The sequence below is a fragment of the Pagrus pagrus genome (assembly GCF_965226575.1).
Source record: "Pagrus pagrus genome assembly, chromosome: 12".
NCBI lineage: Eukaryota > Metazoa > Chordata > Actinopteri > Spariformes > Sparidae > Pagrus > Pagrus pagrus.
This window is the reverse complement of record NC_140196.1, coordinates 21,276,852-21,411,687: the sequence shown is the minus strand read 5'-3', so window position 1 is coordinate 21,411,687 and position 134,836 is coordinate 21,276,852. Positions and strand designations below refer to the sequence as shown.

Here is a 134,836-nt window from a genome sequence, read left to right as displayed (position 1 = left end):
AAGGATCAAACTTAAAACACGAGCCTTCTGTCTGACACCGCCGTGTCTCTCGGCTGTACAAGGAACATGAACCCCGCTATGCATTTGGGATTTGCCGTCTGAAGATTTTTTGAGTGCACCCCCACAGATTCCCACTGTGCTTAACACTCGAAGAAGGCAATTGCCTGAAGGAGTCGAAGCCGGTACCTTTGTCTGGCAAGCCCCTTGACACACCAATCAGGCGAGGAGGCAGGGCAGACGCTTGGAATTTTAATCAGAAAGAGAATATTGAATTTGTAGAATTTGAAAATGTGCCTCTCAAACAAAATGCTCCCAATCCTCTTTGATATGGAAAGCTACTACTCCTCCCTCCTTCCCTCCCTCCCTCCTTCATGAATTAAATTATTTTCCCTGTCTGTACAGTTGAGTAGCCCGGGGCACTATGACCCTCATTACATGGGTTGTACATATGAGAGAAAAGCTCTCCACATCTCTTTATTTGCCCTTCAGTTTTTACTTCTATTTATTCCCTCCTGAGTCTCGACTGTACAATGACTCAACAATCGAGCGGTGACAGGGCTGTGCTCCGTGCTGACAGGGTGTTAAATAGGTTAGGAGGAGGTCTGGAGGTTATTTAAGATTAACGGTTAAGTGTGATTAATTATAGTTCATGGTCTTTACATAAATTTATACTGTGATTAAACCAGAGCAAGACTTGTACTGTTGTGTTCAAGTGTTGTAAGAATCAGATTTCTTTCAGACATCTGAGATACCAACATCTAGCTTTCTGTTTGATCTTGAGAGCCTTTTGTGTTCCTGAACGCCTCCAGTTTTTCTACTCCAACAACTTTAAAAAAAATAATATGTTTTTTAAAAAATGCTCCAATTCCAGTCTGATATTATCATTGTATTTCTGCATGATGTTTCTGCAATCTATCAAAGGCTGAACGTAGTCACAGTTCATACATATAATAGCACCATATATGCACAGACGATATGTGCCTTCACATACTGACGTCATGTTTGGCTCTGAGGTGATAAGCCAAAGATTTTGTGATACCTGATTTGGCCAGAAAACAGTGCTGCATACAGAATTACTTTTGTCCTCTGAACCATCTGCCAGATTATAAAACTGAAAGAAAAAAAGGTTCACCTTTCCTGTCCGGTGACACCTGTGTTTACAGTCTACAGGTCTAAGGTGAGCACAAAGCAACAACCACCGAAACTTATTTATACTGCATGTAAAGTAACTTCAAATACTCTAACAAGGCCTAAAGAATAAAAAAACTTGTTATTACAAGTTATATCTTTTAGCTTTTTGAGATAATTGCTGTAAGCTGTAAAGTCTGACACAAATTACATTTTAACTTCATACAGTATGCTGCACATGTTAGCACAGAGTTGCTCATTTACACATCCTGCCGACGCAGAGCAACAGTAGCATTTACGTCAATATGTTCCACATTCTCTCCTTTTAGCTCTGTTTTTGGTCTCCTCCAACTGCCTCTTTAGCTGCAAAATGATCCACTATGATTTCCATGTAGTTGCTAACATTGTCTTTCATTTGGCTCTTTAGAGCTTTTTGGTTTTAAACAGCTCTGTGAGAATGAGCCAAAATAGCAGAGTTGAGAGCCGTAAAACCAAAACAATGAGCTGAAAGACGCTAGAGCTCCTCATAGTGCTGAGGGGGACTGAAGAGTTGGAGATTTTTCCCTGTGGGCTCGTTATAACAAGCACTTCCTTTCACATACAGCAGCTTTAAATACATTACTGTCATTAAGTGGCTTTAACGATGGGCAGTAAAAACTGGGTCATCTTAGGCTGCTCTCCCCATCTGTATGCTAACTACCTATTACTGAGTCTGATTACTCACATCACTTGGGTTAATGTAGAGGGACTGAACTGGATAGCACTGTTTTCACATACAATTTAGTCCACACAGTGAAGAAAGTGACAATCATGTGTAAAGTGCCTGAAAATCTTAATTTAAACATACCAGTTTTTCTTCATGGAAAATATGACAACATTTTGACTTCTTCAGTAAGTAATATGCATTTCCCACAGTTTGCCGTCCTGCAGGCTGTTATTTTAGAAGGGATTTAAAGATTTCATCTATTACTTTAAGACTTTGTACGTCCGGGTCTCTAGCTACTGCTAAGGCTCTCTTATGAGCCCCTGAGCTCTCTGAAAGTCTCAGCTCTCAAACTCTTTTCTTAATCGAGACTGAAGATAAAAGGTGACCGGTGCTTTTGCCGTCAGGGTCCCTGGAGCTCCTCTGCCTGAGGAGCTCAGACTGTCAGAGCAAGTATCAACTTTTAAATCACTTTTTACACTGTGTTTGATTCACATGCCACTTTGTAATCTTTAATTTATTTTCTCCTTTGTTTTGTTTTCTTTGCCTCTGACACTTAATTTATTCAATACATTTAAACCTGTTTTCATCTGTTCAGCAGAGTTTTGTCCTTCTTTTTGAAAAGTGCTGTCCCATGAAATATTAACACATCAGTCTCTGTGTATAAGCCGTGATGCACAGTAGCACAGTTGTCTTTACGCACCATAAAAAGCACAATACGACGCTCATTAAATTAATATTAAAGGAGATTCAGGGGGTTTTATGATTTGGTGGAGGTGAGCAGAAGGCAGTAATGTATTTTAGTTCTGCTCTAACAGCTACAGTATGTCTGATGCTCCAGGTTGTGACACTCTGGAGTTACTGTTGGCTAAAGCATATGGCGGGCTCTTACTCTGCTTTGTGGACCCTTTAATTAGCCCAGCGGTCCAAATGAGGTTACTGCAGCGAAGGAGAGAAAAATCTAATGAAAAAGAGCAGGCGGAGAGAGAAAATAGTGTTTGTGTGCGTGTGTGTGTGTGTGATGGGGTGAGGTGGGGCAGTGGTGGGGGTTGGGTATCCTGAGAGCTCAAGATGTTATGTAATTCATTGCTTGGTTATGTAAGGGATCAATAGTGTAACTGTAAAATAACTCAAGTCCCCCCCCCCCCCCCATCCTTGTGCACACATGCTAATCATTGTTCTCCTCTGAAGTTCACGGCTAATTGTTTCTCAGGAGAGGTGTCTGGCATCCTCTGCTGCTCCTGCTGAGGAAACAGAGATGGTGTTGCATGCTGTGTTGTCAGACATTCACAGGAAGAACTACACGGCTTTATTAGACAGGTTTCCCCCAGTGCTTTTTAACCACGAGGAGACGGGTCATAGTGAATTTTTCTGAAGCCTGCATGAAATTAAATGCATTTTTTTTTCTTCTCCAGCATTTATGTGTACTGCACAAAGCACGTCCTTTGCTTTCCTTTGGAAAAAACACACACAAAAAAACATTCATATTTCATAGTTTTGGTTTCATGATTGCACTCCTTACCCCTCTAGCAAGAAATATCCGGGCCGGCAGCAGCAGCAGCAGAGTGAAGGGAGATTTTCTGTCTCCCAGCAGGCAGCCAACACGATGCCTCACCGGTTGTGCTAATATGATTAAATGCAGGCTGACTTTAGGGTTCAACATTGGCCCTGAGTAGGCAAGACGGCAGGTCTTTGGCGGGTCTTGGTCGGCCCTTTCTCGCCGTGATGCTCGCAATGCAAACAACCCCCTCCCTTCAGCTCTATCTGCTTTGTTATGATAATACTGTGGTTCACGCCCACACTCCATGCTATCCACTACTTATTAGTGTAGTACAGAAAAAGTATGCTTTCATCATGAAGGTCATACTAAGACCAATTTTAACTGTGGCTCAACGCAGGCTCCTCATTATTTTGGATTAGGTCACTCCATCAATACAGCAGGGTGAGCTGTCGGTTCCCCATCGACATAGTTAGTGAACTAGATTTTGCACAACTGATTAATAAGAAACTATTCTTGTTAAAGGAGCCATTTGTAAGGTCCAAGTTTAAACATTCAATAAAATGAACTGACATTATCAACAGAGTGTGGAAAAACAACAGTGTTGATGAGATGTCAACTGAAGTTAGCATGCTAGCCACGGCTGTTAGCCTAATAAATGAATAAAATAAACTCACAAAATGCCAAGAATTGAAATACTCTTACCTTTATTTCACTCACTAAACAGAAAAATACAACTGTTGAGCTGAGCCCCGTCACCGGTGCGGGCAAACTCTATGGCCGCTGGCTCCACGGCTAACTGAGCCATGAGCTAATGAACGGTAGCTCGCTACAGCTGAGATAGCTGGCATATGATATGAGGTGATATATTCTGGTCCCGATATGTTTTTGGAGCTACATTTGAATTCTGGCCTTATTCCACAAATTACACCTTCAAACAGTGATGTCATCAGCGTATCATTTGGTTAGCTTACTGCACAACCCAAGAACCACAGAATACAGCTGTAAAAAAACAAATTAATTAGCTTTCCTGCTAGTCTTTTCCTCTTATGTAGCTACAAACATGAACATACATCTTGTGCGGCTCCTCAGCTTGTTGAATGAACAAACCCCCAAACATTCACTCGTGAGAAGCTCTATGCTAACATCCGTTTACAGGTTGGTTAGCTTATTACCTTCAGCTGTAGCACGTTAAACAGCATATAAACTTGCCTACAAATGTCAGTTTGGTCAGTTATACCACAGCTAACAAAACACTGTCTGCCCGTGAGTTGCAGGCTACAGTTCCTGCTGGGAGTTTGTTTACTTTGTTTTCCCCTGTTAGCCTGCTAGCTGCTATCAGTTTACCTAAAGAGGTTTTTAAAGAAGAAACCATTACACATTAAAGTCCTCTCTGAACAGAACTGTCACCAGACAAGTTGCATTATGGGTAATGTAGGCGCCAAAGAAGAAAAACGTGTCCCTTTTGATTGTATTTTTAACAGCAAAAAGGGGATGACTAATTGTGATTTCAGTTAATGGTTAACCTGCATCATCACCTGTAACCGACGTCTAAAAACAGGAGTTATACTATCAGAATGTTGAATGCTGTTAGGAGGCAGTGAAGAATTGGCATTTCACTTCAGCTGCACGTCTGTATATGTGTGTCAGAGAGCCAACATCATGCACTCTGGAACTCTACATGACACCTGTCAAGACCGGGAAATGGCTGTTCTCTGTTTTCCAATTCCCCAGCTCCATCAGGATGGCCTTGTTCCTTTTCTCACTGTAGAGAGACAGAAGATCACACAGCTCCCCTCTTCTAACATCTCTTTCATTCGCACACTCTCTTGTCTTATATTAGCACTTTTGCTCTCTCTTTTGCACTCTTACATCTCTCTTTAATTCTCCTTCTCTTTTGTCTAATTTCCCTTGCTTTTGCTCTCTCTTGCACTCTGCTACCTTCTGTCTCTTTTTGTTTTCTGCCCTCTCTCTCTCTCTCTGGCTCGCTCTGCTTCACCTCCTTCTTCTCAGCTCAGCTGCTCTGGGATTGTCCCTGATCATTCGACATCAAAATGTCTTCTCCTCACTGCTGCCCTGTGTTCCCCTCATCTCGACCATGTAATATTAAAGTCAGAGGGGACAGCCCTGCTGTTTTCAATGAGTGCTTGTTTCACGGCGGAAGAAAAAGAGACCAAAGCCTGAGAGGGGGGGGGGGAGTGATGTCACCCACATCCGAGCCAGCGAGATGAATGCACTTTGACTAAATCTCCCCTTTAGCCACTTATTATTATTCAGAAAGTCCAAACCCTGCTCTACCGCAGCTCTAAAACTGCATATAAAATGTGAGGGATGCATTTGTAGGCGGTCAACAAACAAAGCTTTTAAAGGCAAAAGGCTGAGATTGAGAACAAGCTTGGACCTTTTTAATTGATTGTGCACCTTGATTACTACAGTACATCTGCCATCAATGCGACAGACTGCCAAATGACAAAGACAATTGTCCCTTTTTGTCCCGTTGAAATTTCAAATTCGGATCAGTCACTGAATTCCACATTTCTGTTTGACAGTTGACCAACTGTTTTTAGGAGTAAATGAGCCACTCACATTCACCCATTATCACAAAAAGCAGCGAGGACCGCCCGCTGGGAGAGAGAACATGACTTTTATTACAGGTCCCTCTGTAGTGCAGCCCACCGATGAGGCTACATAGCAGCACATGTGCAATTAACGCAGGACAGATGGTGCAAGTTCACATCAAATCAGTGCCGGGAATGAAATGATGGGGAGGGAAGCCTGCATCGCCCCGTGAGGCCGCCGCGGCTTCACTGTCACTGATACATGCTTCAATTTGACATGTTTGATCAGGTGACTCCATGCAAGTGTATCCACTTTGAAATTGAAATGAATGCCAGAGAGTATTTACAGCACCCCTCTGTGTTTTGTAACACAGGTGGGTCCGCATTACAAAATCTATAAATTTATATGACTCTCATGCATTATGCATGTGACATGCCATTAGTGAAGACAGGTAGGGGCAGAGCCAGGGGGTTTTAATGAATTTTTCAGTTGATGATGATAGGAGGATTTGCATTTGCGGGAGGTGACATTGTGTTTGTTCTGGAAAATTGGTTGAGATTAAGGTTCATGGTCATGGTGTGCCTGTACCAGTTAATACTGTTAAAAAGAACAGGAAAACATCAGGCTGTGGTGTTTGTGTGTGTGTTTTGATCCTTGTATTCGGTTAAATTAATTAATCTCTGCAGTAATCCTGACCTTGTTAACTTAATTTCCATACCAATGAAAACTGTAACACTGATTGCTGATACTGATTAGATACAAATATGACACGTTGTGCCACACAGGGCTGCCTCACATTGTGTTCGACCATCAGGTCATGTTGTATAACTGTTTTGTATATTATTATATGACCCTCATAGTGTAGCGTGTGGGTGTAGGGTGCTCGGATGTCATGGAACTGTACATGCACAGATGAGGAAATCTCCATCTCCTGATGAAGCCTGTTTGATATGATTGAAAGCTCTGTAAGTAAGGGTTAGGTAAGGGTTTACTTGAGCATAAAATAAGACCGCACTACAGGATCTCACAGAGCACGGGGCTGTTCATTTCAAGTTGAATAAATCAGTGCGAGGAGATAAATATATGATGCTTAGAAACATTCGTCATGTTACTGTTTCAATGCTGTAAAAGCGACACTTCTGTCATTATTCACCACTGCGACTCACATGGAGGATTGAAGGCCACTTAATGAGCTCTCACACAAAACAAAAGTATCAGCCTCACTCTTCAACCAGAAAGCTCTACTTAGCGGCTACACTGTAAAATCTGACAAGGTGATCTTACTTTGAAAAATCAATAAAATGGATTACCTCACAATTACCAAGTGAAGAGGACTATTGTGTTTAAATTGTACGAGCCAAAAAGCTTTAACAACTTGACAACGATTACTTTACTTTGTCATTTTGAGGTAATTGGTTTCCTGAGCTTTTTTTAAAGCAAGGTAAACTTTTAAAATGTACGGTGTAACGGCTCAGTGGCAGTTGGAGCTAAATGCTAACACCAACACGTTAACACGCTCACAGGGACACTGCAGTAAGCTATGTGTAGCAAATATAATGTTTACTATGTTAACAATCACCGTTTAGTGTTTTAGCATGCATACTTGCTAATTAGCACTAAACAGCTGAGGCTTTTGAGAACGTTTGTACGTGTCATATCACAAAACAATCAGAAATGTGCACTGCTGACGTTAAAGCAACATTATGCAACTTTTTTTTAACCCTCAAAATAACAGCTTCCAAATCATGTTGATGGTTCAGTGTCTTGTAACAAGGTAAGTGGTGTCTCTGTCTCAGTCACTCCGCCTCCCATCACTTGTTTCTGCACTATGTAACTTCAGTGAGAGGGTAGGATCACAGCGTTACATACATGTTCACTTCAACATACAAGTTTTCAACACATAACATTGAGTTGAGTTTGTAGTTAGCACCTACATTACGTCTGACAAACTGTCACAGACCTGGGATTTGTATTTACGACAGTGGTGTTGCACTCAGAAACTGTGGGGGGCGCCAAATGGCACAAACTGTCTACATAATGTTGCTCTAATTGGTGATTGGGCTGCCTGATGACAGGTAGAGCATCACGTAGTCATCCAACTTACATCAATCCATCCTGTATGACGGATAAATGTCTGTACCTCATGTGATATCACTCCATCAAATAATCAAGACATCAAATGTTATTCAAAATCAAAAATGTCAAACTCATGGTGGCACAAGAGGAAACATCAGGGATCACTCAGAATGTCTTAAACACATTTTAATGCAATCCATTAAGTAGTTGTTGAAATATCTGTCTGCACCAAAGTGTAGAAACATGTCACGTGGATAAAAGGATTCATATCATTATTTTTGACACGGCTTTGTTGCTTTTATTTATAAGTAGTCTCAGAAGAGAGGAGGAAAGGTTTCAAACAGCTCTGATTTTGTCAGACTAATAGCCTGCTCTATTATAATTATAACTATTACGCAACATAGAAAAACAAGTTCAGTGCTTTCTTAATGCAAATTTAATTTAAAACTCCGAATGGTAAATATTTTATACACCCTGCCACGGGCAGCTGAACCAAAAATTTAATTTCAGACTCTGTCAGTCATTGATTTGTTACACATGATAATGGTGTAGCCTACGCCTCACTCCCACAATGAAAAAGACATCAGAGGTCATAAACTGGTTTCTCCATTTGCTACAGACTGTTAATATTCTACCAGAGGCTGTAGTTTAAAATCAAACAGCCTTTACCAAGAAGATCAGAATATTTATATCTCACCCTCTGCCAGTGCAGCGTCAGTGCTGAGCCGCCGTGATTGTAAGTGAAGTGTTGTGATAATGACCTTGCTTCGGGTGGTCAAAAGAAATATTAATTAGAGGTTGCTGTGTTTATGAGTCAGCTGTGGTCGTTACGCAACCCGGGCGAGAAAAACAGACAACAGCGTGTGAATTCACCGAAAACACAGATCTGTGAGGTTTGTCTTCGTCAGAGCGCCACGTGAAGCTGCTGTTACAGAAACCACATCCGCCGTCAGCACAATCTTGTCTTGACACATATTCATCAATTATGTAAAAGCTATGATGGAAAATCAATACGGTGTTAAAGAAGGAGTCTCTTTATTTGTGAGCCTGTCGTGTGATTCTATCATCCTGACGATTTCCTTCAGCACCTGCAGTCACAGAGGGAGCTGTTTGCAGGGGAGGGGAGGCGTTCAGAGTCGATAGCATTATGAGCATCCCAGCTAATTAACTGTTTCTACTTCCCTAACCAAAGCCTGCAGTCTCTCTCTCTCTCTCTCTCTCTCTCTCTCATCCCGGCCCCTCCTCGTGTTCAGCAGCCCCGTCTGATTTGTATTCAGGTGGCTTCCTCTCCTCCCTGTGTGTGACTCTGCAGAGCAGGTGTCCATGGCTGTGGCTCAGACAATGATAGCCCACTGATAAGCTGCCTCGCACAGACTGATAGATAGGCACCAACCCTGTGTTTTCAACTGACAAGAATGACATGTTTTCAGCTGGTATTTTGCAGTTATGGGAGGTCATTTAAATGCAGGGAAGGGGAACTTGCATATCCCCATGGACGTGTGCTCTGTGTTCACACACTGGCTTGTTTAACAGCTATGTGCTACAAAAGATTTATCACATTGAGCTAAATTCACTCATGTAAGTGAAGTTTCTGTCCGTCTCTCAACTATTAATACATAAAAACTTGGCCCAGTGTTAAAGGAAAAGCAAGCAATTGTAGATTAAAGAGGAATAATTAATCCCACAGTAGCTAGTGCTTCAAAAAAATAGCGTTCTCGCTGAGATTTACATGCATTTGTGTACGATAATGCATGTCAACTTTAATTGTTTGACATTAATGGTTATTGGATATTAAATTGTGTCAACCATATCTATATTCCTGTTCATTGTGGTCATTGGTATTTATATGAACATAGTTTCTGCCCTTGCACGTTGAAGCTGATGTAATATTTGACTTTTCGTGTTTCAATCAATATTGTGACTCTAACAATGCGAGTAAAAACGTTGGACGACTGTTATGAAGGGGAACACAGAAACAAGTTATTGACATAAAATCGAAAATTGTTACCATTGTCCCCGGTCTCCCCTACTTTTTGCTGCATCTACAGCAGAGCTCTCTGTTGTGTGTGACACAAGCTTCCAGGTAGCAGGTAAACACTGAGGTATGCTGAGATTGTGAGTCCTCGTTGATCTTGTCTCGCGGCACATGTACACAGAGCGATAAAGCTTGTGCACGTTCTTCAGATGGGGTGTGTGGTGTAAAGGTGTAAATAAATTTTTTTCAAATCAATTTGAGCTCTCTGGATTAAGCCATCTGAGCTAAATGGAGTCCCCAACTTATGACTGAATTGGCTGAACTCTTCTTTTACGAACAAAATTTAAAGGACCAGTGTGTAGGATTTAGTGGCATCTAACGGGGAGGTTGCAGACTGCGACCAACTGAACACGCCTCACTTCACCATCCACTACGATGGCCGCTTAAAACACAAAAAGCACAAAAGGTCAGCCAGCGTTTGTTTTGTCTGTTGTGGGTTACTGTAGAAATTTAGAGGACTCCATGGCAGAGGACTCGTTCCCTCTGTAGACTGAAAAGACTCTTTCTAAGGTTTCAAAAACACAAAGATTCTTAATTTCAGTCGATTATACACTAATGAAAACATGAATATTGTATTTAATTTCTGCCAATGAATCCCCCTAAATCCTACTCTGTAGTACCTATAAAAAACAGATGTTAGATGTTTCAGGAGGTGGATTTTGTTGGACATGCAAGGCCTGCTACGTCCCCTTGTTTCCCACAAAGCTACCTGTCTGCTGGCTTTAGCTTGTTAATCACACATGAAAGTGCTATCAATCTTGTTATCTAATTCTCGAAAAGCAGAGAAGCATATTTTCAAAAATGTCAAACTTTGATATGAGTGAGCATATTACAAACAATAACAACTTAGGTTTAGTTGTCATCTTGTGTTCTAAGTTAATGTGTTTAAGTGTCCGGCAATCAGGTTTTGAGCGGTAGCAGCAACAATCCTGTGAATTTTGGTGGCGTATTGACACTTGTCTATTGTTAGATCACAGACTGTACCCCACTGCGCCTGCTATCTTTTAACAGTTGTTAGCCTTATGGAAAGGTCATATGGACAGGTTATATGGAAAGGTCGAAGTAGTCTAGTATTCCCCGAGTGAACTGTTCTTTATGTGATGATATTGTGCTGCCTGATCCTGGCATCCGGCATGATACCAGGGCGATTATCTCCTGTAATCTTTAATAATGTCCCAGGGAGGAAGACAGAGTGCAATAAGCTGCATCTGCTGTTCCTGGCCCTGGCCGAACAAGGTGAGAAAGGGAGGGGGAGAGAAAGAGAGACAGACATGTAGTTTTAGCCTTGGGTTGCCTGCAGGTTTGCTGTGGCAATGAATCCTTTGACCTCAACACAAGGTTAAAACTTCTGTTAGTCCAGTGCATTTTGCAGATTAATTGGGCAACAAAATCAATTCCTGTCCACCAGCCCACGCAGTCTAACTGGTGCAAAGCATCGGCCTCAGGGTCATTAATTGTTACTAAATTCCACTATTTATCTTTTTAAAAAATATAGTCAAAGGTTTGTGTTGAATAATGCACAGTAATTAATTAATTTTGGTTTCTGAGTGTTTTTTTCTTGCTTTCTTTCTGTGAATTGTAGCTTCAAGTTCAGTTTTTCATTAAAGCAAACTAACTTTTTGACTTTGGTCACAAGAGCGATGTTTGTGCCTAACTTTATTTCAGAAATGAGGCCTCAGGGTTCGTCACTCCCCGCTGAGCTGGATCCTTAATGTCAGTGTGTGCATCTGGGTGTATAATTGAAAAATGACTACATAACAATTAAGGGTACCAAAGCAACCGCATGGCAATGTGATGTAAATGGAAACCGAGGGAAAAGTAGTAAACCGCTAACAACAACAACAACAGTATCAGTTTAAAGTTTAAAGTTGATTTTGCACTTTTGAGGGAAGCTGCCATTAATCTCACAGGCAGCCAGTGACTGAGCTGTGAGACTGATTTCATTGTTACAAATACAGACGAGGCAATTGTCCTGAAGGAAGTGGGACAAGATTATAAAACCGTCAAGCTGCCTTAAATATTTTATTTTCAATAAAGAGGGCAATTTGTGAGATATGACCCCAATTTAAGTTTAAAACATTCAAAAATAGTAACTAATATTATCACAGAGTGTGAAGAAACAACAGTGTTGATGTTATGTCAGTGTCATGTACGTACTGCATGGTTGTGTTGCACAGATGACTACCGAGGTCAGCATGCTAACTAGCTAGCCCCCGTCTGTCCTGTTTCTACCACCTCATGAGGTGATAGTCTGATAGTATACCCCTGTAGTTTAAGCTAGGAGATGTATGCAAGAAGTGACTTTGCAACATTTTACAAGCTTTCTTAGCTTTCAGTGTAATAAATGAAGGAAATAAACTCACAAAATGTCAAGAGGAAGAAACTCTCTCAAATAATTCCTTGTGAAACAGTAAATACAACTTCACACCTTGCTTCCAAGTTTATCGAACTAAGACGAGGTTAATTCCCCTGTTAACTTGTCATAAAAAATCCCTTCATAATATACTTCAACTATGACTCCTGCCTGTGGAGTCATAGTCCAAATCAGAGCTGCTGTAAATCACCTCTGTAGGCCTACTGTATCCACTGTCCATCGGTCTCAGAAGCTGTGTTCAGTCCGAGTCTGGTGTCCAGACGTGTTCAATGGGGTCTCCTCCGTGATCCAGGCAAACTCCAGCAGGCTAATAAGGTTGCTAGCTGCACGGCTAACAGAACTTATTAGCTAACGGTAGCTTCAGCTGAGAATAGCTAGCAAAGGGCAGCAGTTCCCCCTTATTTTACAGATCAATCTTTTGGTTTTACCGCCAGCAATTTGACTGTTTTGGTTCATTCTCATCATTCTTTTCAACCTTGTTTCCAGCTGTTTTAGCAAACAAATCTCTAAAAACCTACTTTGGCCAACCCTTACTGCCCATTACCAAATGTTAAAAGAGTTAGCAAGCATCTGCAACCTTGCAGCAACCTTGTTGAACTGCCACCAAGTGGTCAAATGATTCCATAAATGCAGGTTGAACAGGGATTCATTCAACAATTTTGTAGAATTTTCAGCCAGAATTTAAAACAAATGTCTTTTTCAGTCTACCCTCTACTCAGTTATTCATTTTTTGTTTGTAACTGAACACTCATTGTCATCAATATCGAAATAAGAGGGAACACCCTAATGCAGAAATTAGGATTGAATGACTCTTAATGCAGCTTATATAAGGAAATGCCAGATGTGTCCTTTGAGCTTAAAAGGTAACTTGCAGGCTACTTATTTTAATTATTCTAATTATTATTTCATTTTGTTTTTATGTTTGGTTTGGGGACATTTTGAGTTTGCCTAAAGACCTTTACATGAAATGGATGCGTCTACATGACACAGAAAAGTGCGAGTTTGTTTTAGCCGTAGTAGAGGTAGAAACAGACGTAAAATTCCCAGAATATAAACTATGCCGGTGTGTTTGTGTGTAAATGTCTCACTGGAGGATGTGGCAGCCTGTGTGCAGTATCCGCCTGTGTGGAAATAAAAATGGGCAAACAATCAACAACAAGCAATAAACTGACAGTATTGATCATGTTGTTTGTGGAGGAGAGGGTGGTGTTTGCAGGTGATGGCACGGTTTTCAGCCATGCTGATGGGTTCATGTTTTTCTGCCTGTGATAATGGATGAAGATTCATGGTGGCCATGGCTGCTCCATGTCCGCCGCGAATCCAGGAAGGATATTTATGTTGACAGCCCTCCTTCTCCCACCAAGCCCGGAAGGAGGATCACACAACCTGTCACTCAGATTGATGTCTCCCCTGACGGCACAAGTTAAAAGGAAAGGAGGAGAAGGTAATGAAGAGAGGATGGAGGATGGAGAGAGCTCCCAGGGTTTGAGACATATGAAGATGGTCTCTCGCCGCTACATCATCGGTATTCAATTCATCACATTGACATTCACGTACGTACACAAACCATACCTATGTAGTGGCTGTGTGAAGCAAAGCTGCTCTATTTCACAGAGGAATTGTTGAGTGTGTCTTTGATGTGAGAGGGAGAAAAAAGCATGTCGGTCATACAATATGGATCAAATGAAAAGGAAATAAAAAGATGCATTGTAATGTCAGAGACGTGACCTCTTTGCATATTGTTTATCATTTGGGGATGTGGTGAGATGGGCTTCTACGCCGAGTGGCGTTACTGTTATCCAGCCCCATCATCTTCCAAATGGGATGTTGTTTGCTTTTGCAGGTACGTTATTCAACCACAGCCAAGTATGAATTTTTCTATCTGTGCGAGCTTTGATATCAGAAATGATTTGTTTTCATATCGCGGCCCTGCATTGTGCAACAGGCAATTTTAGTGCATGGCGAGTGCCTCTACATAATGATGAGAGGAAACATAATCTAATTTCTACTTTCATTTACAGGACAGATTGTTCAAATGGAGTAATAACTATCTCCTCTGCCCCTCGCTGCCTCTCCACTCCTCGTTGCTCTCTCATCCTCGCCCTCCTCTTCTTCTTCTTCTTCTCTCGCTCTCTGCCTAGTTCGACCCTATTCATTCCTTGAAGAATGCATTTGAAACCATGCAAATGAGAACAAGTGAACAAATGAATGTTTCATGAATGCTTTTATGATGAGAAAATGCAAATGAGGATGAGTGAATGAATGAATGTTTAATGAACGCTTGTTTAATGAAAAGGACTTATTAACTAGAGCGCTGACTTAGCACTGCGCCACAGCCCAGGCCTACCACGCATGAAAGGATCACATTATATTTTGGCAAGGAGGTGATACAACACATTTAGATGAACAAGCGCCGCTAATCAGTCGGACCTGATTGACAGGACTGAGACATATCGAATTAGCATTTAACTGTCACTTTCGCTGGCCCGCCCGCCTCCATTTGTTTTGGATAATATCGCACAAAAATACAATCTGATGGAGTAAAATTGCCGGGGCCGTGCCAGCCGGGCCACGTTTTTTGGCTTCTGTGGCTGAGCTGGGGATAGAGGCCCAGACATGAGGGAGTTATATCATTTGCCTCATTAGCTGTTGTTGTTGTCATATTTCCCTAAATCTCACACAGAGATGTAAACAAAAATACTATTTAACTTCACCCTAATGTCCTCTAGAAGTTGAGTGCGTGTGTAAGTTCAAGTGTGTCTTGAGGCGTCTTTCACATTCTTGTATCGTTGTGTCTTTGTGCACAGGCTCCCAACTAATGCATGCATGCTTGTGCATGATTAACGTGCGTGCACGCCCTCAAACGAGCATAACTTTGTGTTTGTGTTCGATGCAGCTTGAAGGTACCTTTAATCGTAATGTTTAAAGCCGGTGTGGTGCAGCTTGTCTCTCTTTATGGGATCTTTTTTGCTGCCTCCATCACTCTCTGTAGACTGGGATTATCACAGAGGAGGCCCATTAGGAGTGATTGGCTGATGCACTGGAGATATCTGAAGTGTTACTTTTTCCCCCCACTTAAATCTTTATTGGTAAGAGGTTTGAAACATTACATAATTATAGTAAAAAGAAACAGCTTGGGGGATGCATTTATTTTTTTTTTTATCATCTGTGCTGTCCTGTGGATGAATTCATCTGCTGCTCTGGTCTGATGCCACAGTTTTCTTGTATAATGTCAATTTTCCAAATTTTTTCCTTCATTTATTCTTCCTGTTTTTACCATTAAAGGGCAACTCCATCAATTTGTTAAAGTGTTAAAGGTCTTAAGGAGTACTGTTGCATATGTGAAAAAAAGGTAGTTTAACCTTGTCATCCTCATACCTAAACAACTCAATAGGTTGATTGCCAGTAACTTTCCAGAACAACATGTGCAACAGGCCTACCAGACCTTTGTTGTACACTTGCAGTTTGGCAAGTGAACTACTTTGTAAGGTTCAGGAAAACATCTTGGTTTGGCTTAAAATAACTATGTTACGTACAAAACTTCAGTTGCTTGATGAACGTGAGGTGTTACGACCCCAGAGGTTGTACTTGTACGGACTTGTTGCTCTTTATACTACTTTCTGCTTTGCTGCCATAATAATAACTATGGACACTGGAGGTCGCTGTCTAATGAGAAACGTAAATATGGGCCGTAATAAGCTGCTTTCACAGTCGATCTATATGATATATTTCTGATGAGGACTGGCTGCCCTTCTCCAACTCCTCATAATACCTATTTTCACTGAATAGTGTTTGCTTCATATTGTGTGAAAGTACAATACAACCCCGTTTTAACCTTGGGTATTATAAAGAAACAATCAGATGTATCCAGGATAATTGCCTCCATGTCACTGGATTAGTTGATGTGTGGTGTATCACTATCTGTAATCTCAACATTAATCTCTATTCCACATTTGTCTTTTTACATGTTCAGTGTTACATACTTTAATAATCAATCCTTGTTATAATGTTGACATGTTTCACATACTGCTCTCCTTGGCTGGAGTGTAGATCTACTTCAATAGCTGAGAAAGCTCCTGAGTTGTTATCGCATAGATTTATTTTATATAACAACATTGAGACAGATGTGAGTCTAAACACAACAATACACTACTTCAATTTCCGTGTTCTCCAAGGTTCGTTGTTCAAGGTTATTATGTCTGAATGAAATTCAAAGACAGTGTATCTCTCGCTTGTGGTTTTAAAGCTGCATTAATGCATTTTTGGCCACTTGGGGGCAGCAAAACAAGCAGTAAACACAACATTTACATGTTATTACCCTGTTTCAAGTTGTTATGGTGACAATGTCTATTTACACATGCAGCACACAGCAATAAAAGCATTCATTCTGTCCACCTGACAAATGTCCAATATTCACCTTCCTTTGCTCTGTTTTTGTCTCCACCCACTCCTGAGAGATATATCTGGTACTTCACCAGCTAAATGCTCCACTCCAACAAGCCACTAACTTTGTCTGTTTGCTGTTTGTTGCTGGGTAGGTAGTGTGCAGTGGGTTTTCAAAGCTTTTTCTATGAAAATTGCTGCCTTCTGCCTGCTGAGATAAACAAAGCTGATGAGTGGCGAGGGGGAACCAAAACAGTAAAGAAATGGGCCCTTAAATCAAAACAAAATGCTTAAAGACGCTAAAAAACTCAAGAGAGACAAATATATATTTTTTATATTTATATTTTTTGGTACTATATATAAATATGTATATAGTACCATTTAGTTTGGTGAGAAACTGCTCAGTGAACTACATCTTGGTCTTGCACAATACGTTACCACACCAACATGGCCGTCACATTGACATGTTTCACCTCCTTCTTCTAGAACAAGGGGGAAAGTATTAAGAGAGTTTATAATCACTACAAATCTGGCCATGTTGGGAGCTACAGCTATGCAAAAGGAGAGTTAGTTGGTTCCGTAAAAGCTGGCATGTTGCTGGTTTTAAGTGCTCCCATGATTCCCCTTCCCCTCTGCCTTTGTGGGCACGGTCTCAGCCCGATGGTTTAGGGTTCTGATAACCCCCAGCTTGTTTTCCAGTGGGTGGTGAGAGTCGAACAGCAAGTATTGATCTGTGTGTTTGGGTTTTCTGTACACTTCAATGTCGAGGCTTCTATCTTCATCAGTGTGTACTGCACAGTCCAAGAAGGGCAGACTGTCTCCTCTGACATCTTCCCTTCAAACCTAGCAACACACTGAGGCAGAAACTTGTCCAACCTAAGGACAAAACACCCAGGCGTAAGCAGAGTAATGTAGTTTATGCTGTTCAATGCAGCAAGGACTGCACAGATCTGTACATTTGGGAGACAAAACAACCTCTATATAAAACGCATGGCACAACACAGGAGGGTCAACTCCTGAGGTCAAGACTCTGCTGTCCACTTACATCTGAAGGAGAAAAATCATTCCTTTGAGGACAACAATGTAAACATCTTAGCCAGAGAAGGCAGATGGTTTGAAAGAGGAGTAAAAGAATCCATCAATGTCAGACTGGAACGACCATCCTTGAACAGAGGAGGTGGCCTACGACATTACTTATCACCCACCTACAATGCAGTACTGAGTTCCCTCCCAGAGAGCTTAACAACCATTCACATCTGGGTTCACCTAGCCTTAGCAACCCACATGAAGGCCGGTTGGATCAACGACTCACACGTGTCCTTAACGACTCTGTAAGGTCACACCCATACAGGGTTTAAAACCCTGCAACTCCCCTCCAGTTAGTTAGAACTGAAGGAGCCTCTTGGATGAGACTGAAACAAGTCCAGTTGCCTACGATACAGCACTTAGAACAACCATGACCTGGAATGACTGAGAACCTTCATCATTATTCTGATTAAGTTTTTTCTTATATTTTAGCATTTTCTACAGGAAACTGTGACTTCCTTAAAGTTGCAATATGTACGAATTTTAGCTACTTTTGCGGTTATGACATTCATGCACTGGGTTGCAGAGATGCCTACTAAAGTTAGCATGCTAGCCAGCTAGCCCATCTTGTCCTGGTCCAATAGTCTAATGCTAGTGGTGCAAATACCAACTCTGCCCTGGTTCTCTGAGTTTCCAGTCTGGGCCACTAGATGCATGGCTAACTGAGCTAACTAGCTAACGGCAGCTCTAATTAGCAGAACTTAGCAGTTATTTTGGAGCTATGCTGCCCCCTGTCTGTTTTGACTATGAATTCAACAGGGGGCCAATTTTTACATGTTGCACCTTTAACTCGCAAAAATATCTTTCAAACTGAGAAATGTGTCAGTCAGGCCACAAAACAGGATCAAAGAAATGATTTGTCTCTCACTGTTGACATTTCCAAAGTAAGGTGGAGTGACTTTGCCTCTCCACAGTCGATTGTTTGCTTTATTGACAGGTGTCTCAGCCTACCACAGTTAGCTATATTGAGTACCATTGCTCATTAGACTTAGCTCCACCAGGGGTTCCTCCCATTAACACAAACTTGGACGTGGATATGGATATGGATAGATTTATGATACTACAGTACTGCATGTCAGCAGTTTCACAGTTCAACAGTACACTGTGTCCTTCAGGTCAGCCAGTGAATGTAATAAAAAGGCTCATCATCTAGAGGCAGGGTGGCACTGTTTCATAATCCCTGAATGAATTTAAACCTCTCAGCTCCAAACGGAACCATATTATTCCAATAACCGTCATTATCCCTCATATTAGCTGAGCGGAGGGAACACGCCAAATGGCAAGGGCCACTCTGTCTCCTGTTTGACCTTCCACACCCACACTCTCTGCATATGCTCTTTCTCCCCCTGCTCTGCCCCCAGCCCTCCCCACTATCTCCCCATCTTCTCTCTCTCCCCCCCATTGCTACAGTTGCGTTGGGAGGAAATGGGGCTTAACAAAAATATTGTCAAACTGCCTGGAAAGCCGAGGGGAGGAAGCTGGGCGAGCATATCCAAATAGCCTCCATTTGAATTGCTAATTTGAGCTCCAAAATAAAAAAAAAAGTGTTGACAGAGCTGAGAGGAGAGTAGGTCCTTAATAAAGCAACAGTGTTAACTCCTGGGTGAGCGGCTTCAGAGCGAGATCAAAGCCTTTTAAAACAGGGCAGACTTAAGCGTCTTCAGGGGACCTTCCTCACCTCTCTCTCTGTCTCTCTCTCTCGGTTTCCCACTAATTCTGTCCCTGCAGTCGCTAGCCTCCACAATCCCCTTTTCTCACAGCTTGGGCTTTTGGATGAGAACCGCTACTTCCTCAAAGAGCATGCAAATGTGTGAATGTATGTGCGACAGAGACAGAGAGGGAGGCAGAGAGGAGAGGGATGGAAGAAGGCGAGCTTTGTTAGAGATGTCTAAATTGGGTTGCCTTTGTGCAAATCCACTGATCTCTTTCAAATGGAAAGAGAAACATGTGCTTTTGTTCCACTAACAGGCTAGCCACGCCGGAGCGTCCTACACATCACAACCACGTCGTCACTCACGTGGAATAGGAGTCAGGTGAAGCTACAGACCTGAGCCAGACACCTGTACAACGTTTCAGGTCTTTTGAAACCTGCCAGCAAAACAGAGATGAGCACTTTTGGCCATGAATGACGTAATATTGTTAAAGCAAAAATAGCATTATAGCTCCATTACTTTGACTTCTTGGGTGTAAAATTACTCAGGCAGACATGACAGATTTCTGGATGAGCACCCTGCTAACTTAAATGGGAAAAAAAAAAATGTATAATGCCTCTTTGAAAATTTCCAAATGTTTTTGGACCAAATGGCTCAAATTCTGATGGTTAAACATCAGACCAAACTTCTTTTTGGTCTTTTTGGGCTCTGGTGCATCATGTGACGCTGTAATTTACACGCTTTGGCCACTATGTCAAAAGCCTGGTGCTGTTCCTGGCAGCTTGGTAGCTGCAGCCCGATTAGCTGAGAATTGACGCGAGACAACATTTTGGGTAATGCCTATAAACATATATCTACATATACAAAGCTAATAAAAAGCTAAACTGTCATCGGATAATAACCAATGTCTTCCTGAATTGCATCTTGGCCTATGCGTTCTACCTGCATGCAACCAAAGCCAGCTAAAAACGTGATTGGTCATTACTACTCGGACTGCAAACAGAAAAGAGTTCTTGTCCCTTGCTTATACATACAAATATCTGCTATAGAGCTCAGAGTGTCTGAACCTGTAAATTCATTTGTGAGGATGGGATCGCTGGTGTGCTGCATGCACTTAGCATGCTAAGATAGCCGTTGATGGTCAGTATATACTCATATGTTATATTAAACTATGCTTTTTTTGTCACTATGGATAAGTTCAATACGGGACACATTTTATTACATGTATTACTATATAACTTCTGCTTTCAATCTTGTGCACATTAAGCAAAATGTATCCATCAGTTGTGTGTTCCATTAAAAAAATGACCAATAATAATACAACTCTTTAATAAATAAATGCTTTTGCTTTTTAATGATTTACATAAACTTTAATCTTTCACATTGAAAGTTTGAATACACATACAGGGAAAGTAACAATAAAACACATTTTTTAGTGGACGGGGACTTTAATGAATTAAGCTGTAATAGAGAGTAAAGAACTGAAACACACCTGCAGCAGCTCCCTGATGAAGAACCAAATATCTCAGCCTAATATATGATATGATGATGATAAGATTAAAAGATATGCATTTCTGGCATCCACTCCAGTCACACATCCACACTCATACTTACTTAACTCTCACATATCCCACTCCTCTCCTTATGGGAACCGCATATTACAACCAAAATAAATCTGTCTGCTGTGGAATCAAACAGAATATCGTGCTCAACCGCAACATGACTTGAGACTACACTGATCTTCCCTCAATGAATAAATAAAGCTGCTCACATATCATTCTGCAGTAGAGCCATATTGATTAAATTTTGGATCACAGCCCTGATGAGGACGAGAATATTATTAAAGAAGAAGTTGTGGAGGAAGAAGTCTTAAAAAGTGAGGATGCTGAATATGAAAAAGGACTTTGATTTTTAACAATAAAATCAATAGTCATTTTTTACTTTAAACACACGTTGTCAATACATTCATGAACTACACACTTATTGTTGCATCTTGTTTAAATAGTTACTACAGAATATAGACAACCTTATATGCAATGTATGATGATTTATCCCAAACTGAATTTAAATAAGTCCTTAGGAGTTCTTATACTTTGTAGGAATTGTAATTGGTTATTCATTGACTTTTCTAGTGTTTTAATTCCTTTAAAATAATGATGTAGTGGACTGTAATGGCTGCAGATATTACAAACAAGACAAGACACTTAAATATCCCATATTATGTTTTTTTTCAGGTTCATACTTCTTTTTTTGGATGTCTGGCTGAAAATGTTTCCATGCTTTAATGCTCAAAAGACACATTGTTGTTTTTATGATGTTTATTGCTGCAGCACCTCTATTCACCCTCTGTCTGAACAGTCTGTTTTAGTGCCTGTCTCTTTAAGGTCCTCCTCCAAAAAAGCCCTGTCTGCTCTAATTGGTCAGCTCTCACAGGACTGAGCAGCCCACCATGTTTCTGTTTGTTTGTTTGTTTCAGCTCTGCCAGCACTTTTGAAAATACCATACGGTAGTGTTGACGGCTCATTTGAAAGCACAGTTTCTGAACAGGAGTTGTGTGCATTGAGCATTTTCATTTATTTTCACAGTATTAATATAGCAGCTAGAACTGCTTTATAACACAATATGGGACGTTTAAGTTTAAATCATTCTCACCTCATTGAATGTAAAACAGAAAACACAAGGAATAATGCTTTTTGAACACTAAATCTGTGTCGCTTAACTAAAAGAAAAATGTGTGAGCTGGTGAGGTAAACACACCTCACACACATCAGCTACTCTCTCAGTACTGTAGCTTATCTGATGCTTCTGTAACTCTGTCCAGAGACCACAGCAAACAGGAGTGCAGCTCATCCAGGCTACGTGAAGTGTAATGTAGGTCAGGTGTGCGAGCTGCAGTGCCGGTTCACGGCGCTGACCCAGTAACTAGCCCTGTCAGCCCACCTTACCTGGCACACGAGGTTAGGTCAATCCCACTGACTGTGTCATGCAGCGGCCAGAGGAGCGACGAGACAGGAGCATCCAGCTGTCTGATCAGCTGCAGGAGCAGCAGATGAAGGCATCCAGCATGTCAGCTTGTCGACAGCTGGACCTAAGTGAAGGGTCCAGGAAAACCCAGTGGTCATTTAGGGATTCTGATTATATATTTAATAAGCAATAGCAAATGATCCACAAGATGTCTGTTTTTTGACGGGTGGTGCTGTGGCTGTGGTGATATTACAAGCTCAAAAAGCAACATAAATATTTCATTTAATAAAGCATATGTAATCACTGTTTATTAACGATCATGAAGCAGTATGAAGAAAAACTACTATCTAAAAGAGAAGAATCACAATAAGAAGATAAGAAAAGTAAGATAAGACAGTAACACGATAAAAGAACCGCGAGTGCTCCTGAAAGGCTTCGAAGACACGAGCACTTATGTGACTCATTCCTGACCTTGGATGGGCCCTGAGCAAAATATTACACAATACACAATCAATCACATCAAACCTGCAGTGACTGCTTAGACTGCGTTTGATTAGTACACAGTAGAGAAGCTACAAAGCAGCATGCAGCTCAATTTGGTGATGATGGTTCATCTTAATAAAATCACTCAGTATGAACAAAACCTAATTAAAGCTGCTTTAAGTGATATTTTTAATAAAACAAGTGTTAAATAGCTCTTTATTCCATCAGTAATCACTGTTGTACAGTGTGTGTGCAGTAATCTCTTCTCCCCCCAATCATGAATCAGAGGAAAGTCATTTTCTGGTATCCCTGCCCACTTTATCCAATCAGAGCAGAGGACCCCATTAAGCTGGCTTTGCTGGTATATCTGATGATTATTCATGTGGTAGAGAGGAGGGAGGATACTGCTAACTGCAAAACAGACAGCTAGTTAGCATACAGCAGCTTTAACAGACACAAGACTCACCCTGTGAAAAGATAACGACGTCAACGTTCATTCTTGGGACAACACGGGTATCTTATGTTACAGTAATCCATCCATTTCATTTAAAAGCACAAATGTCAACCTCACGGTGGCGCTAGAAACAACGTAATCAATGTCATTAGGCTTCGTCCACTGACATTACCCTCCACTGAGTAAAAAGACATGGGTGTTTGTTTGCATTTCTTCTCACATCTTATCTTGTTTTCAATCTTGAAAAGGCAAATTGTAAAAAAATTCCTAAAACTGGCAAAGGCAACGCTCAGTTTGCTCAGTTTCTTCTTCCCTTCTTCAGTTTATGTTGAACGTCTCTGTGGAGGCAGTGTTTATCTCTGCTCATCTTAATTTGGCAGTTTTTTACTTATTCCCAACAAACTGCTGCTGCTCGTTTTGCTGCTTCTTTAAAAAGGCTGAATCACTGCTCTCTATGAACCACAGTTTTTTATCAAAGAAATGTTGCAGTTTCTGCTGTTTAAACGTCCCTGATTGCGCGATCCCATCACATGTATTCTGTTCCTCTCCAGCCTGGTCGTATGATGTCATACAACAGGATCAGAGAAACATCTTTTGAGATTTCATTCTTCATTCTTTTTTATTAAAGGTGCCATCTGTGCCATGTGATATTACCTGCAAACACGCTCTACAGTATATTGGCTGCGCGGAGGACAGAAATACACCGCAGATATGAGCAGCGCTCAAACCCAATGTCTCGAAAAAGGTCAACGCCGCGACATCCACGTGAAAAGGTAAACATGTGGGGGTTCATGTGTCCTTTTCACCACACCTGTTTCTTCTCCTGTGATAAATTGAATTAGCAGGTGGTACATTAAGCAGCTTATGTTTAGTTTATGATGATTGCCCTCCCCCCTCTTTTTACCTCTGTTTCCCCCGCTCCCACTTTCCTGACGGATGTCGAGTCGCTCCCCGAGCTGCTCCACCTTCCTCCTGTACCTGCCTGAGAGGCTCGGCGACGGCTCTGTGTGTTTGTCGACGTAAAGCTGGAGCAGGGCTCTAATCTGCCATTAAGACAGGGGGAGAGAGAGGCTTACTGGTGTTTCTCTTACAAATCCACTTCCAGAAAACCCCGGCAGAGATGCTGCACTGCATCCCAACGGATTAGTGATGGGGCTACCACCGCCAGGGAGAGGAGAGGAGAGGAGAGGAGAGGAGAAAGGAAGGTCAAAGAGAAATGATGTGGTGGAGGAAAGGTGTGGATAGAAGGAGGTAAATGAGCGAGGGTTACAAGTGTGTGTGTGTTCAAACATTGCTTTTGTGCGTAATTACGTGGGAACACATAAGAGGGAGACGTGAAAAGGAAAACGACACAGGAAGGCAGGGGTGTAAGAGCAAGAAGACGAGGACAAAAGGGAGAACAGAGAGATGGTGGTGCTGTGTGGGTGCGCTGGATGTAGAATGAGGGGCTGTGGGCTGTAACATTTAATACCTGGTATCCACACAGCGTTTACTTAATATTGTGTGCAAATATCAGTTACTGACAGGTCCCCGCTCTGCGTCTTAACCCCTTTTAACCAGTTCAAATATACAACAGATTTACTCCTGCACTCCTCCTCCATCCTCCTTTCCTCGCTCAGCCGTGGCCTTTAAGGTTCCTATTTATCAGCTGGCAAAGGGCTGTTGGATTCCACGTATTAACGTTTTTCTTGAAAACACAGCTCGGCAGGGACTTGTCATGGATTTTGTTTGGCGATAGGGAATACAGAGCTGAGGTGGTTTTGGTTCAGTTCCTGGCACCGGGAGGCAACCGCCATTCCGACATAACACCATTCCGACATTAGGCCCTAATTGTCGGAATGGCAACACCTAAACCTTTAATGAAACATCCCATCATTCCGACATTTTTTGCCTCCTAAGGTCGGAATGGTGGTATTTATTTCTTTTTTAAATGTCTTGCCATTCTGACACATCTTTTAAAAGGGTTAGGGTTATGGGTTGCGGATTATGGTGAAACTTTGTCGGAATGCCGGGACGTTCGCATGTCGGAATAGTGGTATGTCGGATTTTTGGGATGTCGGAATATTGGGATGTCGGAATGCCAGCATGTAACCCCTGGCACCACAGGGTTGAGTTAACTAATAGATCCGCTAGTTGCACGACTGACTGAGCAAACCAGCTAACGACCGTTACACTTAGTTTTCACTTACGTTAGCAACAAGTAAAGCTATCTGTACATTAGGAAACTTTGTGAACCGCCTCAGTACTGTATTCCTTGAGGCTTGAGTCTGTGCTAGCAGCAGTTAACAGTAAGATTGAAACGGCATACTGTTTTTGAGGTATACCGTGGTATTACATTTTACAATAAGCCTACATATATTATTGATGATTATACGTTTGCTTTTCTAGGGTGTTGAATTAGTTAGTTTTATTTAAAAATATGTCTTAAGTTTTATGTCTGGCAGGACATAATATTTTGTCAAATAATAATAAAGCATTTGTTCCACCAAACCCTAATAACAATGATAATATTGTTAGACTTCACACAGTGATATCATTATATTTTCATACCGTAAAAATCTGACACTGCTACAGCCTTAGTTAGCGGTTACGTTAGCAACAAGTAAAGCTATCTGTCCAGAGTCAGTATTTGCTCCATAATATGTGATTCTATTTTATTGTGCGTTACTCTCTCACGCCTACCACCAGTCCTATTAGCTGCCTCTGCGCAGGCTGGGAGCTCGCAGTGAACACAGTCGAAACGGATCCGAAGCCACGGAGGCCAGCTTGACAACAGGGAAAACAGCGCTGAGGTGGTTTTTGGTTCCTGGGATAAGCAAGCTAATAGGACTGCTAGCTGCACGTCTAACTGAGCAAACTAACTAATGTATTCCCTGTTTTAAAAATGTCCTCATTCAAATTAGCCTATATATATTACTGACAATCATACTGTGCACATTTTGCATTTCTACAGTATTGAATAAAGTATCAGTGTTGTTAAAAAACAAAAACATTCCGAATCTATATCAAGTTTTATGTCAGAAAATAATATTTTGTTGAATAATTATAAACATTTGTTCAACCAAACCATTCTGTATTATTAAGGGTAATTGTTACTGATAATAATAACAATAATAATACCGTATACCATGCTATCATGTTATCTGAGATTGTACTGTGATAATTTCATCACGTTGCTCATTACGTTAGCAACAAGCTATCTGTCCAGAGTCGAGGCAATGCAGCCCCAGAGGACGTTAGAAGGAAAACTAGAAAATACTTTACCCAAATCAGTGAATTCAGTTATAAAATAGTGTTTTGTCAGATGTTATGAAGTTCTGTTCTTGTGCAGTCCGCAGGAATACTTTCATTGGACACTAAATTAGTTTAGGATGAGTCATCAACATTTGTCATCGTCCTTCATGAAATGACAAACTCTAATACACCACTAAGAAGGTTTTTTTGCCACTGTTGGGCCGGATGTAAAGCTAAGTCACTAATGATATAAACGCTTGAACATTGATTTTTACTTCATGGGCGCTTTAATGAAATCCAGACTGTGTGGCCCTCGTTGTGTCACTGTGATGCAGCCCAGGCATGACTAACACCTTTCTGAAGGCTGTCCATCTGTGGTGGGAACACCGGAGAGCCAGAGCAGGGGTCTGAAATGGAGCAGTCCTGACAGGCAGATGGCTCAGCTCCTCCGTGCCAGGACTGTGCCCAGCTCCCTCCACCCCCGCAACTCACCCCCTCTTGGCACAGCCCATCTGTGGACTGGCCTTGAGGGGAATGAATGTGGCCCACCTGGACTGACTGAGGGCCCCCGCCACAGTGTCCATTTTGTTCTGAGTCAGAGGTCCGTCAGAGCCTAAAACACACACTTAGCAAAGGAGAAATCGCCCACGCTCATCCAAGGAGCTGCCCCTCTAAAGGTAAGTGAAGGGTTTCTTTTTTTTTTTCCCCATCTCTCTTGGTTTTCCGTGGGCAGTTGCCATGGCTACGGTAAAGTAAGCGACCACCTGTGGGCTCGCTTCTGATGTACGAGAGAAAAAAGGCAAAAAGAGACAAATCAACAGACTGCAAACGGACTGACCGAGAGTACCCTGGAATAAATCCAACATTTCACAGCCTCTGATGTTTCGAGACATTCACGCAGGCAGATAAAAACATCTTGATTCAGCAGACAGGAAAGTCTCCGGATCAGTCAGAAAGAGCCTCCGTCACAGTGGGTGTGGGCAGCAGATTTTAGCCCGGGTCACAGCAGCCCCAAGGCAGCTCGCTCCACGGACTCCTCTCCTGCTGGACATCAATCTTCGGAGCTGCTGTCTAGGCAAAGAGCAGATTTGATTTCTCCACTGAACAGAACTCAACCCTTGACCTCCCTCCCCTCAAAGCCCTGGTAGCCCCAAGTAGTTGCTATGGTTACCGTAAAGCGGGTGGTGGTTGAAGCCCTGCAGGATGCAGAGCCGCTGTGAACATTATAGGGATAGATATAAATTTGGACAAGCCCCTCGCAAAGTGTAATTGAATGTAGTCAGGAAAGCCGCCCCTGTCAATAAATTACCTATTTATCTTTGGCCTTGAACAAGGTGACTGTGTGTAACGCATGCCGGCACACTGTGCAGCGCGATGCTCCGAGTCTGTGCAGACGTGGATCCTGTTTAAAAGCAGGCATGTCTCCTCCCGGGTGTGTGTGTGTGTGTTTGTGCACATAGGCGTGTACTGTATGTGTACGTACATGTGTCCAAGCGTGTGAGTATGTGTTGACTTGGTGCCAGTGGGTTTCCTCGTGCCAGCGCCGCAGTCTGGTGAGGCAGAGCGGCATGTCGGCTGCACAGCTGCGCGCGGGCAGCTCCCATTGGTCGAGGTTAACGAGGTAGAGAGCACATCTGCATCGGAGCAGGACACGGATGAGTGAGGCCACGGCAGAAGCTGTCACGCCGCCGCTCTCTCTCTGACTTCGCCGCGTGCGCTTTCACGTCTGTGAGAAGTGCACGACTGTTTAGTTTTACGTTAGGAAGAGTGTCAGTGTGTCATTAAAAGGGAATTATTGTGTATTCTGAACCCGGATTGTTTGCATTATCTGCCAAAGCACTTCCTGCACATACGCACACAGTTTACACTATGTGGGTAATCAAGTTGGTGAGCAATTAGGATCTGCTCTATCTGGAAATATGTCATTAAATGCGAATAACAGTTGAAACAGTCTAAACAACTGTCATTTTAAACCGAGTTTATCCCTTTTTGACAAAGTAATCCCTCCTCAAGGTTCACCAAGTGTAGCTTTTCCATAGCTTTGATCTGTATCTCATGGTGTGCATCAGCAGGGCTCAGTAGCTATTATGGTATTATTCAATCAGTCAGCCTGCCAAGCTAGACATCTAGACGTCTTTAGACCTGCAACACATCAAATCTCTGCTTACTGAGATGTGCCTGCGTGTTCAAAATTAGCACGAAACCTCATGAAAGACACCTCAAGATTCAGATTCTGAAAGAATGGCGGCTATTAGCGTGAAACAGAGATGATTTAAAGTCAACAGGACTGACTGCATTTTTGTACGAACTGGATCTTGTTTAGCCGCGACTGTCAGTGATTGTGGCTTTCTGCTTGTAAGTTTGTTGACACTTCTGTTCGTCTTTTCATCCAGCGGGAGATATCACTGCTGTCAGAAAACTCCTGATGCTGCATCTCCGCTCTGAATTACAACTCGGAGGCTGGCGCGAATGTTTATTCCCCGCTCGCCTACTTATAATTACAGTATTAAAGATATGACATGAGTGTGGCATATGACTGCCGCGCTGCTGTCTGCTGGGGGAAAGGTCTGTATGCTAGATGCTAGCGCTCCAAAGGAAATGAGGCTGCTGTGACACCGAGATCTCTCTGCCAGATGCGTCCTCAACTGAAGTTATGTAATAGTCAGTCAGTCAAACGTAGAATATCGTCACGATGGTGCAATGATGGTCTACATGCTGAAACACACCTGAACCTTTGCAGATGATCAGAAACCTGGAATCATGTATGAATAACCAGGCTGCTCCAGAGCGAATATGATCACAAACAGGATGAGAATGGAAACATGTACTCTAAATGTGAGCTCTGTCGTCTGTGAAAGAGAAAATCCTTTCTTCATCCCTGGAATTCCAGGTGCACCAGTCTGAAAAAACAGAAATCAGCAAACTTACCACGCCACGGGGTGCAGTCGTGCAAAGGCGATGAATTATCGGAAATAAACATGCGCAAACTGCCTCGGCAAAGAGGAGGAAGTGATGATATGCCTCCGCTCACTTTTCATCAGATCTGAGCGGTTTCGTAATTGCCAGGATTTATTCACACCTCCAGTGAACATCCTGGAAAAGTTGTGGAGGCTTTTATTGTGGAAATATCGCCCCACATCCCACAGGACATGTGCTGCAGCATCGGAATGACATCCAGTGGCTCCACTCCTCACTGTGGTCTTCATGCTTGTTTATGCATGTGCCGTCCTCGGCCTCACTACGCTCTACTGCGAAGCATGAATGTGAGTGTGCCCAGCCACGCGTGAATATGTCTTTGTGCTTAATTGTGTTTCAGTGCAGAGTAGTATCTATCTAGGACAGTAGCATGTAGCGATTGTTGTTTACACTGCCTATTTACATTAGAAAGCCCCGTAACAATAGACAGTCTCACCACGTAGATCCGATAGCCGGGGGTTTTAACGTTGAAGCCCATCGTCCTTATTGTCTGTCTCACCCAGGGAATGTAGAATTAACAGATTAGCCAACTGGAGGGGGGGGCAGAAGGAGAAAACGCCTGCATCTGCTGTTTGATTTAGAAAAGGAAAGACAGTGGTGATTGTTTAAGCACGCATGCATGAATTCATATGTCTATTTGGGGATAATGACTGGAATCGTATGTACACAGCACCTGATGAATGCAAGCGGGCCTTGATAATGCGCCGAAGCAAGTGTCTCCCTCTCTGTCTTTCCTGCCTTTTCTCAGAGCGTACGTGTGTGTGTGTGTGTGTGTGTGTGTGTGTGTGATGAGGCTATGAACCGAAGCGAGCATGGAGAGACAGACAGAGCGAGATAGCACCGAGATGAGAGGAGAAAGAGAGAGGGCAAACATATTCCTCTTTACCTTGGATCCACTGGCTGAGTCACTGCAGATGGAGGGCATTTTTCATGCTGCATTGCTACACAGTTCTCTTTACTGCCTTATTTTTTTATGACACTCCTCCCCAAGGATGTTGGAGTCTTAAGGAGGCCCCTGACTGTGATTAATATAACAGGCTGCCCATTACCGACTGACATTTGAGTTCTTCTCCTACACCATTACACATCTGCCTCGTTCTTCATCTGGCGGGTTACGGCGACAGCCGCGCGTCACGCTCCGGTACATGCGGAGGGATCACAGTTTGCAGAATATTCAAAACCTCCATCTGGCTGTTTCTCTATCTATTTTTCATTTTACTCTCATTGTCTCCTACCTTTGTCTCCCCTCCTGTCACTCACCGCCTCCCTCAGATCGTGTTTCCCTCCTCCTCCTCCTTCAAAGACACTCGCACGCACGTAGCATCTCTCTCAATCTGCCTGATTCCCTCACATACCTGCAGTCGTTTCCGCTCCAAGTAGGCTGCAAACATCACACTTGGCCGGCCGGTTTAAAATCCAATCCAGCAACCCGTCATCTGACATCACTTGTTTGCGCGGGGAAAGTTTCTGGTGTAATTATAGAGCGGATTGGCTGTTTATTAGGATTTAGTGTTGTGTTCTGAAGCGATGTATCGCCCCCCGTGGAACAAATCAAATCTGGGTCAGAGCCTCAAAATATCAGAAGAGGAGCCTTATTATCATTTTTGGGTATTGTCGAGCTTCATATTCTGCCAGATAGAAACTCTCTAAACAAAAGGTTGGCACATTTAGGATGGAGATGAGGATACAGTGGGAGGAGAGGGAAACCCAGAATCCAGATGCCAGAGAAGCAGCCTGTGTATACAGTGCTGTGTGTTTGTCCTGAGCAGCCTCCAGCCTCTAAATAACTCATAGTCAACATGTTGGTGAACTGATTCCTGCGTGACGATCAAAGCCGCCAATCTGGGCCCTGCACCAGTTAAACTCCCAAATCTCTGGTGATTACACCGGGGCAGCCCTGCACACCAGGAACAGTGAGTGGAAAGTCTACCTGTGTGTCAGTGTGCCTCAATTTGCATCCGGTGTGCGTGCATGTCATGTAAAGTGTGTGTGGGTGGTTAAATATATATGTCAGTTAGACACAGAGAGGTGTGCTGCAGCTGCACCCATCTGTCTGCATGTGCACAGGAGTGTGATGATGCGAAGATGTGTATGTAGGTGTGCCTGTCAGGGCTGTGAAGGGGAGGTCTGAAGGCATTTGAATGCGCTTGATGGAAAATCAAATGCTCCCCGGCTCCCTCCTCCCTCGCCTCGACTCCCCGTGCGGAGCTCCGCTTTTCTGACGCGCTCCTTAAAGAGCGGCGAGGCATCTGGGTGCCGCGCTGCGAGATATACCCATCTCGGCTCATCACTTATCGAGGATTCAGTCTTAACATCTTGTTTTCGTTTACAAAAAAGTGAACGTGTGTGGCTAGGAGTGAGGAAACCTGACTTGTTTACAAAGCGTGCTCACCTGTTTTAAACTGCTGCTGCCTAACTATGGCAGGTATCACATTAACATCAACACAGCCTCAGTACGCTTCAACCACACTGATTTACACTGTAAAACAGTTGTCAGTATGATCAGATTTATTGTGATTTTCATCTTTTTTGGTACCTTTTCTGAGCCGAGTTGGCGGCCATGTTGGTGTTGGTGATGTGTGTAGAGCGAGACGATGTAGTTCACTGAGTGGTTTCACACAAAACTAGATGGTATTTTATTTTATTTAGGAAAATCTGTGACTTTCTTGACTTAGAAAATCATCTTTTAAATTGTCAAACATCATATGTAACTCATTGCACAACTCAAGCCAGATCAAAAAATCATTAGTCTCTCTCCATTCACTACCATACAGAGTTATTCCAAAATAAGGTCCCATACGTCCATCAGAAGAGGCGTTGACTTCGGCTCTCTATACTGTATGTGTGTAACATCGGTGGAGCAATCGAAAGGACAATGTGGCGAGCTAGTCGACCTAAAAACAGTGGTAGCTAAACACCTTGCAGCCAGCCACTTGTTTGCAGCTTACTTTCTTGTAATACACTGTTCGTGTCATAACTGTCACACCATTATTAGCAGCCAACAGAAAGCCCCCCTCAGCCTTCAAGATGTGATTCCTCGTCAGTGATAACTGAGATTTCTGAGAGCCTCAAAGCCATCTTCGCTGGCATCTAAATAAAATAAAATATTTGCACTAAAATAGTGAATTAAGCTCATTTCAAATTAGCTTTACACTGTCTACATTTGGTTGTGCATGTTATTGAACTGCTACAAATATGTAGAGGAACAAGAGTTTAACTATTTTTGGCTGTACCTGATTTTCTACAACGCTAGCAGTGGGTAACCATCACACCAAATGATATGTGATCAGTACTTCCCTGTTCTTCCTATTCTGCCAATACAGAAATGCAAAATAAAAAACTGTTGTGTTTTCAGAGCGGGTCCTCTTCCACAAAGTCCACTATGTTGCACTGTCATGTTTCTACAGTAGCCTAGTGTGGACAAACCAAACACTGGCTCTGGAGATTGGCTTTCACGTTCTGAGCAGCAACCGTTGGGGAGGTTTAGTCGCTGGATGCCACTAAATCCTACACACTGGACCTTTAAGTGCTTGTGCAATAGTCTTTTTCAGTTTTGGGTCTCCACAGACTGGAGGTCTTGTCGAGATGGACAGTTCTGCTGTGCAGCAGTGACAGACACAACATACAATCTGTGAGGCTTTTTTCTGAAAGTAGCGAGGCTTTGCTGCAGCTGTGATTTCCTCCTGTCCTGCATTTACTGTCTTCAGTCTGTGCCTCTCAGACGTATCACTTTAAAGAGCAACAGGGAAACCCATTTCTCTCTCTTTCTCTGGATTCATTTGACACTCGTGTGTGTGTCTTGGGATTTTATGCGTTCGGATGTGCAACACACACCCACACCGACACGCTGAAAAGTCACACAAACGGAGGCGGTGAGAGCAAAACTCATCTGTGCATTTACACAAACACACCCCCTCCATGCAATGCAGTAAATACAATGATTGTATTCTGGCCCCATTTTCTTGGTGGTGACGAGTCTTTTTTCCACTCACATGGTTAAAATGAAATCCAATTATATCTGTAATGGCTCTCCAACTCTTCTTCTGCTTTGAAGGAGTCAGCTTGCTTGAGTCACCACTGTTGGACCCAAATGTGCTCAGTAAATCAGTGATGCGCAATGGCGCAAATGTGCAATGGAGACAGATGTAGTGTGTGAGTGTATGTGTGGGTCTGTGTGTGTGTGTGTGTGTGGCTGTGTGAGTATGTGTGGTCCAAGGCTCCAGCTAATGTTAGGAAGTGACTAAACTCCTGTCAAACTTTGTTACTCTGCTAAGTGTGACGCATGTTACGGCGATGACTGACTATTTGCATATTTTAATTAAATAGCTGGAATTTAGAATTAATCACTTCCTAAATTTATGGGGTAATTATATGGTGTTTGTCCTTGACTTGGCAGCGTCACCCACCCATGAATAAATTCATCATAGTCTTGTGATGGCAGACAAAGTTACGCTGACACCTGCAAACTTTGTTTCCTCCACTTACCCCCCAATTACCCTCTTTTACTTTCTTCTCTGACACAATAAATCACATACTGTCACATCGTCTTTGTCGACGGGGCCCCTGTGACAATTTGATCGCAGTGATGTGTGGGTGGAGAGAGCGCGTACAATACGTGCTTGTGTGTGCGCGCGTGTGTGATGGGATTTCTAAGCAGTCTCGCTGAAATAAAGGGCCCCTTTGACAAACCGGACGTGACCCGAGTGTCTTGTGTTTCCATGGTAGCCTGAAGAAGCCGATGTGTGCTCGGAGTTGCTGATCGGGCAAAGATAGCGACACCTGACTGCTGTAACTTATTTAGATATCCATCCATCCATCCATCAGTTTACCAGAAAAGCGATTAAAAACCTATTCTTCAGAAAGACATTTTTATGTTGCAGTTGACACGGGCCAACAATCCAATGACTGATGAATATTTTGCAAGTATGCTCATATGATGTCATCAAACAATAAGAGTGTGACATGACTGCAGCAGCAAAACAAGATGCAAATGGCTCATTTACAGTAGTTAAGCCATATTTCTTCATCAGACAATGATCAAGATGTGACTGGCAGGAGATATCTGCACGCTGCCCTGTATCCAAATATTGTACAGATGCAATGTAACCACAGTGTGTTAGCACGTCTAATTACGAATGCGAGTTCAGCAGATGGATTCAAATCCACTGCCTTTTGCCTCCCCAAATGAAAACTGGCACCTGTCAGTGTCCATCTGCTTTACTTCCTGTTCTTGTGATTTAATATCAACAGCTAATAAACCGTCACACCCGGAGCTTGATCTTCAACCATATGTATCCTCATATGCAGCCGTGCTGTGGTGAGACTTAATGTGTCCATGCAAGCGTTCGGGGTTGATGTGTGTACACGCAGCTTTAAAGGAATTATGGGTTGACACTTAATCATCGTTGCCTTTAAATGTGATCAGATGTGGTTTGAAGGGCCGATAGGTACGAGTTTTAGTTGAAAATGTTAAACAATTTACTAAAATTATCAACAGGATGTGAGTGAATAGCAGTTTTGACATTATGTATATCCGCTGTCCACAGATACCCTGTTCCCTGCTGATGTTTTGAAATTCAATTATTATAATCAGGTACGTTCAAAAAACTACAAGGTTAGAAGACGCACACTGCTATAATCCACATCAATAAAGCTAAAGTATGTAGGATTTCGTTCTCCTCATACAGAAAACAACAAAGCTGAGGTTGTATTGTTTTAAAAGCCAGATGAGTGGCTGCATCAGACTTTCCACAGTCTAATTATCTCAAGTTTTATGAGCAAGATTGTCTCCAGACCTCTCATGACCTTGACAAGACAGCTGGTCCGGTTACATGAGATTAATGAGCTGGTGTTTTGGCTTTCGGACTCAGACATGACAACAATGGCAGAGGGCATCAAGACACAAAAGCACAGCAAAGCTAAATGTGTGAGCCAATACACAGTCACATTTTAAAACCCTGGAGAGGGTCAGCACTGTGCATCTTCCACAGCAGTATGGCTGCATTAATCATCTACTGCTCCTCACTTCAAGCCCGCTGCTTCAAGGTAGACATCGGATCAGGTCACAGTTGAGTTGGAAAGGAAGGGACTAACATTACATCTAGTCCTTTAAGGTGGACAAGTGCTTAAATTAGTATTAATGTGGGTTTTGTTTGGCACTTAACAGGACTGGAACAAGTTGGAAACACATTCAACATTGACATAAAAAGGTGATATGGCTAACGTGTTAGCAAACAGCTGCCATTTTGCACATCCTGCAGACATTGAGCAGCATTAGCATTCGTTTGGTGTCAAGTTAGCATCCACCTGACAAATGTAAGTCCAGTGTTAAGTCTTCTATTACCTCTACCTTTTTTTTTTGAGAGGGAGGGAAATATCCGGCTTGTTTGCTAGTAAATGCAGCTAACCATGTTCATGAAGCTAGTGGCTAGCTTATCTGTTTGCTGTTTGATGCTGGGCAGACAGTTCTGTGGGTTTACCAGAGCTTTCTTTGCTAAAAGATACTGAGTTTTGTTTAGAAAACCAAAACAATTTGCTGAAAGATGCTAAAACGCCCCATAAGCCTCAGGGGAACTAAAGTTAAGTTATAATTTTCTGTTAGTTTGTCCCTCTTTATTGAACATAGTTATTTGACAACAAAAAATATTGACTTGCGCAGCTTTTAAATTAAATAAGCCGTCATGCCGCGACAGTTTTCTCATCACTCATCCTTCAAAAGCATGTGTGCTAAATGTTAGCATGCTGTAAATGATCCAAACATGACAGTTAGCTTGAACACCCTGCTTATCTCCCTCAATTAAAGATGTGTGTCCTACTGTACCACAGGTGCTCTGTGCTTTATCTGTACATTATGATTAGCCACGCTACAGGAAATGAAAATGAAGAGTGTGGAAACTTTTCAGCAGACAGAGCAGTCAGGGGTCAAGGGTCACATGCCATCTATCGACGTCAGCCTTCTCTCGGCCGTTCCTCTCTGAATGCTAATCACTCACACGACCCAGCGACAATACGATTAGACTTGATTAAAACAGTCCATTAGCATAGAAGTCATTGGAGGCTGAGCACAATACTGAGACGACAGGCCTCGCTCCTCGACAACACGCTCGGTTGTGCGACTGTTTGCTTGTGTCAAGATCACAGCTGAATGGCCTAATCAGCGGTCTGGTCTTTAGCAAGCTGTGGACCGGGAGAGCAAATCAGCATAGGCGTGTTTTCTGCTGTTGAGGTACATGTGTCGTGATCCTAAAGCTGCTACTCTGTCATTGTACCCAGGAACTAGTTATTGATCAGCCTTCACTCCAAGTTTCGCTGCAGGGAGGAGGAGGAGGAGGAAGGGGGGCCACAGTTAACCATCTCTCCTCTGGGAGATGACTAATCATCTGCGAGGGAGCGGCGATGAGAATTTTGACTGCGGTAATCTCTGGGTTGAATGGAGATTAACCGCCATGTGGGGTGATGACTCTCGTCTTTGTCTTTTTTGTCTGGATGGGGATCTGCTCGCCTTATCTTATCGCTCTGCCTCATTTCTCCGGGGCAGTTCTGCGCCGTTATCAACACGGCTCCATCTACATGGAAATCAAAGCCTTTTGCAGAAGTGGAATACGATTAGGGAGGGGGAGAAAAGTCTAATCTCTCCCCCCCCTTGATTCATGCTAATAACGCACCGCAGCAACCTACCAAGAGCTGAGAACGACGATACAGTACACACCGTGTGTTGTTGTTGTGAAGGTGGCTGGACGGATGGGTGAACAAGGTGGCACAGGAGCGACGTGTTCATGTGTAACTCATGAAAACATTTCATCTGCGAGGCTTCTTTTTGTCTGTGGGCCTTGAAAATGAGGATTAACTCTCGCTTCACGGAACCCAGCTGCCTGATACTGACCTCCTTTGTTTTTTAATGACCAAAGAGTAGATGCCTGTGTGCATTTGTGCGTGTGTTTGTGTGTGTGTGTGCACAGAAGCAGGGGTGGCCGCTAAAGGGAGGGCGGGTTACAGGGGGGATTAGAACCCACACAGCAGCCTCCCTCCAGAGTAAACAAAAGTACATGGCGCTGTACAGTGTGTGTGTGTGTGTGTGTGTACGTGTATAACATGCCACTGCCACTGCTGGTGACACCAGACAAAAAGAGGAAGACTGAGTCCATCTGTGAAAGCAGCGGGATTAAGCTGCGCTCAAGCCAAGAGCTGCACGTCAATCAAGCACTAAGTGTATGTGTGGGTGCGCGCGATTCCGCCAGTGTGTACGCGTTTGTGTCTGTGTTACATACACAACTGTACACACACACAGCTCTCGTCCGGTTGTGGGGGAGGGAGGACCCCAACACTGTTGTTTTCATTTGTAATCTGTGGGATGGAGTGAAGCCAGCGACGCATCAATCACTATCCGAGGCAGCAACACAATGAGAAAAAAAATGAAAGGAGAAACTTTTTTTTTTCTCCCCAAAATGTGTGAACTCGTTTGGCACCAGCGCATGAATCAGATGTGACTGACGCTGTAATGTCGAGTGGAAATGATGTAAAAACAAGAACGTTGACATTTAAAGGGGCACTATGTATTTTTTATGCCTGACCAAACTAAATAAACAAATTGTCTTTGTTTTCACGACTGAGTAAATAAACTGACCTTAAAGGACAACACGATTTCATACTGTTTTACTTTGTTTACATTTGGCGGACCCTGCCACCTTTCCAGCTTCAAACAGTGTCTGGGGACCTTATTTTCCTCTGAGGAGAGCTTGTTTATTCATTGATATTGTAAATATTACAATTCTGAGTGTGAATGTCTCCTCCCTGACTACGTAATGCCCCTTTAAGATGAAACAAAAACCACGTCATGCTCACTTTTATCTGCTGGAATGTCCCAGACAGTCTCCTGCGCACCCCCCACACATGGGTCACCCTCCACCCACCACCCTCCTCCTCCTCCTCCTCCTCCTCCTCCTCCTCCTCCTACTGGTTGCTGTCCTTTTGAGAAGCTTGTTGTTGCCCTGTCAGGACCCCCGCTGCTCCCCCATAATGCACCAGCACTTCTCCGCGGCACCCTGTTGGGGCCAGAGTGAAGCCACCAGCGTGCCGGCTTGGCCACGCACAAGAAGGTCAAGGCCGCCAAACAGTAGGTGTGTGTATGACCTGGATGTAGCAGGGCCGGACATGAAGGTGGGGGGTCATTATGACCCCACGTGCCGTGTACCGGTGATTGAAGCTGGCTCACTCCTCCCTACACCTTTCACCCCGGCTGGAGGGGGAAATTGAAATCAATACGGCCTATGATGAGGCGACTGGAGTGGGACAGGGGGTGAGGGAGGGAGATCCTGACGGATGGCTGGTTAAAGGGGGGAGATCAATTACCCTGATGGATTGCTTTTTGGGGGATTTTCAGAAAATGAGACGGATCCCTGCTCCTTAAAGAGCGATCGCCCAGCAGAGAAGGGTGAAGGAGAAAGAGGGTGCTGCTGCGTGACACCCTGCGAGGCCCTGGAATATCATTCACTTACATCTTTGTTGTTGTGAGAAGAAGTGGCAACTGGTCCCTCCTCCTCCTCCTCCTCCTCCTCCTCTCCCCCCCAATCCTTTATTTTTTTCGAAAATGTTTAATCCCCTCCCTCCCCTCCCCCCATCCCTCCCTCTAACGGATCCTCTCTCTCTCCCTCTCTCTCTCTCTCTCTCTACATTATTCTCTGTGCATTTTTAATTTTTTTCTTCTCCTCTTCTGTCACCGGGGGCCCAGTTTCCCCGCCCACTCTCCTCATTTTCGCCCGAGTCTAGAATAGTGGAGCCAAGAAATAGTTAATCTCTCCGGCTGCCGCTATGATTGGCCGCTGTATGCAGCCCTCAGCCTCCTTGAATGAGAAACAGGGGTAACCAGGCAACTTCAGAGCTGGAGAGAAGAAGAGAGGGGGAGAAAAAAAGAGAGAGAAGAAGAAGAAGAAGAAGAAGAAGAAGAGGAGGAGGAGGAAGATGATGATAGGGGGCTTCTTTACGGGATCTTAGAAATTATGGGGGGGGAAGAAAAACATGTTTTAAAAAAGCGAGGCAATGTGATTTCACCTTGTGTGTCCGGCAAATGGAATTAACAAATGGATTTTCTTAAACACGCTCCCTCTCCCACTCTCTCTCCTCCTCTCTCTCTCTCGCTCTCTCTCGCTTTCTCTCTCTCTCAATGGGGGAGAAAATCGAGCGCTCAAATGAAGGGGACACAGATGTGGATTAAAAACGCGTAAATGGGACACTCCGCGGAGGAAAGGTGAGTGGCGTCTTCTCCGTTAACCGGGAGTCTTTTTTTCAAAAACTGTGAAAGTGTCGGAGCTGGTGAACGAGGCGGGCTCAGCGACATGTCAGGATTTATGGATAGGATGCGTTGGCCGCTGATTGAAAATGGGTTTGCGGAACCCGTCCGCCGCTGTGGACGACCGGGACACAGTCACATAGATGATAGAATGAAGAGGAGTGAGACCGGGAGGGAGCTCTTGAGGAGGGATGATCGATGGTTGTTTGGTGGGTTTTGAATGTGGAGGCGCAAAAAAAAAAAAAGAAAAAAAAAGAAAAACGCCGGTCGCCTGTCAAATAAGCTGCTGTCCCACATTCGATTGCGCGCAGATCGGACACATTTCGTTTGGAGGTGATTTCGACGCGTGACATGCATGTGTGGGCAACGCTGCTTTATTAGATGTGATCTGAAGATACAAGTGTGAGCTAAAAGCTGTTCCAACCACGTCTGAACCCCCCCTCCCTCCCCAAATATTCAAATGAGAAGATGTCCTGCTGCAACAGCAGTAAGTCATCCTCAAACGACGGCGTGTTAACCCGCTCCTGCGCCGTGTGGATGAGTGAATGATGGCGCATATGTTGATGGATGTATTGGGTTATGTTCGGAAAATGCTCAGCGGGCTGCACTGGGGTGATGAGTACCTGTGGATGGATGGAGGGATGGTTGGATGGATGGGAGCGCGCAGCGTTGCGCAGCGGCACCGGCAGCGCAGAGCCTCAAAGTCTGCCTCAACCCGGCGCGCATAGGCCCGGAGAGGAGAAGAGTGGGTGCTCTGGTCTTCGTTCACGTCCCAGGGTCATTGTGGGGTAGAAACAATCCTGTTAATTGTGGAAGCGTCCAGGCGTGGGGGGGCGTCTGAGCTGCGTCAGGGCGTGCAGTTGCGCCCACATTTTTTGGATTAGATGATGTCAGAGGGCAATCACGCTGAAATTCTCTCTTCTCTGTCCAGAATGCACTTGGATTCAACTTTTAATAGCCTGTAATGGTTTTTGGTTCGTTATGTAACCATATTGATCCTATTAAACTGACAGGAACCAATCAGCACTGTCTAAAGATTCATATTAATGCCTCATTTTCTCCCGTTTGAGTCTTGTTTTCTCCATAAAAGTGAAAAATAAGAGTTATCTGTGCAGAATGCAAATATTTCATCCATGAGGGCTGTACTACTGTGAGTGTTTAACCCCTTCCTCTCATGATTTTCCATGATTTTAACCTCTCAAACCGCCAACCCCCCCCTCGGGTAAAACTGAATATGAGCCAACAAGACCAGTTCAAATGCACAATGCAGCTCTGGACCATATGTCTGTCATGATGCCCTGCGTTTTCTGCTTGAGTGCTGATGTAAGAGCAGGCCCGGATGGAGAATGCTCTTGACCACTGCTGTGGAAAAGCAGTAACACAAAACAGCCAGCGGCTATTAAACAAGCCCGCCCACCTACATCTCAGATGACCACAAGTCATGTTTGTGTTGCGTCGTTAGCGCTTTGACATTGGTGCCAGAGTTCATTGGCGACTTCAGCCAAACTGCCTTTAGTAATCTCCTTACAGAGGATGTTCTGCAACAGATCCTAAGCTGCAGCCTCTGGCTCCATTGTAGGACACATGCACACACACACACACACACACACACACATGCATATATAACAATTTCCAGTTGTCATCCCAAGACAGTTCTTTGCAGCCCAGTGTGAGTCGGGGGGCTTAAGATGGAGCTGAACAAAACACTAGAGAGCATTAACTTCTCCAGTAAGAGCTTTGTTGGGTCTCCCAGTGGAATCAAGACACTTAATTTAGCTCCTTACAGCTAAAGCAGCCAGTGGATATGGGAGCTGCATCTTATCCGATTAAGACCATAATGCCTTTTTTTCTCAATTATTATAAAATGGTGAGAGTGGTTTGGTTATTTCTTTTTCATGTCGTGTCAGCACAATCACAACAATGCAGTGACAACATTTCGGCTGATTGTTGCACCGCACTTACGAAATCCTCCGGGTTGTCTCTCACCCATTTGCCGAGCGTTGCCTCTTGCCTTTTGTCTCGCTGAGAGCCCGGTGTGTTATCACATTTGTTGTCTCCCTTCATGCTGCAGCGGCATTACCTCAGGTTGAACTCCCTCAAGATTTCCCAAGTGCTCCGAGATAATGCATCTAACGAACAGGGGTTGCACTGACATTAATGTGGCGTTTCAGCGTGAGGCGCAAAGTTGCGGGAGTGGCCTGAATCTTTTATAAAAAGTAGTTTTAACGAGATTGGAAGATTGCGTCTGAGTTCTCATTTCGCTGGTGGCCTTATCGCATCTCGTCGGTTCATTAATGGAGACGTGGCTGCAGGCGAGAGGAAGGTCAGAGGTGATCTCAGTTGCCTGGGTTGAAATGGGGGGAGATTGCTCAGATAGCAGCGCGGTGCGGGATGCTGAGTGATGCACATGCTCTGTTGGGAGTGTAATCAACATGACAGGTGCATCTGAAGCTGAGAGCGCAAGACTCAAACTACAAGCTGTAAAAGTAGGTAAGGAAAAGGGCCTCGGGTCAGTTTAAAGGAATAGTTTCAGTGGGTCTCATGCAGAGGGTTAGGAAAGAAGAACTTTACAAAAACAACAGTTTGATTTTTTATGGGGGTTATGTGCCAAACTGTTTTTTTGTCCAGGGTTAGGAACTGGCACATAACTCCCATAAAACTGTCATTTTTACATCAATTTTTGATCAATTTAATGTTGAAGCTGGTAAAGGTGGTTTAACTGCTTTATACAGTTCATCTGCTGGGTAGCTTGCTAAACTCCCATCCATAATATTTATTTTTCATTTTTTGAATGTTTTCGACTGAGACTCTTACATATTGCACCTTTAAGTACAGTACTAGAGTAAATACTAACTGTTTCCCCTTGTTTCCAGTCTTTATGCTAAGCTAAGTTAACAGGCAGCTGGCTCCACCTTCATATCTAGTTTAACGTTGTGACTGCAGCATCAATCTTCTCATCTAACTCTCAGCAAGGAGCAAAAAAAACTTTTCCCTAAAATGTCAAACTATTACTTAAACATGTTCCTGAACAATTATCCTACAAAGACAGGGCTCCAGGCTGCGACTATTTTGGTTTAGCTGGGACAGACCTAAGACAGCTCTCTCGCTGACGTCAACATGCTGATTGGCTAGATATAACATCTGAAATTGGTAAATGTTTAAATAAATACATTTACATTCCAGTTTGTTTGGGCAGTTTCAGTTTCAGTAATGAATCACACATTTGAAACTAAACACAACCGCCACAGCATTTATTAACTGTTTTCATTAAACTATTTTTCACCTTCTAATGACTATGTAAATTGCAACTCTGTTTCCATTCATATCGTGTTACATATGAATTCATTCAATTATTTCCAATATCCATTTAGACATTACCCAAGTAAAGTGGGACCACTCTGTTTACAGATGCATGTCACGTGATATTGTTATTGTTATTGAATTACACGTTGAAATGAGAAAAACAATGAGGAAGGTTATCTGAGGAATAAAACAATCAGGTCAGTAGGGGCTGTTAATGCCAGTCGAGGCTTATGTAATGTTGCCATTGACTCGCATGTAACTGAGTCGGTTATAGATACATGTGTACGTTCTGTAAAAACAGCAGTCGAGTGCCATCAGCTTCAAGTGTTTCCTCACAGTTATGTCCCCTGTCACACCGACCTTGTTGAGCTGACAATGAGGCGGTGACCCCACCACTACAGAGACTGTTACTGGAATCAAATGGGGCAGTGAATTGCCAGCCCATCACACAATTATTTCCATTGTGTGGAGCTGGGTGCCGAGTAATCCTTGTGCCTTGGCCTGTAACATCTGGTGAGTGAGTGAAGTGTTCAGTGTGAAGCCAGCAGTGTCAGCCTGCCTCCCACATTCAGCCGGAACGGCCGTCACTGCCCGCTTCACTTCCAGAGGACTGGGCATCTTCAATGCATCAATGACACCAGCCATCACAAGGGACATGTAGCATGCCAAACCAGTGATTCATTAGGACTCAATTAGCTGGGAGGCATGGGGCGTCCTGCCATATGCCTCGAGGTTCTACTGCAATCTGTACCCACTCCCTACTACTGTAGTCTCAACCGTCTTTGGCGCTGCACGGTCTGTGCATGTGCGTTGTGTGTTGTACAGTACCAACACAGGGCTGCAGTCTGTTCCTGTGCACAGAGCCGTCTTCTTTGTACTATTGAAACAAGTCAGGAGTGGAGATTTAGCGACTCTGTCTCCAGCCACCCAGGTTCTGAGCTGGGAATGAGTCACAATGACCTTCAGCTCAACTCATGTTGCGCCAGTTGGCTCCGTATGAAATACTCATCCATCTACTGAAGTATGAGGCTGTGGAGCTCCAGATACTGTAAATCTTAGGAGGTAAGAAAGGCCCCGCTCAATATCGACTTCGCCTCGCTTGCCAAGAGGCGGCGTGTGCTGCCGACAAGATCTATCCGCCCTCAAATCTAGTTTGTCTTCTTATCTGTGCCAAGGTAAAGGAGCCCCTCGCCCCACCCTGCGTGCCCCCGCCACCCCGTCACACTCCTCAAGAACGCGAAAATTAATGAAATTAGATCAGAGCAAAGAGCAGCTTTAAAGAGACCGAGGGCAATAAACACACCCAGATAAGTTATATGATGTGATGTGATCTGATGTGGCACGTACATGCAAGCTGGCATGTGATATTTATTAATGACTGATATTTCTGAGACTTTAAAGGTCAGTATGGCTAACATGGCATCAAAACTGCCACTGGGCTATTTGTTACGCTGATGTTCAAATATTAAAGATTATGTTCAGTTTCAGAGGCATCTGTCACATGATGTTTTTCTAGTGAACTGGAATATGTGTGTGGGATATCATTTCGAGAGGCGTTCAGTCAAATCATTCAGATATATGGAGACACTGCCTCCATCTGCACCTCCCTCTGAAGATGGAGAATGAAAGAAAATGTAATAAATAAAACCTCAACCACATCTCTGACCCTCGATATTGCAAGCGACATAGCAGGAGCTACCTACTAAGACCCCAAAGCCAACAAGACAAGTGCTCTTTTACAGTACACAATGCGATGGCTCAGCAGGTCATCCCAAATCTCATTAAATTGGAGACATTTATTTATCTGCCAAAGAGTGCAGGATGAGTCATCAGAGACATTAAATGGGAAGCTAAAAGAAAGATATTTTGATATTAAAAAATGGCTCAACTGGAAGTTTTCTTCACATGTATTTTGACATTTACAGAAAGAGAACTGACAGGATAAAAACCTGTAATTTCACTGGGCCTTTAATTTTTCTATTTTTATGCCAAGAAATCATCTGGATCAAAGGATGCCACAGTTTACAGATAGAATTAATTACTTTCATAATTCTTTTTTTTTCTTCAAAAAACACCCCTGCACATTTGAATGAAATATAATATACTGCATAACTATATGATCAGAGAGTAGCATGTCTGGCAGATAAAAAGTGAAACGTTGATATCTGCCTGATACAGGTGTTAATTAGAGCTGCAGCAATTAGAAAGCTAATTAATTGTCAACTTTTATGGTAACTGATTAATCGTTTCAGTCGTTTTTCAAGCAAAAATGTCAAACATTTGCTGGTTCCAGCTTCTTAAAGGGTAACTCTGCCAATTTTACACTTTAAAGTGTGTTCACAGGTCTCGGGGAGTACTGCTGCATATGTGAAAAATGTAGCCTTAAAGCCTTGAGTGGCTCCAGAGGAAGCTGCATGTAACCTGATAAATTGCCTCGAGTGATGCCACTCAGTGGCCCAGTTGCATTGTGGAAAATGTAGGTGCAAGAAACAAGTGATCAAATTCAATACAGCCTTTTTTATTCCACCAATACTTGAAAACCTGCCACATACATCACCCACAATGCAACCTCACCACTGAGTGCCAATTTATCAGATCACATGCAGCTTCTTCTGGAACCACAAAAGGCTTTCTACCACTTTTACCCTACTACTGCCCGAGACCTGCAAACACACTTGTGTGTGTAAAACTGGTGGGAGATAGAGAAAGGCTTAAACCGCTAGTTGCAGCCCAAGGTTTGATATCTGTGACCTATATCTGGCCAAATATATATATATATATATATATATATATATATACATATATTGTTTTCTGTTTCAGCAAAGAAGGACAAAAATCATGAAGCAAACTATCAACATAAAAAGGTTGTTTTTCAGTTGTTTCCATTTTAATTTCATGCGCCTTGTTTTGAGTGAGTGGCTTCAAGAAATAGAAAAAGCCGAGCCTGTTTTTGAAATTAAAAGCGTAACTTTTCAATAATGCCAGGAGCGGCTGGAGGAGCCGGAGAAATAAAATCGAGTCAACTTGGAGCAGCTCTGCCCCAGTTGTAGGCACGTGCAGCCACCCAACTGCACTCCTCCAGCGTTTTCACCGCATTACCCAGAAACGCTACGTTCGTGTGACCCAATTTATCAGCCTCTCCTCCCCATTCATCTGCTCTCACTGATGCACTACAGGAGGCTCCGTAAGCAGCAGAGCATTCATCACCTCTGAGTAGTGAGGTCCTCCGGTTTCATCCTGTTGGCCCGCTCTACAACCCTATTCCCCACAGGCGGGACAGCAGCTCCATATGTGGCTGATGATTATAATAGTGTGGCGGGCTGGCAGCAGCAGGGCACTACTGTGGCTCAGATGCATTTGTGCGTGCATTTGTGTTGGAGCTCTATAAAATATGTAATCAAATATAAGCTTAGCAGGGTTTTTCTTCCTCTGACAGTCAATTTAAATATTGTATCTGCCACATCTCCTTACTGCAGCGCTTTTTCCAACCCCCTCGAGATAATTCAGATGTTTAGTTCAGCCTGGAGGAGCTATCAAACTCAATTCTCATGTGATTTCATATCCCCCGATTCATGTTTTTTCTTATTGAGCAGAGCGCCTTCCCCTTGTTTGGATCATTTACACTTGTGAGTAATCAAACATTAGATGACAGCAAAAAGTTTGTTCACACACAACCGAAGCCTCTCTTTGATGTAACTGCATTCAAACGTGTAACTTTATTGTCATTTCGGAGGATGTAGTATGAGGTATTTATAATATTTAGTCCCCTCTCAGATGTATAAAGCTAGAGTAACGCAACAATATTCAACAGTACCAACAATATAACCTTCATGAAGGTTGGATTTATTGCGAGACTGTTGTGTCAGTCTGGATTAGTTTTAGCTTTGTGGACCAAATAAACTGGCAACTGAGCGCATAATGAAGATGATTAAACCAGTTAGTTGTCTGTGAGTATTACTTTCATGTAGCCAACATGGAAAACATGAGAGAGGAAGCAGAAAAGTTCATTATCTTTGACTATTTATTCGTCTTTCAGTTTCTACACTGTGAAGACGTAGGAAAACAAATTTTAATCTCTTGAGGTCACCTAATGTTAGAGTGTGGCTAGCTAACGTCGCTAACAGTTACCTATCCATCTAAAGGACCAAAAATGCTAAAACACTTTACACAAAAATAAACGGTAAACTATTCGCAATAAATACAAAGAGAAAGTGAAGAATATTTACTAAGTTACCGATGTAAACGCACTGTGGATACACAGATAACTGTTAACAACGTTAGCTAGCCACATGCTAACATTAGGCTAGCCAGCTAGGCTAGCTGACAGGCTAACCTTGCTAGTTAAAAACACCTACATGATTATCTATAGAATCAAAAATGTTAAAAACACTATAAACAAAATGAACGATAAACTATAAAAGATATACAGTATACAAAGCAAACTGTGAAACCCAAAGTATTTAAATAAGTTACGGGTGGAAAAAGGCACCAAGATAACTATAGACATACTGTAGAGTTGGCACTGTAAGCAAAAGGATGTGCAGTTTGTAAAGCGGATATACGGCACACTACATTGCCAGGAGATGTAGATCCTGGTGTGTCACATTGGATGTCAGAAATGAGACGACAACAGGAAACAGTAGAAAGCAGCATGGAGGCCAGTGACAATGTTCCAGTGGTTGCTTTCTATATCTTTTACTTCAGCTTCTCTTTTAAACACAACACAGACTGAATCGTGTTCCAGCGCTGCTTGAACAGAGACTACTACTTTGGGAATGTCGTAGCACGGAGCCGATGTGAAAGGGGCGAAAATTAGCGTCTGGTGTCATGTTTACGTTACCGTGGCTACTGCAGAGTCATGATGTTAGTGGCTATTTTGTCCAGCATGGAAGGAGTTCTGCAGTTGTCTCATCCTGTCCTCTACAAATTAAATGTATAAACCACTGACTGGAAAGAGCATACGTTTTATTGAATGCCAAATCACAGAACACATCTGCAAAATATTCACCGACAGCTTTTTTGATTTGCTCTCCAACAACATCTGCGTGAAGCAACTAAAGCATGATGACAAACAACAACTCTTCCTTCCTTTGAAAAACTTTGCCACTGAACGTAATCCAGGCAGCCCTCGTCACATATTTGTCGAAAACAAATTAGTAGCACATAAATGTAATTTCTGGGAGACAAGAGTTGCTCAGCCGCTTATTTACTGACTGAGAAGTGAAACAGTTTTCTCTTTATTTCTGTTAATTAGGAGTGCAGCTACATCTGTTAAGTGTAACTCTTGAAAGTGAATCAAATAGAAGAAAAAGACGCCCTGAGCAGGAATGGATTAACTTGCGAGGGAGGCCCGGGGCAAAAATAAGATGTGGACCCCTGTTGAGCACCGTGTCTCATTCTTATTCAGGAACATTCACCAAATGAGCCCAATATAAACTGAAATGATGAAGATTTCAACCTCCCTATAAAATGGAGCCTCAGAATTAGCTAATAATGCAGGTATCACCTTAAAGGGGCTAAGGGTAAGGTGACTCTCTGTTGCCTATACAAGCCTGTGGATGATTTGTTTGAGTTGTTTAATGCTGCTGGTCTGTGGATTTATTTGTGAAGGACTTGTCCACGCCAGTCCAAAGGATGTGACTCTATGTGCGTATACGCCTCGAGTGCGTCGCCTCAGTGCCTCTCTCTGATCGCTAACAGAGAGCAGCATTACCTAACGTTAGTTAAGAAAAGGAGTTCGCCAACATAAACTACCGACCGGCTTCCACCACATCACAGAAGTTTCACAGAGCCTCTTTAACAGCCTTATTATTTCAGTTTAATCTATTTTGTCACCAGAGGTGGAAAGTAACTAAATAGATTTACTCAAGGTACTTTTGAGGTACTTGTACTTCAGTATATCCAATTCATTCATTCATACTTTCATTTTTAATACTTTAAGTACATTTTGCTGGTAATAATGCTTTACTTTTACTTAAATGCAGGACTTTTATTTGTAACAGTGTATTTTGACACTGTGGTAACGTTACTTTTACTTAAACAAGTATTTCACCACTGGAAAGACGGCCCTTGCAGAAAACTGCGCCGCCTATTTGGTAGAAAGACACATTTTTTAAAAAAAAATTGGTGATACATGACCAGAGAAAACAGGACAAAAGGTCTGTGGTTTTTCCTTTTGCTCAAAAGTTAGGATACCTACAACAACCAGAATGCATTGCGCTGCACCAGACCAATGAACACTCATGCTCATGGGTGACGTACTGCGAGTCGGGCGGTGTTGGTTTTGCACCGCTGTCAAAACAGGAAACAGTAAGACAGCCTGCTTTAGTAACAAACATTAAAATATAATAAAACCTTTTAGGCGAGAGTCCGACAATGAACAACATAAACTACCAACATTATAATGAATATAGTTAAAAACGGCAAAGTTCCTGTTTAAGTAAAGGCTCTGTGACTGCACCCACCACTGAACCTGGATCCTTCAGGTCCCCTGAAGGCTCGGGCCCCTCTGCGGTCGGTCAGTTTGACGGATTGGTAATCCAGCGTACCGTCTCTACAGGGAGTTTACCTACAGGGAGGTTGACCTTCATGGAACAAAGCACACACTTCTGGATTCGGCCTGCTAATGCACCATCATTATCCTTCATTTATTTATTCATGTCATTATTAGAATAAAGGGATATTTAACTCAGCGACCATCAACTAAAGCTGGAGAAGCTGACGTGTGAGTAAAATGTAGAGCGGACGTTTCACCGTTAATAGCTGATGACATTTCATTTTCCTGACTGTCTGCCCCGATGAGTAACTGCCGTTGCTCTAATTTGCAACTTTGTACCTTTTTTAATTAAATGGAGACGTCTCTTGTTGTGGCGCCTGCAGGGAACACACTCCATAGTTTTGATGTGGAGTTGCACCGGGTGACAAGCATCTGGCGCAGCAACAGCGGTCAGCATGACGTCTGCTGACGAGACTCTTTAGATCACTTCCCATCAGAGCGTCACAGCTGGAGACCACCCTGATGTTTCGCTCTAATCAGCCGTCAAGTGTCATATTCGGAGGGCGTCACTCAGGCTTGTATCCGGCCTCCGCTTTTGGTTTATGCCAAACAGAACGCGCAGCTCCTCGGAGAGACGACAGCGGCGCCGCTTGTTTGTGTTTGCGATCCGTGCGAGATCTTGACCTTGCGATGCCATTGTAATGAGAGGCAGTTGAATTTTTCACTTATCATTAGCGGCATGATTAGCTGCCAATGGGCTGTGCCCGGCGTGGTTTAATCCCCCCCAGTCTCTGGAGTGCGATAACATATGAGATGACAACAGTTTCACACCCAGTTTCACACCTCCCGCGGTTCCATACGTCGCAGCAGCCTAATCACTCATGAGAGATTAATGAGAGACGTTGAGGTGTGGTGGGAGATTCACTAATTACGCCTCCACATACTATATTGTAGTCATGGGAATAGACACATTTAGTGTGTATGTGTGTGGGTTGTGTGTAAGCTTCTTTTAAAGTACAGTTTCATGAGACACCTGTTTCTTCGCAGAGGGACAACAAAGGCGCCCTCACGAGAAAAGAAGAAGTAGTTAAAAGTACTTTGTGGAAGCGATGATATCTACGGCACAGCTGCAAAAACAAAAATCACTTCACTGCAAAATACCACTAATTGGGATGTTAACAGGAGTTGTAGTGTAATTTATTTGAAAAAAGACCTCTTACCGTGCTTTGAGGAGCTCCTACAGCTGGCCGCGAGATACTAGTGGTGGAGTCATGAAAGGAAACCAAATAACCCATCTGCGTTATCACAGCAGAAAGTGTGAGACACGCTAACGTTCCTTTGTATGTAATGTCAGTCACTCCAACATTTTCTCTCGGGCGTATTTCTGCCAAACCAGCAGTCTGAAAGGAAACCAACTGTGGAGCTCTCACAGTGGAATAGAAACTATCGGCAGAAGGGAGAGTGTAGCATCTGACTGTGTACAAACATGACAAACGGATGACCAAAGCAGAATATAACCAACTTCTTCTCGCTAGCACACAAACAGGCTCGGCCCTGAGGGATTGTTTGAAAATGATTGTGATGGGGCGGGCGGCTGAGACTTTTACAGCTTTATTGAGCTTTTCAGTGATCTTCCTCCCCTTATATCATAATATGTAACACAAGTGGATCAATGTTGAGTTGTTTTCCAAATTGTATATTCATAAAAATACTTGAGGTGGCCATAATCTGTATTTTTATAATGACAGTGTATCATGTAAAAAATGTTGTCATGATGAAACTACAGAGAGTTATTGTCTGAATCTGCAGCTGCTGATGGCAGTGAAGCCCATTTCTGCCATTTAATGATGATGATGATGAAATGATGGAAAAATATTGCCATGGTGGGTTCAGTTTGAGATAAAAAAGGAGAAATTATGATGAAAAAAAAAATAATTGTGAGATAAAAAGCCAAAATTATGGGATAGAAAGTTGAAAATTATGATTCTGAAATTAAGAGATTTCCCTCGTTTATACACTAGTGGACTCATTTTTCCGAATCTTTGTGAGTCTTTAGACTTTGGTTGGAAACGCAGCTTAAGTGTTGTTTTTGTGAAAAGGCTCTGACTGACCCAGAGCACACTACCTGCCCAGCACCACATGACAGCCAGACAATGTTAGTGACAACCTGGTGAACATAGTGGAGATTTCAGCAGGCAGATCGGTGCAGGTGGACCAAAAACAGAGCAAAAAGAGAACGACTAAACCAACCAGACACCGGAGGCAGCTCTGTGCAGTTCAAGTGAAGGCAGAAACACAGTATAAATCTGTGCTGCAGACAAATTCACCCTCCTTTTATCAAAACAACAGAAAAAAGAAACATTACCCTTCAATTTTTTGGACCGCCTCTCGTTCCATATGCAAACATCTCTTACAGCCGCTTATGCTCGAGATGACAGCGGTAATGAGGAAGTGAAACAACTAAACTTTGACTGGAGTTCCTCAAAAAATATGTCAAACTGCGATTTTATTTGCATTGAGTAAAACTACCCCTCAACACCGTGTGTGTGCGTGTGTGTGTGTGTGTGTGTGTATGTGTCACATCCTGACAACATCGATAAGACAGTGTGACAGTAAGCACAAAAACAAAAAGGTTCCTGTTCTGAGACGGTGCTTCCCCTCAGCTTCATTAATGCCGTCTCGCAGACGGCAGGTAATGTTTTTGTGCTCGGCGGTTTTGATCACGCCAACTTTTTATCTCGGCTCCACTTCATCTCCGTCGTGTTTGATAGTCATATTGCCCGTCCGCGATGCTGCCGAATCAAATTTGTGTCTGTTCAGACACGAATACAGTGAGAACAACAAACAGAGAAACGGTGGAGTTTCATGAAGAGGCTGCTTACGTATCTTAATTATATCCATGACACATGTGCAATTAAAGAGGACACCTTTTGGCTATTTATTTAGTTCAAAGAGAACACAGAGGGAGGGTGAAAAACCCTAATTGTCTCATTAATTACTCTCCGCATGAAATAATGACCAAACCAAGGTATCCACAGTTCTTTTGTAACTCACAAAAGAAGGCAGGGGTGGCGGTGGGGGGGGGGCAGCCAAATGAAACATGTTTCAACCTCTTTTCACAAACAGACATTATGCTGCAAGAGAGGGAGACAAAGAAAAAGAGGGCAGAGGAGAACAGGAGCGGGAGGGTGGAGAAAAAAAGGGCTGTAGATAAATACAGAGAAAATCAAAAAGAGAGGAAAGAGAGACAGAAGGAGAAAAGATTGGCTGTGAGGTAACATGGTGCTCGTCCAGGCCGTCTGGAGCCTGCCCAGTTCTCTCTCCCACTGAACGTGGTAAATAGCCTGTTTTAACACACTGTTCAGATGCTGAGACGCAGCACAACAACAAACCAAATCAACAGTGAATTAAAGACTCCTCGGGGAAGCCACAGAGTAACATTAGAGGAGAGAGAGATCCACCAATTAACTCTTCTGAGGGGTCCAGGAGTCTCACACCGGCTACGTTTCCAGACCCGCTGTATGTGCAGCGGGTGGAATTAAAGGAATAATAGAGGAAAATGTAGCCGAATCCTGTTCTCATGCTATTGTTTACCGTCACCATAGGGAGCTAGTGACACTTTATTAGCCTGAATATGTCTGTTACAGAGGCAGAAGCAGCGTAAGAAATGCAAACTTTCAAAATAAACCCCATTAATATTTGCATCTGGAGACGTCTTCTGTGCGAGCGCGAGTGTATTTGTTCATTTATGTCATGTCTCAGACTTGAAGAGACCCACACACACACACACACACACACACACACGCATCCTCCTCCTCGCTCTTCTTCCATCTAAATTGGGCCCAGTTATCCTGGAGCTGAGCTAGGAAAAAGGATAATGCGGGAGCACTTCAGAGGGCAGCTCCTCACTGCCCTCTGTGTAGCCGTGCCCGGCCATGCTGCAGCCACGCCTTGCTGAGTGCACAGCTCCGAGGCCTTCACTGACATAAATCTGCACAGCAAAGCAACTGTGTGGCAACGCTTATTTAGTTTACCAGCTGTAGCCGCTGAACCCGAAGCAATGAGGCTTCTCTTTTTCCTCAGAAAGTAAATGAGAGCGCTTCAAATGCCCAAACTGTATTTTTTGTATGTATTTTCCTCTCCCCTCCTCCTCCTCCCCGCCAGCACACTTGACTGTTCCATCGTCAGAGGCCCTCCATCTTGTCAGAATGAGGTGAACTAATGGGCCGTGGCTGAACAGCCTGAGCTCAGAGGCTATCAGTTCCCCCTGGAAGGCCAGGAAGGCAGAGGAGGAGGAGAAGAAAGGAGAGGTCCTTCTCCGTCTTTGGCTACAATATTTCAGTTTTGCCTCAGATAAATCCTCGCGCATATCAAAAGGAATGGTTTGTCCCCATTTCTTCTGCTTCCATTTTCTGTTCACATGTGTGCGAGCTTTAAAGAGTGCTTTGTAATTTACTCAATTTCATCACTGATTGTCATTGGGCTGTCCTTTCTAGCCCCGATGCCACTTACATCCTTTGGTTTATAGCCGTGCTAGCAGTGTAGCACTTCGGATGAAAACTAGTTTTCCAGTCAGCCTCAGCTGTGTTTAGTCGAAGGGCTAAACAGTAGATACCAGCATGCTAACACTCTAAACTAAGATGGTGAATGTTGATGTAATGTCTGCTTAGCACCAGCATATTAGCAATGACAACATGCTCACATTAGCATGTTCATGTTAGCATTGACAACATGCCAATGTTAGCATGTTTGCATTAGCCTCGTCACATGCTCATGTTAGCGTTGTCAACATGCTCACATTAGCGTGTCCATGTTAGCATTGTCAACATGCTTGCGTTAGCATGTTTACGCTAACATGTATCTCAGACCACTGCAGCCTCACAGAGCCATTATCATGGAAGAATCTGGTCTCGGTACTTAACATTTGCATACTGTGTATGTCTCTGTGTCCATGACCCTGTGTGACATGATTAACTCACTGAATTACATGGTCAGAACTGTTAATAGATTGCAGTGTTACCCCAAAGACCCATACGCCAGTCACCCACTCGCTATACTCCGTAATCTAATTAGTCCAAAAAAAGCAAATTAACCTTATCTTAGATGCGGGCTATCAGCTTATCTTGTAAGGCCACATGAGATGACCTTATTGTTGATTGCGAGGCTGCGATACGAGCTGACATACAGTCGAATAACATGTCTAAAAATAAAACATTTCACAACAGTATAGATTAGAGGCTGTAGGTATGGAGAGGATATAGCAGCGGCTGGCCGTCTCCGCTGCCACTGGTGACACAAGGTAGCACAGCAGGGCTATTCTGAGGAGCCTTGCTCGGCCAGGTTGTGACAGTTGTGTCCCACTCCATAAGCTGGGGGGCATTTTGTAACAAAGATGACCAGCGCGAGGTGCCAAAGTCGGTCTGTCGAACAAACGCTCCACCAGCCCCGGGCCATGCCAGCCTTGGCCAGGAAGAGGCGGAGATGGTCCGGGGGACGGGGGCCTCCCCGCTCCTCCTCAGTCACATGCAAGCTGGAGAGCACAGACTGCGCCTACCGTCGGGACCACAGTGAATGGAGGTGTAATTGGCCATATCCAGTGATAGATGGCTGTTCAACCTTTGTTACTCATCGGTGGCAGGATGCACGGAGGCTTGTCTCACAATATGAGGTTGATTGTGCAGTCTATTAAACACCGGTCTCAGGAGGAAGTGTTGCTTACTGTGATGCTGCAGTCTGAAAAAAAACAAAAAAAACAACTCGACAATGATCTAATTTAAAAATCAACGCGTGCTCGGTGATTGCCCATTATATTTCTGAGACGGTAAACATGACTGAAAATCTGATCACGCTAAATGAATCGTTTCTCATTCATAGAGGCGACTAGGAAGATAGAACTCAGCATAATTGTTGGAAATTAAACCCTTTGTGTCTGTAACGTAAATCAAAATCTAAATTATAGTCTTTATTTTATTGCGAATCAACGATCGTGTCAAGCAAATTCATCACTGCATGTGCATTAAATACATAATTATGAAGAACTGAAAGCAGTCACCAGACTCTATATGTAATTTTTGATCACGAAGTCAGTTCACAGTGTGACTGGTGAGTGATTTGATTGACCTGTGCTTCTTCTCTCTGACAAACTGATTGAAACGACAAAGAAATAATTGTTTTTCTTCATGAAAAAGATTCAGATCACATCTGCTCCTGATACGCTGAAGCTGCATGACAAGATATATGAACCTGCGTGTTGCCAAGGGGGTCTACTTCACCGTGTGATGGTATACACGCCTCACCAGAAAAATCAATGCTTTGCATGATTGATATTCTTAACGTTAAGGAAGCGAGAGTTGCCATACATCAGGTTTTCTCGCCTGCATGCCTGTTTTTGTTCAATAATCCGGTCACGGGGTAAAGACTCTGATGCAAGCAGTAAACAGACGTCTCAAGAGCTGATTTGTGAAATGCACGCAGACAGAGACAAAGACAGCGGCGGGTTGATGGAAGGAAATAGAGAAATGCAAGCAGAAATAAAATTGACTTCCCTCAAGGAAGTTTCCCTCTGCTCTTCAGAGAGGTAGTACTAAAATGAACAAATTAATAAATAAAGGGTGGCTTTTGTCAAGGGCTTCTGACATCCCATAACAGTTGAGAGTAGCTGGAGAAACGAGTGATGCTCGTTAACTCTGACCCAAATCATAAGAGACACTGGGAGCTGTTAAAACACAGAGCAGATTGGGGAGTCTGGGTGACCTAGATAGCATTGCTTTTGACAAGCAGACGTACATCACATTAAATCGCTCTTCCGTCTAATACAATGAGGCATATCTGCCTCGTTGGTAATGAAAATTACATTCTGATAAGGTTCTTTGTGACATGGAAAATACCTCTCCCATCACTGACACTCCGAGGCTCTCTCCGAGACGTACTTACGGGGAGATTGCCCCTTTCCGTCCGGACCCGGGCGACATTATCTGGCTCATAAGCACACATGAAGGGTGAAACATGGTCTAGACAGCCACGCACAAGGAGAACGGGTGGTGATGGGGCAATCGCAATGACCTGTTGTTCAAAGAAATGAAATGCATCTTTTAACATCACGGTTCATTTTGGAATAATGGGAGGGTTGAAGGACCTTTCAAGTAGAAGGAGAAGGAGGCAAGGAGAGACTATTACAGAGATCAATTTGTTATATACAGGCATACATAGTGAAATGCAGAAAGCCATGCATCTGTACGCTGAAAATATGTGCATCTGGAAGGTCTAGCTGCAAGAAAACTACATATTTTCTCACTTCCCTCGAGCCGTGTAGCCTTAAATGTGAGGGCACACACTAAACAGTGACAGATTTCTCCTGAGGTCTCTTAAGGTAACTGTAAATGACCGAAACACAAACAAAAGGCAAATTTACTGGTGAAATCCTAAATGTGGCTACCAGCCTTGCAGATAGTTTTGGTTTCGTGTTCCCAAGTTTGAATGTATCCGTCTCTGAAGCTTTCTGCCACCGTCACAATACAGTGGAGGTGAATGGGATTCCATCTGGGGCATCATCTTAACCACAACATCTTTATCCAGAGACAGTGTCCCAGTTCCTCTGGATAATCCACAATCCTCACTATGAATAGCTTTCTTTAGGACTATTTTTTCAATATACAGTAGTTCCAATGAAAAGTGCTCACACTGAGGTCTGTGGATTATCCAGATTAACGAGGACACTGTTTCTGAAAAGATATATTGCTGTTGGGTTTTGTAAATGTCGTGTTTGAAATTATATGAGCAGCGCAAATAAAGTTTAATGTGCCTCTGTTATGCTATTGGGGTGGATGAGAGGTCTCCAGGTGTGATTAATACTTTTATACAATTTTAAGGTACTTGTACTTCACCTCCACTACATTTGCAACCATGCAAGGTGACTTTATAGGAAGAAATGAGAGGAAATGAAGAGAAAGAAGTTGAGTTTCTGGTGAGTTCTGAAGTCAGTCAGAGGTTATCTATGTGTATGTTGCTAGCTTGTGATAGCTGACATCTGTACAGTCAATATAATGACTGTTTATCAAACTGCGTAAATAAACTTGAGGTACATGAACTGCGGTGGTCACTTCTGTGAACAGAAAATGTCCTCTAAGTTCAGTTGAACACACCGTCAGTGAGCAACGTCTCAGCTACTCAGGCTGTGTTTTTAAATCTGACAACAGGAACTGTTACAAAAAGGAAAAATATCAAAATAGAAGAAATTCTTAGAAACATGAAAAACGACACTCAGCTCACACTCACATTCTCACCCACTCTCACCACACACACTCTCAATGTCACACAATGTCACACAGGATAATGTGTACCCGGTGCTCGATGTGCAGCGGCTCTTTTCAGGCCAGGCTAGGCCCAAGGCCTCTTTCTCCAACAATGGCCTATCACCATGCCAACAGAAGCGGTGCCAGCCGCGGTGCCAGCTTGGCACGGCCCCCGTGTTAGCAGTGGATGATTCAAGGGCATTAAAGCACAATGTGGGGGGGGGGGGTCCAGTTTATATGCCTTTGCCAGGATTTCCACCAGAGTTTGCTTTGAAACAGCCTGCCGTTCATCGCTCGCTGCTTACTTCCCCTCCTCTCGTGCTGTCGGCCTGAGCTGGGAGCATTTACAATCCATCTTCTGAAAATTTGTTTTGCGTGCACAGAAGCATCGGTCATGCTTTAATGTTCCATATTTACTCACAAGCGGCACACGAAACGAGAGCGTCAAGTATTTCGCCACAGGTCTCCTTCAAGGGTGGGCGCTGAACAGCACGCACTCGCTGCACGCTCATTAAGGATTGATGATCCAGAAGAGATAATGACATCTTTGTTGATTTGTTAAATTGGTGCCTGCCATTTTCTACGTTAAATTAATGCTGTAATGACTGATCAAGGGGCACGTGTTTGTCTTTTTCATTTTTAACTACCTCTGGTTTAACATTAACTGTCATCATCCCTGTCTTCTCACCTTGCAGTGCTCGGAGCAAGTGACTGTGATGGGCTGTCGGACTGCATCTGAAGTGCTCTACCAAAGAATAATATCCACTCCTGACCTACTCTGAAGAACAATATTTCATCCAATCAATGGTGCAGTCTCCCCTGGGGGGAATTACTCCTGAGTAATAGGTGGACCCTCAGAAAAGAGCACCGGCGGACCATGTGATACTTGACCTTCACGAAGAGAACTCAGGTACACTCCAGAAGATGTCAAATCTGATCTGAAGCTGCTCTCGAGAGGATCACCCAGCCCGTAATTCAATCATCTTTTCATGTGTTGTTTAACAATACTCGAACACCATGGGCCAACAGTGACCGAGGGCAGGTATCAATGCTGGATCTTCATTTTTTGAGGAGTACCAGACATCTCATCATGGATTTGAACGAGATTCTCTCCACCAAAGAGCGAGTGTGAGAAAGACTGGAGTGGGGGGAAATTGGACACTGGGAGTTGGTTGGAGGATTAGCTAGTGTGCTGCTAACCCATGGTGGATCTGCTGTGAGCAGAACAAGGGACTCAGCAGTGGAGGATGTCAGCGGAGGCCGAGCTCCAGCCGGGTGTCAAAACCAGCCAGCGAAGGGAGTCCAGGAGGATCAAAGGTATGTAACTTATTACCAAATGCCCTCATTTCTGCCACAGTAATAGACAGCTTGACATTTCTGTGAAGAATATGCATGTAAAATATAATCTTGTGAGATATTTGTAATGCTGGGGGAAAGTACTCAAAAGACGTCCAGGAACGTGTAGAAAACGGAAACTGGCAGCTTTTCTCATGTTTGGTAGGCAGCGAACATAACCTTAAGTCGTGTTTAGATGGAGCTAAATAACGCCGGACTACATGGATTGAAGCTTCACTCAGTCAAGTCCGCCGAGAGGCTGCCTGTCTCATCCCTGGGATCCAGATGTAGTAACAGCTATTCCATGTAGCCCCAGGGTTTGGTAGCGCCATGATTTAGGTGTCATGGACAGGGTAATTCACACCCTGTCGCTTTGATGAACGGCATAAGTGATGTAATAGGACGAGGCATTCTCCGAACGTTCACCGAGAGATTGAAATGGGATTGAATTGGCTGAGAGGAGGAATAGGAGAGTAGATGGAGTGCGATTCTCTGGGAAAGGGAAGCAAGAGGATGCGTTCTCGTTCGCCCTCCCTCGCTTCATCCTCTTTTTTTCTCATTTCTCCGTCCATGAATAAAGCCACTCCAGCTAGTCCAGTAAATCTGGCTTCTGCGGGGCTGGCTGTAACGAGACCGCGGGGCCAGGTCCTCTGTGGCTGTTTCACCGGCCCTGTCGGCTCGCTCAGATAAATAGCCCGGCTGGAGGAGGGCCCATTGATTTGAGTTAAGTGGAGGGGGGACAGCGGAGCAAGGGAGCTATTACACACGTGGCCATGCGGCGCTCATCAGAGGGGGCTATCAGCTCAGGCTATCAGCCCCTGACTTTACCATGTTAATCACATGTGCTGCAGGGGCCATTGTCACAATCAGCAAAGATGCTATTTAGATCCATATAAATGGAAATGGGGCAACGTAAATGTATGCGGACTGAGACGCAGCACGGCTAGAGGTGGCGCGAGCAGGCTGGGGCCAGGTGGAGGACGCTGCCGAGGATCAGGTCGATGACATTGAGGCTGAGCGCTCTTTATATACATACGGTTTGAACGTAAAGGAAGAAATTGGTGTGATTTAAAGAATAAGGTCGCCATCCTTTTGTATTTTTCATCTTGTCAGCAACCCCAGTGGAAAAGACCAAATTCCCTTCTCTATCTGTTACACTGAAGTCCACAGCTACACAGTTGTTGTTTTTAAGGCAGGGAACTGTCATTTTTAGCCAACATTACTCAAACTGGAGTAAATAGTGCAGTATTTATAGCAGTGGGATGGTGTATGCGGGATTGACTGTAATTTATTTAACACTGTCGGGCGAGGAACTTAAAAAGCACGGTGGACTCAAAGTCTTGTCTTCATTATGAGGAGACTGGCCTGGCCAAAAATTGTTCCAGCATGTAAATCTACATTTTCGCTTTTAAATTTCAGTTTGTGCAAGAATTAAAGATACAGAATGTTAATTAGTGATTAGTGATTATTATTTTGGTGCTGTGGATTCAACAATGCCAGGCTCGTTGTTTCACACCCACATAACCTAGACTTATCCTCTCCAGGCTTAAAGCTTTACATTGAACGCACAACTATGAGACCTGTTTGCTCATCAAACATTAGCCAACAAAGCAAACAGCATATCTACCATTATTCAACATGTGAAGAAAAAGAACATCACACATATTCTTGTAAAAAAGCAACAAACCTAACCTTACAGATTACTGCTAACCATCAGCAGTAAGCTTAACTGGGGTGACTACTTGCATCGCTTTAGAAGTCCCATACTCACTATGAAGCCTTCAACTGGCTGGCTAGCAATGAAGACGAAGATACAACATGTAAATGACAGACCTCTGGAGCCTATCAGGAGGCATGATCCTCTTCTTTTAGCACCGGCTAGCCTCCTCCCCACACCTCCAGCCCCTGAGCCAAGCTAACGTGTCCTAGACCTGTCTCTGCACATGAAATGCTGAAATAACAGCAGTACTACGTGACGTATTACTCAGTAATACGTTACTGGACAATTCTGGGTTGACCCTTGTGAGCAGGATTACACATTGTTGGTACTGTTAGGGATTTGCTATGGGAGATGTTAAAATCTAGAATAATTCATGTGCTGCTTAATTTTAGTTAAGTCTAGAGCCCAACTGATATATTGGTTGGCTGATATTGTTATTTTCATTATTAAATTCCCAATTAGTGTTTTAGTGCACTGATGTCATTCTAGACAATAATATCTATTGTTAAACTGTGATATATCCTGCCTTCATTACATATATTTGTCAAGTCAAGCGTGGAGTGTTTGATAACCACATTTGAGGAATCATTGCAAAGAAAAGAAAATGTGTAAATCGGCTGATATAACAATATTGGAATATTGAATAATATTGATATTGGCATTGGGCCCAAAAATCAAGTATTGGTCGGGCTCTGAAAGACAGTTGGTTCCCTGCATTTAACCCACCTTGAGTATTAGGAGCATTTGCCAGCCGCTGCTCAGTACCCAGAGGGACTCCAGTTCTGAGCCGGTGCCTTAGTCAAGCACACTAGCAGGAGAATTATGCTGCAATCCACTGAAAGTCAGAAGTCGATAGTTCTGAGTTTGTGTTCCCGCCTTCCAAACTAAATTTCAATGCCTCTGCTCGGGAAAACATGGACAAACTGATTTTTGTTTGACAGGTCTCTGAACTTTGCGAGCATCTACTGTGGATCGACCCAACACCACAGCATCTTATTTAACAGATTAGCACACTTCAAAAGCGATGGGAGGAGACGGCTAGTAGCTGACTTGCATGACCCTTCCGTTGCACTTTTCCCATTGGTAGGATGTTTTTTCCAAGTTCTGAGTTCAGTGGATTGCAGCAATTACCAAACATATGTAGTTTGTTGGAGGGAACCCTGAGCACCTGGATAAATCCCAAGCAAACAAGGGGAGAACATGCAAGCTCCGCACAAAGGCCCCGCTCCAGCCGGGATTAGACCCACAAACTCCAACTCCAACTCTAACCCTTGCTGTGAGGCAACATTGCCAACCATTGAGCTGCCCGATGCTGGATGCTGCCCAGATTTTTGCATTATGCTTTGTGATTCTCTGGACGGACGTCAAATGAAAATAAAACTTCTAGAGTTGCTCGGATACACTATGTCAGGTTTTGTTTTAGGGATGTCATGGCACTCGTTGGAAGCCATTTGGAAAAATCAAACCTCGCTGCAGCGATTTCTGACTGCCGTGCTACAGCCAAAGCTCCCCTCCATCCATGAATTGCTTTACATGCGTGACTTTACTCTATCTCCATAGCAACTGTTGCTCTCCCACTGTAATCTGTGCACAAAAAAATGATTCATTTTCAAAAAAAAAAAAGAGAGACAAGGAACGGAGGACAGAGAGACATTGAGGCAGACGGCGGGGGACGGAGATGGAGCAAACAGACACAGAAAGAGGCAGAGAAGCAAACAGCACATTGAATCAGTGACATTGGAAGGATTGCAAGAGGCGGTACAAATACGAACCATTTCAGCCTTTTCGAATACTATTTCCTATGTTTGACCAAATAATCATCACAAGCTTCACCACTAATGTGATAATAGCATCGTGGAGCCCCTACCTATAACAAGTGAGCTCATCCATTACCACCCGGCACACATCAATACCTGCATGTTACTCTGCAGTGATTCAATGGTCTATCAACTGCACTGACGACGAGCACAATACCCCTCATTAACTCTGTAACTGCTTTAACGATCGGTCTTTAAACCAAAACCACGAGCTTCTGTTCAATCCCAAATTTGGGGCGGAGGAATGTCGACATCCGTGTGGTTCGGGCGAGGGAACACGTGCTGCTGTTAATGTTTGTAAATGTGTATCTGTGTGTTTGCTGAGGCTTATGAAAGTTATTTTGTGCACATGGGGGAGGCAGATGGCGGCGACAGATTTGCCTTCCTCAGACATCCATTCTCTTCACTGCTGCTTAAAGTCATCAGCCCCCCGCGCTGATGGGACGCACCTACAGTAGTCTCTCCGCTTCAAGTCTCCTGTGCAGGGACGCACAAAATAATGGTTAACAATGCACGCCGCACGTAGGTGAACACATGACTCAGTAGGCTTCGCCGCGCGCTCTCATTGTAGCTCAATCCGTGGCGTGTGTGGCCTACTAGCAGACACGGACACTGACGGGAAGAGACAGGCAGACACAGATACACACTCAGAAAGGTTCAAAGGTTAAGCTGCCTCGATGCCCGGATCCCCAACAAAAAGTTTCTTGCTGCCAAGTCCTTATATCTGGAGGGGCACTTCTGACTCTCCATCTGCTGCCATCTGTCCCTTCGCTGTCCCCATTCTCGTGTGGCAGGGAGGAGGATGCAACACTGTGATCAGAGACAAGCCCTGAAACAGTATGGAGCAGGGCGAACAGTAATTGTTCTCTCCATGCTCCTGGTGCAGGGCCTGTGTGTCAGGTGGGTGAGAGAAGCGTTTGATTCGAGGCCCTCCGACGTCCAGGCTGTCAAATCTCAGATCCATTTGAAGAAGATTTGGCAATTTCATGGCATTTAAAGCCCAATCCCATTTTCCAATTGTTACCCCTGCTCCTCGTTTTCGAGTGTCCCCTTGCCCCTCAGAACAGAGTTACAACGGGTAGTGGTTGAATTATATTCTGTACAAGTACAATTTACTGAAGCCCTTCTCAGGTACTTTACTTGAGTGTTACCATTTTCTTCAACTTTATTCTTCTTTTATTTGACAACATTTATTTGATACATTTAGTTACAAGTTACTTTACAGATTCAGGTTATTCACTGTTTAAAGACTATTAATTGTGACGTGTTACCAATCAGATATTGTTGTGGGAGGGACATTGTGTGAAAGGATGTTGCATCAGAGCCAAAGTAGCACATTTTTGAATTAGTTTATTTTTTTGCAATCTGACAGAACAATCACCGATAATTTGAAAAATGCTACATATGTTCAACCAGGGCTGATAACTGGTCTACCCCTAGTTTATAGGTTAGTGCTAGCAAACTGTGCTCTTACCCTGCAGGTCTGCACTGACATTAGAGGATCGGCGCTGGACTTCAGTTAAATTTAGGGTGTCATGCCACCAAAAGGGGGATGCACAAATCAGCATTAACATTAGCGAGCAAACTAGTTAGCTACGGAGACATCAGCAAACTGGTCGCAGTTGTTTTGTGCTTGTAATAAAGAAAAGGACTATAATACCCTGAAACAGCAGAGAGTTTGGAGGGTCTTAACACTTTGGAGCCCTACCCCTCTAACCCAACAAGAATCGGGACCCCCTACCCCTAGACATGAACTCGCAAAATGGAGGGGTAGGGCTAACAGGAAGGGCCGAGGGGATTTACTGGGATTGGGCCTAACTCTTTAGCAGATTGTTGGAATATGAGGGCAACAGGAAATATTATTAGCAGAGAGGTCCCAGACCACCAGGACTCCAAAACGTCCTGCATGTTGTCCCATATGTAAGATACACTTAGATGCGGACTAACAGCAGACAATGCTTAAGGCAGCCCTCTGTCAGACAAATTATAAGCATCAGACTTACGGGGCAGAAATATTGTGAGGACCATTCAACCTTGGGTAATTGTAAATCCAGAAAGCCAGAGGAATATGTGTCACCCCTCCTCACACGCACACACACACACACACCTTCTCCCACTCTCTTCTCCTTTCTTACAGTGTGTAACAACATGAAACAGCATGCCCCGCAGCTCTTTAGTTTTCAAATACAGCGCACTCGCTCGTCTGGATCTGAACCCAGAGCACGTAGCGTACGAGTTATGCCACTGTGTCAAGGCTCTCATTCGGTATGCAAGGCCTACTTTTTGGAGGATCTGTGCATAAACCTCTAAATCTCTCCTGAAGTGTTATTAGGGGGAAACGGCGCGCTGTATGTAAAGAAACAAATGGCACAGAACATCTGGTTAAAGCTCATCTGAGAGAGCTGCACTCAATTGGACCGATCGCGTTTAAAATGCAACTGGAGCAGCATGCATTTTACATTACATTACAGAGTGTATGAGTCAGTAAAATCAGGATGGAATACATAATAGTGTATGAATAGACTTCAGTCGCTGTATGAGGGAGGGTTTGAATCAGGCACAGCGGTAATTATCGTAGGAGTCCACCCTCTCCTGCATCTGTCCTGCAGGGTTTAACAAACAGCACGTACACATTGTAGCGACAACTCCAGTTTGTCTTTTTAGGGAGTTTGTCATCCAAGTGGGAATGTTAATTTCTCTACACGGTCGCCGTGTGCATGCCAGGCTGCGTCTGGTTGATGTTCGGAGGTACACGGTGGCTGTATGGAAGACTTATTATCCCCTGGCAGAGCAACAAGCCTGAATTAGACCCAGATTTGACATTCACTTGCTTAGAGACTTTAATGACTTTAGCATCGTCAAGCCCTCCCCCCCTTTAGAGAATTGTGCCCTCATGAATTAGTGAGAGGGTGTGCATAGCCAAGACAAGAGCTTGCATTTGAACTCAGTCATTTTTTATTTTTTTTTTTGCTCCATTTGCACAAGCCACTTAATTTGCTCTATTTCAAAATTTCTATTTTTTCCTTTTAGATTTTTTTTTATTGCAAATTGCAGGAACGGAAGAAGAAGTTTGTGTTGTGGGAGATGTGGTGGTGTTTCTGGGATGGAGTAAGTTCATGTTGGCAGCCTGATAATCTTTGTTAGTGATGATAAACCCCGTTCTCTTCTCACACACTGCTTACCCAGCCACTCAAATGTGCTGTTAACTGATGTACTGTACGCGCTCGTGACCTAGAATCGAGTGAGCAAGGGGCCTGAAAACTGTTAAATTCTCCAAGGTGCCTGTGACCTTGATTTCGAAATCCTGCTATCTCTTTGTGTAAATGTGGCGGGAGCCGGTGTTTCGCAGCTGACAACCCGAGCACAGGTTACCAGGCGATGGTTTATACATTTTAGGCGCACGAGACAGCGCTCGAGGCTTGCGCCCTCGTAATCAAAACGGTGCGACGGCAGACAGCGCGGAGACGGAATGAGAAAGGTGTCGGTGTCAAGGTGGTGTCAGGCCGGCTGCAGAGATTGACAGACAGAATAATCAGCAACAGGGATGGGAGGGAGAAGGGAGGTGAAGCCCGAGGCCATCCATGAACACATTTTCAAATGCCCCCCCCGCCCCCTCCCCTTGTCTCCCACCACCTAGCATCCATCACCCAGCGAGGGCCTGGTGGATTGTGGGTGAGCAATGGACCGAGATGATTCCCCTCAATAGCGGCCATTCAAGCTGGTTTGTCAGCACCAATAGCACCCATGGGAACTGTGGGCGTGGGTGAGGCGTAGGAGCGAGCACCCCCACTCAGCCACCCCCGTAACCTTCCACCCGGGCTGTCTGTGCGGATGCCCCACAATGCCCTGCGATGGGCGACCACAGAGTGTTCGCAATGTTCCGTCTGTGTTCTCATTTAGACCGCTGCCTTCATCCAACTTCAATTCAATTTCAAGTTCAATTTTCTTTCAATCTCGCTCGCCGCTGCTAATTTGCTATTCATTTTGCATTTCCTATTCCATAAATATTTATACGGCAGCAAACACACACACACACACACACACACACACACACACAGCCTCTATACCTCAAGCAGGGCATGAAACTGAAGTTGCAGGATTCACTTGAGCTCGCACACACCCTTGTTTCCTGTAATCACTCTCTTTCATTTTTCGCCGTACTTATTTCCTGTCCTCTCTTCTTCTCTCCGTCTCTCCCGCCGCTGCAGGTCAGGACCGCAGCGAGGCGGGGCTTATTAAGCGTTTCCGTGGAGATGGCGTGCGCTACAAGGCCAAGCTGATCGGGATTGATGAGGTGACAGCGGCGCGTGGGGACAAGCTGTGCCAGGACTCCATGATGAAGCTGAAGGTGCAGACTTCTGTTTGTAAATGTGTGTGTGTGTGTGTGTGTGTGTGTGTGTGTGTGTGTCTGCGGGGACATCATTGAGCCTCTTCACTCATCTCGGTCAGATTTGGGAAAGGCATGCTCGGGCATGTCTGTATTGTCTATGAATGAGTCATGGGAGCTGTCTTGTCCTGTACATGACTCACTGTAAAGAAGTGGACAGACGGAACAAATAAAGGTCCGACCATGTTGTTCTGTAGCTCTTTGTCATGTAGAGAAAGCTCCTGTAAGGTTGGTTTGAAATCTTCTGCAAAATGGAAGCAGCTCTGTACTTTATTTTCCCTCTAATAGGCTGCCGTATTTTTAGCGTTGCTCACAGCTCTGCATTTATTCATACAGCTTTTTTGACCTCGGAGGCAAACTGGCTTCCTATCCCGAGAAGCTTAAAGCAGTTTACTTAAGTAGGAATATTTCACTTTCTTAAGCGTTTGACTGCGAGAGCACTAACGCCCCATCCCCACCCCCCATCGTGTCTGCGTCTTGTCTGTCTTCTCATGTCAGTCACAGCCCATCTATTTTTACAACACAGTCCGTGGCGTTATACTTGTAGCACATATGCAAACTGTGATAATGTGACCCAGATAATATTTAAGCCGGTGTTCTTTACAGAATGTAAAAAGTAAATTAGGTCAAATTCAGCCCTACAGTTTGTGCTAAAGTAGAAAAGGGAAAAAAAGTCTAGATAGCCTACTTGTAATTGTGGATTAAAGGGTTGAGTATTCTTGAACTTATTTTGAAGTATGTGTACTAAAATGTGCTGCAGTTTCACTCTTCCCTATGCCACTTATCACTGTTGCTATGCCTTTTTGTTCTTGGAGCCTACGTGTGCAGTTTACAAGGATAACAATGTTAATGGTAGTTTAATCACCACAAATTCTTAGTATTTATTTAAAAGCAAAGGATCTTTGATGAGACACAGGTAGACGAAAGCAGGTTTCTCATTTCTACCTGGCAGCCACCAATTTTGTCGGCTGAGGTGAGCACATTTTATCCGCTCACACTAGCTCCATGACTTGGTGAAAAACACTGATTCAATATATGTTAAACATGGAAATAAAGAAACTGCAATGTTCTTGTATAGTAGTTTTAAGCTTATTCCCTATATCGAAAAGGGAAGCACTGATTAGCTGCTTAAATTCACAAAATGTGGGCGTAGCAGGGGGCATAGCGGCTGCTAAGCTGCTCAGAGCCAGCTAGTTCTAAAGGTCGGTTGCAGAGTCAGATCTTCTGGAGGAATAAACACCCGGAGTTACATCAGAGTTTGCTCCCATCAAAAGTGGTTTACTGACTGGAGGATTGCTCGGAGATTACTTTAGGAAAAGGTCAATATTTTACAAATTGCTTACAAATAGCATGTTTCCTCTTCTCAAAAGTTTATTCTGCATCCTCTCAAATGGCAGCTGTGTTTACTGCCTCCAAAGTTAAAGGCAGGAAACACTTACCACTCTCTTTGTTGGGGAGAAAAAGCAGCACATAAGCATCTTTGCAGTACTGTAGGTGGCTACGGGATAAATCCTTCTCCAAAAGGGGACGTATATGCATGGCTTTTTAAGTATCTTCTCACAGACTTTGCTGGAGCTTAAACGTGTGGGAGGCCCCGCTAGAAGAGCAGCATAGCCAGGAGGCAAATCCTCTCATCACACATATCCATTCCGAGGGATATGTCCAATAAAACAACTTTTTCCCTGCCTCGATCTGACATTTCAGCAGTGCCCTCCATATGACTGCGGTAGTTACCAGCCACCAGCCGGTTACAGTCAATGGAGCAGTCGATATAGACCTGCTATTATCTGGACAGGGGATAGAGGAGGGGACGGGGTCTCTATCGAGCTGCCTCTCGCTGCCTTGAGGACTAATCCACCAAATGGGGAAGCCGATGGCTGATTGACAACATCCATCGACTCTCCCGCCCGCCGCCTCTCTCTCCCTCACTTCATCTCTTTCTTATCCCTGTTGCTTGCTCCGTTCTTTATCCTCCTCTCTGTACTCACTCCCTCTTTGTACTCCTTTTATCCCTTCGGTGCCTCCTTTTCTCATATGAATATACATTTATGTATGTCAAGATGGATGGATCTTTTCTTTTAACGTCTCCCTCCAGGAGCAGAGCTTGAATGTGATTAATGCAGGACCAGTAATTGGGTTTTTAAATATTTGCTAAGCTTTAAAAGGGAAACTCTGAGGTGGAGGGTAGCGAGACGAGGTCGAGCGCTCGTCGACGTTACTCGGCCTGCAGTTTTGTCAGACGTATATTCAGCGCAGCAGGCGGGCCTTTCTTCTCCTCTTATCTCCTCTCTTCTTTTGCCTTCTCCTCGCCTCTCTTCTCCCGCAGGCTTTGTTCTGTGAAAGACATGTCAAGCACACAGGTCGCGTCAAACGGAACACGGTGGAAATGTTAATTGTTTTCTTTATTAGAGCTGAGAATATGAGAAAAAAGGGAGCCGCCGAGATCCATGGGAAAAAATGCACTTCAAAGGCCGGGCTGGTTGTTCAGTCAGCACTATGCGAAGTTGTCGGAGCGAGCCGGTCGGTCAGCAGCGCGATCCATTCCGTCAGCAGATCTCACCTCATTGTTGTGAGCTCACACTCGGGGATGTCACGTTGAAGTCTTGTAGACCTACTTTAAGGAAAGAGGGAGGGGGAGAAAAAAAAAAAAAGGTGCTCGGGCAATAATAATAAGACTCGCTGCACATGGAGATGTGTGAATTCCTCTGAGACTGAAGCTTCAAGAAAAGGCGCATGAAAGAACATTGTGTCCTATCACACCTTATGTAACTCTTGTCACCCTGCCCCCCCCAATCTTCCCTCTCGAATCTCCTCCTCAATCCCCCCCCCCCACATCTCCCACTGTCACACTCACCTGAGTCGGAAGAGAAGATGGCTCACTGTCTTTCCTGCTGAGCTCATATCCTTTCATCTCCTCATGTCATTTTCCTTTAATCTCGCGCAGGGAATGGCTTCCTCGGCACGTTCCAAGGGGGAGCACAAGCAGAGAGTCTTCTTGACGGTCTCTTTCGGCGGGATCAAGATCTACTGCGAAAGATCAGGGGTGAGTAGCATGTCAGCCGAGCGGGGCCCCGTGGCAGAGCTGCACCGCGAGGCCCCTGCCAGCTGCTGTACTGTGAACCTACAGTATAGGACATCCAGAGGGCAGGCGCTCGCACGGTTCAGTTCACAACGGCTGCCAGGGCCGCCATCTTGTAAGCCTGCCTGGCACGGTTGACATATTGGTGCGACTGCAGTACCTGCACACAGGGAGGATGATTCACAAGGTTATGCTGCAATAAAATGTGTCGCTTTCATCAGTGCATTTGCAGAAATTCCAGAGTAAAGAAGGTAACAAGCTTTCCACAGCACGGTTTGCCCTTTAGCTCATAAAAATTGAACTTGACAGCATTAAATTACAGGTCTTTTATTTGATAGTAAACCAGTAACCGGTTTAACACAAACCCCAGTAAGATGAGGGGTATGCTGCAGGACCTACTTAAGATCACTCAGGCCCTGTCTGCCTGCTAATGATAGCGTAGTGAGCAATGTTATGGTGATGTTATGAGACGGGCTGCTTCCGCCTCCGTCCTGGCTTCCATCCCCCTGGCGGACTCAGAGGCCTGCTGCTCCATTACAGGATGATCGAGGGGCTCGGCTCTCCCCTGTCCTGGGGCGTAGTGTTGGCTAGATAGGCCCACTCTGCTCATCAGCGCTAACCGATAATTAGCACTCAGTTCCACCCCTTAATGATCATTGCCGCTAATGCTAATTACACCACGGCTCCACCTCAGCTGTCGTTAGCGCTAAACCGATAATTATGCAACAGCGCTCGTCCCGTGGCTGACGACCCCCCGCCCCACCACCGACCGCCTATTCCCAAAAAACACCCATCTTTGATAATATCTTTTTCTAATATGACTGGTGGTGATGGTGGCGTGTCTTCTCGCCTGTAATGAAAAAGCACATTAAGCCTCCCGCCACCACCAGCCCAGCATACCAGCTCCTGACAAGCTCATTTGTTGTTTTGGAAACCGTGCCCCTAATGCGCTTCATTTTATTTACTGATTACAGGCAGTAAATAACACTCCACTCTTAATATCCCTCTTGAGTTATTATGGCGGAAATGGGGATCGCTGCGGCGCAGGCGGCGTCAGCGAACATTCAGATGGAAATACTTTATGTAAAGCTGACATGATTCTCTGCTGAATCGAGTCGACTCGTCATATTAGTTTTGTATTTTACATTAATCTGAGGCGTTACTCGCGACGCTCCCCGCTGAATATCAGCTAATATTCAAATGAAAGCTCCTCCCCAGTGACTGAGCTTATCTCTGCTAATAGTGGAGCGGCAGGTGGGTGTGCCTGAGTGACAGCTGAATTACTCTCAGTGTGCATCTATGGGTTTGTGAGCTTTTTCGGGGTGTCTATTATGAATATTTCATACAGTATATTTCGAAAAGGTGGTTTCTCTCCTCCTCTTTCTCAGCCACCGAATTCAATACAACCCAAATCCCGCGGACAAACTGGATTATAGCACAAAACATACTGGATAACAAATTCTATAGCAACTATAGTATCTATACAGCACTGTGAAAAAGATTTAAACAGCCTGGGATCTCTCCTCCCTCTGTCAGAGCCTGTAACGCTCGCTCTGTGATGGTTGGCTGTGTGTGCCTCAACAATATGCAAAGATGTTTAAAGTAGGTTTGACCTACTTTTCCTGCCAGCACAGTGTACAGTGCTTGCACTTGTAAAACATTATATAAAAGTGGCAGACTTTCAAATTAAACAAGGCATCACCTTTAAAGGCACGCTATGCAGGATTTGTCGACTGCCGTTTCCAAACACACCGTTTAAAGGGGCGGTAACAATTCTTGAGAAGGACGGTTGAATGTTGAGTCTCGTTCTCGGCTTGTCAAATGGCGACGCTTTGGGTCGGCGGCTCGCCATCTCCAGAATTGCTGACACCCAGAAAGGCCCCAAATAAGAAAAATAAAGATAGAAATGAGAAAAACAGCTAAAGGGTGCATCATAAGTAATGATTTAGAGAGACTCATATATTGCTTTTATGATAATCCTGCATAGTAAACCTTTAAGTAGGGCAAGACATACAGGATTGTGTGATTACCCTATTTCACATGGCCTACGTCGCCTTATCCTGTAACACTTTACGTCTCTGCCATGAAGGTGCTCCTGCATCACCACTCAGTCCACGAGATCAGCTACATCGCCAAGGACACCAGGGACCACCGGGCCTTCGGCTATGTCTGCGGGAAGGAGGGCCACCACAGGTTTGTGGCCATCAAGACGGCGCAGTCGGTAAGTGCTTTTCCACTCTCTCTCTCTCTCTCTCTCAGCTGTTTGTAAGTTATTGTTACTCTTATAGTTACTCCAAATCACAAGACTGCATAATAAAAATTCAAGGTCAACACGAGGCTCTTTTTAAACTTCTAAATGCTGTCGATACATCAAAAAGGCACAAGGTCTTAAAGCTGCGGTAGAGTGAAAGTGTTTTTTCATCGCTGAGACCGAGTCAATGCAATGCAAAAGCCTGAAAGTTAATAATGCAAGCTGTGGGGCCATGCAAGGTCTTCTTTGCACTTGTTTTCAAGTTAACGGGGAGTCAAGCCCTCACATTACAGTTTGCCCAAGTCTCTACAGATGTGCACTATTTTGTTCGATCACACATCCTCAGCCACAGCTCAGGAATGGTGGAGAATTTTGGGATACATAAGCAATGGCTCAGCTAGTCGAAAAAACTCTGCTGTGATGTGCATTTTAGCTCGGTTCAGTCTGTTGAATAGTTTATAAATGACTGTGGTGCAGGAAACTACAGTAGGTTCATCTTTACTCCAGAGTTTTAACACCCCCTTGACAAACCAATGCCGATGTAGCTACTAGTCACGTCTAATGCTCGTGTCTGTTACGTCATATTCAGGTCAAGTGTTGTATACAACAAGACAAAAGTTGAACAGATGGATCCTAAATAAACAATCACATATTGACTTGAGTATCAGTATGAAACATTATCATCACTCCCTACTCTCTGTTCAAAGTGACGTGGCTGATTAAAATATATGATGAGATATGTGTGTGTGTGTGTGTGTGTGTGTGTGTGTGTGTGTGTGTGTGTGTGTGTCTGTGTCTGTGTGTGTGTGTGTGTGTGTGTGTGTGTTTATAATTACACAAATAATTAAAAATTCATAAAGGAATTAAATAAAACACATGGAGGTCACTCCCCACTCTCTGCTGTTCTGAGCCTTGTGGGGAGTGACGAGGTCAAAGCCAGATGGACTTTTCTACACTCACGTAATATATTCTATGTGAAATAACTGTCTATATTCCTAATTACACAAATAATGAAAAACAAAACAAGGATGAAATACATAAATCACATAAAGATCACTCCCCATACCAAAAACATGTTCATCAAATTGTTGAGGATAACACAATAAGTCTTAAATCAACCTCAGGATTCTGTTTAAGGGTTAGCGTTTTGTTTTTTTAATGCTGTTAAAGCGTTTCAGATAATTTAAAAAAGATGTACATAATCTACTTGTCCTTCTTTTCTTCTCTCACATCCTCCAATTGGATTTACCATTTTCCCTCTTCCACCTCTGTTTCTGCTTGCTTGCCTACACATGTTCATCTTCCCATACACTGCTCTTCATTGACCTGGATCTTATTGCCACACTCCTCCGCATCTTCTCTCTTCATCTCTCTTTCTTTTTTTTTTTTTTGTCTTTGTCCATTTGCTCCGTTTCCACATCCTCTCCATTCTCTCCTCGCTTCTCTCACATAGGCGGAGCCCCTCATCATCGACCTGCGCGACCTCTTCACGCTCATCTACGACATTAAACAGCGGGAGGAGATGGAGAAGAAGGCCCAGAAGGACAAACAGTGCGAGCAGGCGGTCTACCAGGTAGGACGCTCGCAGCGCTTTTCCGCCTTTTTCTCAGTTTCGTTTCCCATTCGGAGGCGAGATCACACGTTATAACTCAGCCAGCGATTCATTCACACAACAGAAATCTTAGCACTTTGCGTCGCAGACCGTGTTTGTCTGCACCATTGATTCCTGTGTTGAATATCTAAATTAGAAATGCAACAGGTTTGAATGCTTTTTTTTTTCAGTTTTTTTTCTCGAGTCAGGTGTGTGTGACAGGAAAATGTATGCGTTGGCGTGTCTGTGATGTGCCAGATCACTGGTCACACTGTCAGGCTGTGATTATGCCTCCTCACAGAGTGTTTTTCTGTGCTTCCTCCATTTTCTTTCTAATGACACTGTACATTCCCTGGACTGTCTTATTGATGAAAAACAAAAACGTGTCATCTGCCTTCTGTCCCCACCATCACACAGACCATCCTGGAGGACGAAGTGGACGACCCAGTGTACCAGGTAGGTCCGTGGGCACAGAGACCCAAACACTGCTCACCCTTGATGCTTTCCTAGCTTCACTGGTGCTGTTTTCACTCCTAAAGCTTGGAATCCAAACAAGAAAAAACAATGAATCCCTAATTTAAATATCTCCTCCAGTCACTGATCTGCTTGAATTAATGATTCATGATATCGCACCATTCCAGTAATACACAGTAGACCATCCTAGTGGACAGTTTTGTTCAACCATTCAACTCCCATTTGCCAGTGCAGTGTTGTAAAACCATATTTTTTAAGTTGATCTGTGTCAGTGTTCTGATTTCTTCCAAAGACACGCCCCCCCACTCCCACCCCCCACCCCCCTGACTGGTTGTTACCCCCACCCCTTTTTGCCCTGTGCATTTATTTGGCTGAACATGATTATTTTTTTTCTCTGTGTGTGCTCACACTGAATACAGACAACACTAACTCTTACTCTGAATGCTATGTTCAGTGGTGCAGTACGTCCAGCCACCTCCCAGATCACCTCTGTTCTTTGCTCTTGAAGTGTGTTTTTTGCATAAAGTCATTCCATTTGCAGCTTTTTTCGATTATGTTGATGTTGGTTGACAAAACTCCAGACTGTGGCCAGAAGCCTCAAAGAGTGCTTTGACATTTTGGGTAATACACTTTGTCTTCACACTTTCTTGCTGAGAAGATCAATACCACTCTCGTGTCTGTGCAGTTACTGTGTAGCTGGAGCCAGCAGCCAGTTGGCTTCCCTGACAGGAAGCAGGGGAAACCACAAGCTTGTTTCCTTCCAAAGGGAACAAAGTCCTCCTACCAGCACCTGCAAAGCTCACTAGTCATTAATATGTTATATCTCATTTGTTTAACCCGAGCAGTGTTACATTTTGCTCCTGATTTTGATTTAGTTTTCAGATTTACCCAAATTTGTGTCATTTGATTGTTGTTTTACCATTTCTACACCACAATTAGCGTGTGTATACGTGCCATTATTGTTTGTTCTTTTAAGCATGGGTAAAACTGCCCAAAATAGGTGATTGACGTCTTTTCAAGCCATGGACGGGTTTGCCTTTCTGTTTTTTATTCTGGTTTATCACGGTAAAAGTCACAAATGCACCGAAAAACAGGGAGTGGTAGAAATCAGCCTGGTGGCCAGTGACGATGTTACGTCGGTTACTTTTTAAAATCTTTTATTGCAGTCTCTCTTTCAAGTTAACGCAACTAAATGATGTTCAAGCGTTGCTTAATTAGAGTCAACTGGACGAGTAGACATGCCAATTTCCAGAACTTCCATGGAAGTCATAGCACTCCAGAAAAGGAAGTGGATCTGGAGCCATTTAATCAAAACTCCAGCAGAGTCAAAGCCAGTTATGCCCATTCACATTAAAGACCAAAGCCAGATGTTAGTGTGGAAAGAGGTTCAGCATTACCGCCCTCATCCTCATCTGCAGGGCAGCTCACTAAAATACTGTTTGTTTTCTGGGGTTAGCTTCAGAGAAGATGCTTTGACATTGGATATAATGTGGAGATATTTCTATAGTGAACATCCAGAGGAAGATTTTGATAGTTGAGCATCAACATCAAGCCCATAATTTCCTTCCGACACTAAAGACAAAAGTAAAAAGTAAATACTGAAAGGAACAGTAACATTACATCCTCGTCCACAGCACTTGATAGTGTTACATTAACCTTTTGCTAAATGTTGTTGTTCACTGCAGCTTCCTCTCTTGGTTCCCGTTGGATCGTAGAAGAAATTTAGTCCGTGTGCACAATGTGTCTTAAGCATTAGTTCAACAGGTCAAACAGCTCAAGGGCGGTGGAGGATAATGGTTTGCTAATCAGGAGCTTGGCTACAGCCTGTGATTCCACAGACGATTGCAGGTCGGATAAAACTGCTCAACAAAACAGAAGTTAATTAATCCGTTGACCTGTCTTTCACGTCGTCGTTCATTTTTGTTTGTTGATAATGAACGTAGTACGTCTTCTCGCGTTCTCATTTTCAGCGCTTACTTTTTATTTAATGTAGCCTCACGACAAATAGGTCATGAACGAAAATGTTTCATCATTGTTTATAAGGAGATGAATACCGCTGAGCTGGAAGACATATTGTGTGTGACGGTTAGACAAGTTGAGCCGAGCTGTTTTCCTGTTTGCAGTCTTAACGCTGCGCTAAGCTCCTTAGCTGCTGGCTTCACCTACAGATTTACCACACAGATACGAGAAGGGTATCAATGTGCTCGGCAAGAAAGGAAATAAACGCATTTCCCAAAATGTCAACGCTTCCTTTAATTTGAGAAGACATTTATTAACGTCAACCTCAAGAGGAGATACTGACCCATTTGAGGACTTGTTAGACCTGGATATCAGAGGTGGAGCATCACACAGCTGATGTTGAAGGGAGACGTCTAGTTAAGACCTCCACGTTACCTTGAACTACTGCCTGACCTATTATACTTGTGCTCTTTCCTCTTCCCACCTCACTCTTTTTTCTTTCTCTCTTCATCTCCCCCATTTCCTCTTTTCCCATGCCCCATTTTTTTGACACCCTCCATATTCCTGATCTCATCCCACTCCCCACCCCGACGCCATCCTCGCTCCCCGTGCTCTCATTTATTCTCGTCATGTGTCACTCCCCTCGTCGTATCTCTTCTCTCTTCTCTCTGTCTTCCCATCTCATGACTCTCTGCACCTCTTCGCCTTGCCCACTACTTCTGTTCTATAGTACATAGTGTTTGAGGCTGGACACGAACCCCTCCGTGGCCCCCAGTCAGAGGAGAGCGTTTATCAGGTACAAAGACAAGCATTGCCCCCTTTTTTTCTCCTTCTTCATACCCTGTGATAGATGGTAATAGTAACAGTACTAACAACATGACTTTATAGCACCTTGTGAAAAGCTACAAAGTGGAGGGGTTTTTTTTGGAGAAAGGATTTTCTGGGGATTCAGAAGTAGATCAAACCAAGGTTTCTGTTTCTTTAATGTGGCTGCAGATGAAGAGAACCAAATGAAGCCGTGAGATCTATTCAAAAGGATTCAGTTCATGTAAAAGTTATAATCTGTAAGATTTTAGCGAGTTTGCTTTTAACAAACACTCGAGCAGCTACTTTGTTCTGAATAAAACACGAGAGCGACCGATCTATTTGGTCGAATGTCGTCGTTTTTTCGATGAACGATCGCAGTCAGCGCTAACTGGTCTCGCGAATATGTTGTGTTTTGGCTTTTTCACAATAAAAGCACCCTTTTTTCCGGCAGCCGAACACTTCTGATGTGAAGCTTGCAGCAACAGTGGGATGTTTCTATTCGCGGCACTTAACACACCTCTGACACGGTGAGGAGAGCGAACACTAAACAGTGCGGCTGATAAAAACTACACTAGATTAGCGAAATAGAAATGAAGTAAAATGGCGTGCGTCCTTTCCTGTTGCTCCCTCGTGCGTTAGGAAATGGTGGATCCCGGCAACGCAGATGAAAACTACTATACTGTAAAGTGAGGTTATTACCTGATGTTAAGGCATTGAATGGCTATTTGAAATCACGATTATGTTTAGGATTAGAACTAAAAATAAAACGGCGGCAGCTTTGAAATAATAACTCACACAGCATCTGAAACAGCTGCAGGAGAGTCAAGGTCAGCTGTTAAATCTGGATAGTTCAGTCAAAGCTGTTGTATCAGACTCCTTTTATATATCCAACACTTTGACCTTTTGGCTTTAGACCATTTGAAGGACCAGCTAGGACTCCAGGGACCCGTCGTACGGTTTAATCCCAACCCCCTCCCTCCCTTTCTCTCCCTCTCCCTCTCCTCCTCCTCCTCCTCCTCCTCTTTTTTGCCCCTCTGTATCTTGCGTTCCTCTGAAGATGAAAGATGCAGAGAGAGATTAATCACTTGCCATGCCATTTGATCTCAGAATGAAACAAGATCAATAGACTTGGGGAAAACGTAACGGAAAGTTAACCAGTCGAGGGAGCGATGGGAGGGCGAGGCAGCGAGGGTTAGGAGCAACATATAGTTGGGGTAAATGCGAGGGGAGGCCAGAGCCGCCGCGCTCTCGGGATCGTCAGATGAACCGCTTGAGACGTACTGTTGCGGAATAACAATAGGCTCTCTTAATGCTCGCCCAACGAGCACGCGCGATCCTCAAGCATTGTTTGCAATCAATATTGATTTAAGTGGAATCGATTGGACGAAAACAGCTGTAGAATCTGCATAATCCCATTGCTCTAAAAGATAAAATTACATCTCGGAAAAAATGGACTGAATCAAAATTGATGCAGTAAGCTTTTTTCTTTTTCAATAGACATGTTTCAGCTCTTGTCAGCTCCTGTTTTCTTAAGAGAAGGAACAAAAGGTGTTGCTCTGTTACTTACGTTTGAATCGACCTCCAATCCAATGCAGGTCCCAACCAGTCAGCAGAAGGAAGGGATCTATGATGTCCCAAAACGCCATTTCATGACTGTAGGTGTTTTTATTTTGTTTTATTATTTGTTTCTTTGCTCTTCTACTTGCAAACCTCTCTTTAACATCCTCTCGAAGGAAGTGCCTTAAGCCCCCCTTGATGGTGTCCATTTGTATTTAGTAGCTTTAGCCGTGCATCACTACGACAGGGAACGCCTGCATCCGCTTTCTGTGATGACGGCGATGATGAAATAAAGCCACATTGGTCATGCTCAGCCTGCCTGACGAGATAAGACTAATTGATTGGTCAACCAAAGTCGGACATGTCAGCAATTTCACAGGACATTAGAGAGGCAGGCTTCATTTCCAAAATCCAGATGGTCGAGACAAAACCAGCTCGATCAGAGCCTCATCTGACTGGCACGTCGGACGAGTAAAGGGGTGGCTGTTCCGTCTTCCTCAGATGGGTGAGGACGAGAGGTTTGTAGGTGGGGTGGGTGTTGGGTTGAGCTGCATGCAGTGTAGTCACGGCTACATACAATCAAGGCCACCAAACACCCATAAAGCAGTGAATTGATTTGATCGTACAACAGCACAGAAAGCTTTTTTTTTATTATTATTCCCACCCCCCTTTTCATCAAACTGAAAATAAATTTCATCTCATCCTGGTAGGCTTTATGAGTTCTTCACCACCATGCAGTGACCACGCTATTACATCTCTCAAATCGCTTATAAAAGAAAAAAAAGAAAAGGAAAAAAAAAAAAAACATTCATTCATTCAAGCCTATTCTGGCCAAACACTCACCCAGAGAGAATTTCCACGCAACTTCTGAAAACAGCCCTAGCAAAGTGCTTCTCTGCTCTTTCGCTGTTTGTGTGCTCGTCGCTCAGCATATCAAACAGATACACTGTTCCCGGCCCCCTCGCTATCTCACCCAAACAGCCCATGCCAGTATAAGTAGCAGCGCTTCCATATCTCTAAGTGTTACTGCTTGTCTGTTCATTCAGTTGGAGCTTTTTGAGAGCCTCGAGCTCCCCTGATGTGTGTCAGTGCCTGCAGGGAGAGACCTCTGTGTACAATGTTTACCTTTTTTTTTTTTTTTTTTTTTCCAAATTCTGACTCATTCTGTGCCCCTCAATGGTCCCAAAGTGCCGTGCAAACTGCGCGATCCGCCATGTCCCTGCTTATTCGAGGAGGACATAAACGCCCCGTCTGCAGCAACACAGATTGCTGCGATTCCTCCCTTTTCTTTCTTTTGTTTTAATACCTGTTTGTCCGTGTGTCTGTTTATTTGTGGCATGAAAATCCTGTGTGTTCTGTGTGTTTTTGTGCTTTTTATGGTGACTCATTGTGTGCTTGTGCATGGCCCCAGAGACATTTCATGCAACTTAGCCATCCCATAGTCTCCTCCACGGCCGCGTCCCCTCTCCTTTGAGTAGTGCGAGCAGAGGACAGAGGGGACAAGTCCAGGGGTCACGTCTGCCTATAGGGTGAGGTGGCCTCATTGTCTCGGTTGGGTGGTTCCAGGAGCTTCTTCATTCATTCATTTTGATGAAATAAACACACTCCCTCTGTGGACGCGTCCGCTCACAGAGTAGAATCAGCATGATAAAGCGGCCCGGGCTCTCACGGGGGGCCCCTGTTGATTGGCAGACATGAGAATATCTAATCAGAGCCTGTTTTATAGGACTGAATAGCCTTTTACCCACTCAATTATAGCAAGCCATGAAAGATTCATTTTAGATCCATTTTCTGATAATGAAACGAGGGGATAGTTGTTTCTTGCCATCCGCAGCACAAACTGCCTTTGTGAATAGATTTCACTCCCCACACCTACCCACCCATGCAACCACCATGCCCTATCTGGAGATGAATTCAAGGTTTCATGACTGTGCAAAATCTCATTGTCGTGGTGTATCACTGGACTCTGTCTCTCTCTCTCCCTCATCCCTCGGTTCCACTCGCAGAATATCAACCACTTTGATCTTTTCGGCGACATGTCCACCCCTCCCTCGGTGAGTACGACCGCACCAACCAAAACCCTGATTCACTAAAGTTGACAGAACTGCACAGAGAAATTAAAATCATATTTTATCTGTAACATTCGGGCATTTCATCAGGACAGTGGCACAGATCTAAATTACTTGAATATCCGACAGCACTGCAGATTAAAGATGAATGTGCAGCACGGTGACTTTTAGGTGACTTTGATAGTGGTGACATCTGTCTGTGTATGTGTGTGTGTGTGTGTGTGTGTGTGTGTCCCAGATGCCCCCATCACCTGCCAACACACTGGACCCGAGCAGGAGCAGCCGCCAGCAGCAACTCAATCCTGCTGAGATGTACGCCCCCTTCAGCCCCACCTCCGTGCCGTCAGGTAGCCGCCCACACTCAAACACTGCATCGCACCTCCACAATGAAGAGAGTAAAGTTCTGATGGAGACGTTTGATGATGGCTAGATTTGTGGAAAACTCCTGCCAAGATTTGACAGGACGTGGATTTATCTCAGTTTTTTCTGAGGACCACACACGGAGCAGCGGTGTGATTATGCCGTAGCCCACAGAGATACTTTTAAAGTGATGCTCCACTGGTGGTTTTGCATATTTTAGCGAAACCACTGACATTGTGGTTTTCCCAAGAACATTCAAGAACGTCCCGGCATCAGTCGGCTTACTGAAGGGCGACCTTTTTTTTTTTGAGACTTAATTCACACGATCCTCTTCACAGTGTGCCGTCTGCTGTCCGTGATAGCTAAAATATGAGTGTGACAAAATGAAACGATCTAACGCAGGTTTGGCAGTCTCAAAAACAGATTTACTACAGTACAAATACAAACATTTCAGAGCAGTTTTTGCACCGTATTGATTTAGTTTTGTGTTTTAAACATCATACACTGGACCTGGGTGCCAAGTCTACATAAAGACCTTGTTGGTCACATGCTGAGTTTAACTTTGGACATACAGCAATTTTTAAACATCAACTGTGCTGGAACAATAATGAAATAATCTTTTTTGTATTGCACTTTTAAACTAAAAACAACTAAATAATACCACAAAATGAATTTAAAACATTTTGAGATAATATAAAGTGGAGACCCAGTCACTTATTTAAGAGTTCATATATTTTATATTCCTATAAAAGAGGGTTTTAAGAGATTATTTAAAATAGTAGTTCAACGGTCTCTGTGGGCTCTGACTGAAGACGTGTGTCTTTTTTTTACCTTAAAATAACAGATTCAAGACCTCCATCCTCACTCTTTTCCTCAGTTTTCTGTGCTTCCAGGAAGTTCTAGCAACCACAGGGTGTAAAGGCGATAATCAAATGACTGATTTCTGTTTGAACCATGTTTGAAACATTTGGGATCATTTTTAACTTCACATCTCAACCAAAAGTAAAGACACGTCAAGTCATTTCTGGCATTGAAATGCAGAAATATTACATTTTTGAAATGGGGATAATCAAGTTTGGTTGTGAAGTGGAAGCCTGTGGCTGTTTGGAAGGCAGTCAATGTAAAGATGTATGATGTTCCTGGATTAAAACAGCTGTTTTAATCCAGGAACATTTTTTAAAATCTAAAAGCTCATAATATCAATAATAATGTCCACTTCCGTGTCCTGCCTTAATATCCTCCTCCTCTTGTTCCCACTCCAGGTTATATGACCATGGGTCCGGTGCAGGCGGCCCAGTGGGCGCAGCAGCCATTTCCCGCCCAGGCTCAGACTCTGGCCTTCCCCGTGCAGGGGCCCCTCCAGGTGGCTCAGGTCCTCCCCGGTGGTCAGCCGGTCATCTGGAGCGGGGCCAACATTTTCCCTGCCACCCAGCAGCAGTGGGCGGCCATGGCGGCGTACATGCCGGCCCAGACCGTCGGCGTGGGGGGGCACGCCATACCAGCTGCCATGCTTCAAGGCCTGGTACCCATTACCACCATGTGCCCCCAAGCCTGCGACCTATCAGCCCCCTCCTCCGCCATCACCAGCCCCCAGCACACGGCCGACCCCACCCTGCTGCAGAGGCAGCTGAGCCTGGGGAAGGACGGCCTCGGCATGGACTCAGATGCTGGCGAGGGCCCGTCTACGTCAGGAGTGGGAGCAGCAGGTGTGGGGCACGGCGTGGCGTCAGCAGCGGTGAGCAGGTGTGGGACCCCAGGCCTCATGAGTGTACCGGACACGCTGGTCTGCAGTCAGCTGCTGCCACCTTCAGCTGCTGCCACCCAGGAAGAGGAAGGGAGCTGTAGTGACCTTGATCTCTCTAGGATGACCTTGAGTCCAGGAACATCCACATCACCGTCGACTGAATCTCGTAAGTGTTCTGAATTATTGTCCGCCTGCATGATGCATGCAGCTTACTCAACCATCATCTGTACCCCAGTGTGAGACACATAAATCTCAGTTTTATCAGCCTCTACAGTATCGTGGCTCTATTGACGGCAACGTCTGTCAGTCAGTCCACCACCTTGGTCCAAACCGGACTATCTATCTATTGGATACATTACAAAAAATGTTGCATAGATATTCATGGTCCCCGAGGATGAACCAGACTGACGTTGATGATCCTCTGATGTTTCATTTATAGCCAACAGCTGATAAAATGTTTTACTTGTCCGGTGAAATATCTCAACATCTTCTTGATGTAATGGAACAGAATTTTGTAAACACATTCATGGTTCCCAGAGGATGTATCCTGCTGACTCTGGTGATCTCTTGTCATTTCCTGTAGCTCCACCTGATGTTCACATTTGTGGTTTCAAATGAATTTCTCCACATCTGTTGCATGTATTGCTGTGAAATGTAGTTGTGCCGCCCTTTATGAGGAATTATAATAACTCTGGTGATCTCCTGACGTCAAAAACCTTCAAAACCAATGCCATTCCTCAGCCTCAGCTGCATTTTGTTTTTAGTGCTGACAGTAATTGCTGTTGTGAGCGTGTTAGCATGTTGATGTTGGCATGTAGCTCAAAGCACTGTTTATAGCCATTATCTTGGCTGTAGTCTTGTTTCACGAACACTGTGACTGGAAAAAAACAGCAGTTTGTTTCTAACCAAAATGTGCACTGAATTTTGGAACATAACGAAAAGTTATGGCAAGTCAGTTTTATTTATGATGCCCAATATAACAAGTTCGCCTCAAGGGGCTTTACACTTGTACAGAATATAACACTCTGTCCCGTGAACCTCAAATTAGATAAAGAAAAAACTGGGAAATGGGAAAATCCTCAGGAAGAGCAACGGAGGAGAGATCCCTCTCCCAGAAAGCAATAGATTTTGTGCGTGCTGAAAAGAATAAATACAATTACAGTATGAACAAACTAAAACGATGCACTGTAAATTGTTAAAAGTTAACTTTAAAGAAGTCAGGAGACTAAAAGATTTCACAGTGTAGAATGATTGTAAACATATGGATCCAAAGAAGACAGGAAAGAGGACAGACTGTGAAGGCGAACACACAACAGGCAAACCTCATACTTACCATTCACACGGATAAAAAATTAAACGAATGCATAGAGGAGGACGAGAGAACGAGGATGACATGCACATGAGGAGGGGGGCAAAAAGGAGAGGCCGATCTTCTGAAGGGCTAATGCCCAGATTAGAAAACATCTGGAGTGAGACACTAACAGTCAGAGGAGACAGAGAGAGCGTTGCTTGAGGGACAACAAGACAGTTTTCAGTGTTCTTGTTAGCAGGGTAAACATGCACTGTACTAGGCCTAATTAATCATTGAGACCGAGACCAATTCTTGATAGTATCAGGCACAAGCTTTAAAGAATGAGCAACTATCTGACAGTTACGGCAAACAGATGAGTTTTAAGTTTGCATTTAACGACCTCAACACAGTCTAGACTGTGTGATGCTAGCCTGGAGGCAGGATGCTCAAAAAGAAAAGACCCTGCAGCCCGCTGACATCTTTTTAACTCTGGGGACAGAAAGGAGCCCTGTGCTCTGAGACCAGTAAGCACGGGATGGGCTGTGAGGCTTAAGGAGATCGGACAGGTATGAAAGGGCGTAGGAAAGTTGTGCTTTACTTGATATTATCCAGAGTACAGACTGTCAGGTGTAATCAAAAACAAAAGTAAAAGGGGATGACATGCAATAAAGGTCATGATCTAGATCTGAATGCACATTAGCATTCAGCTGCAAACACTCCACGTTTTGGTAAAAGTGATACAAGGTTGAAATCCTGAATGTTTCTTGTCCCCTCTGTTCGCAGCATCCACTCCAGCCCCTCAGCAGAGCTCGTCTTCAGACTGCCCCCCGTCCCAGGCCAGTGACCCCCCTACAGATCACTCCCCTGTAGACCCCGAGGGCAGCTCCAGCAACGCCAAGGAGGAGGAACAATCGGTGAGCGCCGTCCCCCAGGGGTCGCATCCCGAGTCGATAAGATTCATGGATCTGATCTAACAACTGACTGGCACGATGCTATAATCTATTACCGTCAGATGGATGATCTGCTCTCGACTAAATCGCGTGTAATCGCAGCGGGTAGAATGTCATGTGATTAAAACGGCCAAATGGGATTGATTTTTACCCCTTTTTTCAGAAAAATGTCAAGTCAATTACAGGCGAAAGGTCAAATATGATTCGAGTGTCTTGATTAGATCATATATAATAAGGTGTGATTATGTTTCGTGGTAATCAGAGTCGTTGGCATTTTCCTGGATGTTTTTAGGAAATGCGAAAGAAAAAGATGCACTTTCAGATTGCTGGAGTAGAGTTGATTTCTCCTGCAAAATACACATTTTAAAGCTTCCCCTCTTTCTCTCTCTCTCTCTCAGGGCTCTGCTGTTGCAAGGTCGATCTCCCCGGTGCCCAGTGAAGCTCCTGATCCCCCGCAGGATCAGACCTGTCCACAGGAAGACAGCTAGAGAACAACAGACACCGAGTGAGTATCTCACGGTGTCCTCCCCTCTTATTTTGCCCTTGTTCCCTATTTCATGTATTTTCTCCCCTGCTCTTGTTAAAGGGGCTCTGTGTAGAAATTCAAACTCAGAATTTCAATTTTTACAATGCTAATGAGGCAATAATACAAACTCAGAAATATTTATCCATATTTTTTTTTCCATAACTGTATAAACAAGCTGTTCTCAGAGGAAAATAAGGTCCCCAGAACACTGTTTGAAGCTAGAAAGGTGGCAGGGTCCGCCGCATATAAACAAAGTAAATCAGCATAATATTGTGTTGTCCTTTAAGGTCGGTTTGTTTGTTCAGTTTATTCAGTCATGAGAACAAAGAGACTTTGTTTATTTAGTTTGTTTAGGCACTGAAGATTTTTTTCTCTTATCATTAATATTTCTTCCCCAGAACTACACAGTGCCCCTTTGACTCCAGTGTGCAACCATCCCTCATTTTTTCACAACCCCCCTGTGTTTCCTTATATTTTCATTTGTTAGTGTCTCCTTCTTCCTCGCGGATCTGTGTTTTTTTGCCAACTGGAGAAGAGCCTTGGTTCAGTTCAACCTTCCTCGCACAATGCCTCTCTGCGTCTGTGGGTGACGAGGAAGGCACAATGTTGCCACCTGGTGGTCGGAGTTGTAACTGCGGCTCCCTGATCATGTTGTCTGTCTTACAGGGGGATGGAAGCTCTCAAGGCCAAGACAGACGCTCATGAGAAAGAGAAGAAGAGAGAGATGAGAGACTGTGATCGGCATCGTCGTCTCTCACAGCTGGATTTACACACACTCGTGCTGTTTTTTCAACCTTGAAAGGATATTTTGGCAGTTCTGTAATAAGCTGGATCTGTTTTCCTCCAGAGGCCACATAACTGTACTGTACTCCTCAGCATGACAACCAGACTTTGGCTCTATCGTCCAATCAGATAACCATTCAACCAGGAAGTGACCTTTGATCTTTGAGCGAATCCTGCAACGGGATGAGTTTATATCTGTGAGGAGACGTTATGAGGCCGACGCAAATTATTTTTCGGAGAAACCTTTCGGGAGGAGCAGCGTCCGACCGCACGTGGTCGACCTTCAGTTCGACGACTGCCACCAGCAAAAGACTGCGCACAAGCAGATGGATTTGCCAAATGTTCTCATATAGTGTTGCTCCACCGATTCGTACATTTTGCATGAACAGACTCGATGTGGATTCAGCGGACTCAGCTGTGAGCAGAACTGTTCTCTGCAGCTTCCTCCTAGGCCTGGAACAAATCGATAAAAAAAAAGTATGATTTCTTTTTTTTTTTCTTATTTTATAAGCTGTGAATTCTGTGTTGATGACGCCGAGTCATGAGAGATATCGAAATGACTCCGAGGGGCATCAATGTCGAAATCAAAAATTTGCCAAACATCTATTTTGTAAATAAGAATCTTTCCAGTCCCCCGTACCTGAGCCTCTGTGCCATAAGATAGCTCTCTGCCTCTTTGGATGCCAACTACCTGTGTTTTCTCTCAAGCAATGCCCTACCAGCACCTCCATCTTTGACGTCTGGATGTTTGTTTCGCTTTCGCTGCCATTTTATTTTTCATTTCTGAAAAAAATGTCTTCGTTTCCGTTCGGTTGGTGAGATATGAACTGTGAATCTGTGTTACATGGTCATTGAGAAGTAAAGCCTGCTGTAGCTGTCTCACTCATCTCGAGCTCGACAGATGAAAGAAACAAAAAGGGGTCGACAGGCGGAAGAATAGAAATCCTACTGCTTCTTAAAGGTTACAGACTTTTTTTTAGTGAATAGGAGGCAGATTTTCCTGCATCTCTTGGTTTTTAGATATTTTCCAGCTGAGGTCGCATTGTTTACAACTTGCCTCTTAGAATCACATCTCTCTTTGGTTTCTTGAATAAATAAGCAGAATCAACCCACGCTGGTGTGACACGGCTTAACAACCACGAGCTCGGAGACAGTAGAGTGCATTTTCTATGCCTTATCAGGTGGATTTTTTTGTTGTCCAGTCACTGTTCTTCTTGTCAGGTCATTTGTATACAGTAAACAGGTCATTGTTGTAACAAAGCACTTGGGCATATTGTAGGTCTGCTCCACCGAACCGAAAAAGGGTCAAAAAGAAAAGTGACGTTATATAATATGAACAATAGAGATATCACTATTAACTGCTAGACTTACAATAACAAATGGTAACTGTACCCCTGCTCGTGTAAGAAAAATGAGAAATAGTCCAAAATATTTTGTAAATTTTATTTATGGAATTAAGAATTGTCTTGAAAAAGAGAAAAAAAGGACTTTTGTACGTCTATGACTTCCCCATACACTGTACCCATGCCACTGTTCAGTCACAAATAAAATATCATGTGATTCCCACTTTCCTGCTCCGTTCTCTTTCCTGTCTTTGACCTCGCACCACTCATGCTGTAATGATCAACTGTAAAGAGCTCTGAAGCAGCCAACAGAGGCTGCTCTCCTCACACAAACACTTCAGAAGTCCTCCATGCAGTCAGTCATCGCCATGTGACTACATATGATATATATTCAAAATGCACTTAAAGTATCACTAGTAAAAGTAATTAAACAGAAAAATGTTAAATAATTAGATTTTTAATACTCAGGTCAAGTTTATTTATAGATTACATTTAAGTACAGCTTAAGCTGAGCAAAAACTTTCAAATAAAAGTGTAAAAAAAACAGACAATGAGTGCAGCAAACAACACGGGACAAAACAACAGATTAAAAGATTAGTGGGCCAGAGAGGCCAGTGAGTAAAAATGTTGATGCATCAGCGCGTAAGCAGCGATTAGCTGGTCAGAGTGGAGCCAGATTTAACTGCTTTATGTACAGTTTGGTTTATTTTAGTGTTTCTCGACCTGGGGTTACAAGATCAATCTGGTTCATTATGAGATGGATAATGGGGCAGAAACAGAGATGAGCTGCACATATTTGTATTCACTCCTGGACTTTAATCTTTGCTTTGATTGTGAAGTACTGGAAACTGTGACCCCTGAGCCGCATCATGTGATTTTGATTAAACTGAGAGGCTTAGATGGGATATCACTTTGTCACAAACCAAACAAGTTGAGAATGTCTGCTATTTTTGTATCTAAAGAAATGTTTATATTTAAACTCCACTCATTATAGTGTGTTTACAGGTCCTACTGCATCCTATGTGAAAAAGTAGTATAAAGCCTTTTGTGGCTCCACATGAAGCTGCATGTAATCCAATGAATTGCCTCCAGTGATGTCACTCAGTGGCTAAATTGCATTGTGGGTAATGTAGGCACCAGGTTCTTAAAGTAGCAGACTGGTCTGGCATTGCACTCCTGTTGGAGTCATTATGGAGAGTTTAAAAGCAAATCATCAAATTCGATAGAGCAGAATAGAGTGTTTCCTTTTCAAAACGTGGTGCCTACATTACCCACAATGCAACTTAGCCACTGAATTAATTTGTATCTATTTTTGTTTTTATTGTATTTTTACTCTTTTGACTGTGAAGCACTTATATAAATATATAAATAAGCTTTGCTTGCTTGCAAAAGGCGCCATACTACTACTCATATATGCAGCAGTACTCCCTAAGACCTGTAAATAGACTTTAATGTGTAAAATTGGTGGAGTTACCCTTTAAGTGGCTCTGTCTGTCAAGTAAAGGCAGTGGAGTACAATATTTTCTTTTTGATTTAAGTGAAAAGTACAAATATGGAATAAAGTAGCGCAAATACAAATAGATCACAATTGTACTAACTACTGCTGGGTCATGGGACTGTGTCATTCTGTAAAATCCAACATGAGTGAAGCAAAACAAAGTTTAAGGGTCAGTACGAAAAGTCAACAAAACATGAACATAGACGTCTGTTACGGGAACTGCCTCCATCACAAAGCTTTCCCTTCCCACCGCTGTCCATCGGTTATCTAATCTCATTTTACATTCATCACATGACCACAGATTATACATAATACAAGTTCTGATAACTGAGAAGACATCCTCAACTGCTTCTTATTAAACCTGAGGAGTGTGTGAGTTAAATAATACACACTGACACAAGACCCAAACACCTCGTCTGTGGCTCTGAGGCCTGCAGGATTGTGTATTCAGCTCCACGTCTGAGTCTAACGGCAGCAGTGAGTTCATATCCAGGCCAGTATCGATCAGTGAGTGTTTACATAGAAAGCTGAGGAGTGTTGTCTACTTGTTCACAGTCGGGCATAACACACAACCATGCTCTCTGTGGCGATACGCATGAGTGCACGCAGTTTTCAATGCTGTCTGCTACATGTTTCTTTGAGCTTGGTGCTGCTAAGGTAGGAGATTTATTCATCTGTTTAGTGGACTGTCCCTTTTCTTTGTCCTGTCATGTTTAATTCAGGTTAAGTATTGTAATAGTCCTGCTTTCAAAGACATGCTGAATCCTAATAATGCTCGAACGTAGTTTTAAAAAATTCCAATGTGAGATTAACAGTAATTTATTTCACTTTTCCCTGCACTGAAGCGACAATTTTTTCTCTGATTAAGATCAGTAGCTCTGTCAGTAGCCGACACTACCAAGATAATTCTGAGACCTTTGCTTCCACAGTGCTAAAAATGTCTGTTAGTGTCCCTTTGCTTTGATTTGATCTTCATGTCACAGTGAAGTCGCCATCACAGCGAGCAATGAAGAGCCTGGTGTTCGTGAAGCTCGCTCAGCAGGCCATCGGGCGGTAGTTCATCCAGTGGACTGTGTTTTATCAGAGTGGAGCGCATGGTCACGCTGTGACACCTGTCAGAAAAAAAGAGTAAGTATGATGACACCAGACAGGTGATAGCGGGCCTGAGAGACCTTACAGTGACTATACATGGCATGGGATTCTGGGCCCAGCAGGACAGTCTGGTGTTGGTCTGGTAACCTGTCAGTAAAAAAGACGAAAATCCCCAATAGTTGACTTTAAGTGCTGCATTTAGTGCAGTCAGAGACACATATGACATAAACTCAGGAAACAAACTCTCTTTGTTTTCATGGCTAAATAATAATGAACAAACTGACTGTTTTACTTAATTTAAATGTGGCGGACCCTGCCACCTTTCTAGCTTCAAACTGTTCTGGGGACCTTATTTTCCTCTGAGAACAGCTTGTTTATTCACTTATGGAAAAAATTAATATTTCTGAGTTTGTATTATCACCTCATTAATATTGTAGAAATTGAGTTCCTCTCCAAAACTACGTAGTGCCCCTTTAATTATGGCATAAAAGGTTCAGTATTTAATCTAAAAAGTGTCTAATCAGTGGCAGACATGCATTACAGGCATTTAATAAACATTTTTAAAAAGATATCCTTTACAAAAACATTTTAACCTTAAAAGAAAAGTTTTAGTAAGATATATGAGAAGATTGGCATCACTTTTATATGCGTATGGTAAACATGAAGCTAGTCAGCAGCTGGCAAACTTAGCTTAGCACAAAGACTGGAAACAGAGGGAAACAGCTAGCCTTCAAATGTGACAAAATATGTTGACCAGCAATGCTCAAGCTCATGTGAAAACGACACAAAATAGTTTATTTCCTGGTCGAGGAGTCTCCGCTTGTTGCAACTAGTACAGAAACTTTAGGTGATAGCTGGATTCACTTATCTTTGGACTGAGCCACACTAGTTGCGTCCTCCCATTTCCAATTTGTGCTAAACCAAGTTAGCCAACTGCTGGCGTTAGCTTTAGATTACGAGAATATTATCAATTTTCTCATTAAAATCTGGGCAATAAAGCAAATAAATACATTTCTGAGAATGAACAATGATTGATCGTCATTTATGACGTTAGGACAAAGAGCCTTATGGTGTGCAGGTAAAGGGGCACAGTTGAGGACCCTGGTGACTGCACAGTCTGGGAAGGGTCACGTCATCCGACAGTGCCTCCAGTACTGGACATGCAGACTATATGAAGGAGAGGCTCACTGTCATGTTGACAGCCAGATTTTTCCACGATAAAAAGCTGTTACTCTTAATTCAAAACAGTAAAGCCACTAAGAAGAAAAACACTGGTTTTATGGACTGTGGTGTACTCAATATATCAGTAAACAACTGGCCAGACAAATTGTCTTAACCAATTGTAACGCAGCGGTTATCATAAATGATATTCGATTTTGATAAATAAATTATTCATGTACTGCATTGTGAGATAAATCTGAGTCATTCAACATTTTAGACCCTTGTGGCCTGTTTTTTCTGTGAGGTAGAGACTTCCACAGCTGGCAATGGTCTCAGCTGATGTACTTCAGTGCTCTATCTCATCCACTTTACAAGGAGGGGGATTAATAACCTTGACATGACAAAGTGAAAACAGCCCTCTAATGGGATTACGGCTGTTATAGCTCCCCGCGGCAGTATTCCGAGCTCTTCCACCACCTTTATTGGGTGGTGGTGAGCCTTCCTCTGTGTTTCTCTGACCGTTTATGTGTTTGTATTCCCTCAACCATCCAGTATCGCTACGCTAAACTGGACCAGCCTTCCCAGTTTGGAGGGCAGCCGTGCAATTTTCATGGCAGGCAGGAGGAGGCCTGTACCGTTTCAGCCCGCTACACCTGTGACAATGTTCCTGTGTGTGAGGGATTCCTCTGCGCCCAGACAGGTAGCTCCTGCACCCAAACACAAATACTCCACTTTGTTTACTGGAAAACCATAAAGCATTATTTGGTTTTGTGTTATACAGCCACAGAGCAGTAACACAGCCTTCAGTCTTTGTGCTAAGCTAAGCTAAGCAGCCAATTTCTCCATAATGTTGCTTTAACGTACAGCGGTGTTGATCGAACCGTTACTAAAGCCAACCTCGTCTTTCCTCTCCTCCAGGTCGCTGTATCCCCAGAACTCTGCAGTGCAGTGGGGAGGATGACTGTGGAGACATGTCAGATGAAGTGGGCTGCAAGAGGGTTTCCAAGCCCTGCAGGCAGGAGGTTGACGAGTATTGGGGAATCGAAAACCTTGCCAAAGGGTGAGTCACATTCCCTTTTAATCGGCAATGTGAGTCACAGAGATTTTCGAGGACGAAACATGTTGCTCTCCTCGAATCAATCTGCTCACCGTTAATGCTGTTACCTACTTTCAGAATCAACGTCTTGGACAGTAAGCTGGAGGGAGTGGTGCTTGATAACAGATACTACGCTGGCAGCTGCTTACCACACTACATCCAAAATGTCCCATTCAGGAAGCCGTACAACTTGCAACAGTACACTCTGCAGGTGATCACGTTTGGTATAATGAGTGTTGACTCGGTGGACTGACTGGATGTTTGAGGGGCCGAAACAAAGAGGGCACCAGCGCCCAGAAAGTCGTGATGCATTTATAGTGAACTGAAAGGGGCACTTCACCACATTTTGTCCACTGGAAGGGCACCCGAGAAGGCAATTTATCATGTTTCATCTATAGGGGCATCCAACAGGTCACTTTTGCTTTGTTTTTTTGAACATGGAGGCACCATGAGTCCACCAGTGTTCGACTGGATATACAAGATTTAGTTTAGTTACTCTCTACCACCGTGTAATACATTACAATTTATTACGGGTCAATAAGTCGTAACAAATGTCTTTCCTAATGGTTATTAAATCATTTATAATTACTTTACAGATCAGTTCCAAATAGGATCAATATTAAAGCTGTCAAGTTGTGGAGAATCCCTTTGATTGATTTGACCATATCACAGCTGACCTTCCAGAAAATGGCTGCAGAGCAAATTATGCAAAATGTATTGAACAAACATTTGAATGAGTGGATAACCCACATTAAAACTGGATTACTACTAAAAGGAAAAGAGAGATTTTTCACAACCACATGGCTTTTAATATATTATTAATTTAGTTTATATCTACCATAATGCATTAGTAAATGATTTTTGACATTAAAGCAACATTATGTACAAATTTGCATTTTGTTCGATTTGGCGCCTCCCACAGGTTCTGAGTGGAACAACACTGTCGTACATACAAGTCCCAGGTCTGTGACAGTTTGTCAGACGTAATGTAGGTGCTAACTACAGACAAAACTCATTGCATCATAATAATGTTATGTGTTGAAGTAAACATGTATGCAGTACTGTGATCCTACCCTCTCACTGAAGTTACATAGTGCAGAGTGATAAGGTGGCGGAGTCGCTGAGACAGAGAAAGAGGTACATAATGTTGCTTTAATAACCCAATAGCTCTTCATAAAGGAGGCCTCATTAGAAAGCGTTTCCATGTTTTTCTGTGTGTTTCAGCTAGGATTCATTTTTGACTTATGATAATCATTGTTTAAATATTGTTTGTTTTTCCTCATTATCCCATGTTCCAAACATTAATCATTTAATCAATATGATCCTAAAAGGGATTATTTTGTTTCTCATGTATTTTCAGACAAAAGCCTCGTATGATTTCTCCCTGAAGTCTTTTGAGTCGTACTCTGACTACATGGATTACACCATGAATGAGCGCAGCGTCAAAACAAGTATATCCTTTGGGTTCGGCTTTCCGGGCGTATTTGAATTCGGCTTCCATAAAGATGACTCCAAATACACCAAGTCAGTTCAGAAGCTTCGCCGCGCCTCCGGCAAGGTGAAATATCATTTGTGTTTTCTTTTCTCCTGACCTCCACACAACCTACTGAGTAGCAAAAAACAAAACCAACCCAACAGATTTACACTTTATGCAAATCCACAATAAATTTAAGATATCTGCAAAGTATCCTGCTGATTCTCTTCCCAGTCTAACAGCTTTGTGAGGGCCACAGCGGAGCTGGAGTTGGCCCAGTACATGTTGAAGTCGGATGATTTGATGCTCCACTCTGAGTTCCTGCAGCGCCTGCGCTCCTTGCCACAGTCCTATGTTTATGGGGAGTACAGACAGATCTACAAAGACTATGGCACCCACTACATCACAGAGGCATCCCTGGGAGGAGAGTATGAGCACACCATTATCCTGAACAAGGAGAAGCTGCAGAAATCAGGTAATAGATATCAGTCATTGGGCATCTTGAGGCAAATCAAATTTGGTTTAATTTCTCAGTTCCCTTATTTACTTCACATCACAAGAATGCATAAAGATCATTATGATCAGATACTGCAGTGGCGTCGTCTTTAACTTGTCATCCCGTCATCACTGACATCTGACTGAAAAGTTTTGTCGTTCTAGATTATTCTTTGTCAGACTACAAGCACTGTACACAGGCCGGCATTAAGGCCGGAGCAAACATATACGGTGTTTATGTGACGTTGGGGGTTCATGGTGGATCCTGTGACGGCCTGCTGAATGAGATGGGAGGTGAGCTTCCATGTTTTATCAAACCCCCTTCAGAATGCCTTCTGTTTTACATCAGGCACGTGAGCTGATGCTAAAACTCTGAAGTCAATCTGTCTCTCCCCAGCGGACACAGCCAATGGCAGCATGGTGGAGGACTTCGTTGCTGTGGTAAAGGGCGGAAGCAGTCAATCCATCACTGCGTTGGTGTCGAAAAAGCTTCCCACCCCAGAGCTGATGGGGCTCTGGGGCGAGGGTGTGCGTTATAACCCCGACTTCATACGCACACAAGTGAGTTTTTCTTTCTTTCTCACTTACTTTATCTACTTGTTATTTATTTGAGTTATGTTTCCTGTCTCCCACCATCTCCTAATACATTAACATAATTAAAGTAAAGTTTGGGGGTAAAAAAAAATATATTAACAGTATCAGTGAGGTCATAATACAAACTCAGAAATGTTTATTTTTTTCCATGACTGAATAAAAAAGCTGTTCTCAGAGGAAAATAAGGTCCCCAGAACACTGTTGGAAGCTAGAAAGGTGGCAGGGTCCGCCACATATTAATAAAGTAAAACAGTATGAAACTGTGTTGTCCTTTAAGGTCAGTTTGTTTATTCAGTCATGATATCAAAGAGAGTTTGTTTAGTTAGTTTGGTTACACATGAAAATCAGTCGATGAAGATCTTTCTCTTCTGATTAAAATGTCCTCCTCAAAACTCCACGGTGCTCCTTTAACACCTCCTTTTGTTTTTTCTTTATATTTCACCATCTCAATTTGCAGCTGTAATAAAACTGTGTGCAGGGAATTTGACCTGACTAATTGATGCAAAAACATTTACAAAAAAGTTGGTCTGCGGCACTAACAGGATTGGCACAATTACAGCGAGGCAAAGTACAGATCAATAGTGGGTTGGAGTACAGTCAGCAAACAATGCCAGATAGCAACTGTGCCAAATACAAATAGGCTGCCTCGCTCCAACACGGTTCAGTCTCAGCATTTGTGGGGCTTTCCAGTTGTCTAAAAAGAAAAACTCAATTCAAGAGAGTCTGAACAGTAAACAGGCCCTCGTTTAATGGTTCCATTTGTTTCTCATTAGACACGGCCGCTGTATGAGCTGGTGACCTCCAGAGACTTCTCCCAACATGCCACCCTGAAAAGAAACCTGAAGAGAGCCCTGTCAGAGTACCTGGCAGAGGCGAGTTCATGTCGGTGCACTCCCTGCCACAACAACGGGCTGGCTGTTTTGAGAGGTATCTCAGTTGATAGTGCTTGGTATTTACGCCCAGGCACAAGACTATAGTGCATGAAGTGACTCTGATGATGATTACAGTGATGGTAATGATATTGGTGATAATTAGCATTTCCATCTCCCTCAACAGGCAACAGGTGTGACTGTATATGTCCTACTGGCTACACTGGACGCGGCTGTGAGATCACTCAAAGGCGAAAAGGTTAGCACCCAACATCCAAAATACAAAACTGCACACAGCATAACACTATGTTTCTTTCTTTGCTCCAAACCTTCTGAGATATTGACATAATGAGATATGATACGGCCCCTCCTGACAGACATAGGCATTGACGGCAGCTGGAGCTGCTGGGGTGCATGGTCATCCTGCAGTGGGGGTAAAATGACGAGGAGTCGACAGTGCAACAACCCAGCGCCCAGCAACGGAGGCCTGCCATGCAGAGGACCGCAGGAAGACTCGACTGAATGCTTTTAAAGCTGTCACATGTCGACACTGACATAAAGAATTGTAGAAACGTTAAGAAGTAGAAGTTTAGTCTGTGGTGTGTTTGTCTTCTCAGTGCGTAGTGTGACAAACTTTGAATAAAACATACTCACATAAATGGAAATGATGTCTTCAATGAATATTTAATGAAGAATGTAAAACCATGATATGATATCGGTATTCAGTACCAATTGACACAACATGGAGGGCATAACGTGTTGGATCTTTATTTAAAGATAAATACAACAAGGCTCTTGTGCTGTGTGTTAAACTATGGAAGCCTGTGTCCGACAGTTTAAGAAAAATTTGGGGATATGAAAAGGCATCATTTTGACATAAAAGGTCGTAAATATGAGATAAAAAGTCATAGTAATAATTTTGAGATAAAAAGTGTGTGTGTGTGTGAAGAGAGAGTGTTTCAACTGTTCAGAATATAGAGAATCAGTTTTTTATTGATAAATCTAGATTTTTGGCAACACTACTTCACAGTGGAAGAAGATGAACTACACCAAAGCTAGCTGAGAGAGAACTCTAGTTTGGTTAAAAGTAGTTGAAACTTTGCACATGTGATCAGATGTTGTTGTTTCAAACATTTAAAAACATAAAAACCTAAATTATGAGGTTTAGGACTGAGATTCACTTCCTGTAAGGGTTAGCGTTATCGTTTTGCACCGTTTCCTCATCAAGGGGGAAACAAGAGTCCCAATTTCATACTCACTGTGTAGCCTGTTGTCAAATGATGCTGTTAATTTACAATAAAGACACACGTGGGAAAGTCTGTTCATCATTTATTCCTACTTGAAGCACAGTATGTCATACAGAGTGTCCTGATAAGGGACTTTACATTTTGAGAGCGCCAACTTTAACAGAAGGATCATCAAAGAATGGCCTGTATTGAATGAAAAACATGTTTGGTTTCTGCGAATTAGCACTTCAGAGCATCTGATTCTGAAGGAAACAGCACTCTAACAGCGTTGAGCCTGAGAGGAGGAGCCAAGGCAGGTCGCCCCGCCTGCTTCAGGCGCAGGATTATTACAGGTTCTTGTCCGAGTCATCCTGCCTGATGCGCAGGCTGACCAGGTCCCCCAGCACGACCACGCACCATCTGTCATGACATCTGTGGAGTAACATTCAGATTGTTTTAAAATGATCTTAACGCAAGGAAGAAGTCCAAATTGATACTCTCATACTGTTTTATATTGTTTATATGTGGCGGACCCTGCCATCTTTCTAGCGTCAAACAGTGACCTTATTTTCCTCTGAGAACAGCTTGTTTATTAACTTATGAAAAAATATATATATTTCTGAGATTGTTTTGCTACATCATTATTTTGTAAATATTAAAATTCTGAGATTGAATTTCTTCTTCAAAACTACATAGTGCCCCTTTAAGGAAATGATTTGAATGCGTTCACCTCCACTGCTTTTACTTAGGACAAGGGTCTCACCTCTCCTGAGAGTCTCTTCACAGGCGTCACCCAGGTAGCCTGAGTTACAGTTGCATTTACAGGTGGTACCTTGGAGGACAGGGATGCCGTTGTGCCTGCAGGGGACGCAGCGGCAGGAATCGAACTGCTGCAGATACTCATCCAAGGCCCTCTGCAAGTTGGCCAGTCTAGCGCCTACATGGTCAGCGGCTGTGCTGAAGCGCACTAGCTCATAAACTGGCATGGTCTGGATCATTGGGGAGGAAAGGAAAATAATGGAGGAAATAGGGAAAAGTTAATGAAAAGAAGATGGCTACAGAAGCAGCACAGGTCATAAAATGAGAATGTAACGATAACTTGTGTTTTGTTCATGTCAAGTAATCACAAATGACAACTCTTTCAAGGAAGTTACCTCATAGTCGACGAGTGTTGGGTTGTATTTGAGGGTCGCTCCCCAGTTCTTGTATGTTTCAGGGTTCCTGATAGCCAACAGGCCACTGCTTCTGTCTACGACCCCCCCCTTCACTAGAGTGACAATGTCCTCAACTACAGCTGAACTGGAGGGCTTTTCTATGTTGAATAAGGAAAGAAGAAAATCACATTGTAAAAGAAACTGAGAAGACATTACTGCAACAACCCTTCGCATCATTTGACATGGAAATCAGAGCTAATGAACTCAAATTCAATTTCAAACAAAAGGCTTCATGAGGATCTCAGGTCGGCTGAGCTACCAATGGAATTTTGTTGTCTCACCTTCGTTATACGATCCCCCTTTTTCACATGAATTCACACCCACTTTGAGATTCGTTGCTACATAGCTGCTGAGGGGAATGCCTAAGCCAATAGAGGCACCGAAGCATGAACCAGCTTGTTCACCCTCAAGCTCTGTCGGGGTTTAGGAAGAGAAATACAAGACGGTTACTTTACATGATATTTTTGTTGTTAGATGATATTGATTTACAAACTTTCACCGTACTTGATCTTGCCATCAATGTTTTGTTGACAACCACAACATATTCAAGGGTCCCTCCCATAGTTCCCCCCGTGACATAGTGGGTACCAAATGTGTTGAAGAAGCGGGAGTATATCCCAAAGTCATACTGCTCGGGGAGGTCCATTAGTGAAATGTAGAAATCTTCATGAAGCATCAGATTATTTGTTCTCATTTTGAAGTGGGCTGTTTGCACTTTGGACCACAGCCGAATGAACCCATAGTCCTGTGGACGAAAAGGTTTTATAGAGTTAAATAATTTTTCTTTTTTCAGTGGTAAGAATGGTAGCTTGGTCTAATAATAATTTAAAAAAGATTCATAAAATGTTATAATACCCAAAATAATGATCTTTATTTCGGCCACAGACACTTAATACTATTAATACTATTATTGGGTAATACCCTGTTAGTGTGGCATAAGAACACAAAAAAGCAAACAAGCATGTCGTCCAAAATGTCAAACTATTGATGTGAAAATAAAACGACCAAAGCATGGACTGCAAACAATAAATAATAAGGAATTTAAACATAAGAATACACCAATTATCTATCTAGTTATCTATCACCAATAAAACATGTTGACCTGAGGGTCAGTAGATCATACCTGGCTGTTATGCTTCGTTATGTTCCGGAGAAATTCAGATTCCTCACTTCCGCTTAAACCCCCTTCGATATAATAGACCCCAACTGTGACGCCGAGATTGGAGGAACTCATTTCTTTCCTCGCATTCAGCATGCTCATCATATCATCATAGTATTCTTGAGAGCCCTCTGACGTAGCTTCAGCCTGTTACGAGTCAAACATGAAAAATGTCAAAATTTCTCAGTTTGAAGAGCCCATTTCTTAAGTTACACAAAGAAATAAATCATAACGTTACGATACCACAAAACGGTAGGTGTGGTAGTTGTAAGGTTTCCTGTAGTTCTTCTCATCTTCATTGTAGTGCAGGTTCTCGCAGAATGAGTCATAGCTGAATTTCCTCCATTCACCGTTGTAGACATATTCACACTTTCCTCCAAAGTACTTAGGGTCGAGTACATGATCCATATATTCTCCTGTCAAGACGTTGTAGCTGGGCAGAGCGGAATAATTCAAGTCGGTCATTAAAGGTGTGATATGTAAGAATTTTGGTTGAATACATTTCAAACGTAACTAAAATGATCAATATGATGTGAAGGACATTGATGTCAATGTATTTGCTAGCTGCTAGCTTGATGCAAAGCATGTATAGCATGCTAACCAGCTAGTCCCAGCCCATCCTGGTCTAAAGCTCCTGTGCTAGCGATGTAAACACCAATATTTCCCTGGTGCTCTAAGCCCCCAGTCTGGACTGCTAGCTGCATGGCTAACTGAGCTAACTAGCTAACGCAGCTAATGTTTGCTACAGTAAGCGGTTACTTTAATATGCTGCCCCCTATTTGTTTTGAGTGGGAATTCAACTGGTGGCCAATTCTTACATACTACACCTTATACTAAAGGTATGAGATTGAATGAGACATGCATCAAGAAAAGGAAATAATGGTGTGAAGGGATGACCTGTGAGATTATTTTTCACAGCAATTAGCAAGCCAAAGAATATTGATTTTGATGTGTCCTGGTAAATCAAGCCTTTAAAACCTTCTTTTATGTGATGAAATTATAAACCAAATAAAAAAATAAATAAAAAATAACACCAGTATGGCTATGCAGTATTCACCCTTGAGTAGCACGTTCAGCTCCAGGGATTGGCAGCAGGGTAGAACACTTGTCGTTCCTCTCGTTGATGGTTTCACAGCCGTCTTCATCAGAAAAATCCTCACAGTCTGCCTCCCCATTACAGCGAAGAGATTGGCTGATGCAGCGCCCTGTATAGATAGTGAGAGTCTCACTAAGAATTACATGTACTAATATCTCATCACACCTACAGACAGAGAATGTGCTATCTGAGCAGTTGTTGATGGGACTTGCCAGTTTCAAGGCAGGTGAAGCTCTCTCCACAGTAATCTGGCACCAGACACTGTGTGGTTGCTGTTGGACATTGCTGCCTCTCCCACAGTGTCCCAGTGCACTCAGTGCCGCCAAACTGTGAGGGCCTCTCCAAGTATCGGAAACGGAACTGAGCCAGATACAAAAATAATTAAACTCACTCTGTACGCTCACTCCCTTATACCGTCATTAGAGATACAGATTCACACAAAAACGCTTGTATTGCTTTATGTCCAAGGTGGTGGAGCCAAAACCATAAATACAATAATTTTCTGTATTCCACAGAGCTACACAACATTTGATAAACAGTGTCTAGAAGATACTAAATGAATGGAGAAAGACAAAGATTCAGGAACATTGTAAACCCAAGGCCCACTTTTTTTTTTTACACAACTTACTGAGAAAAACGTCCTTACCTGTTTGTCCGTGCAGGAGTTACATGCAGTCCAAGATGACCACCTCCCCATAATACAGTCAATAGGTATCGGTTTGTTTACAGCTCTGGTCTTCCTTGTCACATTCCCACTGGCCCCCCAAAATATCCATTATCATCTCAATTCGTCTCATTATAATCATGGTGCATGGAATATATTAAATCACTGCTACCTTGATGATATCAACTGAACATAAGAAGTTTTGAAGTAATACTTCACCTGTTTTCAGCAGTTGTCCATGGCCTCCTCGTTGCATTCACAAGAGAGCCAACATTGACAAACAGAAGTGTGCATAAAGTCAGTGGTATATTAATACATATCTTCATGCTGAAAATGAGAAGCTAGTCCTTAACATTAAAATGCAACATCACAAAACAGCTGTTCTTGAGTTCTAGCACTGCAGTCTTGACCAACCACAGTGAATGATTGATCAAGAGTAAACATGCTCTTACAACAGTTGGGAAATCTTTGTCTAACGATCTATGACCCCCATTTCCCATCATCACCCCCTCAAACACTGTATCAATGTATCAACAGTACTAGTACCTCAAGCACCTTGATGTGGAACACAAATATGCATTTTTAAACTACCAACAGGGAGATGATCCACTTCTTCTTCTTCTTCTTCTTCTTCTTATTATTATTATTATCATTATTAGTACTTGTATTACTATTTTAATGTAGATTTAATAAATTAAATGATTTCACGTAACCTGATAAATTGCCTACAGTGATGTCACTCAGTGGCTACGTTGCATTGTGGGTAATGTAGGCACAGGTTTTATAAATCAAGAAGATAAAATAAAAAAAGTTGACAGGCTGTCTGGTCTGCTGTAGTGGAAGTGGAATACAAGACCAGTCGACTGCTTTTCAAAACCTACATTACCCACAATGCAACGTAGCCGCTGAGTTACATCACTGGAGGTAATTTATCAGATTACATGCAGCTTCCTCTGGAGACACAAAAGGTTTTATACTAAGTTTACACAAATGCAGCAGCAGTCAACAAGACCTGTAAACACACTTTAATGAGTAAATTAATGGATTTACCCTTTAACATACACCGTCGCTTCCGACGCTTCTGATTGGTCAAGCATGAACGGGCACGTTATCAGGTCACGCGCAGCACGCAGGTGCGTCTCACGACTCGCGGTGGCGCGTTCAAATTGTTTGCAGTAGCAGAAACTCTCTGTTGGATCGACGCAGCTGACAGTTTAGACCGCTTTCCTGATGTTCAGACCTGCACAGTGATGTTCAGACAGAGCTACAATGGAGGAGGTAACTTTATAAAGATTATTTTATGACTTACTTTAACTTGAGGACCGTTAGAAAAGAGCTAAGTTTAGCTAGTTAGCCTTCTTACCCCGCCCCTGTGCTAAGTTAGCCGTTATCTCATGTTTTTACAAGTTCACGCTGTACAAGTCTGTGGCTCAGCTTGTTTATCAGTTTTAAATAGTGTAGTTTTTTAAAGGGTTGGTAGTGTTATCTAGTCAGACAGCTAATATTGGTTTCACCACCTCAAAACGATGTTAAAATTGAATTTCTTATGTGGTGCCCACAGCCTTTAGGCATTACATTAAAAAAAGTTTAGCAGCATCATCTTTTCTGAGAACTAGTGTACCTGTTATTCTGGTTAACCCAAATACCTCAATGTCATTAATAATTGGTAAATAGTTTTGTTTATAAAATGTTGGAAAACTTAAAACTGTCCATCACAATTCCTAAAATACCCCAATGGATGCATTCACATGTCTTTTTTTGTTTGCCTGACAGTGCAAACCTGAAATACATTCAGTTTGCAAATGTTAAAAATGAAGGAAACCAACAAATATTCATATTCGAAAAGCTGGAACCAGAGCCCTCTGAATCTGCTTCTTAAAGAATGACTCAAAATGATTGATTGATCATCTAAATTGTAAGCAATCAATGTTAATGTTTCTGGGAAAGAATTGTTCAAAGACAATTTCCATTCACCTAAATTGTATAATGGTTGAAGCAGAAGTTAATTCAAACCCTCAGCATGTGAAACCACAACTATCTGCATACTAACAAGTTACCACAAGAGAGTGAGTGAGAAAAGGGTGCTTGTAATTTTGGTAAACCAACCCTTCAATTATGTTGTGTCAGCATTGGGTTCTGGCTTCCTAAATTAACCATCTTGAGTAAATTGTCTGTGAAAGTAACAGACATCTTATTAATCTAATGATTGATGATATTTTTTCTGGAGGGATTGATCAGCTTCCAAGCTCTGAGGGCCAAGTTTCAGGAGGAGGCCCTCCTGGCTCATTCCAAAACCAGTCGACCAGCTCTGGCAGAGAAGCCCAAACACCTTCCTCCTCCTGGAGGTCACTGCAGCTCCGTGGTTAGCAGTATTAATATCGCTGTAGAAAACAAGACACCAGTGGTTCCCCGGGTCATCTTCAGAGATGGGCTGCGTTCATCTGGAGGCAAGCGACCAATTTTCTTCCCACCACATTCTCAGCAGACCTCCCCCCCATCCCCGCTTCCTAATGGAGAGGGCACAACTAGGCAGTCCCTCAAAGACCGACAGATGCCTCTGGTGCTTCCTGTCCTGCGTGTTAAAGAGCAGAAGACAGAACTGCCAGCCAGAAAGGAGCATAAAGTGGAACCAGAGCCAGGGAAAGAAGTCCTGCCACAAACTAAGATCAAGAAGAAAGGTTTGCTGCTTCCTTTCAAGTCAGCCAAAGCATCAAAAGTCAGCTCAGAAAACAGAGAGGAGCCTACATACGCTGATTTGACCACCAGACCTTCCAGCGCTCCCTGCGAGTTATCCTCGGTGGAAAAACAAACCACAGAAGATGGGATTTATCTCCAGGGTGACCAATCAACCAGAGATTTACCCCACTCCAGCCCAGATATCTCAGACACAAGTGTTGACTCTGACAACAAAATCATCAGCACCTTGGAGCGGGCCAAGCAGAAGTTTTCACGCAGGCAGATGTTGATCTCCAAACCTAAGATCTTGCGTTCCCCCGACTACATTTCAAGAGACAAGCTGTTCCCTTCGCCACCAAAGAACGGTGAAAGGGTTGAATCAGAGCTACCTGTACCGCCACCAGTGTGTCTCCCACACCTGGCTTGTTTTTCTGCTCGGCCTTTCTTCAAAGCCAATACTGCAAGCAGTGAGTTACATTCAGTGATACACATTTCTTTTTCCACATTAGACTTGATTTTTCAGATAAGTTTTCTAAAGCAATTGTGATTTGTGTATTTCCCGATGGCTAGGGCCTGTGTTGGATACGCAGATTGGCAGGGATAAATCTGAACCTCCTTCTGTCAGGACTGGTGAACCTCACCCACCCTCTGTTCCTCCAAAGAAGCCTCTACCTGACCTGAGCTCACTGGGGCCACTGTCACCGAAGCCTACCAGACCCCCTTTTGTAGATCTCAGCTGTTACCATCTACCCACCGCTAACGGTATGTTGACTTGCATTAATGTTTTTGCTTTTGTGTCTTTGGTGTTTTTGTCAGCAGGATTATGGAAAAATTACCTCCCCAATTTTTTCTGTAAGTTAGTGGAAGGGTGTAGCATGGGCCACAGAAGAACCCTTTAAGTTTTGGAGCGGATCTGATTCAGGGGGCAAATGCACAAATTATTTTTCACTTGCCTTGGCGGAATAAATGCCATACATCTTAAAGTCCAGTAGGTGGTAGTAAAATTCAATAGTGGCAAAACATAGCCAACTGTAGAAACACGATCACTCCATGTGGCAATGCAATACTGTGGTGACCCAGGATAGAGAGACATTTACTAAAGACTGCAGCTCCTTCAAGACGGGAGCTCAGAAGGGAGAGAGGGGAATTCTGGGAAACTAGTTTTTGGCCAGCTGGCTTTACTGTGTGTTTAACCTATGTTTCACATACTGTATCATGCAATTGATTGTACTTTTACTCACAGTCATACTTGAGTAAAAGTAAAGATATCTTGTTAAAATGTTACTGTGGTGAAAGCAAGGGCAACTCACCTATACAAAAAGTTCTGTATTGGCTATTAGATGTACATGTTTACATGTATTTATATACTGTATACAATGGATCGACCGATTATTGGCCTGGACAATTATCCAAACTTATATTCAGCATTTTTCTGATTGTTGGAATCAGTGAAGGGTTTGTACAGGTGCTGGAAATCCTTGAAAACACTTGAATTTCAATGTGTGTTCAAGGTTTAAAAAGTGCTTGGAGTTTGGAGAAAGTGCTTGAAACTGCTTGAAATTGAAACTGCATTACTTCAGTAATAAATGGCTATCTGCTTGAAAGGGTTGACTTTGAATAGAGAAGTCAGAGCAGCCGAGAACCAATGATTTTATCGACATAGAAGTTTTGTTTAGTCAATGTTTGAGTGTTTTGTATCAGCTCAGCCAGATTATACAGGATGTGTACTTACACACAGGTGACACATTTTGAAAAGAGGGCAGACAGGGCATGCTCTGCCATCATAGCGGATCATAGTGTGTGATTTTTTTTTTTTTTTTTTTTTGATTTTTTTTTTTGGTAATTTAAGATGTATGTCAGGTAGTTATATATGGCCAGAATACTCTAATATTAAAGGCCATCAAAAAGAAAAAAAAAAAAAAGTCAGCCAAACTCTGTCTGGAAAAGCTTGATAATACTTTAATTGACCATGAAAGAGGTGTAGGAATGCTGTCTGTTTTGTGTGTGTGTGTGCTTTTTTAAAATCTGATTGCAGATCAAATTAATTTATTTAAAAAAGCATTTCTTTGGCTCTGATGCAGCATGTGTCTGTAAAGTCACGAGAAGTTATCAAATAAATGTGATGAGTGAAAAGTACAACATTTGCCTCTAAAATTAAGTGATGTGGCAGTGTGAAAGAATGTAAATGCATAAGTACAAATACCTTAAAATTGCACTGAAGTACAGTACTTGAGTAAATGTACTTTTGCATTCCATCACTGCTTACTGACATCCAAATGTGAATTGCCTGCAACCAACCCCAGATATATTAAGAGCAAATTTTCAAAATGTAAGCTTCACAAGAACAAGCCGTAGCATTGACCATGAAGTTTGCAGTTGCAAATTGGCCTCAGTGGAGGTAAAAGCTCTTCTCGCCCTGCCCTGCCCTTTTAGGTCAGCTTTTGTTTCCCCTCTCTTGTGGCTCCAGACTGAAGAATATGACAGCGTAGAGGTGTAATTTACTTGGACTGTATTATTTGTGCTGCAGTTTACATTATACTTATTTGTGGTAAAGTTGAACATCTGTTCAAGTGCTGATTTTGGTTTCTTATTATAGAAGTGTCTCCAGGTCTTAGCCAAGCACCAATTGAAGAGCCAGAGTCTGAGGCCCCATCATCTGTACTCGACGCTCCAGAGTTTCCCGACTTTGAGAATTCGGAGATGGAAACAGCAGAGGGTGAAACTGTTGACATTGGTACACTTGAACTGGAGGCCTTGCATGTAGTCGGCACTGACCTTCTTGTACCAGATGACTGCAGGGTCTCCGATTTTGAGCATTCACTACCTGACCTGTCAGGGTGTGACCCTGTAGAGCCCCTTATGAGCTCTGGCATCCAAGATGTGAACCTTGGCAGTCACAACATAATATCCCTTGATCTAGCCAGCTTCCCTGCACCAATAAACCTTTCAGAGTTCCCAGAGCATGCTGTGCCAGAGCAGTGGTCTCAGAGTGAGGAGGCGAGCCTAGACCCTCAGTCCAACTCTCAAGCTGATGAGACTTATCTGGGAGCTGCTGAGTCTCAGTCTGCTGCACATGACACAGACAATAGTTACCATGCAGCAGTGGATGATGGGATTAATCCACATCCAAGGTGAGTTTTGTTGTACCTGCAATCACTTGGATTCTTTTTTTTTTTTTTTTTTTTTGACATTTCAATATTTAATGACAATTTATTGTTTCCCTCCTCTGTAGTGTGTATCAACAGGACAGTTACTATGAAGCTTGCGATAATGTGTATGAGGATGTCGAGAACATCCACAAATTCGTCTTGGGCCAGAACTCACGTAAACGTAAAGGTGGTCTGAAGAGTAAGAATGTTTTCTTAAGACAGTGTTTCTTCACAAAATAAGACCTTTTGCAGACATTTATTTTCCCTGTTAAACTCTTTTTACAGATCCCTATGCTGACAACCACCACATGGTAACAAAATTTTTAATCCAATCCACTTTGAGTAATGAGTGTGAGTAAGTAGTAAAAGAACAGTTAATGTTTATGGCCAGAGACACACTGGAGAAACGTACTTTGTTTAACTCTCTGTATTCCCTTTGGAACAATCTGTGGTCAATTAAAAATCATGTGTGTTTATTTCAAGAAGGAGGAAGCGTGTCTAAACATATGGCCGCGGAATCCGTGGTATGTCTTTGTGTTTTTTTTAAACATACAGTCCTGTTTTTTACCATTAAAATCGTTTTTTTGCCAGATGGAAGACAGCCATTGATTTTTCTTCTTCCTATGTGATCAAACTGTAGGGCTGGTGTATCAGGAGAACATGCTCATTCGGCCCACAATCATGTCCTCAGGTATGTTACACATCTCCCTCTCCCACTGGTGTTTTGGTAAAAATATGACGTTGTACAGCCTTTTCACTTTGTTTTCACACTAAAAAAGCTTTTTCTTACCAGCATATGGTCCCATTTATATTTCAGGCGGTACATCTAGCCTTTATGGGAAGTAAGTTCCTTTTTGCCACTGAACAGTTCAATTTGTTTTCAGTAAAGGAAGCCAAAGCCCCAACACTGCAGAACATAAAGAACGGAAGAAGAGGGAGAAGCAGCGAATCGAGAAGGAGAAAAAGGAACAAAAAGAAAGGGAGAAGAAGGAAAATGAAATGAAAAAGAAGTTCAAAGTAAGTTAGACAATCAATTACTTTAGTAAGGCCTGTAATTATTTTTATTCAGTATTGGTAGACTTTGACTTCTTGACTTTTTCTAAAAAAAAAAAAAATATGGACAAATCAGCTCAAGGCTGTTATTTACAATCATTTCTGACCTTGGCATCATGCATGACAGCACTCTTATTGCTGAGATTTTTCTTTCTCTAGGTGACCGGTGAAGAGGAGCCCATGTACCACGCCAGGGTGATGGTGGCTAACAAGGTTCGTAAGAATGACCTTCCTGTAAAGAGCGGGGACACAGTCGGCATCATTCGCACCACCAGCTGCCCCAAAGGAAAATGGTTGGCCCGAGACGCCAACCACAAGTGTGAGTTTAGACGTAGTGTTTTGTTTTATAGTGTTAATCTCCACCCATACTGGTACATTTTCATTTTAAAATGCACAATTTTTGCTAAGTTTCTGCTCTGTTTCTGGTGTTGCAGACGGTTATATTTCAGTCATGAATGTGGAACTAAATATCAAGGAGATGCTGGAACTTGGCAAGAAGGCCCAAGCAGCTGGACGAGGAGGCAACATGGAGGGAGATACCATCAGCATTGGGAGCAGGTACTGGGTAGCTCGCTGATAATAATCTTTGGTTTCTCAATTAAAAACAGTTTGTAACCAGCTTTTGCTTGCCAGTCCATCAGTATGTGTCATGATCAATAAATCATAACTCTTATGTTTGTTTTGCAGATCCTCGAGCCACCCTGTACTAACAAGCAGCTGTGGGTATCGGCAGCCTCTGCCCAAACACATGAAACTCTATGGTTGACTTACTGTTGCTAGCTTGGTTGTACTGTGTCCTCTAAGCATAACTTTACATTAGCTGCAACCTAATAAAGACAGCAAATACAAAGTAAACTGGTTGATATAATGTATGGGCTTGTTGACTGACAGAGAACAGGTACACAGACTGGCAACAAGTCCAAAGTCTCACACGGCCAAAGCCTGGCCTGAATAACTTAACTAGTTGTCATCTGCTTGACAGCCTTGTGTTGTTTTATGATTGTGAAGGAATTCCATGTAAGCTGAGGCCTTTTTTATATTACCCTGCCAAACATCTATCAACATGCACACTGTGCTTAATCAAACAAATTTGTTTTTCCACAGTCACAGATGACAGTGAGGAGTGGGCCTGTGAAGATGAGACCCTCTCTCCCTTCAATGAAAGCCAGTAAGACTGACAAGTTACATGTTCTTTGCTGTGGCTTGGCCACATAAGAGTACATTTAATTCATTCCCTCTGAAATATATGATTGAATTTATGTATCACACAGTGTATATATAATTATTTTCTGTCTTCACTCTATAGAAGCTTTCCCCAGCAAACTGCCTCACTGCCCGAGATGTGTGAGTGCATTTTATGTCCAGTCCTTTTGAAGTGAAAACATGAGAACAGAAGATGCTTTTTTTCTTGCTCTCAGCCTTCTGGTTTAGTGGTTGTTTCATGCTATGCATTGACATATAGCAGATTGTAACATGCCTTTGATGTGCACTTTTACCATGTCGTTTCCTGACACCCCTCCCTTTACTCCATCTTACTGTCCTTACATAACTCACCCCCAACCCTCCTTCGCCCACCCACCCACCTCTGCCATTCATGTGTTGGCTTTGATAGCATGTGGCCATGTCGGCGCCCAGCACACCCTGAGCGATGCCAACCTGGAGGACCTACACACACAGTGAGTCTCAGGTGTCGAAGTAGATACCTTGGCACGTTTCTTTTGTTTAATTAAATCAAATTAATTAATTAATCACAAGCAGCCCAAAACCATTTTATCAAAGCATTCAAATAAGAAACAAGCCAGCACTGGTCTATGTATTCAAAATATCAGTTCAGTCTGGGGAAGTTTTGTAGTCCACATAACAATTTTGGAGCTTCACAGCAAAACAGCATTGCAGCATTCTCCTAAACAACTGAAGTAGTTGGGGACTTGTTTTTAAATGTTTTTAAAAAACAACCAAAAGTACACAGTGTCATACAACTCATACTGCATAGTCCAAGTCTCCAGAAGTTCTGAGATCCCAAATTCATTTGAAAAAGTAACTATTTACACCCATCTTTAAGCCAAATCCTTACTGTAGCGGCTAGGCCAAAAACCCACACCCTGTCTGAAGTGTCAGATGCACAAGCTCGACCGTGTGTTGAGGGTGTAATTTCAAATCCATTTTGGAACTCAGAACGTTCAGGGACCAGGATTACGCCAGACGAGTTGTATGGAGCTATTAAATGTTTGTTTTTTTCCATTTTGAAAGAAGTCCCCATCCACTGCAGTTGTGTGTGATAATGCTGTGAGGCTCGACAAATGTTTTATGGACTACAGAACTTCACCTTATTTTCCATCAACATGAGACTGCGTGGATAACGGCTGAATTTTAATTTTCAGATGAATTTATCCTTTAAATCAGTGATTCGGGGGGAATTTCTAGGCCCTTTTCATGGCAAACATTTTGACTTGTCAAAGCTGGAAAAGCACAGGTGTGACCAATAACACTAATGATGGCTCCTTTCTATTAAGTGTCCCAGGAAGGCATGTCAGTGAGTGAGCATGCACATTACCAGAGCCCTGGAACGAGCTAACCTAAGTGGAATGCAGCCTTCATTAATGTTATAAATTCCACCTGGGCTTTTCCTGCTTTGACAAGCCAAAATGTCTGCTGTGAAAAAGGTCCATCAGGTAGTGGTTCACAGTTACTGCATTGGATTAGAGTATTTTGTACGGGTGCGCCTCGCCCCCTGTAGGCCATTGATGAATATGAAAACTAGTATGTTCAGTAGTAAAACAAGTGGGGATGCATGATATGGATTTTTTTTCAGCCGATATGATAACCGATAATAGAAACCAACATTTTTATGCTTTTTCATGCACACCTGAGTGTAAGAAAGGCTAAGATGTAGTGAGCAAAGATGGTTTATTTGATATTCCACAGCTGTGATAAGATTTTATGGTGAAGCTTGAAGACTTTTTCCCTCATGTTGTGTTCTTGTAAAAAAAAAAGTTCACACCAGTGATGACATGGTTGGCTCATGTCTACATTGTGTGGCACTACACAGGTGCAGCAGTTTGGTGTTATGAGGGAGAAAACAGCGTGTTTGCTGTTCGTCTTCTGTGTTTATTGGCTGCTCACAAAACAACTGTTAAGGTGCATACCACCACGTACTGTGTGTAGATGCTGCACTTGTTAAGCCAACAAAAGCGGTTTGGCTTTGTATTATCTCATCTTATCTGTATTATCTTTAACTGATAGTGTAAATTTTCCATTATCGGGACGATAATTTATCTGTCCAATATATCGTGCATCCTTAAAAACAAGTCCTAACACTTTCTTGTGTTCACCCTTTAGGACCAGACATGAGGCCCTGCAGAAACTAGCCATCTTCTTCCAACACAGCAAAGATGAATTCAGTGACTTCCCTGATAGTGGAGGAGCCACCCTGACAAAGTACAGTACTCTTTTCCATTATCGCAACCATTACTTTCTTCCTGAAGTCCACTGACATCATATTCCAAAGATGTTAATGATATAAAAATGTTTCTCAAGTTACTTATTTATTTATTTCTTTCCTTTTATCCATTCTATCCTATGAAAAGTGCTGAGACACCAAGTAAGTTCAGAGAGTTTAATTGTTTCCATGACTCCACTGTTGTCACCACTTATGTCACTCTCACTGATAATGGTGAAGCTAAGAGGAGGGTGCTTACAAATCTCTTTAAACAGTCTCAACACTGGCGTCTTGCCTCTAATGGAAAACAACTTGTGTCTGTACATTTATCTGATTCCTGTAACCTGGAGACATGGTGCAGGAGAGGCTGCAGAGACAGTTCAAAGTTAACGTGACATTCTGCTTGTCCTCATCCAGACTTCTTACATGCTGTTGAGGAGCCTCCATATCCGTGAGTGGTTTCTTTGCTCTAATCGGCAAGCTTGGCTCTGTTTGATCCTTATTTATATCTGCAGAGCACTCATAGATTATGCATTCTGCTCATGACCTGTGATGTCCCATTGTGTTTTGTATGACAGTGAACAGGAGGTTGACTTCACAGAACTGGAGCTCCTTCCTCCCCCACCATTATACGCTGACACTTTCTAATCACAACATTGGGTAAAATCAGGGCATTTCTATGAAAAACTGTACAGCTTACTTTTAGGATTTGATACCATGAATGATATCTGCCATGGAGACTGTATTATATATTTAAATATATAGTCTGACCCTCTACAATTGAGAAAAGAAACACATGAATGAAGCTGCTGATGTGACTGTACTGTTATTCTGATTCACCTTTTTGTTGAGTTTGTTGTACATATTTGTACATTTTCACATTATGTTGTACACTTTCCTTCTCTGTGATGTTACTGTTGATGTAGCACTAATTGAATCATTGCACTTAATCCAAAATAAATTACAATAACAAAGTTGTAACACAGTTGATCACTTGTAGTACATTTAAGGATTTTTTTGTGAATATGTTCTTTGCCTTTTCTTTTGTTTCCATGTTACATCTAATAAATAGTTGCCATTGATTTATGCTTTTGATTACTTTCATGACGCTGAAACAGACCGCTAGAACTAACACAATGTATACAGTGTAGCTCCTACAGACCTTCTTAACATTTATTTTTCCACTCCTGAGATAATTGATACAAGGTGGCATGTATATATGGCTGTTCACCAAATTATAACTTCTCCAAAGGGAAAAATCTAAAGTATTAAAGAAGACCTGTTATGCTTTTCCCTTCCCTTCAGTGTGCTCTATACGTAGGTTCTTGTGCATATAAAAGGTCTCAGAAGTTAAAAAAGCCAGTCTGTGCCAATGGGAGCTCCTCTGTCCCACATAAAACACAGCTCCTGAAACACCTAGTCAGTAGTGCTGCCTCTAATTCCATTACTTTGTGACATCACACTACATAACCATGTCAGTCGTTTGCATAGTGTAAGTCTATATTCACTGTATAAGTAAAGCTAACAGGAGGCAGAGACACGACCGGACCGGTGCTGGCTCAGCCGTGTGTGAGTTGACCATTCAGAGCAGACTGGGTTTTGGGGAGGGGGGCCTAAAACGGAGCATTTCAGACAGGGTGGTAACACAGCGCTGCTGCAGTGGGCAGTATGAGCATTAAAGCATGTAAATCAATTGTAGTAGGAACCTAAAATAAAATCATGAACCTGAAAATTAGCATTATGTCTCTCTGATTGACAACCTGACCTGACCACATTAGGATGAGAAATACTTTATTGATCCCTGAGGGGGAAATTTGATAGATTACAGTTGCTCCTTCTAGAATAGAAATGTCACAGCATAGAGAGATGATCAGAACATGTAAATAGAATAAGCATTGTAGCCTGTTTGCATCTTAACACCATCTAAAGGTTAAAATGATTAATTGATATGATGTAATATTATGATTAAAAACATTTGTAGCACTTGAACCTCAACTTGAATCATATCTTGGGCCTGACCACAGACCGATGGAGGACAAATGAAGAATTGTTTGCACAGAGGAAACAGTGATGTGCTTCTGCCCTGAGACATTTTCATTGTCATCTGGCTGACTACGCTTTGTGAAATCCCCCTTGTTACTGCTGTGCTGCAGCACCAAGAGGTGAGTGTGGGAACGAGGCAGTGTGAAGGAGCTGCCATATGGCATTAATTGAAAGAGGAGGGGCTGGAGGAGTGGCTTCTTGGAGGGGCTGTCACAGGACTCTCACTACATCCAAGGAAAGGAGTAAAGGATGGTCAGAAGTTAGAGGAAAGCGAGCTGTGATTGTTAGAGGACAGACAGGAACCGGTGGTTAGCGTCACTCTCTCACCAGACCAGCATCAGTACAGACTCGCATGACTACTCCTCCTTAGGATTCAAGTAGAAAAGTAGATAGAAGATAAACGAAGCAGAGCAAAAGCTAGAAACAAGTTCTTCATTCCGTTTTTATCTGAACCACAAAACACGCTTTAAATGCAACGCTGTCTGATTTATGAGAAGAGTATGGCAGCCGAGACGAGGAACGGCGGGAGTTCACTGAACAACAATAACTGCAAAGACCACAGCAGGAGAAAGTTGCTGGTGGGAGTGGATCTGTTCTGCTTGTTTCTAGGTAAGAGTCCCACTGTATGTTAAGTACTGTCTTCAGTAACGTGTATCACAATACTACGAGCACTTCTGGTGCTCAACTGTGCATTTATGGCTTTTACTAATCTCCCAATGTATCTAATGTAACTAATACCGTTTTCAACATTAAGCTAGCTACCTGACTTTAATCGTGGTAAAGCTAAAGTTAACTGTCTTGTTTCTCTGCTAAGTTACTGTATGTTTACCTTCATGTACTGTACGTATGATATGATATTCACTTTAGCTTTCTTGTTATATTGAAGATGTTTTATATGAATACGACTGCCTAACTTCACCTGTACTTCGTCAACTACAAAGGAAAATGACGTTTCTGTTGCTAATGTCCTGATGGGTTAAGCTAGCTAATTATTAGCTAAATTAAACTGAATTGAAACTATGAAGATAGAGAAGACTAATAGCTTTACACTTAATAATAACTTTTTTCAAATGTAAATTTTGGGTTAATTAAACATTAGTTAATACTTACTTTCACAGTATAACTGGTTGATAAATACTGCATAGTTCATCTATAAACACGATTTAAAAAGTGAAATAACTAGTACTTAAGACTTAATTAACTTTGAATTTACCATTAATAAATGGTTATTATGAAATGTTGCCAAAACAACTAATGTTATCCTAGCTAATTCACATATTAAAACACTTTTTGTTAGCCTAAAGTTACACCAGCTCGACAAACAGTGTTGCCTGAGCAACAAGTGATGTCCCATCACCAAGTATAGCCTACACATTTAGCTGTAACCGCTATTAAGCTACATATTTTCCAAAAATTACATTAGCTAGAGGAAGTCTGTTTTCCTCAGAACCCCACCAATAAAAAAAAATAGTGCTGTCAGAGAGAAATAATAAATTGCTCCTGGAGGGATGTATTTCTTTGGTCTCCACCCACACCTGTACTGGAGCGCCGCTTGCTTTGACTCCTCGTTATATTTTCCAGAGTGGCTCACATTCCACACGACAGGAATTCTCTTGATCCCAACATCTGGCTTAATATATAAGTGTGTGTGGAGTAATTAAGGGAAGTGGTGAAAAGGTCACACCTGAGTGTGTGTGCATGTTCATCAGCACAGGTCCTGTGATCTTCAGCAGCTGCAGACAGCAGGTTAAAGTTATTATTGTGGGTGAAACATTTCTGCATTGAAGTTTGAACCCAAAAGTCCTGCAAAGGGTTTGCCAGTCCTTGGGGCTTAACCTTTGATCATTCACTAATTTCCCCATTTTTTCTCCGGTATAACCAAATGTTTCCAATGTGTCCTGTGCAAGATGAGTGGAAGAACATGATTGCAAACAGCATATCAGTGCTACAAAATTAAAATTGTTGCAACCGCCTGGGAAAATCACCATTGTTGAAACAATCCCATGAAAGACCTACAGCATAAACAGTCCTTTTCTGACAAGCTATGTTTAGTTTTGGTGTAGTTTTTGTCTCTATGGAGGGTAAATCCCCATGATTTGCTCTCTATGTACATAACTCCCCACAGAGAAGCTTGTCAACAAACCACCAGTGTTTGTTTGGATAAAGATGTGGTGTAAAGAGAGCAGCCACAAGGAGGAAATGGTTGGTCTTTACTGGTAATCACCACTCTTCCATTCTCTCACTCTGATTTTATTTGCAGTAAAACTGCATCCGGAGATAAATCTCTCCTCTTTTCTTATGCTCATAGATAATCTCAAGTCACTGATCCCAGCAGACTAACAGTGACAGTAAAAATAACATGAGCTGGAATTCATCCTCATTCAGAGGTGATTGAAACAGAAACTTGAGTAAAGCAAAGGGCTGTTATTTTGTTTCTTTCCTCAGAGCTCTGGTGAGGTGATCAGGTTCAGTTTACAATAAGCCGTGGCAGGTGGCTTTCATGTTTCCAGTTAATCGTCTTATAATGTTTCCCAGTGCTTTTGCCCCGGTTCAGCAGAAAGTAAAAAGTGGTTGATCACCTGTAATTGCATCCATATTTTTAGGTTTTGTGAACACAGGCCCTTATTTTTATTTTTATTTTTTTAACCAGGACAACATCGTGGACAGTTGTTTAATGTTCAGATCGCTCAAATTACAAAAACAAAAACCAACATTTAATGTTGATGGTATCTTGTGCTTGTGGCATTATATTGTGGTAATCCTGCCAATTCAGCAAATAAAATGTGTTTCTCATTTGGTTGAACTGACCCTTTAAGATGAGAGAAGCTTGAACTAAATCAAATGTGCTGTAAATTTGCACTCTAAGCATTTGAAATGATGCAGATACTGAAAGACATCGAACTGTCAGTTGATATACAGTGAGTTATAGGAGCTGAAAAGGGTTGAAAGAAGTTAAAGCATTAGTTGAAGTGAAGTACTTAAAAGAGCTGAGGATCCAGTCCAACTTAAAGCAGTAAAAGGAGTGTCAGTGTCAGATGAAGTAGTAAATTGAGCGGATAGGGCCAGTTTTAGTTGAAGTCCTGAAACAGACAAGTGCTGCACCAGAGAAGCCTATTTTTTTTATCAATGTAAAGTACATTTTTCTGTAAGGTTTCTCATTATTTTGAGATTCTAATTCATTGTTGCGAGAGGGTTTCTCATTTTGAGATACTGTGTGATAACTTTGAGATAAAAAGTCATTATTTTGAGATATTAATTTATTGTCTTGAGAAAGCGGAAATGAGCTTCCATACTGTCCAGTTATAACAGCCAACAACAACAACAACAATTTAATGCTATAAAATGGCTCTGGGCCATTAGTCTCATTTAAAAGACTGGTCAATCGTGGCTGTATAGACATTTCAATTTTTCAACCTCAACAACTAATGAAACACCAAAAGTAAAACAAAGACTTGAAAGCTATATGTGATACATTTTATCACACGTTGAAAAGAGGAAAGAGTCCCACGATGATATCTGCGGTTTCAAATGCTTAAATTTGGTCAACCTTAGAATAAACTGATCCTACGTAACTGTATGAACATTTTTTCACAGGAAGTGCTGAATGAAGTCTGCAATAATTTTGTAATTGAGATGTGTACATACATTTTACATGTATGTTGTTTATCTTTGACAATGTTGTGTATGATGTGTTTATGTTTGTATTCATGTACATGTTTTGTTAGTGCCAATAATTGTCAGCATTACTTTTGTTTGTGTGGGTATTTGGAGGCTTTGGGAATAGAGGAGGAACAGATCTGTAAGTTGTAAACTGCTTTGTGTGTCAAACCTTCCCTTCTTTTTAAATATGAGGAATAAATAGAGCAGAATAACGGAAGGAAAGCAGCAAATATAGCCACTAGCAGCTCAGTTGAAATGCCCTTTTATTTAACCCAAGCAGGCAGGCCTGGTTTCTCTTCCACAGTGGAACTATGAGCTAAGTTTTGCAGCAGGCCGACAGACAGACAGACAGACGGGGGGCAGGTCGTGTGGGGGCTGCTGAGAGTAAAAACAACTGCATCTGTGTATACACCACAACTACCTCAGACATGTATACATTTCTGCAGCAGACAGTGAGAGATCCCTGCAAGTGGAAAATGTGCGTCTGTTTATTTTAATAGTCACACTTGGTGTTTTGGCGAATGCCTCCAAAATATGGTGGGGGATTTAATCCAGCGTGAGGCTTATACATTGATTCTAGTTTCCACAAACTGCAGCTACACGGAGCTGCCAGTGCTGAACTGGGGGAAAGGCAAACAGGCAGGAAAATACTAACAAGTGTGTCTTAATAATAATATGTTTTTTCCCATCTGTTGATGTAAGACAGCTCCTCGCTGATGTGCTGAAAAGTCATCATCGTTCTTCATTTACGGTGTTTGCTTATTTTCAGTTAGGGCTCCCCAGTTGCTTGTTAAGCAGACTGCTTCAGGGCAAAACTGAATAAAAGACACCTGATGTTGACATTAGGAACTGAAATCTCAGGGATAAAAAAAAAAAAAAAGCCTCCATCCAGCTCCGATTCTGTTTTGTTTGTTTCTGTTGTCTTTGGGTCGATGTTGAACTCATGCAAAAGACATACCCACGTCTGCTGACTGGTGTTGTTGTTGGCAGGACAAGGACCCCCTCCTCCTCCTCCTCCTCCCCCTCCCCCTCCTCCTCCTCCTCCTCCTCCGCCCGACTTGTAAGAAGCGGGAAAGGAGGAAGAGGGTAGGAGGGGAAAATCCTGACACGCTGTACTCAATGCTGATGCTGCACTGTTTAGACGGATGGAGGGGGTCAGAGGACTGAGCGGAGAAGAAAATAACACAGCTTAATGTCTGGAAAACAGGTCCTGACATAGTTTTGTTGTTGTTGTGTGTTTTTTCCCCTTTTTTCCAATCAGCTGTTTAAGGCACTTGACCCAGGCAGGTCCCTTTAATATAGCTGCCGACACTAGATTTCATCAATCTATTTGCTGGATCATTGTCTCTCTCCATCAGTCTCTGCCCTCTGCCTCTAGCCTCGTGGTTTGTATCGGAGTCTATGAATGTGTTTAGAGGCGTCTGCAGGAGTCGGGACTCTCAGGTTAACGTGTTTCACATCCAGCCCTTTCAGCAGCGAACGCTTTTTTTCTTTTTTTACTTGTTGTTGTTCGGACAGCCAAAGTTCCACTTGAGAAGGCCCGTGTGGTTCGGTTTAGAGCTGCAACAGTCAGTCAGTTAATCTTATTAGTTTGTTAATCGATCAAAGACCATTTAGTTGCCAACTGTTTTGATAATTGATACATAATCATTTTTCAAGCAAAGATGTCTATCATTTGCTGGTTCCAGCTTATTAAAGGGACAGTTCACAGAAAAAAAAGGACATTTTTCCTGAGATCTGCTGATTTTGTTTTGGTTGGACAAGAGAAGCAATGTGAAGACGTCACTCTGGGCTGTGGGACTTTGTGATGATCTTTGACATTTTACAGACTAAATAATTACTGTGAAATAATCAGCAGATAAATAGATGGAGATAGGAATCGTTAGTCGCGGCCCTTGTTCTGACCAGGCTAAGCAAAGTGAAGGGGTCAGACATTCAGGATTTAAGGTACTGGACTTGGAAGTACTGCATATTTGTATAGTTACAGAACTATAGACATACCACCCTGCTCTTTCTCTCACCACCAGACTAGCTCAGGAACCGATCGTAGCTCCGTCCGGGTATTTGTTTGAAGAGCGAGAATGAAAACGAGAAAGTTAATAATGTGAATCCTGCTGAATGTGGAGGGAAGGCCAAGTTTCTGGAGTTCCCATCAGGCAGCAGAGCTCTGTCTGTAACCTGAGCACAACCCAGCTGGACCTTCAAAGGCCAAGTCAGCTGTGTATGTATGTGTGGATGTGGAGGGTTGAGGGGCTCAGCAACTGAGGCGTATGTTGACATTTGGTTTTAGAAATCATTGCCCCCCCACCCGCCATCACCACAACCGTCCCGCCGTCAGCAGCTCTCAGCACTGACCCCTGCACCCTGGTGCTTTTTAGCATTTGAGACAGAGAGAGAGAAAAAGAGCGCTCATGTTTGTTTTCCTTTGTATCGACAGATCGCAGAATTATTCTGGAGTGACTTGAAAGCCACACCATCAGTTAAATGCCACTTTGAAGTGATTTGAAAGTGTATTTTCTAAACTCTGTCAGAGATTTGAGGCCTCTCCTGGGTAACACACTCAAATTTCAAAGTCCCTTCAGTCCTTCCATTGAAGCCTTTGGTAAATGGGGAAAATAAGCTGTCGTTTTTGGCTTACATCTTAGCTACACCCACTCTGTGTTTGTTGTCAGCAGATAAATAAGATCCTTTTGCCACATTAAGTGGTGAAAGACACTAAATTGATCAGACGCAGAAACTCCCCGAGGCATCTTAAAGTGGGCCTTTTTAAGTGCACTTGAAAGCCAGGAAGCAAGGAAGGGAGACTCTGATAGTGTTTTAGGGGTTTTTTTTCTGGCCATTTAGCAGCAATGGTTTCTCTTAACATGACACATCCAATCATCTTGGCTCTAACTCAGCCTGTTTGCGATCAGTTGATGTTATTTTAAGTATCAAAGGTTCACTAAAGTCTATGAACAATGGCGTAGCTTTGATTTTTCCATTCATTCCAACAGATGTTATATTGTTTATTGTGGCTGTCTCTCTCATGAAAGCCTCAGTGTCCCCTTTGAAAACAGAATGAGATAAATAACTGCAATACATTTCTGTCTGACTGTATGATTTCTGTCTTTGTTTGCTTTTCTGTCTGTCTTCCTGTTGATAACGACCATTGATGCAGCTCTTTGACGTCTGCTCGTGTGTGTCCAACCATACAGTGTTGCTTGTTGCTGCATTTTTGCACAAATCTCCCTTCCCGCCTTACCAGAGAGGATTCTTCTGCAACGACGACAGCATCAGGCTGACCCATAAGAGCAGCACGGTGTCCAACACTGTGCTCACAGCCGTGGGCGTCAGTGTGCCCGTGGTCTCAGTAAGTCCTGCTGTGGTACTGCAAGAGAACTGGAGAGCATATGTTGGGACACTCACTTCATCCAGTGGTTGGCTTGTGACACCTCAAAAGACGATTGGTTCAGACAGACTCTGACTCATGCATGTTGTACCTCATTAGCTTTAAATCGTGTATACACGACATTGCTGCCAACCATTTTGATATTCAACCCTAGAGCCAAGGCAGCCATTGCTTTTGCTTTCGCATTTATTTCACTACTAAACTTTGAACTGTTTTAATCAAGAAAAAATAACAAAGATTTGCTGAACTTGAAGGTCCACTCCTGACCTCCTCCTAAAGTTCTGCTCAAAAATCCCCACAAATACGGATAATTGAACAAAGTTGGAGTCATTATTTGTTGTTTAGTCACAGATAACAACCTCAGGATGGATTGAGCCGGTCCCGGATGCTCCCTCGTTGCCTCTTGCTCGTACCTGCGACCTCCGTAATTTGCGTTTCATTAACCCAGCACCTCCATCTCTCTCTCCCTCACCCATCCCCACCCCACCCCACCCTTCTTTCTCTCTGTGCCGCTCACTGCTTCTTCACACTAGCCGGCCTACCTTTCTTGGTCATTGAGACCAGCGCTGTTCAGCCTTACCGTAGAGGGTTTTACTGCCATGATGAGTCCATCAAGTACCCGGCCAAAAATGGAGACACCATTAGCGACGGTGTGCTTAGCGCTGCTGGCATTCTTATCACCATCCTCTCTGTAAGTCACCTCACTCTGATCACTAATGTCATCATCACTTCTTATGTTTCAGCAGCCTTCACTGTCACTAGCAGCACCAACTGACACTTGATACTAGATGTCGACCACATGATTTCTCATCATTTTAATGTCTCTCATGTGTGCAGTAGATGTTTGATTTGTTTATAATAACAGTCACAATTCCATCAATACGTGATAATATGGTAATGATGTAGAGATTTCACGGTTTTCAACATGTTTGTGTTTTTCTGCAACCAAATCACTCACATTCCAGCTTTACTCATGTTCAGAGAAATACTCCATTACAGGGCCTTTTCTGACTGCTGACTCTTTGTGGTTATAAACTGAGATAATCCTACATGATGACTGAAACAACACCTCCCCATACCTGTGCTATCAGTCCGTCTGATGGGCTTCAGGAGATTCTAGATAAAATCAGTCATCAGCATTTGTTTAAGGCTTTCTCTTCAGGGGCTTTAGATGACTCGGGTGATAAAGGCACTTGAACAAAGAGGAGTGTTGAGTTGTTTGTTCCATTCTTCTGAGAGAAAACGGTGAGGCTCTATCCAAAGTACTCTAAACCGTCCCAACATCCAGTCATTCCATTTTATTTTTCTCCGTTTGCTTAAAGGTCAAAATACCATGCCTACTCTTGATGTTTTTTTGCCACGGTTCTCAGCTGTGCTTCCATTTTAAGGAACGCTTCTCTATACTACAAAACATTTTTACAGCCATTGCTTGTCCTTCAAAAGTGGCATTTCAAATGCAGGAATTTGATGCTCAGACTAGGAACTTTTTTAGAACGCTGTTGCTTTTGAAATGTCAGCGGATTCATTTTCCACAATGTTAACACGACTTCAGACTGCAGTAGAAACTCAGACAACAACGAGCTGAATTAACCTTTTAGTTCCTTGAAAAGTAGTTCCTGGGACTACAAGTTCTGGGTATTTTGGATGGAAATGAGGCTGGGTTCATGATTGTGTACTCGCCTTTGAGTTCTTTCAAAACACTTCTGAATTCACAGCAGCACTGAGGGTAAACTAATCCAGTGTAGATACAAACACACAGTTTCTGTTGTGCTGCAGTGGTCAATGTAGACAAGGTACGATAGCAGTAACCTTTGTCCATTAAGTCCTTTCAGCAATTCTACTAAATTGCTGTAGCAAAACATAACACAACCCAAAAATCTGACATCCGTATCTGCACATAAGGAAAGAAAACTACCACACAAAACACAGACAGAAAAAAACAAGGAGAAAAACATTACTGCGGTAGTCCTAGCTGGTAAGTTAGTCCCTCCATCTAATTGTTTTCCTTCACACATTGGCCCGTTGACATGTCTCTGATGGGGTATAGAGCTATTATCCAAATCATTTTAATTATGGATCATTAAGTTAGGCAACAGCAAAGGGACCATTACATGTCTAGATTTGTCTCTATCTGTCTCAACTAAATCCAGTTTATAAATTGAACCACTGCCAACACCCTGAAAGCAATTTAGAAACCAACTAGCTACCAAACATGAAATGCTTATAACACCTTAGAAACTATTTGGCAAACGACTAGCTGAAGAAATACTTGTCAGACCTTAACAACTATTTAGCAACCATGTGCTAGACAGCTAGCAACAACTAGCATACAGCCACCACATTAGAAATGCCAAGAATAGGTCATATTTTAGCCATGGACTAGCAAAAACAAACTCGTGGTACGTGCACTAAACAGCGGGCACACTTAAAAAAATTCTTCAGAAAACGTCTAGTTGCCCTGTGGTGTTACTCAGTCAGCACTGCCATAGCATGTACAGCTGGCACCTGGCAGACCTGCAGTGGGAAGGTGCCCGGCCTCATGGCTTGGATGCTCCATTGTCACTCCTTGCAGCCAAAAGTGCCCTCCTCCTGGAGAGCAGACTCCTCCATGGGCTTGGGGCCACAGGGGTTTTCATGGTGAGAACGAGTGCTAGCTCTGTGTAATTATGGTTGACGCAATGGTTGTTCGTTGAAATACAGTAATTGGTGGGGCGGAATTGTGGTGAAGGCCCCAAACAAGAAGACTTTGCCAGATATCTAATTTTCCCCGAGCAAAACGTGACTTTACAATCCATCTCCCCCCTAGAGTGTTTTGGCTGGCCTTTGTGTTTTGTGAACCAGAAAACACCAACATTGACTCATTTAGTGCTCCATTTCCCACTGAACAGAGCTGAGAAACAGAAAAGGCCACATCCTTTATAATTTATGCAGAGTTTTTTAAAGAAGATGTGAAAATACCATGGTGTGAGGCCACAAATCAACACGTTGCCCCCGTGATTATCTCTTGAGGTTTCAGTGCAACAGCTACATATCCTACAAAGCCAATTCATTTATTCATTCACACAGTTAAATCTTTCACACAAGGGGAACCAGATGTGTTTTCTCCCCCGTCCCTCTTTCCCATGGAAGCAGCTGGGCTTTATCGAGCTGGCTCCAAAGGCCTGGATGGTGGAAACAGCTCACTCTATCAGCTTGTTAAATCTCTGGTAAAGGCTATCCCTCTGCAGAGAGTGTTTCCCAGAATGAGACTCATTTTCTGCGCCCCTCGGAAGAATGTCTGATGAAATCGAGATACTAACATGAAAACAGCCCGACATCCCTCGTGAAACCAGATCCGTTTCAGAGAGACAGACAGAGCGGTGAAAAATAAACGTGCCCCCGACGTTCGCCTGGTGGAGTCTGGCCACCAAAATCAGACACATCGCCTAGCTCAGCGTTTCTGCTGATTAGAACCAGCGGTGCCTCCCCCGCTGCCTCCCTCTACACTCATTCCTCCTCTCACCTTCCTTTTTCTTCCCCTTTCTCCTCCTCTCCTTGTTTGCCCTTTCCGTTACCTTTCACTCCTGTATTTTTACACGCTCTTTCTACTTTCGATCCTCCTGTTTTCCATCCCTCCACTTTCACCCTGGAACTTCCCACACTCTCGTTCTGACTCCTCTTCCACACTTTTGTTTCTGAGCTGCTGGGAGACAACAGGGGATGAGGGGGTTGGGAAGGAGTTTTTTGGGCTTCAACAGCTGTTGTGAGTTATGGCTGTCCACCTCCCCCTCAGCGGCCTTACACGTCAATCGGCGGTTTTAGACGGTGGTTTATTTACACACTTACAGAAAACTATACATGGCGGACAGTTCCAGTTGCCTCCCACGTCGCCTCACTGTTTTGTCTCAGAAGTAAAATGACACAGGTAAACACATTCAACTATAAATTAGCCCTTTTCAAACCACTTCAGGAGACATCGCTGAATATGTTTTGGCTGCTCATAATAACACCTTGATCTGGAAAAAAAGTTATTTCAGTCACAAACACAACTTTAATTCTCCACTCTGACTGCCAGCCAGGTCCCAAATATCCACCTTCAGCCAATCATACACTTAGAGGCACATTTCCAAGAGCTTAGCACTGTTAGATTACATTTTCTATAGTTGTTATTTCTAGTGTTCTTCTAATGTCAAAAATGTCTAAATTAAGAAAAAAGACAAGTTAATAGGATGCTCCTGGCTAAACACATTCCTCTGTTCAAGTAACATGATTTCAAAATCCTGTCCCATTCCTCATAAAAAAATGTGGTCCTGCTGCACTAACACATTGTCACTTGGCACTCCAGAGATGTGAATGATAGAAATTAGGTTGGAAACTTGGGCTGGGACTAAGTCAGACTCCTGATATTCACTGCTCTCTTCTGTCCCTTCAGATCATCATCGGGGAGAGCTACAGGATCTACTTCCTGAACGAGGGATCCAAGTCTTTTGTAGGGAACCCCTACATTTCTGCTCTCTACAAGCAGGTGGGCGTGTTCATCTTCGGCTGCGCCATCAGCCAGTCCTTCACTGACATCGCCAAAGTGTCAGTGGGCCGTCTGCGCCCTCACTTCCTCGATGTGTGCAAACCTGACTTCACCACTATCAACTGCTCGCTGGGCTACATCACTGACTACCAGTGTCAGGGGCCAGAGGGCAAAGTTCAGGAGGCCAGGTAATCGCTAAACTCTAGAAACATATTTTTAAATTGTTACAAATATATTAAATGAAATAGTTAAAAACATGTTGTATGCAATGTCTTTTAAAGGGTACCTCTACCAGTTTTAAACATTAAAGTGTGTGAACAGGTCTTGGGGAATACTGCTGCATGTGTGGAAAAAGTGATCTGAAGCCTCTTGTGGCTCCAAAAGGAAGCTGTAATCTGATAAATTACCACTAGTGATGTCACTCAGTGCATCAGATTTTGTAAAGCAGCCCACTCGTCTAGCATTGCACTCCTATAACACTGCTGAACTCATTATGGAAAGTCTGAAAACAAATTATAAAAATCAATACAGCAAAGCTATTCAATCCCACGCATTCTTCTTCCTTATCAAAACCTGGCACCTGGCATGTGTAAAAGTGGTGGACTCATCCTTTAACGTAAACATAATTGTATGTGTGTTGTCTAGTCACAGCATTGCTACAACCCTCACTGTCCTCTATTCTTCTCAGGAAGTCTTTCTTCTCTGGACATGCATCGTTCTCCATGTACACCATGCTGTACCTGGTGGTGAGTTACTGAATTGTTTTAACATACACACTCATTTCTTGTACCGTGTTTGGATACACAGCACATGAACAACACATTTCCCTACTTAGATAATAAAGCGTTTCTATCTACATCAACTCACACTTGTGTCTCTTTCACAGTTTTACCTGCAGTCCCGTTTCACTTGGCACGGAGCTCGCCTGCTGCGCCCTCTGACCCAGTTCACCCTCATTATGATGTCTTTCTACACCGGCCTGTCCCGGGTCTCCGATCACAAGCACCACCCCACTGACGTCCTGGTTGGTTTTGTACAGGGAGCCCTGGTGGCCTACTGCATAGTGAGTGCTTCTATCATGTAGTAATATTGTATCGTCCATATTAGATTACATTACATATTAAGAATGATGTTTAAATGAATTTAATTAGTTATTTGTAGCTTTCTAATTAGAAATAATGATGATTGTAATGTAATCTTTTTCTGATTTTGAATGTGCCACTTTCAACAACAGTGGTTGAAATGTTCAAGGTTTCTTCCTGTTGCCTCCACAGGTCTTCTTTGTGTCTGATCTGTTCAAGCCCAAAGGTAGACGCTCCACCCTCTTGCCAACCCCAGTAAAGAAAGATCTTGTTCCTCCAGCAGACATCAGAGAGCGGAGCAATCATCTCATCATGGCATAGAAAAGACTGCAGACTGACTGTACATAACCCTGACCTGTGCCATTTAAATCACTACTTCAGCCACTGGCCAATAACTGGATAATGCAGACAAATCTTGAACATCTCAGAGGATGAGAAGAGGCCATGGAAAACAGTCAAGCACCGTTTTGCTTTCTCGACGGAAATCTTCATGCTTTTTCCTCAGTCTCACCAGACAAGTTAATGTGGAAATGAGAGAGGACCAGAGATTTTTGTTCCTCTTCTGTTATGAAGATTATTGGAGATTGACCTCTGTTAAGTCCTTTCCACGGACAAAAGTTTGAAACCAAACAAAACCGAGAACCGGCAGCTGTAAACAAAGCTGTATGTGGCTTTTTTTTTTTTGCCTTTCTCCCCTCAGCTGCATCCAGCAACGGGAGCTATAAAAATATTCCTGCCACTCACTCGTGACAATACAAACAAATCATGACAAAAAAACAGATTCCTTGATGTCATTCAGGATGATGTTTTGGTTTGGTTTTATTACAAACGTAAGCATTTTATGTGTGATTTATAGCACTATTTTAGCTCAACTCAGTACTGTTTTTTTCACCACTTGAACGACTAAAGTGAAGCTTTTGGAAAGCTTTGTAAGACTTTTACCTTTTTATTATGTCCATAATGTAGTGTTTCTTAGAAGGTGCACATAAGTTACAGTAGGTGGAAAGAACAGTGAGAGCGTATGTGTTGGATGTGGGCCTCTTTCTGCTGGGCAGGACGAGCCCCCACTGAGCCATTTAATGAAATGACTGTCTGTTATATGTACCAGACGAGTGCTCGCAAGTGTTAGGTCAGAGTGTGTGTGAGTGTGTGTGTGTGTGTGTTTGGGCGAGGCCTTTTCTGTGAGCGTGCCAGTGTGTCTTAATGTCATGTCTATATATTTCAGTGTTTATAGCGTACAAGTGTGCCTCTCCTCTGCCAGAGAACAGGCACCTGCTCCAACAGACACATGTAACCAGAGACAACACTGTGGAAAAAAAAGAGTCATAGACAGTACATGTCCTTTACTGTGGCTAATCATAGTGATGATTCACATCACTGTCATATAAAGTATGCTTCACAGGCATATATATATACACTATATGCCTATGTATACTTAAAATAAAGACAGGGTCTTCCCTGGAGCAGTGGTTATTATAAAGAAGCTTCTCACTAAAGCACAATTTGGCAAAACAGTAAAAATAAACAATTCATTATTCAGGCACATTGTAACGGCTCATTTCATGAAGTCTTGTAAGGCGATACAATGAGGCTCTGGATTAAAATAGATGAAAATCATTATGTTTGCATGACATTAATGTAAAGCAAAAAATAGAAAACCACTGACTGAAAGCTTCAGCCTAACTCACACTGGCAGACTAACCCTTAACCCGCTAGTGCCCCCATGTTAAAAATAACACAGCAAAGTACCATCTTGGATTCTCCTATGGTAGATAAAACATGATTAAGTGCCCTCTCTGTGCGCTGGTGCCTTTTTGAATTATTTTGCCCCCGCCCCTCAGACATCCTGAGTCCGCCACTGCTAATTTAGTTAAAATCTGAAACTACATTGTGTGTGTGTGTGTGTTTTTTTTCCGTACATGTCTTGAAAATCTTCTTTAATCAGCATCAGAAAATTCTGCATGCTGCCATAAATATTGTACAATGCTGTATCCTTTGTGTAAATACATTGTATTATCTTTTGAAGAGAAACGCCCACTATGACTTCGTGTCGAGACCTGTGTAAATGTAAAACATGCTGCTTTAAAGAGGCGAGGCTTGGCAGATGTGGCCCAGTTATGTTGACAACTTGTGAATATTAAGTGTTGTGTTTTAAACAAAGCTCTCGAGACAGACAGCTTCAGTACGTTTTTAATAAAAAAATGCCTTTTCGATATTTTTGTAATGTCATGTGAAATTTTGTATGAAACTGTAAGACGTATCAAAGATGTCTTTAATAAAACACAAAAGATGAGAAGCGGCGTGCTGTGACATTTATTTTATTCTTTGTGTCAGACATGCAGACGAATCTCTTGACTTTTGTACTATTATTCAGAAGCCTCCCAACTGTGCGTGCGATGGAGAGGCCTGGGCGTGGGGCGATGCTATACTTCCATGCTCAGCTTCCTGTGGGGAAATACTGTACATTCCAGGCTTTAACCCCTCTCCCCAATGGCTCTCTACAATAATATAGACTCCACACAGAAACTATGCCAGAGTGGGAAAGTACATTCACATATGAGAATGCTTGGGAGCTATATAATTTGCTTTTAGTGTCCTGTGTTATCCTTATGGACCGCCTTGTCCACAGAACCTGAATAAACCATACAGAGCATATTAAGGGCATCTACAGGTTGTACCATTGAACCCACCAGCACACTGTGAGCTGGGTTTTAAGGCCAGTGTGTTCACATGGTAACCTAAGCTGATTGATTTCACTGTGGATCAGGCACTTTGCCCAGAAGGAGATTTGAGTTGATTAGTTTAATAAACTGCAAAATGTGCTTTTGTTGTTATGACCACACCAGGGGTGGTACTGTTGTGTAGCAGCTGTCTTGTGTTATGACGACTACTAAATGCCCGTTTCCAGTGTCTTAATTAGGCCCAAGACTATACCCAACAGAACATGTGTGTGTTGGGTTTTTTTAGCCAGCATGTCGAGGGATGGTAAAAAAAAAAAAGCTCAATGCTTTGGTCCGAGCTGAAATTCCTCAACAACTGCTGGTCTGATCCTTCATGATCCTCAGAGGATGAACAACCAACTGACTGACTGGTGATCTCCTGGCTTTTCCTTCAGTCCACTGTCAAGGTGGCATTTTTGTATGTGAGTGAAATTTCTAAACTGTTGAATGGATAACATAAGATTTGGTACAGACATCAATGCATGGTACCTGAGGGATGAACCCTAATGACTTACGATCAGCAGATTTATATCTTAGCATGACCGGGCAGTCAAATTTACAATTATCCAGTGAAATAATCTACTGATTAGGTTGTCACAGATTTCTGTACACATATTCATGGTCCCCTGACTCTCCTTTACCTTCAGGTTGACATTTGCGGTTATGAGTGAAATGTCTTAACTATTGTACCTCTTAAACAATAAAATGAGTGCATATATGTGGATGTTTTAAACACGGATACATCCACTAAAAGGAGGCAATCGACTCTTTTCCCGTTATACAAGTTTGCCTTTTATCTTTTTTGTTGTTTTTTGGTTTTCAGCAGGGAACATTACAGGAGCCTGGTGGACAGTAACAGTGCGGTGGTGTTTACTTCAGTCCCTCTTTCAAACTCACTGCCGACTGAATGACACTGACCAGAGATGGATGGAAAACTATGTGCGTGCCCACTCTCGAAGGTCCGACATGTTATATAGCATACAGCATTTATGTGTCCATCCAGGTGTCATGTTGGTTGTGCCATGAATACCTGTGACTACTGCACAGTGTTTAGAAGAGGGAATAAATGTTGATTGTACCATTTCCCATTAAAGACACAATCCAGATGTTGGTGGGTGTTAGCAGGTTTTTTTTCCAGTATGAAAATAGTATTGAATAGAGTCCATTAAATTATAGACACGTCCCCCTGAAGGTAATGTAAAAAGCCTACTGTACTTTGTTTGAGCGCTAATATTAGCATGCAAACATACTTAACTAAGACGGTGAACATGCTAAACATGTCAAACATCGACACGCTAACACTGTCCTTGTGAGCATGCCAAGTCTTGTTATGACAAACTGTGTAGCAGTTTCTTTGTGTTATGACGACTACTAAATAACTTTTCCACTGTCCTAAATGGATAAAAGACTACACCTTACTAGTTGTATGTTCCTTTTGGTAGTTATGAGGGGTTTTTACCTGTACGCTCACTTGTTAGCATCCTTTGGGAACATAGTTATCATCTCTTTCTGCCTCTTTCTTCTCTCTAAACCAAACATGGAGCATGTTTGATCCAAGGTGTAAAGTCACTTATGTTACCAAACATGGCAGTGCCTTTAAATTACTGAGCGCTGCTCTCTCTGTTCAACAAATGTCCACATCCAGTGCCAAGAGCTTGACATAATGTTTATCTTTGTGAACCGGTCCTGACCCACTCCATTAAACCATCCGTGGTGCAAGATTTTCTCAGAGATATGTTCAGTTGTAATTGAAACTGATAGAGGCTGCATGCTGGGTATATTTTTAGTATTCACCAGACCAACAAATGGCACATTCCTGTTTTTTCTTTAGCCGGACCCATTTTTCTGGACGGGATTCAAAGAGGCTTTCTTGATCAGCAGCGCCTAACGCTGAAATAATGGAATCCTTTTCATGTGGTTTGGAGAAAAAAGCTGTTGTGTTTTCCCCCACGCAGTTCAACCCCTCTGATTTGTGAAGTAATTACGCTGTGTGATTTACAAATACTTCTCATGAACTCTGTAGCACTGTTGTGGTTCCTCTGAAGTGATGACTTCTCCCCTTTCTTGTTTACCCCCTACACACACATAAACACACACACATATGCACACACACACACACACACACTTACACAATTTTACCACCATCTCCTCCCCCATTGTATTTTTTCCATCACACAAAAACATTTTATTGCAACACTGTGTTTATTGTGCATGTTTTAGTTGGACTCCAAAATGATTGTTTTGTTTATGTCTGTCTAAGAATTCTGACAGCTTCCACCGAGGTTTGTCAGACAATAGTATAACACCGTTACTATCAGGTGGTGTCTGTGTTTCGTCAAGTGATCAAAAGCTGCCATTTTGTTGAAAAAAACCTAGGAATGGCTGGGCGCTGCTCTACTGCCCTAATGTTAGCTAGCTGGCCTTAGCAATGTTAACGTTAGCTAGTGTTAGCAACGTAAATGTTTGCTAGCTAGCCTTAGCAGTGGTAGCTAATGCTTGCTTGCTAACACAAGCAATGTCAGCTAGCGTTAGCAATACCAACATGTAAGGGGGGAGATACCACATATAGTGGCTTGGTTAGCAAACGTTGGGCAACGTGATGATTGGAACAGCAGTGTTGTAACAGTGATGCAGTGGAAGTGTGACATTTAGGGGCTAAAGGTAACCAACAAAGCAGAAAAAACAGGAATAATCAGTTTAATACTTGAGTTAAAAAGAAAAAGAGGCATAAGAAACAATCTGACCTGGTTTCCTCCTGAGAGACTGCGCTTCATAAAGTTTGTCTGCTGTCTGCTCCTTCAGTCAACTTGAGGCCTGTCACAGAGTCTGACGCCACATGCCATTATTGGCAGGAGCTGTTGAGGTCATTTGTCCGCTCCCTGACAGATGGAGGGACGCTGAGAGGAAGCGAGACACACCCTCCAAATGCCCTGGCTGATAAGTGACCTCATTACAGCTCCACCGGGCATGTTTTTCTTATTCACAGAACACCAACATGATGGCTGGCTCCCCGGGAGACCTCGGCTTTTGAGCCGTGCCAAGCTCTCGGACTTTCCGAGAGTTTTTCTTTTCTTGGCTCGTGGCGCACAATCAGTTTCCAGGACTGTCATTATCAGCCCGAAACACATAAATGCACCACATTTTTAATCCCTCTACGCTTGTTGTTTGCAAGAACAATCAACACTTGGAAAATGTTCTGTTTGAGTGGACTGAAACAAAAGCGAGGCGAAGACAGCAGGCCTGAAACATGTTATGTAAGTCTCCTTTATCTGCCCCTCACTCATCCACACACAATACACATAACGCCCCTAATAAAACATACTCTAAACCATGATGTTAGCCATAATATGTTGTGTCCATGCCCAGAAGCACTAAGTCTTGGATGACTTTAGGTTGCAGCACTGCAGCTGTAAGTAATTCTCTCTCTCTCTTTCCCCCCTTCATCCTCCCTTCCGTCTGGAGAATGTAAACATCAGGAGGGAGGCCCAATCTCTGCAATCACAACCTTTCTTACAGCTGATATGGAGACAGGGCTACACTGACCGGGAGTCTGAGCCTGACACAGTCTAATGTACACATGTGTGATTAGTGTTTGGATTGTAATGCTGCAGCATTGTGTTGACAGTTTAACTCTATACTGGAGGTTTTCCCCTCAACATCAACATGTCAGCCTCACGGAAAGTCACACCGTGAATGCAGAGCTAACAAATCAAAACCATTCCTTCTTCATAGCGTTTCTTCTTTTATTGCTGGTGACGGAGCCTCGGGATGATGATGTTGGTCAGTCACAAAGCTTTTATGACTGACCAACATTGTTCTGGGAAACAATTACTGCCATGAACTTTGCTCTGGATATTCATGGTCCTCAAAGCATCGGTCCTAATGACGACCGTGACCTTTTGCCTGGTACTACTATCAGGTCAAGATCATGTCAATTTCCAAAGAAAATCCAGCCAGACATGTGACTCAAGTTTCCAGCAAGTCCCGAGTAATTTTAGTAGTCCTTGGCTGTGGCGAGTCAAGTCCAAGGATTCTGCACTATTGGGTCTTTACAGAGAGAAAAGACGAGGTATGAACACCTGTCCAATAATGATAACTTTGAGTTTGCTGATCTTCTGGCCTTTCCTTTGGACCAGTCTTACATCAGTTTCCTCTTGCATGCAATACTGTGTGGCATTATGTAAAAAGGCTGACTGTCATGAGACTTTCTTAATACAATCATGGTCCTCAGAGGAAGATCCATTGGAAATTTGCTGATTCCACAACCATTTTTGTTGTTACATCTTGTGTTCTAGATAAAAAAACAAAACAAAAAAACCCAAAACATTTCTGGGTATTTGTGAACCCTAGAGGAGCAAAGATGACCACGACTGAAGGATTACAGGACATAGGACAAATCCATCATTCAGGTTCTCCAGATGATGAACCCCCTCTGTTTTTGACTCTCCATGAGATTTTCAATCATCAGGTAAAATCTGAAACACAAGATACCAAAACTAAAAGAACATTTTATTGTGACTATTTATGGTTCCCGCTGGATAGATCTAGTGAGTTTTGCCATTTTACTTCTGCATACAAATAGCTGTGTCACATAATGCAAAAGGCTTATTGTCACAATATAGCAACACAGTCACTCTCACTCACTTGGGGGAGGATCCCTTGTAAATGTGGTAACTACCCACCACTAACCATTTTTCCAGAGACATCCTGAGGTCAAACTTTACAGTGTTATCTCTCCTGGCAACGATGCTGTAAGACCAGAATAAGTGACTGCTTTTGGTTTTATTCAACAATTATTGTGCGGTGTAACGAACACTGAAAGCTCTACTGGTGAGGGCTTTTTTGTATTGTTCTCTACTTGATGTCACAGTCATGTAGCACATCCATTAAGCGTACACTAGCATGTTACTTGTAGCTCTTTAAAAGCCATTTCTCACAGAATTCCCTGTACCCCCCAAAGACGAATACCCCAACCTCTCTAACTGATTTCCAACCCCACAATCCCAAGGCCATTTTCTCCCCTCTTACTTCTTTCTCTGCTGAAGAATTTCCAACAAATTACCTCCATATGTGTCTGAAGGAGCCCCATGGGAAATGGGCCAAGAAGAATATACTGCTGACGGAACACAAACATTGACTTCATCAAACATCGCGAGCAGCGTGCTCTGATGCTCTCCATATGCTCACCTGGCACTGGCAGCCATTCGCTGACAGCACAGCAACATCTCGCCAGCGAGGCTCTTTATCTTCTCGTGCCACATGCTGTTTAGTATCTGGAGGATGGAGGCTGGTCATGCTCGCCGCTATCGCCGATGAGGTAACATGTCAGCGTAGAGAGGAGGGTTTGTGTTTACTCTGGCCCTTCAGATGAGATAAGATTTAAATGTGTCAGTCAAATGTAAATGATTTATATGTAATGGAGGTAAATTAAAGACCAGAACCCCTCTTGTGGGCCTCATGT

The 134,836-nt window shown here is 43.0% G+C and overlaps 5 protein-coding genes across 10 annotated transcripts; 4 read left to right on the top strand and 1 right to left on the bottom strand.

The window, feature by feature from the left end:
* The first annotated feature begins 39,367 nt into the window (after nucleotides 1-39,367).
* Nucleotides 39,368-88,246, top strand: dab1b (DAB adaptor protein 1b). Of its 3 annotated transcripts, XM_084368162.1 has the most exons (15): nucleotides 39,368-39,848; nucleotides 58,676-59,297; nucleotides 67,061-67,200; nucleotides 70,184-70,282; nucleotides 72,408-72,539; nucleotides 74,023-74,142; nucleotides 74,578-74,616; nucleotides 77,324-77,389; nucleotides 78,996-79,055; nucleotides 80,964-81,011; nucleotides 81,265-81,373; nucleotides 82,649-83,296; nucleotides 85,205-85,335; nucleotides 85,770-85,876; nucleotides 86,564-88,246. In XM_084368162.1, the coding sequence occupies exons 2-14, from the start codon at nucleotides 59,228-59,230 to the stop codon at nucleotides 85,857-85,859; spliced, it is 1,752 nt and encodes a 583-aa protein (XP_084224288.1). In that variant the 5' UTR covers nucleotides 39,368-39,848; nucleotides 58,676-59,227; the 3' UTR covers nucleotides 85,860-85,876; nucleotides 86,564-88,246. The 3 variants fall into 3 exon arrangements, with proteins under 3 accessions (XP_084224288.1, XP_084224289.1, XP_084224290.1); XM_084368163.1 differs by lacking the exons at nucleotides 77,324-77,389; nucleotides 78,996-79,055; XM_084368164.1 differs by lacking the exons at nucleotides 77,324-77,389; nucleotides 78,996-79,055; nucleotides 80,964-81,011.
* Nucleotides 88,247-89,910: 1,664 nt separating this feature from the next.
* Nucleotides 89,911-97,541, top strand: c8b (complement component 8, beta polypeptide). Of its 2 annotated transcripts, XM_084368979.1 has the most exons (13): nucleotides 89,911-89,998; nucleotides 90,077-90,178; nucleotides 90,505-90,649; nucleotides 92,327-92,474; nucleotides 92,693-92,834; nucleotides 92,949-93,081; nucleotides 94,231-94,428; nucleotides 94,579-94,819; nucleotides 95,005-95,133; nucleotides 95,237-95,400; nucleotides 96,207-96,360; nucleotides 96,490-96,561; nucleotides 96,680-97,541. In XM_084368979.1, exons 2-13 carry the CDS (start codon nucleotides 90,096-90,098, stop codon nucleotides 96,832-96,834), a joined length of 1,764 nt encoding a protein of 587 aa, XP_084225105.1. In that variant the 5' UTR covers nucleotides 89,911-89,998; nucleotides 90,077-90,095; the 3' UTR covers nucleotides 96,835-97,541. The 2 variants fall into 2 exon arrangements, with proteins under 2 accessions (XP_084225105.1, XP_084225106.1); XM_084368980.1 differs by having other exon boundaries at nucleotides 89,912-90,178; nucleotides 96,497-96,561; nucleotides 96,680-96,762.
* Nucleotides 97,542-97,618: 77 nt separating this feature from the next.
* On the bottom strand, nucleotides 97,619-102,063 carry c8a (complement component 8, alpha polypeptide). The gene is made up of 11 exons (XM_084370007.1): nucleotides 101,881-102,063; nucleotides 101,644-101,752; nucleotides 101,210-101,357; nucleotides 100,959-101,106; nucleotides 100,145-100,334; nucleotides 99,866-100,048; nucleotides 99,247-99,487; nucleotides 99,024-99,155; nucleotides 98,683-98,840; nucleotides 98,292-98,517; nucleotides 97,619-97,960 (listed from the first exon to the last, which is right to left on the bottom strand). Exons 1-11 carry the CDS (start codon nucleotides 101,985-101,987, stop codon nucleotides 97,809-97,811), a joined length of 1,794 nt encoding a protein of 597 aa, XP_084226133.1. The 5' UTR covers nucleotides 101,988-102,063; the 3' UTR covers nucleotides 97,619-97,808.
* A 716-nt stretch (nucleotides 102,064-102,779) lies between these two features.
* On the top strand, nucleotides 102,780-113,060 carry LOC311266519 (uncharacterized protein). Of its 2 annotated transcripts, XM_084368924.1 has the most exons (19): nucleotides 102,780-102,939; nucleotides 103,889-104,804; nucleotides 104,908-105,099; nucleotides 106,934-107,468; nucleotides 107,570-107,685; nucleotides 107,772-107,797; nucleotides 107,970-108,010; nucleotides 108,127-108,177; nucleotides 108,371-108,503; nucleotides 108,699-108,858; nucleotides 108,974-109,097; nucleotides 109,227-109,258; nucleotides 109,644-109,707; nucleotides 109,846-109,883; nucleotides 110,152-110,215; nucleotides 111,879-111,977; nucleotides 112,127-112,140; nucleotides 112,396-112,429; nucleotides 112,557-113,060. In XM_084368924.1, exons 1-19 carry the CDS (start codon nucleotides 102,931-102,933, stop codon nucleotides 112,624-112,626), a joined length of 2,718 nt encoding a protein of 905 aa, XP_084225050.1. In that variant the 5' UTR covers nucleotides 102,780-102,930; the 3' UTR covers nucleotides 112,627-113,060. The 2 variants fall into 2 exon arrangements, with proteins under 2 accessions (XP_084225050.1, XP_084225051.1); XM_084368925.1 differs by lacking the exon at nucleotides 112,127-112,140.
* Nucleotides 113,061-114,239: 1,179 nt separating this feature from the next.
* On the top strand, nucleotides 114,240-128,951 carry LOC311267275 (phospholipid phosphatase 3-like). Of its 2 annotated transcripts, none has more exons than XM_084370246.1 (6): nucleotides 114,240-114,630; nucleotides 121,603-121,760; nucleotides 125,481-125,761; nucleotides 126,262-126,319; nucleotides 126,460-126,636; nucleotides 126,848-128,951. In XM_084370246.1, the coding sequence occupies exons 1-6, from the start codon at nucleotides 114,492-114,494 to the stop codon at nucleotides 126,974-126,976; spliced, it is 942 nt and encodes a 313-aa protein (XP_084226372.1). In that variant the 5' UTR covers nucleotides 114,240-114,491; the 3' UTR covers nucleotides 126,977-128,951. The 2 variants fall into 2 exon arrangements, with proteins under 2 accessions (XP_084226372.1, XP_084226373.1); XM_084370247.1 differs by lacking the exon at nucleotides 121,603-121,760 and adding an exon at nucleotides 120,876-121,030.
* The last annotated feature ends 5,885 nt before the right edge of the window (nucleotides 128,952-134,836 follow it).

Excerpts from the sequence above, each read along its gene's own strand:
- dab1b (XM_084368162.1), top strand. The coding sequence starts at position 59,228 with ATGTCAGCGGAGGCCGAGCTCCAGCCGGGTGTCAAAACCAGCCAGCGA. Across the intron at positions 59,298-67,060 it reads GGAGTCCAGGAGGATCAAAG|GTCAGGACCGCAGCGAGGCG; the intron begins GTATGTAACTTA and ends CCGCCGCTGCAG. Across the intron at positions 70,283-72,407 it reads TCTACTGCGAAAGATCAGGG|GTGCTCCTGCATCACCACTC; the intron begins GTGAGTAGCATG and ends TCTGCCATGAAG.
- c8b (XM_084368979.1), top strand. The coding sequence starts at position 90,096 with ATGCTCTCTGTGGCGATACGCATGAGTGCACGCAGTTTTCAATGCTGT. Across the intron at positions 92,835-92,948 it reads ATCGAAAACCTTGCCAAAGG|AATCAACGTCTTGGACAGTA; the intron begins GTGAGTCACATT and ends ACCTACTTTCAG. Across the intron at positions 96,361-96,489 it reads CGGGCTGGCTGTTTTGAGAG|GCAACAGGTGTGACTGTATA; the intron begins GTATCTCAGTTG and ends CTCCCTCAACAG.
- c8a (XM_084370007.1), bottom strand. The coding sequence starts at position 101,987 with ATGAAGATATGTATTAATATACCACTGACTTTATGCACACTTCTGTTT. Across the intron at positions 101,753-101,880 it reads TGGACAACTGCTGAAAACAG|TGGGAATGTGACAAGGAAGA; the intron begins GTGAAGTATTAC and ends TTGGGGGGCCAG. Across the intron at positions 99,488-99,865 it reads TAACGAAGCATAACAGCCAG|GACTATGGGTTCATTCGGCT; the intron begins GTATGATCTACT and ends TTTCGTCCACAG.
- LOC311266519 (XM_084368924.1), top strand. Across the intron at positions 108,011-108,126 it reads ATATGGCCGCGGAATCCGTG|GGCTGGTGTATCAGGAGAAC; the intron begins GTATGTCTTTGT and ends ATCAAACTGTAG. Across the intron at positions 109,098-109,226 it reads ACCATCAGCATTGGGAGCAG|ATCCTCGAGCCACCCTGTAC; the intron begins GTACTGGGTAGC and ends TTTGTTTTGCAG.
- LOC311267275 (XM_084370246.1), top strand. The coding sequence starts at position 114,492 with ATGCAACGCTGTCTGATTTATGAGAAGAGTATGGCAGCCGAGACGAGG. Across the intron at positions 114,631-121,602 it reads TCTGTTCTGCTTGTTTCTAG|CCGGCCTACCTTTCTTGGTC; the intron begins GTAAGAGTCCCA and ends TCTTCACACTAG. Across the intron at positions 126,637-126,847 it reads CCCTGGTGGCCTACTGCATA|GTCTTCTTTGTGTCTGATCT; the intron begins GTGAGTGCTTCT and ends TTGCCTCCACAG.